Genomic DNA, 121,896 nt, shown 5'->3' on the forward strand with positions numbered 1-121,896 from the left:
CTAGCATGATGTTAGCATGATTAGCATGTAGCTAGCATGAAGCTAGCATGAAGCTAGCATGATGCTAGCATGATTAGCATGAAGCTAGCATGATGCTAGCATGATTAGCATGATGCTAGCATGATTAGCATGAAGCTAGCATGATTAGCATGAAGCTAGCATGATGCTAGCATGATTAGCATGTAGCTAGCATGATGCTAGCATGATTAGCATGAAGCTAGCATGATGCTAGCATGATTAGCATGAAGCTAGCATGAAGCTAGCATGATGCTAGCATGATTAGCATGAAGCTAGCATGATGCTAGCATGATTAGCATGAAGCTAGCATGATGCTAGCATGATTAGCATGAAGCTAGCATGATGCTAACATGATGCTAGCGTGATTAGCATGAAGCTAGCATGATGCTAGCATGATTAGCATGAAGCTAGCATGATTAGCATGAAGCTAGCATGATGCTAGCATGATTAGCATGTAGCTAGCATGATGTTAGCATGATTAGCATGAAGCTAGCATGAAGCTAGCATGATGCTAGCATGATTAGCATGAAGCTAGTATGATGCTAGCATGATTAGCATGAAGCTAGCATGATTAGCATGAAGCTAGCATGATGCTAGCATGATTAGCATGTAGCTAATTAGCATGATGCTAGCATGATTAGCATGTAGCTAGCATGAAGCTAGCACGATTAGCATGAAGCTAGCATGATGCTAGCACGATTAGCATGAAGCTAGCATAAAGCTAGCATGATTAGCATGAAACTAGCATGATTCTAGCATGATTAGCATGAAGCTAGCATGATGCTAGCATGATTAGCATGAAGCTAGCATGATGCTAGCATGATTAGCATGAAGCTAGCATGAAACTAGCAAGATTAGCATGAAGCTAGCATGAAGCTAGCACGAGGCTTGCATGATTAACATGAAGTTAGCATGAGAATAGCATGATTAGCATGAAGCTAGCATGATTTAACGTGAAGCTAGCATGATTAGCATGATGCTAGCATGATTAGCATTAAGCTAGTACTATTTAGCGTGCAGCTAACAAGATTTAACATGAAGTTAGCATGATTTAGCATGAAGTTAGCAAGATTTATTATGAAATTAGCATAAAGCTAGCATGAAACTAGCATGAAGCTAGTATGACTTAGCATGGAGCTAGCATGAAGCTAACATGACCCAAAGACCCAACCCCCATGTCTCTATGATGTTCAGATCCAGAGATATAAGGCTTTGTTTATTATGTTGCTAGGGTGCTCAAATTGGTTGCTAGGGGCGTGGTTTAATACCTCAGTAGGAATCCTAAGAGACTGATTGGATGCCTGAGTAAAATGAGCCCACCCCTATGTCTCTATGACACTCTGGTGTAAAGATATCCATCTGGGCTTTTTATAATGGTAGTCTATGGGAGATGTTGCTAGGGTACCCAAAATTGTTGCTAGGGGCGTGGCTTAATAGCTCTGGGGCAATCCTAAGAGACTGATTGGATGACTGAGTAAAATGAGCCCACCCCCATGTCTATACGACACTCTAAAGTAAAGATATTCCATCTGGGACGCTTTTACTCCCTTATATGGGCATGTTTCCTGCCCCATTATAAGTCAATGGGAAATTTTGGGGGCCTCTTACACCCCAGGGGTACAGCTTACACCTTAATGTGATGTATGTTCTTACAGAGCCTGTCAGCCTCCTTAAATGTGGTAAGCCACAAGTTTCTACAAGTTTCTCACTCGCAGCTATGGCCCGTCAAAGTTTGTCTCCATGTTAAGTAAATGGGAAATTTGGGGTGTTTGAGCGCCCCGTTTAGGAATTCGGAAGGTCCCATCAGTTAGAAAAGATATAGCACACTAAGTCAGACCAGTCTGAAGGTCTGTGGAAAATTTGGTGCATGTAGCTTGAAAGCTCTAGGACGAGTTAGTGTCAGAAATTTTGGGGTGCTAAGAAGAATAATAACTAGCATGATTCTAGCATGATTAGCATGAAGCTAACATGATGTTAGCATGATAAGCATGATAAGCATGAAGCTAGCATGATGCTTACATGATTAGCATGAAGCTAGCATGATTAGCATGAAGCTAGCAGGATGCTAGCATGATTAGCACGAAGCTAGCATGATACTAGCATGATTAACACGAAGCTAGCATGATTCTAGCATGATTAGCATGAAGCTAGCATGATGTTAGCATGATTAGCATGAAGCTAGCATGATGTTAGCATGATTAGCATGAAGCTAGCATGAGGCTAGCACAATTAGCATGAAGTAAGCATAGGTTAGCATGATTAGCATGAAGCTAACATGATTTAACGTGAAATTAGCATGATTAGCATGATGCTAGCATGATTAGCATGATGCTAGCATGATTAGCATGAAGCTAGCACTATTTAGTGTGCAGCTAACAAGATTTAACATGAAGTTAGCATGATTTAGCATGAAGTTAGCATGATTTAGCATGAAGTTATCAAGATTTATCATGAAATTAGCATAAAGCTAGCATGAAGCTAGTATGACATAGCATGGAGCTAGCATGACGCTAACATGACCCAAAGACCCAACCCCCATGTCTCTATGATGTTCAGATCCAGAGATATAAGGCTTTGTTTATTATGTTGCTAGGGTGTTCATATTTGGTTGCTAGGGGCGTGGCTTAATACCTCAATAAGAATCCTAAGAGACTGATTGGATGCCTGAGTAAAATGAGCCCACCCCTATGTCTCTATGACACTCTTGTGCAAAGATATGCATCTGGGCTTTTTATAATGGTAGTCTATGGGAGATGTTGCTAGGGTACCCAAAATTGTTGCTAGGGGCGTGGCTTAATAGCTCTGTGGTGATCCTAAGAGACTGATTGGTTGCCTGAGTAAAATGAGCCCACCCCCATGTCTCTGCGACACTCTAAAGTGAAGATATGCCATCTGGGACGTTTTTATTCCCTTTTATGGGCATGTTTCCTGCCCCATTATAAGTCAATGGGAAATTTTGGGGGCCTCTTACACCCCAGGGGTACAGCTTACACCCCATTGTGAGGTATGTTCTTACACAGCCTGTCAGCCTCCTTAAATGTGATAAGCCACAAGTTTCTACAAGTTTCTCACTCACAGCTATGACCCGTCAAAGTTTGTCTCAATGTTAAATCAATGGAAATTTTGGGGTGTTCGAGCCCCCCGTTTAGGAATTTGGAAGGTCCCATCAGTTAGAAAAGATATAGCACACTAAGTCAGACCAGTCTGAAGGTCTGTGGAAAATTTGGTGCATGTAGCTTGAAAGCCCTAGGACGAGTTAGTGTCAGAAATTTTGGGGTAGAATAATAAGATATAAGTTTAATAGCAATAACAATATATTGGCTTTTTCAAAGCCAACATAACTAGATAGTAAAGTTTGAAGACAAACTTTATGTTGGCTTGAGAAAGCGTAGCCTGAACGTTTAAAACGGTTTGACATAAGTTTAGTTTAGTAGGCTATCTGGCTGTTAGTATGTTTAAGTATGAAGGTAGCATGATTTACCATGAAGCTAGCATGATGTTAGCATGATTAGCATGAAGCTAGCATGATGCTAGCATGATTAGAATGAAGCTAGCTTGATGCTAGCATGATTAGCATGAAGCTAGCATGATAAGCATGAAGCTAGCATGATGCTAGCATGATTAGCATGAAGCTAGCATGATGCTAGCATGATTAGCATGAAGCTAGCATGATTAGCATAAAGCTAGTATGATGCTAGCATGATGTTAGCATGAAGCTAGCATGAAGCTAGCATGATTAGAATGAAGCTAGCTTGATGCTAACATGATTAGCATGAAGGTAGCATGATTTACCATGAAGCTAGCATGATGTTAGCATGATTAGCATGAAGCTAGCATGATGCTAGCATGATTAGAATGAAGCTAGCTTGATGCTAGCATGATTAACATGAAGCTAGCATGATAAGCATGAAGCTAGCATGATGCTAGCATGATTAGCATGAAGCTAGCATGATGCTAGCATGATTAGCATGAAGCTAGCATGATTAGCATGAAGCTAGTATGATGCTAGCATGATGTTAGCATGATTAGCATGAAGCTAGCATGATGCTAGCATGATTAGCATGAAGCTAGCATGATGCTAGCATGATTAGCATGAAGCTAGCATGATGCTAGCATGATTAGCATGAAGCTAGCATGATGCTAGCATGATTTGCATGAAGCTAGCATGATGCTAGCATGATTAGCATGAAGCTAGCATGATGCTAGCATGATTAGCATGAAGCTAGCTTGATGCTAGCATGATTAGCATGAAGTTAGCATGATGCTAGCATGATTAGCATGAAGCTAGCATGATGCTAGCATGATTAGCATGAAGCTAGCATGATGCTAGCATGATTAGCATGAAGCTAGCATGATGCTAGCATGATTAGCATGAAGTTAGCATGAAGCTAGCATGATTAGCATGAAGTTAGCATGAAGCTAGCATGATGCTAGTATGATTAGCATGAAGCTAGCATGATGCTAGCATGATTAGCATGAAGCTAGCATGATGTTAGCATGATTAGCATGAAGCTAGCATGAAGTTAGCATGATTAGCATGAAGCTAGCATGAAGTTAGCATGATTAGCATGAAGCTAGCATGATGTTAGCATGATTAGCATGAAGCTAGCATGAAGCTAGCATGATTAGCAAGAAGCTAGCATGAAGCTAACATTTATTGCGTTGCTAGGGTACTAAGTTTGGTTGCTAGGGAGAAAATTGGCATCCCATAATGATCACCCTTCAAGCCACAAGTTAAACGGTCCAACCCCCGTGTCTCTACAATGTTCTGATGCGGAGATATAAGGCTTTGTTTATTCCGTTGCTAGGGTACTAAGTTTGGTTGCTAGGGAGAAAATTGGCATCCCATAATGATCACCCTTCAAGCCACAAGTAAAACGGTCCAACCCCCGTGTCTCTATGATGTTCTGAAGCGGAGATATAAGGCTTTGTTTATTCCGTTGCTAGGGTACTAAGTTTGGTTGCTAGGGAAAAAATTGGCATCCCATAATGATTACACTTCAAGCCACAAGAAAAACGGTCCAACCCCTGTGTCTCTACGATGTTCAGATCCAGAGATATAAGGCTTTGTTTATTATGTTGCTAGGGTCTTCATATTTTGTTGCTAGGGGCGTGGCTTAATACCTCAATAAGAATCCTAAGAGACTGATTGGATGCCTGAGTAAAATGAGCCCACCCCTATGTCTCTATGACACTCTGGTGCAAAGATATCCATCTGGGCTTTTTATAATGGTAGTCTATGGGAGATGTTGCTAGGGTACCCAAAATTGTTGCTAGGGGCGTGGCTTAATATCTCTGGGGTGATCCTAAGAGACTGATTGGATGCTTGAGTAAAATGAGCCCACCCCCATGTCTCTAAGACACTCTAAAGTGAAGATATTCCATCTGGGACGCTTTTTTTCCCTTTTATGGGCATATTTCCTGCCCCATTATAAGTCAATGGGAAAATTTGGGGGCCTCTTACACCCCAGGGGTACAGCTTACACCCCATTGTGAGGTATGTTCTTACACAGCCTGTCAGCCTCCTTAAATGTGGTAAGCCACAAGTTTCTACAAGTTTCTCACTCGCAGCTTTGACCCGTCAAAGTTTGTCTCAATGTTAAGTCAATGGAAATTTTGGGGTGTTTCAGCGCCCCGTTTAGGAATTCGGAAGGTCCCATCAGTTAGAAAAGATATAGCACACCTCGTCAGATCAGACCGAAAGTCTGTCCAAAGTTTGATGGCTGTAGCTTGAAAGCTCTAGGACGAGTTAGAGTTAGAAATTTTAGTCTCAGAAGAAAAAGAATAATAATAATAATAATAATAATAATAATAATAATAATAATAAGTTTAAGTGCAACAACAGTATGTTGGCTTTCTCAAGCCAACATAATAATAAGATATAAGTTTAATAGCAATAACAATATGTTGGCTTTTTCAAGCCAACATAACTAGATAGGTACATTTCCTGAAGAAAATGTGAAGTGGTGCTTGCCGTGGCAAATTTCGGGGGACAATATATGATTATACTCCAAGCCAAAAGTAAAACAATTCAACCCACATGTCTCTACGATATTCTGATGCGAAGATATAAGGCTTTGTTTATTCGGTTGCTAGGGTACTGTATTTGGTTGCTAGGGAGAAAATTGGCATCCACTAGTGATTACACTCCGAGTCACGAGTCAAACGGTCAAACCCCCGTGTCTCTACGATGTTCTGATGCGGAGATATAAGGCTTTGTTTACTCTGTTGCTAGGGTACTGTATTTGGTTGCTAGGGAAAAATTGGCATCCCATAGTGATTACACACTGAATCACGAGTCAAATGGTCCAACCCCCGTGTCTCTACGATGGTCTGATGCTGAGATATAAGGCTTTGTTTACTCTGTTGCTAGGGTACTGTATTTGGTTGCTAGGGAAAAAAATGGCATCCCATAGTGATTACACACTGAATCACGAGTCAAATGGTCAAACCCCCGTGTCTCTATGATGTTCTGATGCTGAGATATAAGGCTTTGTTTACTCTGTTGCTAGGGTACTGTATTTGGTTGCTAGGGGAAAAAATGGCATCCCATAATGATTACACTCTGAGTCACGAGTCAAACGGTCCAACCCCTGTGTCTCTACGATGTTCTGATGCGGAGATATAAGGCTTTGTTTACTCTGTTGCTAGGGTACTGTATTTGGTTGCTAGGGAGAAAATTGGCATCCACTGCTGATTACACTTCAAGTCACGAGTCAAACGGTCCAACCCCGGTGTCTCTACGATGTTCTGATGCGGAGATATAAGGCTTTGTTTATTCGGTTGCTAGGGTACTGTATTTGGTTGCTATGGAAAAAATTGGTATCCCATAGTGATTACACACTGAATCACGAGTCAAATGGTCCAACCCCCGTGTCTCTACGATGGTCTGATGCTGAGATATAAGGCTTTGTTTACTCTGTTGCTAGGGTACTGTATTTGGTTGCTAGGGAAAAAATTGGCATCCCATAGTGATAACACTCTGAGTCACGAGTCAAACGGTCCAACCCCCGTGTCTCTACGATGTTCTGATGCGGAGATATAAGGCTTTGTTTACTCTGTTGCTAGGGTACTGTATTTGGTTGCTAGGGAAAAAATTGGCATCCCATAGTGATTACACTCTGAGTCATGAGTCAAACGGTCCAACCCCCGTGTCTCTACGATGTTCTGATGCTGAGATATAAGGCTTTGTTTACTCTGTTGCTAGGGTACTGTATTTGGTTGCTAGGGGCGGGGCTTGGGAGTGGCCAATGATGTGACCAGTTGCTACACTCCGAGTCACAAGTAAAACGGTCCAACCCCCGTGTTTCTACGATGTTCTGATGCGAAGATATAAGGCTTTGTTTACTCTGTTGCTAGGGTACTGTATTTGGTTGCTAGGGGCGGGGTTTGGGAGTGGCCAATGATGTGACCAGTTGCTACACTCCGAGTCACAAGTAAAACGGTCCAACCCCCGTTTTTCTACGATGTTCTGATGCGAAGATATAAGGCTTTGTTCACTCTGTTGCTAGGGTGCTCACATTTGGTTGCTAGGGGCGTGGCTTGGGAGTGGCCAATGATGTGGCCAGTGATTACCCTCCGAGTCACGAGTAAAACGATCCAACCCCCGTTATTCTACGATGTTCTGATGCCTAGATAAAACTGTTTGAATTTTATGTTGCTAGGGTGCTTAAAAGTGGTTGCTAGGGGCGTGGCTTAATAGCTCTGGGACTATCCTGATAAATTGATTGGATGTCTGAGTAAAATGAGCCCACCCCCATGTCTCTACGATATTGTAAAGCGAAGATATTCCATCTGGAACTTTTTTATTCCCTTATATGGGCATGTTTCCTGCCCCATTATAAGTCAATGGGAAATTTCGGGTGCCTCTTACACCCCAGGTGTACAACTAACACCCCAATGTGATGTATGTTCTTACAGAGCCTACCACCCTCTTCAAATGTTATAACCCACATGTTTCTACCAAATCCTCGAGCGGAGCTATGACCCGTCAAAGTTCGGCCCAATGTTAAGTCAATGGGATTTTTCGGGTGGTTTTTCGCCCCCCTTTCGGAAATCCTGCACCCGATCTCTTATAAAAGTCATAGCACACCTCTCCTCAATAATCCGGTCAATTTGAGCCCTCTTTCGTGTGTCTACGACAAACCGTGTGGGACGAGTTACGCGCCGAAAAAGTGTGCAGACATAAGAATAATAAGATATAATAACTAGATATTAAAGTTTGAGGACAAACTTTATGTTGGCTTGACAAAGCCTGGTCTGAACGTTTAAGACAGTTTGACAGAAGTTTGACAGAAGTTTGGTTTAGTAGGCTATCTTGTTGTTAGTATGCTTAAGTATGAAGCTTTTTAAAATAAAGCTAACATAATTTAGCATAAAGCTAGCCTGATTTAGCATGAAGCTAACATGATTTAGGATAAAGTCAGCATAAAGCTAATATGTTTAAAGACCCAACCCCCATGTCTCTATGATGTTCTGATGCGGAGATATAAGGCTTTGTTTGTTCCGTTGCTAGGGTACTAAGTTTGGTTGCTAGGCAGAAAATTGGCATCCCATAATGATCAACCTTCAAGCCACAAGTAAAACGGTCCAACCCCCATGTCTCTATGATGTTCTGATGCGGAGATGTAAGGCTTTGTTTGTTCTGTTGCTAGGGTACTAAGTTTGGTTGCTAGGGAGAAAATCGGCATCCCATAATGATTACACTTCAAGCCACAAGTAAAACGGTCCAACCCCCGTGTCTCTATGATGTTCTGATGCGGAGATATAAGGCTTTGTTTATTCCGTTGCTAGGGTACTAAGTTTGGTTGCTAGGGAGAAAATTGGCATCCCATAATGATCAACCTTCAAGCCACAAGTAAAACGGTCCAACCCCCGTGTCTCTATGATGTTCTGAAGCGGAGATATAAGGCTTTGTTTATTCCGTTGCTAGGGTACTAAGTTTGGTTGCTAGGGAGAAAAATGGCATCCCATAATGATCAACCTTCAAGCCACAAGTAAAACGGTCCAACCCCCATGTCTCTATGATGTTCTGAAGCGGAGATATAAGGCATTGTTTATTCCGTTGCTAGGGTACTACGTTTGGTTGCTAGGGAGAAAATTGGCATCCCATAATGATCAACCTTCATGCCACAAGTAAAACAGTCCAACCCCCGTGTCTCTATGATGTTCTGAAGCGGAGATATAAGGCTTTGTTTATTCCGTTGCTAGGGTACTAAGTTTGGTTGCTAGGGAGAAAATTGGCATCCCATAATGATCAACCTTCAAGCCACAAGTAAAACGGTCCAACCCCCGTGTCTCTATGATGTTCTGAAGCGGAGATATAAGGCATTGTTTATTCCGTTGCTAGGGTACTACGTTTGGTTGCTAGGGAGAAAATTGGCATCCCATAATGATCAACCTTCATGCCACAAGTAAAACAGTCCAACCCCCGTGTCTCTATGATGTTCTGAAGCGGAGATATAAGGCTTTGTTTATTCCGTTGCTAGGGTACTAAGTTTGGTTGCTAGGGAGAAAATTGGCATCCCATAATGATCAACCTTCAAGCCACAAGTAAAACGGTCCAACCCCCGTGTCTCTATGATGTTCTGAAGCGGAGATATAAGGCTTTGTTTATTCCGTTGCTAGGGTACTAAGTTTGGTTGCTAGGGAGAAAAATGGCATCCCATAATGATCACACTTAAAGCCACAAGTAAAACGGTCCAACCCCTGTGTCTCTACAATGTTCTGATGCTGAGATATAAGGCTTTGTTTATTCCGTTGCTAGGGTACTAAGTTTGGTTGCTAGGGAGGAAATTGGCATCCCATAATAATCAACCTTCAAGCCACAAGTAAAACGGTCCAACCCCCGTGTCTCTAAGATGTTCTGAAGCGAAGAAATAAGGCTTTGTTTATTCCGTTGCTAGGGTACTAAGTTTGGTTGCTAGGGAGAAAATTGGCATCCCATAATGATCAACCTTCAAGCCACAAGTAAAACGGTCCAACCCCCATGTCTCTACGACACTCTTAAGTGAAGATATTCCATCTGGGACGCTTTTATTCCTTTATATGGGCATGTTTCCTGCCCCATTATAAGTCAATGGGAAATTTTGGGGGCCTCTTACACCCCAGGGGTACAGCTTACACCCCATTGTGATGTATGTTCTTACAGAGCCTGTCAGCCTCCTTAAATGTGGTAACCCACAAGTTTCTACAAGTTTCTCACTCGCAGCTATGACTCGTCAAAGTTTGTCTCAATGTTAAGTCAATGGAAATTTTGGGGTGTTTGAGCCCCCCGTTTAGGAATTCGGAAGGTCCCATCAGTTAGAAAAGTCATAGCATAAATCTACGGACCAGTCTTAAAAGTTTTGTAAAGTTTTGTGGGTGTAGCTTGAAAGCTCTAGGAGGAGTTACAGTCAGAAAAAGTGGGGGAGCATAAGAATAATAATAATAACTAGATAGGTACATTTCCTGAAGAAAATGTGAAGTGGTGCTTGCCGTGGCAAATTTCGGGGGACAATATATGATTATACTCCAAGCCAAAAGTAAAACAATTCAACCCACATGTCTTTACGATATTCTGATGCGAAGATATAAGGCTTTGTTTATTCGGTTGCTAGGGTACTGTATTTGGTTGCTAGGGAAAAAATGGCATCCACTAGTGATTACCCTCCGAGTCATGAATCAAACGGTCCAACCCCCGTGTCTCTACGATGTGCTGATGCGGAGATATAAGGCTTTGTTTACTCTGTTGCTAGGGTACTGTATTTGGTTGCTAAGGAAAAAAATGGCATCCACTAGTGATTACCCTCCGAGTCACGAGTCAAATGATCCAACCCCCGTGTCTCTACGATGTTCTGATGCGGAGATATAAGGCTTTGTTTACTCTGTTGCTAGGGTACTGTATTTGGTTGCTAGGGAAAAAAATGGCATTCACTAGTGATTACCCTCCGAGTCACGAGTCAAACGGTCCAAACCCCGTGTCTCTACGATGTTCTGATGCGGAGATATAAGGCTTTGTTTACTCTGTTGCTAGGGTACTGTATTTGGTTGCTAGGGAAAAAATGGCATCCACTAGTGATTACCCTCCGAGTCACGAGTCAAACGGTCCAAACCCCATGTCTCTACGATGTTCTGATGCGGAGATATAAGGCTTTGTTTACTCTGTTGCTAGGGTACTGTATTTGGTTGCTAGGGAAAAAAATGGCATCCACTAGTGATTACCCTCCGAGTCATGAGTCAAACGGTCCAAACCCCATGTCTCTACGATGTTCTGATGTGGAGATATAAGGCTTTGTTTACTCTGTTGCTAGGGTACTGTATTTGGTTGCTAGGGGCGTGGCTTGGGAGTGGCCAATGATGTGCCCAGTGATTACACTCCGAGTCACAAGTAAAACGGTCCAACCCCCGTGTCTCTACGATGTTCTGATGCGGAGATATAAGGCTTTGTTTACTCTGTTGCTAGGGTACTGTATTTGGTTGCTAGGGAAAAAATGGCATCCACTAGTGATTACCCTCCGAGTCACGAGTCAAACGGTCCAAACCCCATGTCTCTACGATGTTCTGATGCGGAGATATAAGGCTTTGTTTACTCTGTTGCTAGGGTACTGTATTTGGTTGCTAGGGAAAAAAATGGCATCCACTAGTGATTACCCTCCGAGTCATGAGTCAAACGGTCCAAACCCCATGTCTCTACGATGTTCTGATGTGGAGATATAAGGCTTTGTTTACTCTGTTGCTAGGGTACTGTATTTGGTTGCTAGGGGCGTGGCTTGGGAGTGGCCAATGATGTGCCCAGTGATTACACTCCGAGTCACAAGTAAAACGGTCCAACCCCCATGTCTCTACGATGTTCTGATGTGGAGATATAAGGCTTTGTTTACTCTGTTGCTAAGGTACTGTATTTGGTTGCTAGGGGCGTGGCTTGGGAGTGGCCAATTATATGCCCAGTGATTACACTCCGAGTCACAAGTAAAACGGTCCAACCCCCGTGTCTCTACGATGTTCTGATGCGGAGATATAAGGCTTTGTTTACTCTGTTGCTAGGGTACTGTATTTGGTTGCTAGGGGCGTGGCTTGGGAGTGGCCAATGATGTGCCCAGTGATTACACTCCGAGTCACAAGTAAAACGGTCCAAACCCCGTGTCTCTACGATGTTCTGATGCGGAGATATAAGGCTTTGTTTATTCGGTTGCTAGGGTGCTCAAATTTGGTTGCTAGGGGCGTGGCTTGGGAGTGGCCAATGATGTGCCCAGTGATTACACTCCGAGTCACAAGTAAAACGGTCCAACCCCCGTGTCTCTACGATGTTCTGATGCGGAGATATAAGGCTTTGTTTACTCTGTTGCTAGGGTACTGTATTTGGTTGCTAGGGGCGTGGCTTGGGAGTGGCCAATTATGTGCCCAGTGATTACACTCCGAGTCACAAGTAAAACGGTCCAACCCCCGTGTCTCTACGATGTTCTGATGCGGAGATATAAGGCTTTGTTTACTCTGTTGCTAGGGTACTGTATTTGGTTGCTAGGGGCGTGGCTTGGGAGTGGCCAATGATGTGCCCAATTGTTACACCCCTAGTCACAAGTCAAACGGTCCAACCCCCGTGTCTCTACGATGTTCTGATGCCGAGATATAACTGTTTGAATTTTATGTTGCTAGGGTGCTCAAAAGTGGTTGCTAGGGGCGTGGCTTAGTAACTCTGCAAGGGTCCTGAGAGGCTGATTGGATGCCTGAGTAAAATGAGCCCACCCCCATGTCTCTGTGACACTGTGGTGCAAAGATATCCCTCTGGGCATTTTGTAATGGCAGTCTATGGGATAGGTTGCTAGGGTGCCCAAAATGGTTGCTAGGGTAACCTTACACCCTATTGTGGGGGACGTCCTGACAGAGTCTAGCACCCTCTTCAAATTTAGTAACCCACATGCTTCTACGAAATCCTCGCTCGGACCTGTGACCCGTCAAAGTTTTTGCAATGTTAAGTCTATGGGATTTTCCCCCATTGACTTTTCATTGGGCATTTTTGGGCACCTCTTACACCCCAGGGGTACAACTTACACCCCATTGTGATCCATGTTCTTACAGAGTCTACCACCCTCTTCAAATGTTGTAACCCACATGTTTCTACAAAATCCTCGAGCGGAGCTATGACTTGTCAAAGTTTGGCGTAATGTTAAGTCAATGGGATTTTTCGGGTGGTTTTTTGCCCCCCTTTCGGAAATTCTGCACCCGACCGCTTATAAAAGTCATAGCCACCATCTCCTCAAAAAACCGGTCGATTTGAGCCCTCTTTCATGGGACTACGGCAAACCGTGCGGGACGAGTTACGCGCCGAAAAAGTGTGCAGACATAAGAATAATAATAATAATAATAATATCCCTGAGCAATAATAATAGTGATGCTTTGCATAAATGCAAGCACCACTAACTAGATATTAAAGTTTGAGGACAAACTTTATGTTGGCTTGAAAAAGCGTAGCCTGAACATTTAAAATGGTTTGACAGAAGTTTATTTTAGTAGGCTATCTGGCTGTTAGCATGATTAGCATGAAGTTAGCATGATTAGCATGAAGCTAGCATGATTAGCATGAAGCTAGCATGATGTTAGCATGATAAGTATGAAGCTAGCATGAAGCTAACATGATTAGCATGAAGCTAACATGAAGCTAACATGATTAGCATGAAGCTAGCATGATGCTAGCATGATTAGCATGAAGCTAGCATGAAGCTAACATGATTAGCATGAAGCTAGAATGAAGCTAACATTTATTCCATTGCTAGGGTACTAAGTTTGGTTGCTAGGGAGAAAATTGGCATCCCATAATGATCAACCTTCAAGCCACAAGTAAAACGGTCCAACCCCGTGTCTCTATGATGTTCTGAAGCGGAGATATAAGGCTTTGTTTATTCCGTTGCTAGGGTACTAAGTTTGGTTGCTAGGGAGAAAACTGGCATCCCATAATGATCAACCTTCAAGCCACAAGTAAAACGGTCCAACCCCCGTGTCTCTATGATGTTCTGAAGCGGAGATATAAGGATTTGTTTATTCCGTTGCTAGGGTACTAAGTTTGGTTGCTAGGGAGAAAATTGGCATCCCATAATGATCAACCTTCAAGCCACAAGTAAAACGGTCCAACCCCGTGTCTCTATGATGTTCTGAAGCGGAGATATAAGGCTTTGTTTATTCCGTTGCTAGGGTACTAAGTTTGGTTGCTAGGGAGAAAATTGGCATCCCATAATGATCAACCTTCAAGCCACAAGTAAAACGGTCCAACCCCCGTGTCTCTATGATGTTCTGAAGCGGAGATATAAGGCTTTGTTTATTCCGTTGCTAGGGTACTAAGTTTGGTTGCTAGGGAGAAAATTGGCATCCCATAATGATCAACCTTCAAGCCACAAGTAAAACGGTCCAACCCCCATGTCTCTACAATGTTCTGATGCTGAGATATAAGGCTTTGTTCATTCCGTTGCTAGGGTACTAAGTTTGGTTGCTAGGGAGAAAATTGGCATCCCATAATGATCAACCTTCAAGCCACAAGTAAAACGGTCCAACCCCCATGTCTCTATGATGTTCTGATGCTGAGATATAAGGCTTTGTTCATTCCGTTGCTAGGGTACTAAGTTTGGTTGCTAGGGAGAAAATTGGCATCCCATAATGATCAACCTTCAAGCCACAAGTAAAACGGTCCAACCCCGTGTCTCTATGATGTTCTGAAGCGGAGATATAAGGCTTTGTTTATTCCGTTGCTAGGGTACTAAGTTTGGTTGCTAGGGAGAAAATTGGCATCCCATAATGATCAACCTTCAAGCCACAAGTAAAACGGTCCAACCCCCGTGTCTCTATGATGTTCTGAAGCGGAGATATAAGGCTTTGTTTATTCCGTTGCTAGGGTACTAAGTTTGGTTGCTAGGGAGAAAATTGGCATCCCATAATGATCAACCTTCAAGCCACAAGTAAAACGGTCCAACCCCCGTGTCTCTATGATGTTCTGAAGCAGAGATATAAGGCTTTGTTTATTCCGTTGCTAGGGTACTAAGTTTGGTTGCTAGGGAGAAAATTGGCATCCCATAATGATCAACCTTCAAGCCACAAGTAAAACAGTCCAACCCCCGTGTCTCTATGATGTTCTGAAGCGGAGATATAAGGCTTTGTTTATTCCGTTGCTAGGGTACTAAGTTTGGTTGCTAGGGAGAAAATTGGCATCCCATAATGATCAACCTTCAAGCCACAAGTAAAACGGTCCAACCCCCATGTCTCTACAATGTTCTGATGCTGAGAAATAAGGCTTTGTTTATTCCGTTGCTAGGGTACTAAGTTTGGTTGCTAGGGAGAAAAATGGCATCCCATAATGATCAACCTTCAAGCCACAAGTAAAACGGTCCAACCCCCATGTCTCTATGATGTTCTGAAGCGGAGATATAAGGCTTTGTTTATTCCGTTGATACGGTACTAAGTTTGGTTGCTAGGGAGAAAATTGGCATCCCATAATGATCAACCTTCAAGCCACAAGTAAAACGGTCCAACCCCCATGTCTCTACAATGTTCTGATGCTGAGATATAAGGCTTTGTTCATTCCGTTGCTAGGGTACTAAGTTTGGTTGCTAGGGAGAAAATTGGCATCCCATAATGATCAACCTTCAAGCCACAAGTAAAACGGTCCAACCCCGTGTCTCTATGATGTTCTGAAGCGGAGAAATAAGGCTTTGTTTATTCCGTTGCTAGGGTACTAAGTTTGGTTGCTAGGGAGAAAAATGGCATCCCATAATGATCAACCTTCAAGCCACAAGTAAAACGGTCCAACCCCCATGTCTCTAAGATGTTCTGAAGCGGAGAAATAAGGCTTTGTTTATTCCGTTGCTAGGGTACTAAGTTTGGTTGCTAGGGAGAAAAATGGCATCCCATAATGATCAACCTTCAAGCCACAAGTAAAACGGTCCAACCCCGGTGTCTCTAAGATGTTCTGAAGCGGAGATATAAGGCTTTGTTTATTCCGTTGCTAGGGTACTAAGTTTGGTTGCTAGGGAGAAAATTGGCATCCCATAATGATCAACCTTCAAGCCACAAGTAAAACAGTCCAACCCCCGTGTCTCTATGATGTTCTGAAGCGGAGATATAAGGCTTTGTTTATTCCGTTGCTAGGGTATTAAGTTTGGTTGCTAGGGAGAAAATTGGCATCCCATAATGATCAACCTTCAAGCCACAAGTAAAACGGTCCAACCCCGGTGTCTCTAAGATGTTCTGAAGCGGATATATAAGGCTTTGTTTATTCCGTTGCTAGGGTACTAAGTTTGGTTGCTAGGGAGAAAATTGGCATCCCATAATGATCAACCTTCAAGCCACAAGTAAAACGGTCCAACCCCCATGTCTCTATGATGTTCTGATGCTGAGATATAAGGCTTTGTTCATTCCGTTGCTAGGGTACTAAGTTTGGTTGCTAGGGAGAAAATTGGCATCCCATAATGATCAACCTTCAAGCCACAAGTAAAACGGTCCAACCCCGTGTCTCTATGATGTTCTGAAGCGGAGAAATAAGGCTTTGTTTATTCCGTTGCTAGGGTACTAAGTTTGGTTGCTAGGGAGAAAAATGGCATCCCATAATGATCAACCTTCAAGCCACAAGTAAAACGGTCCAACCCCCGTGTCTCTAAGATGTTCTGAAGCGGAGAAATAAGGCTTTGTTTATTCCGTTGCTAGGGTACTAAGTTTGGTTGCTAGGGAGAAAAATGGCATCCCATAATGATCAACCTTCAAGCCACAAGTAAAACGGTCCAACCCCCGTGTCTCTATGATGTTCTGAAGCGGAGATATAAGGCTTTGTTTATTCCGTTGCTAGGGTACTAAGTTTGGTTGCTAGGGAGAAAAATGGCATCCCATAATGATCAACCTTCAAGCCACAAGTAAAACGGTCCAACCCCCATGTCTCTAAGATGTTCTGAAGCGGAGAAATAAGGCTTTGTTTATTCCGTTGCTAGGGTACTAAGTTTGGTTGCTAGGGAGAAAAATGGCATCCCATAATGATCAACCTTCAAGCCACAAGTAAAACGGTCCAACCCCCGTGTCTCTATGATGTTCTGAAGCGGAGAAATAAGGCTTTGTTTATTCCGTTGCTAGGGTACTAAGTTTGGTTGCTAGGGAGAAAAATGGCATCCCATAATGATCAACCTTCAAGCCACAAGTAAAACGGTCCAACCCCCATGTCTCTAAGATGTTCTGAAGCGGAGAAATAAGGCTTTGTTTATTCCGTTGCTAGGGTACTAAGTTTGGTTGCTAGGGAGAAAAATGGCATCCCATAATGATCAACCTTCAAGCCACAAGTAAAACGGTCCAACCCCCATGTCTCTACGGCACTCTAAAGTGAAGATATTCCATCTGGGACGCTTTTATTCCTTTATATGGGCATGTTTCCTGCCCCATTATAAGTCAATGGGAAATTTTGGGGGCCTCTTACACCCCAGGGGTACAGCTTACACCCCATTGTGATGTATGTTCTTACAGAGCCTGTCAGCCTCCTTAAATGTGGTAACCCACAAGTTTCTACAAGTTTCTCACTCGCAGCTATGACTCGTCAAAGTTTGTCTCAATGTTAAGTCAATGGAAATTTTGGGGTGTTTGAGCCCCCCGTTTAGGAATTCGGAAGGTCCCATCAGTTAGAAAAGTCATAGCATAAATCTACGGACCAGTCTTAAAAGTTTTGTAAAGTTTTGTGGGTGTAGCTTGAAAGCTCTAGGAGGAGTTACAGTCAGAAAAAGTAGGGATCAGAAGAAGAATAATAATAATAAGACTAGATAGGTACATTTCCTGAAGAAAATGTGAGTGGTGCTTGCCGTGGCAAAATTCTGGGGAACATATATGATTATACTCCAAGCCAAAAGTAAAACGATCCAACTCCTGTGTCTCTACGATGTTCTGATGCGAAGATATTAGGCTTTGTTTACTCTGTTGCTAGGGTACTGTATTTGGTTGCTAGGGAAAAAATTGGCATCCCATTGTGATTACACTCTGAGTCACGAGTCAAACGGTCCAACCCCCGTGTCTCTACGATGTTCTGATGCTGAGATATAAGGCTTTGTTTACTCTGTTGCTAGGGTACTGTATTTGGTTGCTAGGGAAAAAATTGGCATCCCATAATGATTACACTCTGAGTCACGAATCAAACGGTCCAACCCCCGTGTCTCTACGATGTTCTGATGCTGAGATATAAGGCTTTGTTTACTCTGTTGCTAGGGTACTGTATTTGGTTGCTAGGGAAAAAACTGGCATCCCATAGTGATTACACTCTGAGTCACGAGTCAAACGGTCCAACCCCCGTGTCTCTACGATGTTCTGATGCTGAGATATAAGGCTTTGTTTACTCTGTTGCTAGGGTACTGTATTTGGTTGCTAGGGAAAAAATGGCATCCCATAGTGATTACACTCTGAGTCACGAGTCAAACGGTCCAACCCCCGTGTCTCTACGATGTTCGGATGCGGAGATATAAGGCTTTGTTTACTCTGTTGCTAGGGTCCTGCATTTGGTTGCTAGGGAAAAAAATGGCATCCACTAGTGATTACGCTCCGAGTCACGAGTCAAACGGTCCAAACCCCGTGTCTCTACGATGTTCTGATGCGGAGATATAAGGCTTTGTGTATTCGGTTGCTAGGGTAGTGTATTTGGTTGCTAGGGAGAAAATTGGCATCCCATAATGATCATACTCCAAGCCACAAGTAAAACGGGCCAACCCCCGTGTCTCTACGTTGTTCTGATGCGGAGATATAAGGCTTTGTTTACTCTGTTGCTAGGGTACTGTATTTGGTTGCTAGGGAAAATATTGGCATCCCATAATGATTACACTCCGAGTCACGAGTCAAACGGTCCAACCCCCGTGTCTCTACGATGTTCTGATGCGGAGATATAAGGCTTTGTTTACTCTGTTGCTAGGGTACTGTATTTGGTTGCTAGGGAAAAAAATTGGCATCCCACAATGATTACACTCCGAGTCACAAGTCAAACGGTCCAACCCCCGTGTCTCTACGATGTTCTGATGCGGAGATATAAGGCTTTGTTTACTCTGTTGCTAGGGTACTGTATTTGGTTGCTAGGGAAAAAATTGGCATCCCATAATGATTACACTCTGAGTCACGAGTCAAACGGTCCAACCCCCGTGTCTCTACGATGTTCTGATGCGGAGATATAAGGCTTTGTTTACTCTGTTGCTAGGGTACTGTATTTGGTTGCTAGGGAAAAAATTGGCATCCCATAATGATTACACTCTGAGTCACGAGTCAAACGGTCCAACCCCCATGTCTCTACGATGTTCTGATGCCGAGATATAACTGTTTGAATTTTAAGTTGCTAGGGTGCTCAAAAGTGGTTGCTAGGGGCGTGGCTTAATACCTATGTAAGGATCCTGAGAGACTGATTGGATGCCTGAGTAAAATGAGCCCACCCCCATGTCTCTATGACAGTGTGATGCAAAGATATCCATCTGGGCATTTTATAATGGCAGTCTAAGGGAGATGTTGCTAGGGTGCCCAAAATTGTTGCTAGGGGCGTGGCTTAATAGCTCTGGGATGATCCTGAGAGACTGATTGGATGCCCGAGTGAAATGAGCCCACCCACTTATCTCTACGACACTGTAAAGCAAAGATATCCCATCTGGAACTGTTTTATTCCCTTATATGGGCATGTTTCCTGCCCCATTATAAGTCAATGGGAAATTGTGGGTGCCTCTTACACCCCAGGGGTACAACTTACACCCCATTGTGATCCATGTTCTTACAGAGCCTACCACCCTCTTCAAATGTTGTAACCCACATGTTTCTATAAAATCCTCGAGCGGAGCTATGACCTGTCAAAGTTGGGCGCAATGTTAAGTCAATGGGATTTTTCGGGTGGTTTTTCGCCCCCCTTTCAGAAATCCTGCACCCGATCCCTTATAAAAGTCATAGCACACCTCTCCTCAATAATCCGGTCGATTTGAGCCCTCTTTCGTGGGACTACGTTAAACCGTGCGGGACGAGTTACGCGCCGAAAAAGTGTCCAGAAAAAGAAGAATAATAATTATAAACTAGATAGGTACATTTCCTGAAGAAAATGTGAGTGGTGCTTGCCGTGGCAAATTTCAGGGGACAATTTATGATTATACTCCAAGCCAAAAGTAAAACGGTCCAACCCCCGTGTCTCTACGATGTTCTGAAGCAGAGATATAAGGCTTTGTTTACTCTGTTGCTAGGGTACTGTATTTGGTTGCTAGGGGAAAAAATGGCATCCACTAGTGATTACCCTCCGAGTCACGAGTCAAACGGTCCAACCCCCATGTCTTTACGATGTTCTGATGCGGAGTTATAAGGCTTTGTTTACTCTGTTGCTAGGGTACTGTATTTGGTTGCTAGGGGCGTGGCTTGGGAGTGGCCAATGATGTGCCTAGTGATTACACTCCGAGTCACAAGTAAAACGGTCCAACCCCCGTGTCTCTACGATGTTCTGATGTGGAGATATAAGGCTTTGTTTACTCTGTTGCTAGGGTACTGTATTTGGTTGCTAGGGGCGTGGCTTGGGAGTGGCCAATGATGTGCCTAGTGATTACACTCCGAGTCACAAGTAAAACGGTTCAACCCCCGTGTCTCTACGATGTTCTGATGCGGAGATATAAGGCTTTGTTTACTCTGTTGCTAAGGTACTGTATTTGGTTGCTAGGGGCGTGGCTTGGGAGTGGCCAATGATGTGCCCAGTGATTACACTCCGAGTCACAAGTAAAACGGTCCAACCCCCGTGTCTCTACGATGTTCTGATGCGGAGATATAAGGCTTTGTTTACTCTGTTGCTAGGGTACTGTATTTGGTTGCTAGGGGCGTGGCTTGGGAGTGGCCAATTATGTGCCCAGTGATTACACTCCGAGTCACAAGTAAAACGGTCCAAACCCCGTGTCTCTACGATGTTCTGATGCGGAGATATAAGGCTTTGTTTATTCGGTTGCTAGGGTGCTCAAATTTGGTTGCTAGGGGCGTGGCTTGGGAGTGGCCAATGATGTGCCCAATTGTTACACCCCTAGTCACAAGTAAAACGGTCCAACCCCCGTGTCTCTACGATGTTCTGATGCCGAGATATAACTGTTTGTATTTTATGTTGCTAGGGTGCTCAAAAGTGGTTGCTAGGGGCGTGGCTTAGTAAGTCTGTAAGGATCCTGAGAGACTGATTGGATGCCTGAGTAAAATGAGCCCACCCCCATGTCTCTATGACACTGTGGTGCAAAGATATCCATCCGGGCATTTTATAATGGCAGTCTATGGTATAGGTTGCTAGGGTGCCCAAAATGGTTGCTATGGTAACCTTACACCCCATTGTGGGGGACGTCCTGACAGAGTCTAGCACCCTCTTCAAATTTAGTAACCCACATGTTTCTATGAAATCCTGGCTCGGACCTATGACCCGTCAAAATTTTTGCAATGTAAGTCTATGGGATTTTGCCCCATTGACTTTTCATTGGGGCACTTTTGGGCACCTCTTACACCCCAGGGGTACAACTTACACCCCATTGTGATCCATGTTCTTACAGAGCCTACCACCCTCTTCAAATGTTGTAACCCACATGTTTCTACAAAATCCTCGAGCGGAGCTATGACTCGTCAAAGTTGGGCGCAATGTTAAGTCAATGGGATTTTTTGGGTGGTTTTTCGCCCCCCTTTCGGAAATCCTGCACCCGATCGCTTATAAAAGTCATAGCACACCTCTCCTCAATAAGCCGGTCGATTTGAGCCCTAATTTATGGGTCTACGACAAAGCGTGCGGGACGAGTTACGCGCCGAAAAAGTGTCCAGAAAAAGAAGAATAATAACTAGATAGGTACATTTCCTGAAGAAAATGTGAAGTGGTGCTTGCCTTGGCAAATTTCGGGGGACAATATATGATTATACTCCAAGCCAAAAGTAAAACAATTCAACCCACATGTCTCTACGATATTCTGATGCGAAGATATAAGGCTTTGTTTATTCGGTTGCTAGGGTACTGTATTTGGTTGCTAGGGAGAAAATTGGCATCCACTAGTGATTACCCTCCGAGTCATGAGTCAAACGGTCAAACCCCCGTGTCTCTACGATGTTCTGATGCGGAGATATAAGGCTTTGTTTACTCTGTTGCTAGGGTACTGTATTTGGTTGCTAAGGAAAAAAATGGCATCCACTAGTGATTACCCTCCGAGTCACGAGTCAAACGATCCAACCCCCGTGTCTCTACGATGTTCTGATGCGGAGATATAAGGCTTTGTTTACTCTGTTGCTAGGGTACTGTATTTGGTTGCTAGGGAAAAAAATGGCATCCACTAGTGATTACCCTCCGAGTCACGAGTCAAACGGTCCAAACCCCATGTCTCTACGATGTTCTGATGCGGAGATATAAGGCTTTGTTTACTCTGTTGCTAGGGTACTGTATTTGGTTGCTAGGGAAAAAATGGCATCCACTAGTGATTACCCTCCGAGTCATGAGTCAAACGGTCCAACCCCCATGTCTCTACGATGTTCTGATGTGGAGATATAAGGCTTTGTTTACTCTGTTGCTAGGGTACTGTATTTGGTTGCTAGGGGCGTGGCTTGGGAGTGGCCAATGATGTGTCCAGTGATTACACTCCGAGTCACAAGTAAAACGGTCCAACCCCCGTGTCTCTACGATGTTCTGATGCGGAGATATAAGGCTTTGTTTACTCTGTTGCTAGGGTACTGTATTTGGTTGCTAGGGGCGTGGCTTGGGAGTGGCCAATTATGTACCCAGTGATTACACTCCGAGTCACAAGTAAAACGGTCCAACCCCCGTGTCTCTACGATGTTCTGATGCGGAGATATAAGGCTTTGTTTACTCTGTTGCTAGGGTACTGTATTTGGTTGCTAGGGGCGTGGCTTGGGAGTGGCCAATGATGTGCCCAGTGATTACACTCCGAGTCACAAGTAAAACGGTCCAAACCCTGTGTCTCTACGATGTTCTGATGCGGAGATATAAGGCTTTGTTTATTCGGTTGCTAGGGTGCTCAAATTTGGTTGCTAGGGGCGTGGCTTGGGAGTGGCCAATGATGTGCCCAATTGTTACACCCCTAGTCACAAGTAAAACGGTCCAACCCCCGTGTCTCTACGATGTTCTGATGCCGAGATATAACTGTTTGTATTTTATGTTGCTAGGGTGCTCAAAAGTGGTTGCTAGGGGCGTGGCTTAGTAAGTCTGTAAGGATCCTGAGAGACTGATTGGATGCCTGAGTAAAATGAGCCCACCCCCATGTCTCTATGACACTGTGGTGCAAAGATATCCATCCAGGCATTTTATAATGGCAGTCTATGGTATAGGTTGCTAGGGTGCCCAAAATGGTTGCTATGGTAACCTTACACCCCATTGTGGGGGACGTCCTGACAGAGTCTAGCACCCTCTTCAAATTTAGTAACCCACATGTTTCTATGAAATCCTGGCTCGGACCTATGACCCGTAAAAATTTTTGCAATGGTAAGTCTATGGGATTTTGCCCCATTGACTTTTCATTGGGGCACTTTTGGGCACCTCTTACACCCCAGGGGTACAACTTACACCCCATTGTGATCCATGTTCTTACAGAGCCTACCACCCTCTTCAAATGTTGTAACCCACATGTTTCTACAAAATCCTCGAGCGGAGCTATGACTCGTCAAAGTTGGGCGCAATGTTAAGTCAATGGGATTTTTCGGGTGGTTTTTCGCCCCCCTTTCGGAAATCCTGCACCCGATCGCTTATAAAAGTCATAGCACACCTCTCCTCAATAAGCCGGTCGATTTGAGCCCTAATTTATGGGTCTACGACAAAGCGTGCGGGACGAGTTACGCGCCGAAAAAGTGTCCAGAAAAAGAATAATAATAACTAGATAGGTACATTTCCTGAAGAAAATGTGAAGTGGTGCTTGCCGTGGCAAATTTCGGGGGACAATATATGATTATACTCCAAGCCAAAAGTAAAACAATTCAACCCACATGTCTCTACGATATTCTGATGCGAAGATATAAGGCTTTGTTTATTCGGTTGCTAGGGTACTGTATTTGGTTGCTAGGGAGAAAATTGGAATCCACTAGTGATTACACTCCGAGTCACGAGTCAAACGGTCAAACCCCCGTGTCTCTACGATGTTCTGATGCGGAGATATAAGGCTTTGTTTACTCTGTTGCTAGGGTACTGTATTTGGTTGCTAGGGAAAAAATTGGCATCCACTAGTGATTACACTCCGAGATACGAGTCAAACGGTCCAACCCCCATGTCTCTGCGATGTTCTGATGTGGAGATAAAAGGCTTTGTTTACTCTGTTGCTAGGGTAATGTATTTGGTTGCTAGGGAGAAAATTGGCATCCACTAGTGATTACACTCCGAGTCACGAATCAAACGGTCCAAACCCCGTGTCTCTACGATGTTCTGATGCGGAGATATAAGGGTTTGTTTACTCTGTTGCTAGGGTACTGTATTTGGTTGCTAGGGAATAAATGGCATCCACTAGTGATTACCCTCCGAGTCATGAGTCAAACGGTCCAACCCCCGTGTCTCTACGATGTTCTGATGCGGAGATATAAGGCTTTGTTTACTCTGTTGCTAGGGTACTGTATTTGGTTGCTAAGGAAAAAAATGGCATCCACTAGTGATTACCCTCCGAGTCACGAGTCAAACGATCCAACCCCCGTGTCTCTACGATGTTCTGATGCGGAGATATAAGGTTTTGTTTACTCTGTTGCTAGGGTACTGTATTTGGTTGCTAGGGGAAAAAATGGCATCCACTAGTGATTACCCTCCGAGTCACGAGTCAAACGGTCCAAACCCTGTGTCTCTACGATGTTCTGATGCGGAGATATAAGGCTTTGTTTACTCTGTTGCTAGGGTACTGTATTTGGTTGCTAGGGAAAAAAATGGCATCCACTAGTGATTACCCTCCGAGTCACGAGTCAAACGATCCAACCCCCGTGTCTCTACGATGTTCTGATGCGGAGATATAAGGTTTTGTTTACTCTGTTGCTAGGGTACTGTATTTGGTTGCTAGGGGAAAAAATGGCATCCACTGGTGATTACACTCTGAGTCACAAGTCAAACGGTCCAACCCCCGTGTCTCTACGATGTTCTGATGCGGAGATATAAGGGTTTGTTTACACTGTTGCTAGGGTACTGTATTTGGTTGCTAGGGAAAAAATTGGCATCCACTAGTGATTACATGCCGAGTCACGAGTAAAACGGTCCAACCCCCGTGTCTCTACGATGTTCTGATGCGGAGATATAAGGCTTTGTTTACACTGTTGCTAGGGTACTGTATTTGGTTGCTAGGGAAAAAATTGGCATCCACTGGTGATTACACTCTAAGTCACAAGTCAAACGGTCCAACCCCCGTGTCTCTACGATGTTCTGATGCGGAGATATAAGGGTTTGTTTACACTGTTGCTAGGGTACTGTATTTGGTTGCTAGGGAAAAAATTGGCATCCACTAGTGATTACATGCCGAGTCACGAGTAAAATGGTCCAACCCCCGTGTCTCTACGATGTTCTGATGCAGAGATATAAGGCTTTGTTTACACTGTTGCTAGGGTACTGTATTTGGTTGCTAGGGAAAAAAATTGGCATCCACTAGTGATTACATGCCGAGTCACGAGTAAAACGGTCCAACCCCCGTGTCTCTACGATGTTCTGATGCTGAGTTATAAGGCTTTGTTTACACTGTTGCTAGGGTACTGTATTTGGTTGCTAGGGAAAAAATTGGCATCCACTAGTGATTACATGCCGAGTCACGGGTAAAACGGTCCAACCCCCGTGTCTCTACGATGTTCTGATGCGGAGATATAAGGCTTTGTTTACACTGTTGCTAGGGTACTGTATTTGGTTGCTAGGGAAAAAATTGGCATCCACTAGTGATTACACTCTGATTCACGAGTCAAACGGTCCAACCCCCGTGTCTCTACGATGTTCTGATGCGGAGATATAAGGCTTTGTTTACTCTGTTGCTAGGGTACTGTATTTGGTTGCTAGGGAAAAAAATGGCATCCCATAATGATTACACTCTGAGTCACGAGTCAAACGGTCCAACCCCCGTGTCTCTACAATGTTCTGATGCGGAGATATAAGGCTTTGTTTACTCTGTTGCTAGGGTACTGTATTTGGTTGCTAGGGAAAAAATTGGCATCCCATAATGATTACACTCTGAGTCACTATAGTCAAACGGTCCAACCCCCGTGTCTCTACGATGTTCTGGTGCGGAGATATAAGGCTTTGTTTACTCTGTTGCTAGGGTACTGTATTTGGTTGCTAGGGAAAAAATTGGCATCCCATAATGATTACACTCTGAGTCACTATAGTCAAACGGTCCAACCCCGTGTCTCTACGATGTTCTGGTGCGGAGATATAAGGCTTTGTTTACTCTGTTGCTAGGGTACTGTATTTGGTTGCTAGGGAAAAAAATGGCATCCCATAATGATTACACTCCGAGTCACAAGTCAAAAGGTCCAACCCCCGTGTCTCTACGATGTTCTGGTGCGGAGATATAAGGCTTTGTTTACTCTGTTGCTAGGGTACTGTATTTGGTTGCTAGGGGAAAAAATGGCATCCCATAATGATTACACTCTGAGTCATGAGTAAAACGGTCCAACCCCCGTGTCTCTACGACTTTGTAAAGCGAAGTTATCCCATCTGGAACTTTTTTATTCCCTTATATGGGCATGTTTCCTGCCCCATTATAAGTCAATGGGCATTTTCGGGTGCCTCTTACACCCCAGGGGTACAACTTACACCCCAATGTGATGTATGTTCTTACAGAGTCTATCACCCTCTTCAAATGTTGTAACCTACATGTTTCTACAAAATCCTCAAGCGGAGCTATGACCCGTCAAAGTTCGGCCCAATGTTAAGTCAATGGGATTTTTCGGGTGGTTTTTCGCCCCCCTTTCGAAAATCCTGCACCCGATCGCTTATAAAAGTCATAGCACACCTCTCCTTAATAATCCGGTCGATTTGAGCCCTCTTTCATGGGACTGTGGCAAACCGTGCGGGACGAGTTACGCGCCGAAAAATGTGCAGACATAAGAATAAGATATAATAATAATAATAAGTATGAGCAATAATAATAGTGATGCCTTGCATAAATGCAAGCACCACTAATAATAAGTATGAGCAATAGTAATAGTGATGCCTTGCATAAATGCAAGCACCACTAATTAAGATGAAGAACAGTATGTTGGCTTTTTCAAGCCAACATAATAATAAGTTTAGATACAACAACAGTATGTTGGCTTTGTCAAGCCAACATAATAATAATAAGATTAAGATGAAGAACAGTATGTTGGCTTTTTCAAGCCAACATAATAATAAGATTAAGATGAAGAACAGTATGTTGGCTTTTTCAAGCCAACATAAATAGCCTACCTACAGTATAGTGTCTTTCGAGGGTCGTCAATAAAGCTTTGCAAAGCTTGTGTTTGAAACTGAATCACCAGCCACATGTGCTTAAACTTTAAAAGCTAAATAATGTATTGCTTTTGTCTGTTCCCCTATATTGTCAGTCATCTGTCACTTTGTATTAAATGTTTATGGTTAAATGTTTTTCTTGCGGCTTTTGTGTCCATGTCCCTAACCCAGAACTGGCAAACTTTACTGCTCCAGTCCTCAAACTAAACCAGAGAAGGAAATGATTATAGGGTTAAATGCTTCCATGCTGTAGCTCCCCACAAACTTTTGTTCATTATCAGCAGATAAAAACAGCTTGGGGTTTAAACACTGTTCAACTCAAAGTACTTGAAGTGTACTGAGATGATGTTTCATAAACCATCTAGTCTTAGTTTATTAACTTGGGATCATAAACCTAAATGCAGTGGATTACAATACCATCATACTGTGTCTTTTGAAAGCCATTATTTTGTTAGTTATTCAGTTTAACTGCTAGTTATATGTTAAAGTAACTATAGTTACTAAAGTTCACCCAGAATTTAAATTCTGAGAAGTGTTTGTAATAGTATTCTTTTTTCATACTATGAAAGTGAATGTGGTCCAACGGTTTGGTTACAAACATTTCTCAAAATATCTTCCTTTGTGTTCATCAGAACAAATACATTTATACAGGTTTGTAACAACATGAGTAAATAATGACATAATTTTAATTATTGTGCGAACTATCCCTTTAAGATTTGCAAAAAGTTCAATCCCAATGATGAATCACCTGATTCACATCTTCCCCCTTAAGTTTTTTTTTACCAGTGTCTGCCTCGACTTGGTGCTAAAATTCTGGTGTAATGTTGGTGTAAGCTGAGTAGAGGATGTGTTTAGCTTGATTTAGTGCCAGACCATTGACCTTGTGATTCAAGACCTCGAGGTAAGTTTGGATCTCAGAAGTCAATCACAGCTGAAGACAGGCTTTCTTTAAAAACACTATACTGCACATTGATAAAATAAATGGACAAGACTGCCATACCCTTTATTTAGTGAATTGTGTGTAGTGTTAATGGTCTTTTGACTTATCAAGAATACTTACTTTTTTAAATAATTCAAATAATTGGAAAATAACAAAATAATTTTTGGGTCATTGAAATGCAGGCTCTCATAATTTAATTATGGGATTAGGAGCATCAAAGTTTGATTTCACTTATTAATTCTCCACAATCATTAAAGGGATAGTTCACTTTAAAATGAAAATGTTGTCATCATTTACTCATCCTTATGTTGTTCTAAACCTGTATGGGTTTCTTTTTTCTGATGAACACAAAAGAAGATATTTTGAGAATGATGGTAAACACACAGCAGATAGTGACCATTGACTTCCATAGTAGAAAAAAATATTTTGGAAATATTGTGATTAATGATGAAGAAAATATTTTGATAAATGATGGAAAGCACACAGTTGACAGTACCCATTAAATTCCATCATATTATTTTATTCCTACTATGGAAGTCAATGGTCGCTTACTGCTGTGTGTTTACCATCATTTTTCAAAATATCTTCTTTTGTTCTTTTATATTTTTCTGTGCTTAAGTTTAGAACGAATAAGGATGAGTAAATGATGAATGACTTTTCATTTTTAAAGTGACCTATACCTTTAATATGCATAAAGCAAACCCTGTATTGTATCCGAAATTTTAGTAAAGTGGGAAGCAAAGTTAATTAACTTCATATCTGTCATCAAAAAGAAGCCAGGCTCTTTTCATTTTTAAACAAACCAAAAATGACAAAAGCTTCCTGAGAAAATGTTTTTTGCATGCTTTTACAGGCTTTGCTTTCTGCTCCTGTTTCTTTCATCTACATTGTGAGATGACAGGCCTGTGACTAAAATCCTAGCTTTTTTTTAAATAACCATTTCCTTTGGAGCCACTGTGTAATCCCAATACACCATGTGGTGGCTGGCTGTAATTTTACCTTTAATGAATGTGTGTTGAAAAAAGTACCATAGAACACTCTTAGAAAGGATGTGTTAATTTTTTACACATCTTTCTGCATTAAGCTTGTAACACATTATGTGTAAATTGAACACATTATGTGTCATTTTGTGTTGATTTTTTGTTAAAATATAAAACAAGTTGTGTTAAAAGTAACACAAATGTGTTGTTTCAATAATAACACAGATGGGTGGATTTTAACACATTTGTTCTAAGAGTGCATGCTCTCAATAAGAAATCCTTACACATCACACCAGAATTAAGTGTTAAAACTGAATGTATATCTAAAATCTCATGTATCAAATGATTGGTGTATAGTAGTAGTTCCCCAAACGTCTTTTATAATGTACTCACCCTCACCCTGAATCTGTATATTTTCTTCAGTTAAACACAAACCATTTTATTTGTTAATTATAAAAATAATAATTGTGACATCACTTATTTATAATTTTTGTTGAAACAAAGAATTAGGTAATATACATCTGTTAAGGCCTGGTTGAATAAATACTGATAGTTTTTTAAATAGTTTTACAACCTTACGTTGTGAATTGTTTCATATTTCCTGGCAAACTCGGCAAACTGCAACAAAATATTAAACCTTTTTCTCAAATATGATTTGTTTGGACAAATTAGTAATAAGTTAAATCACACACACACACGCACGCACGCACGCACACACACACACACACACACACACACATACACACACACACACACACACACCCACACACCCACACATGTTGGTGTATGTGGTTTACGGGTACATCTCCATAGACGCAATGCATTTTATACTGTCCAAACTGTTATATTCTATTCCCCTTACCTATACCCCAGTCCCTAACCCCAATGTCACAAAAACCTGTTGCCAGTCTTTAATCTATGAAAAACTACTATTTAGTTTGTTTTTTTAGCTTTTCCGTTTATGGGGACACTGTCTGTGTCCCCGTAAACCACCTTTATAGCATAATAAACATGTCATTATACACTATTCATGTCCTCGTAAACCACATAGACCAACCCCCACACACACACACACACACACACACACATACAGTGCAGGCTTCTTGTCTGTGCCTGTTGCTCACTTACATGCCGTAACCACATCAAAGACTCCTGTACTCCAGCGGAGACCCTGCACAGGAAGCACAACTGGCAGCTCTTCAGGACTGGAAGTATGCCTCTCTCGTTCCCTAATGACCTTTTCGTTTATAGGGGCCAAAAGGGAGTCCTAGCTTACAGTAGTCCTTCTCCTGATGACATGTCCATGCTCCCTGAGAAAACCTGAGCCTAAGTCTTGCTTGTTTCCGATATATCTACATAACTTTATATAACGGTGTATTTGTTACTAACAAGAATCACTCAAATGTTTTATTACTTATTTTCAACAGAAAGTAAAAGTAGAAGGATCTCTTGTAAAGATAAAATAAATGATTGACTTCTTATTCTCAAAGAGTCGGCTGCTGTTGTTTTCATCGAAAATCAGTGCAGACAGTAAATCTGCAAACTGTCTCTAACTATACACTGACGTATAGTTCAGGAGAGCCGTTTCCGATCTCTGGTGACCTACAGCATTTATTACTGAGGTCATCCATCAGCGTCCATACTAAACCCACAGGATAAACTGTATTATACTTTAGATAACAAATCACCAAACTACATATTCTGCTATAGTGCTGTGAGAGCAGTTTGTCTAAATATGGTACTCTATCTTGTAATAATTTCTCTTTATTCAGTGCTTGCAAATCCATGCTTTTACATGGTACAATAACAAATGTTTTTTTGGTCCACTTCTGTTGCAAATGTTTTCATTCAGCTTTGTCATTTGAAAAACTTGGTTTTGTTATTTTCTTTCAGCTCCTGACTTGCCATTGACTATACGTGCAGGAAATCCAAATCCCTCTCCCTTTTGTGTGGTGAGATTACAATGCATGGGTAAAAGCAAAGGGGCATTCATAAAATGTTGTGAATGGAACGATCAAGAACAGGAAACTCCACAGTAAATGTTTTAGAAAGAGTCATTTTATGATTTCATTTGATTTTGAGTTAATCCTGTAAATTTATATTTTGATGAAAACTATAATCAATCTGGTTGCCAGGTTGTAAACTATATATTTTATGCAATTCAACCAGAAAACATTAGTTTTTAAGTCAACTAATATTTTTAAGTTAAACTCCAAATTTCTATTTCATTGTTAAAAAAAATAACAATATTTATATATAATACAATTTGTTTGCATGGTTTAAAAAGCTGTGTGTCCCTGATTGGACAGCTCATCTGTACGTTGTGATCGGTCTAAATACCTCTGACGTCAGCCGCTCCTAACCATGTTTGAAAGATTTGTGCACAATGCAATGCTAACAGGAGTTAACTTAAACCCCATTCACACAGACCTCTGGTTCCAGAAAATACCCGTAAAATTGCCAGACAAGCGTCTGTGTGAACAAAAACTCGTTCCGTTAATCTTCTGGGATCGTTGCCGGAAAGAGGACCTAGTAAGATACGCGGGTAACCCTCTGTGTGAACAAGAAGCCGCAAGAATGCCCTAAAGGGCGTGTCGAAGTGAGGACGCGCGTGTCATCATCACAACACAAGTTATGGTTCAGCTCCTTACAACAAAAGATAACATGCATATAAACATTCACCACGAGAAATGTTGCAAACTAGATTGAAGCAGTTATCAGGAAATGATATATGAGACGTATAAACAATGACGCACGTGCCGTAGTGAGGACGCACGTGTCATGGAGGGATTTACAACATTCACTACGAGAAATGTCAGCAAACTAGACTGAAGCAGATTTCAGGAAAGTTAGCTCGTTACTTAGGCTACTGCATTGAAATGGAGATCATTCAGCAGCATAAAAGAATATCGCGTCACGTGCTCATTTGAGCTATAATAAACAAAAATACCCGCATGTCAAATATCCACTCTGAAGCTGAGATCATTCACCAGCATAGAACTGTGCGTTCACGCGCTCCTTTGTAGTCTTATTATAAACAAAAATGCACGCGAGTTGTTTCTGGAGAGAGAAATAATATATAATATGCAAACTTCAGACGCTGCGTAGAAGAGAGGGCGGGACTTTCAACAGGTCACATGTCTTTCCGGGACCATCAGATGCCGTGTAATCTTGGCAGTGTGAACAAACAAAAACTCTAACCATTCCGGAAAAATCCAGGATGCATTTTACGTGTATTTTACGGAATTTCTGTGTGAAAAGGGCTTCAGATATATACGGAAAACCCTCTGTGTGAACAAGAAGCCGAAAGAATGCCGTAATGGGCGTGTCGTAGTGAGGACGCGCGCGTCATCACAACAAAAGTTATGGTTCAGCTCCTTAAATGAGAGATAACATGCATATAAACATTCACCACGAGAAATGTTGCAAAATAGAAAGAAGCAGTTATCAGGAAATGATAAATGAGATGCATAAACAATGACGCACGTGCCGTAGTGAGGACGCGCGTGACATGGCAACATGAAGTTGGTTTAACTCTTTAAAATTAGGGATTTACAGCATTCACGACGAGAAATGTCAGCAAACTGGACAGAAGCAGATATCAGGTAAGTTAGCTGCATTGAAACGGAGATCATTCAGCAGCATAAAAGAATATAGCGTCACATGCTCATTTGAGCTATAATAAACGAAAATACCCGCGCGTCATCCAAACAAGATATATCATTCATCTCCTCAAAATGCGGGTTTTAAATGCATATAAACAATCACGATGAGAAATGTCTGAAAACTGGATTAAAGCAGAGATCAGGGAGCTCGTCAAATATCCATTCTGAAGCTGAGATCATTCACCAGCATAGAACTGTGCGTTTACGCGCTCCTTTATAGTCTTATCATAAACAAAAATGCACGCGAGTGGTTTCTGGAGAGATAAATAATAAATAATTTGCAAACTTCATACGCTGCGTAGAAGAGAGGGCGGGACTTTCAACAGGTCACATGTCTTTCCGGGACCATCAGATGCTGGGTAATCATGGCAGTGTGAATGAACAAAAAATCTAACGATTCCGGAAAAATCCAGGATGCCTTTCCCGTGTATTTTACGGAATGTCTGTGTGAAAAGGGCTTAAGTAAACTGTTGTCCGTGTGTTTGTTGTAGTCCAAGAAAACGATTTAGGTTGGAGACGATATGGATCAGATCGTATACTTTAGGGTATATACCTTTAGCATATTGTTAACGTACTAATACACACTTACACACCAAAAGAAATGTAAAATTGTGAATCAGACCATTGGTGCTCTTTAAGGCAACCAGTTAACTTACTTATTTAAGTTGACCCAACAAATCGAATTTTTTTTACAGTGAACATACAATAGAACATTTATTACATTTTTTGCAATGTTCTTATATCAAAAAAATAAATAAATTATGAACTAAACCTACCATTTCAAATATTTTTTAAAAAAAGTGGACAACTTGGTCCAGTAAAAAAAATAAAAAATATCAAAATAAGCACTGTTAGCGTAAGCACAAACCTTACTGTGAAACATCGAATCCATGGTAGAACGAACTAATTTCAAATTCTCAGATTTTCTGCGCACTGATTGGCTGATCGTTGAAGTTTAAGCTTCTACGGCAAATGCTACTGATTGAGATGCTTTTCGGACCACATATTTCCTTTGTCACCGGCAGGTTCCACACATGGTTTTGATTATAAATAACAGCGAAGGAGGAGTATCTGCCACAAAATGATAAATGTTTCAGGCCCTCATGGGGGCATCCACAGGATGAGAGGACATGACATGGTTTAAGAGGTAAGCAAACAGATGGGCATGATAAAAGATCTAAACATGATTTATTGGCTTTGCTGGGCAAGATGCAAAGTACTTTTTCAATCACTGCCAGACTATATTTTATTTCATGTGCAGAAGTATCAAGCTGAAAGATTGCATGTCTTGTCTGATATTTCACAGTGTTCAGCCTGTTTTCCCATTATTGCATTCCTCATTAAAGCTCGTGGGCTTCTAAACCCTCTAATCTAATGTGTCACAATGTAACATGTCTGAGTGTTTGACAGGCTGAGGCTAGACAGAGTGGGTGGTGTGTGTGAACTAGAGAGCTCAAGGAAATTACACATGAATAGAATTGGGGCAAAAAAGTATGTAATCCTGTCTGTGAAATCCAAGGTAAAGTCTCATATTCTAATTATAAGAAAGTATTGAAAAGTTTGATTTCAATCATTGATTTAAACCTTTGAAATGGCCTTAGTCAGTTTTAAAGATATCAAGGTTATATTTTTACAGAATGTTATTTATATTATGAAGTTAATATATAATCTTTATTGGGGAAATTACCATTTTAATGTCATGGTTTGTTTTAATTGTCCTGTAAATACAGATGCAGCATGCAGTTATTGTGTCATTAACAAAGTGAATTATTCAAATAAGCCCAAATGGATTTTTGTTGTCTGTGGTGTTTTATTGTACTGTTTTTCTACTTTCATGGTTCAACACAGCCAAAAAAAATTATCTTCCAAACATTAAAGAAAAGACTAAAACATGCATTTGATATGCATTAATATTGCTTGCATGCATATGATATGCATGTGTTTGGAAAGCACAGCTTTTGGCAAATGTGTGCATACTTAAAGGCCATTCAAAAAAAAAATCCATGAGGCACCACTGTCAGACTGTTGGTTTTCTGCAGCAGGTGAGCAGTAAGCATTTGTTGTGCTATTGCCATCTAGTGGAGAACTTTTAAAGCTTAGCAGCATACTATGATAAACCATAAGTTTTAGATTTGAGTTATGTATGGAATATTAAAACAGTTATGCATCATATATAAAATAAACGATAACAAGCATACAAAAGTTTCTTTTAAACTTTTATTTCATATTATTTATTTAAAAATATCTTCTGAGGACAATATTATACATTAAATGAAAATATAAAGAGCAAAATAAAAAATATACAGAGCTGTTGAACTTGAATTGTTTATTTGCCTGTCACCTTTTTAGACATCCCTATGGCAAACCGTTTCTTTATGGTACTTTAGAGGAAGTAGGCCTACTACAGGTGCCTTTTTTTCAGTCTAAAGGTAAACTTTTGAATCTAATGGAAACTTTTCCATTTTAAATAGAAAAATATGGATTTTGACTTTAAAGTACATATAACTTGGGCATTATTAAATATGCAAAAAATCAATATTACATTAAAATTGATACACTCCAGGTTTTTTTAACATCATCAACATCTTGGCTGGTAATTGTCCCACAATATTTAATAAAACAAAGCATACAGGCGTAAGTTTACATTGATGCATTTGAAAGATGCTTTAATCAAAAACAATTAACAGTTTTTTAGGCTATAGTATGTGCATTGCGATGATCCATCGTAAGAGCCCTCAGTTAAGATCCAGATCAGTTGATCTATAGGAAATCACAAGCACTACCAAACAAAATAAGTGTTTCTGAAGCTCAGTTGGTAAAGCATTGTGTTGCAATGCAAATGTCAAGGTTGATATAAGTATAGCTTCTGTACACTGAATGCACTGTAGGTCACTTTGGATAAATGCCAAATGGGTAAAATGTAAAAGTTGATTGTGAACAAAATAAAAATTACTTTAAATTGATATGGCATATCCAGCAGAACTATATGATCTCTGTCAGCAAGAGGGCGGGGCAGGAGTGAGATATGAATTCCTTCAGCTTCCACCCACCGAAAGCCCACAGCTTGAGCCACTGATAGGAACAGACATCATTATCAGACCAATGGCATAACCCCTCCCTTGCTGTTCAAACAGCAAAAATAAGAGTCATTTTAATTTGACATCATATGCATTATATAAAATAAGGAGTATTTAAGTTTTAACAGATGGGTCACAACTGAAACACACTGAGCACATTAGGAGTATCTCCCAGATCTGTCTAACTAAAAATGTAGTGTTTGTATCAATGTGTTAAAAAACTTGATAGTGTGTAATGAATGGAAAATGTGTGATATGTTTCTAATCTATTTATGATTGAATAAAACATCCTTAATGATGATAATGACTATTATTATTATTATCATTATAGGTAATATTATTTACATTTGCGTATTTTGAAGTAAATTATTGCCAGTGCTGTTTGACGCAGACTTACCATTGCGCAGTATCACGTGATTAACTTTCCATTACCTTTGAGTTCACGAGAGCGACTTAAGGCAACGACCGATATCTGCGAACTATTCTCCTATATTTTTTTACATTTCTAATGACTTTGGACGCGTAAAGGGTTCATTTATGCTTATTATTTGGTATTATATTACGGTAAAACGAATATTATATTACGGTAAAACGGTCAAGTAACTGAACACGACAGTTTATGTTGCGTTTTGTTCACGTAACTATTTTATAAGTAGCATATACCCTACTGCATTAGGGCCACGACGAATTCAAATGCTTTCAAACACCGAAAAAGAGCTTATTGTACAGATATGGGAAAAAATGCTTCCTGTGGCAGAAGATATTGGATCTGAAGCTCTTTTAAGGTATGCTGTCATTGACCGGACCAATTTAACTCTTAAAGCAGTGTAGCCTAATAATTATTAAACGGAATTAAAACATTTATACATTTCCAAAGAATTCTAATAAATATATTTACTTTTTGGTACTAAACTGTATTACAATGTCGACTGTTAAAACTTGTAGACTAATATAAATGTACAATTTATTACAATGACTTAATAATTTAAAGTAACTAAGACTTGCCGTATGCTCTTTGGTTGATCCTTGGTAGTTTGTCCTCCAATTTTCTGATATTGTAATATTTAAAGTTCTGTCATGTCATGTTTTCCCATAATACGCAAGCACAGGAGAGGGAGGATGGTTCTGTTGCTTCTGCATGTTATTGATCTCAACAACTATTTTACTCCATTCCTTATCGTTTTACAGGATGTTCACAACGTTCCCTAAAACAAAGACATACTTCGCTCATCTAGACATCAGCCCCAGTTCAGAGCATTTAAGGTGCCACGGGAGGAAAATTGTTCAGGCTTTAGCCGAAGGTGCCAAAAACATAAGCACACTTACCACTACGTTGGCACCCCTCAGCAGATTTCACGCTTATCAGTTAAGAATACATCCTACAAACTTCAGGGTGCGTTTAACAAACTTAGTAGCCTACATGTCCACTGTAACACTTTTTACAGTACTTTATATTTAGTTATTTACTACTGTTTTTATCTACCCAATCATAATGCAATATTTTATTATACACCTAACCTGTCACTTTTGTTTCCAGCTTCTCAATCACTGCTTACTTGTGACACTAGCTTGCAATATGGGTGAAAACTTCACCGCAGTTGCGCACGCAGCGGTGGACAAGTTTCTTTCGGCATTCTCTGCAGTTTTATCTGAGAAATTCAGATGAAGACACCCTCGAAGAACATGAAAGGCTTCCACAAACTTACTTTATCTTTTATTTTACAAAAAGTGTTTTGTAAAGGAAAGTCGTTTGCTGAATGTAATGCTATATGGTGTGTGTGTAGCAATAAAGAGCATACATCTAATACACCCTCCTTATCTCTTCTCTTATAGCGCCCTCTGTTGGATTGTTTATTTGATGTCCCTAACCCCATAGCACACAATGCAATGTATAGTTTCCAGTACATTTTATTTATATAAAGAGTACTTTTTTACAATTGTTAATTTAGCAGACGTGTAATTTAAAAGAGACATCAAAAGTAGGCTAATGCGTTTACACAAGAGTTATCTGTAGCATCGTAATGCTACTTTCAAAGAGTAAGCCAGAATAGTAAAGAAACTACAGTAGAAGTAGAAATGCTTAATATATATATTTTTTTAAATAAATGAATTTAAATGCATCGTTGTGGTCTATTCTATATGTTGTTTATTTTATGTATTTATTTGTTTGATTGTGGGATGTTTTTTTTTAAAATTGGTGCTCAGATAGGCTACCTGATATCGATTTCTTTGTTAAACTCGAACTGCTAATGAATATTTAATCCAGCAACGTGATTAATATTGATCTTTAATCTAAGCAATAATGATAGGCTATGGGCGGTGCTGTCCAGGGTTGAGTGCTGAAATGGACGCTCTCCGTTGTGCTGAAATCGTCATCGCATTATAAATTGTGCTGTTAATGAGATAATGTCTGCTTTAATATTTGCGAGCTGCTTACATATATTGTGAAAGTAGCCTTCTCAATTATGTTCAAACTTTAAAAGCATAATTTATAAAGGATTACAGTATTTGTGAGACTTGTAAGAAAAGGGAAGGAAGTGGAGATCGTATCACAAAGTACACAAAGGCCTCGGGCTTCCGCTGCTGCATATCCTGGTTCACGATCACAAGCTGCTCAAATCCTTCATATATGATCATATTTATTAATTTATGTATATCATTATGTTTATTATTTTGATCTGTTATCAATTCACAATGTTCCAGTTTTAATCAACTGTGCTCTCAGTTGTGGAACACCACTCAAACTTGTTGCAATGTTTACAGTATGAAATTATAAAATAGGAAATAGGAAAACTTTGATACAATTTAGCACAATTTAGTGATTTTTTCAATTAGAGGAAATCTAGGGAGTGCACTCGTCTGGAAATATACAGTCTTGTTCAAAATAATAGCAGTACAATGTGACTAACCAGAATAATCAAGGTTTTTAGTATATTTTTTATTGCTACGTGGCAAACAAGTTACCAGTAGGTTCAGTAGATTCTCAGAAAACAAACAAGACCCAGCATTCATGATATGCACGCTCTTAAGGCTGTGCAATTGGGCAATTAGTTGAAAGGGGTGTGTTCAAAAAATAGCAGTGTCTACCTTTGACTGTCCAAACTCAAAACTATTTTGTACAAACATTTTTTTCTGTGATTTAGCAATCCTTTGAATCACTAAACTAATATTTAGGTGTATGACCACAGTTTTTTAAAACTGCTTGACATCTGTGTGGCATGGAGTCAACCAACTTGTGGCACCTCTCAGCTGTTATTCCACTCCATGATTCTTTAACAATTCATTCACATTTCTTGGTTTTGCTTCAGAAACAGCATTTTTGATATCACCCCACAAGTTCTCAATTGGATTAAGGTCTGGAGATTGGGCTGGCCACTCCATAACATTAATTTTGTTGGGGTGGGATCCAAGACTTTGCCCGTTTACTAGTGTGTTTTGGGTCATTGTCTTGTTGAAACAACCATTTCAAGGGCATGTCCTCTTCAGCATAGGGCAACATGACCTCTTCAAGTATTTTAACATATGCAAACTGATCCATGATCCCTGGTATGCGATAAATAGGCCCAACACCATAGTAGGAGAAACATGCCCAGGATGCTTGCACCTCCATGCTTCACTGTCTTCACTGTGTACTGTGGCTTGAATTCAGAGTTTGGGGGTCGTCTCACAAACTGCCTGTGGCCCTTGGACCCAAAAAGAACAATTTTACTGTCATCAGTCCACAAAATGTTCCTCCATTTCTCTTTAGGCCAGTTGATGTGTTCTTTGGCAAATTGTAAGCTCTTCTGCACATGCCTTTTTTTTAACAGAGGGACTTTGCGGGGGATTCTTGAAAATAGATTAGCTTCACACAGACGTCTTCTAACTGTCACAGTACTTACAGGTAACTCCAGACTGTCTTTGATCATCCTGGAGGTGATCATTGGCTGAGCCTTTGCCATTCTGGTCATTCTTCTATCCATTTTGATGGTTGTCTTCCGTTTTCTTCCACGTCTCTCTGGTTTTGCTCTCCATTTTAAGGCATTGGAGATCATTTTAGCTGAACAGCCTATCATTTTTTGCACCTCTTTATAGGTTTTCCCCTCTCCAATCAACTTTTTAATCAAAGTACGCTGTTCTTCTGAACAATGTCTTGAACGACCCATTTTCCTCAGCTTTCAAATGCATGTTCAACAAGTGTTGGCTTCATCCTTAAATAGGGGCCACCTGATTCACACCTGTTTCTTCACAAAATTGATGACCTCAGTGATTGAATGCCACACTGCTATTTTTTTGAACACACCCCTTTCAACTAATTCAACTAATTGCCCAATTGCACAGCCTTAAGAGCGTGCATATCATGAATGCTGGGTCTCATTTGTTTTCTGAGAATCTACTGAACCTACTGGTAACTTGTTTGCCACGTAGCAATAAAAAACTTTACTAAAAACCTTGATTATTCTGGTTAGTCACATTGTACTGCTATTATTTTGAACAAGACTGTAAGTCCAAACACCATTATAATGTGAGTTTTGCTGATTGTCTGATGGGTCACTTACTTGCATGACGTCATGATGCCTGATCTAAGACTTTCCAGAGACTATACTTGGTATACATCTTGAGATAAGGTACACTCTAAAAATGGTTGGGTTAAAAACAACCCAATTGGCAACCCAGCGCTGGGTAAATATTGGACAGAACACATGCTGGGTTAAAGTAACCCAACACGCTGGGTAACACATTTTAACCCAGCAGGTTGGGTTGTTGAAAAAACCCAACGTGTAGTCATTTTAACCATTTATGAGATTAATATTCTGGGTTTGGGTTATTCTTGCTGGGTTATTTTAATCATGTGCTTTATTGTAAATCAAGACCATTGCGAACACCAAATAAATGTTTATTTGACTTCAAAATAACTACAAACTCTTAAATTTTTACAGTTGGCAGTTGCAAAATCATTTAAAGGACTGCTGCTTACTGACATCAAGTATAAATATATTTATTAAATATCAGAAATTATGCACATTGAAGTAACAATGTAACAGGTTAAATCAATTTGTTTGAATTTAAGACAGAATTTGTATATAAGTATATACAATATATAAATGAAATACTGAAATGTACATAAACAAATCTGCAGCAGTGTAAGAAAATAAACAATGTAATTGTTAAATTAAGTTTTTTATAGACCAGATGTTCCAAGTTTCAGAGTATGGAATGTATTTGACTAAAAATACTTCATTTATTAAAGTTACTCCTCACGAACAAAGATGTACAAAGGAACCGAACAGCAGAGGATTTATCCATTTGGAAAATGACAGACTACAGTAGATGCACATTGCCTGGGTATTTATTTTCAAGCACGTAAAATGCCTTTAAACCATAGACTGTAAAAAAATATGAAAGTAGTGTCCGTGACGTCACCCACTGGTTTGTGAAGAGCATTTTTGAAGCCTAAAGTAGGCGGTGCGTGCCGTCGCCATCTTGGCCGAATTGCAGTTTAAGTCACTTCCGTATTGGCTCCATCAGAGAAACTGATTGAGAAAAAAGATTGAGAGATCTGTTGCATGTTTCCCATGGCCAGGAAATAAAGGAAAGGATTTTGAGGATTCTGTCCAGAGAAGAACTTCCACCACATTTGTTGCAATCTACAAAAGAGGAAAAAACTTTTAGTGGTCTGAACTAAATGATCAGATTTAAGTGTTCAGAAAACCATGTGGGCCAAGGGAATTATACATTTTATAAAAATTATAAGACTTTCTTTTGCATCCCTGGCCGCATTACCACCACTTGTGAGATTTTTTTCCCAAAAATGCAATGGCCTGTCATCGGTTTGCATAAGACTTTGGTGTTACACTGCTTTAATTGTTGTGTCAACAACAAAGGCTGCAAACCACACAGACTGACAAATAGGATGATCTTACTATAAAGAATAAAGTGCTGCAGAACTAAAATGCAGCAGATAATTAAGACATTCCCAATACATTTTAAATAGGAATGATTAAATGTTATACTTACTGGCTGTATGAAGGCCTTGCTAGCCTCATCAATGGATGGACGTAAAAACTCTGCACACTCTAAAAAAAAGAATGGGAAAACATCACATCTGATCTCTGCAAAAAACATAACATCTCTGATACAGTAGTCAGCCACAGATCAGAGGGTTGGTCAATATAAACTTGAAATCACAGGAGACAACCCAAGAATATTATTAAATTAATATAAAATAGTAACTAAATACGACTCAATAACACATCTTCATTCATATAACACATATAAATGTTTGTTAAACGGTACACGCAGCCTCCGTCTTGGTGACAAATACGTTTATGTTTTCAAGTTCATGTCCAAACACTTAAATTATTGTTTCATTTTAAAAGAGAGGACCAAGCAATATACATATTAGACACCGGTTCTTGGAAACGCTGTTTCGTTTTCATTTATCGACGAGTTACCTGCCGTACCGACGGTGAATTGAAAGTGCTGCTTGTCCCTGCCTCTCAGTGACAGAGTAGACGCCAGCTCCGCAATTCTCCGCCGCCGGTTAAGTTAACTTGCTCGCGCCTCGCGGTCTGTCTTTCCATATCGAATGACAAGAAAGCAACTCGTTTGTCATCAAATTTAATTTAATAGTGTCGCTATTGCTAAGCTGGGAAAACTATGCGCGTGTGTGACCCAACAAGCCGAAGTGGGGTTGCGGAGGTCGACTCGGTACCGGTTTTGACTCGCTTTGTTAAAGGCTTACAGAAATTGTCATGAGTTAATAAATCAACCGTGTGATGGGGATTTTGTAACATCGATTTTATTAATTTTATTAATATGCCATATTAAACATCTTAGAACGATTATTCAAGTCAATTTGTGTAAATGGCGATCTGAGGTAACAGTCGTCATTCCTCTAAATTACACCCGTCGTCTTAGTCTGTATAAATTAACACGTTGGTGTCTCGCAAAATGTTATAATTTTGTTTATATTCATGAAATGTTTACAAAAACATATAAACTTACCTTGAAACAACTTCTTCCAGTGACTCTGTCCTTTCACAACGACCGTTGCTGAGCACATTCAAACATCAAAGGCGCGAAGCACGTGAGCCTCTTCAAACTACCCAGCATAATAACCCAGCCAGTAGCAGTTTTAACATAAAGTGGCATGGCATCTTACGCACAGAAGCCACTGGCACGTGCCACTATGTTTAGTGGCACTTCCGGGTTCCATTGGCTCGTACCAGTGGCTCGTCGAGTGGCACTTCCGGTGTCCAGTGACTCATGCCACTTTTTAGTGGCTTGTCGAGTGGCACTTCCGATGTCCAGTGGCTCATACCACTCCGTTTGGTTGCTCGTACACTGACACATGTCAGTAAAACTTAGGTCTGTTGGATTGAGGCATGTGGCACTGATAGTCACTGATCGATCATTACAGATTCGAGCGTAACTTACGCGTGCTGCTGCTATATATGTTCATTATCGAATGCGTAAATTGAGTCGAGAGCTAAATATATCATCTTGACGCTCGTTCATAAAGGAATTGTATGATCACAATATTTAAAATGGAAATGCATAATATTTTGAGTGTTTTCATTAAATAAAGCACAGTATTTGTCTGAGCCATGGTCGTGTGAACATTGTGCCTTTTCTTAATATTTAATCAGTTTTTGTAAATCTTTTTTTTTTTTTAAAGTAGTATGCCTAATTTAGGTGAGTCTACTAGATACCATTTAAATGAAAGACGAGATCAAAGAAAAAAACTGACCCCTTCTTAAAGCATACTGTAGGCAACATTTAGATCCATTGAAATGCATAAAATAAAGGAAAAACTGTGTTTGATTTAATCATTTGTAAAGTGTTTTGCTAAGTGTTTTGTAAATCTGTTTTGCTTTTAAATAATCCAACAATTTATTTAAAATAATTACTCTCTCATAAATGTTGTGAAATAATAATTTGTTCAAACCCTTATTTCTTATAGACAACAATCTATATATAGACTATATAAAATGTAATTTTGAAGGGCACGTGACGTATCTGCACTGTCAACACCGTGTAAATATCAAGTTGTAAAAGAAAAAAAAAATCAAGTTGTAAAATATGTAATAGGACATTGTTTTTAAACATAAACATGGTTAGACTGACACCTACTGTTTTGGCGTGCATGTGTGTAAATGCGGTACTTGCAGAAAAAAATATTATAATATTCTGCGAGATTCTTATAAATGACACTTTTTATTAAATACAACACATTGGCACTGGTTACAAATAAAAACATGCCACTCACATACTACATTTTCACAAATAATACAATTAGAAAATTTATATTAAAAACTAACAGTATTATAGCTCAGGCATGTTTGTGCTTTATTAAATATATAAAATAAATTTTAGTATTTAAATATTTACATTTTTAATACTTAAATTGTGAATTATGATCATACAATTGTTGAACGATCATCAAGATGTCCTATTTAGCTCTCGATGCATTTCACGCATTCGGTTACCTGAAACACCAGACAGTCAAAAAGGACACACAAAATCATTGTGTCACAATTAAATGAACATAGCAGCAGCACGCGTAAGTTACTCTCGGATCTGTAATGATCGATCGGTGAATATCAGTGCCACATGCCTCAATCCAACAGACCTAAGTTTTACTGACATGTGTCAGTAGACAACCCACAAACGGAATGGTATGAGCCACTGGACATCGGAAGTGACACTCGACGAGCCACCACTAAACAGTGACATGAGCCACTGGACACCGGAAGTGCCACTCGACGAGCCACTAAACGGAGTGGCATGAGCCGCTGGACACCGGAAGTGCCACTCGACGAGCCACTGGTACGAGCCAATTGAAACCGGAAGTGCCACAAAACGTAGTGGCACGTGCCACTGGCTTCTGTGCGTAAGATGCCATGCCACTTAATGTTAAAACCCCTTCTCCCAGCAGTTTTAACCCAACAACCAGAAAACTGAAACTACCCCAAAAGTGTTTAAAATGTTAAAAAATAACCCAGCAAAACAACCCAACAGACTCAACCCAGCATTTTGGGTTAAAAAATAACCCAGCCATTTTTAGAGTGTATAGGACAAAACAGTTACCTACCTCCTTTTCTTTTTAAAGAATATTCTGAAATTGCCTATATTATAAAGACAAAATAAAATACAATTTAGCTATAAAAATTTAGTAATTTTGTCATAATAATTATCACTGGTAATTTGCAAGCATTGAAATCATGTGTTACTAAAATGCCTGATTCCGTGTGCACTGTCAGAAAAAAGGTAGAAACTGTATCTTTTTTGTAGCTGGGGTGGTACCCGTACCGTTTTGTACCTTTACAGGTATATAAACATAAAACAATGTTGTACCTTTTGAGGTAGCCTACATTACTGTTCCTTAAGGATTGTGTATCTTTAAAGGTACAGTTAACTACCCCTAAAATTGAACTGGTACAAAATTGTTCCTTAAAGTACACAATTGGTCCTTAGGGTATAATATTGTACCCCATAAGGTACAACATTTCAATGTGTTGTATACCCATAAAGGTACAAAAAGGTACCTTTTAGGGTACCACCCCAGTGACAGAAAAAGGAACAACACTGAAAAAAATTTAGCTTAAAGGTAGGGTAACAGATTTGATCCTGAAACATTTTTAGTTATGCTGGTTAAAAGTCTCCTCACATTCTGATAGCAATTACTGTGTTAAGTTGTTTAAATGTATTTGTAAAAATTTATGTCATCTGTGAAAGGCGTAGGACCAAAAAATGTTCAACAAATCATAGATTTCGGTCCGAACGGACGTTTCCTTTTATGTCCCTCATACGTAAGCGTAATTTGAATTCCCACTGCGCAGCAAGTCCACGCAGATACCATACGTCATCGCCGCGTTCACGTGCGCTCTGTCTGTAAACAGCGAGAACAGCAAACTTTTCTGCTGAATTGACAACCTACACAGGAGCAGCAAAACTAAATGCATCTTTTATAACAACAACAGCAAAAACTGCCTGGATCAGCAAGAGCAAAAACCCAAATTAACATCTGTAACTTTAGTGCTTTACCGCGAGATGCAAACAGCTACAGGAGGCAAAGGGTCTATTTTGGTAAGGTAGGTACGCGATATGTTTGTATTGAGATGGATTCAGATATTCTACTTTGATGAAACGTTGTGTTGCTTATGAAATTTGTGTTCGTTTTCCGGATTAGCATAACGATATAGTTACTACGTCTACACAACCGAACGTGTGCTTAAACTAATTCTGATGTAAACCAGTTGTTTATGTTGGTTATTTTGGAAATGTTATTCACTTTGTACTGCAAAGTTTTCTCACTGGTGAATGAGACATGAGACGTGACCGTCTGATCTGTGCGTGTTCATGTGTTTGGAAAGAGGCGTGACTTTGGATGGCGATTTGACTTGAGGGTGGGATCGGGATTTCATTGCTAGGCGGCTACGTTAGCATTTTTCAAAATGTGTTACCCTACCTTTAAATAAATTTATTGCAACCACTTACCTTAAAAAAATTTAGTAAACTGAATGAATCTTTTTCATTGAACTTTGTACCTTTTTTTCTGACACTGTGTGTGTGTGTGTGTGTGTGTGTGTGTGTGTGTGCGCGTGCGTGCGTGCGTGCGTGTGCGTAACTATATACAGTGGTGTGAAAAGTGTTTGGTTTTTTTTTGCATGTTTGTCACACTTTAATGTTTCAGATCATGATATTATAAATATTAATCAAAGATAACACAAGTAAATATAACATGCAGTTTTTAAATTAAGGTTTCTGTTATGAATGGAAAACAAAATCCGCACAGCCCCGTGTGGCTCTTTGTGAAAAAGTGCTTGCCCCCACCCCACACCTGGGGCATGTTCAATCTCACACCGGTGCGCAACGTTTTGCTACGGTTTCCGGGTTGAACGACATGTTTCCTGGAAACGGTGTGCAACGGAATGCAACAGGTTTTAGAAGCGTTTTCTCTTGTTTGGTGGGTGTGTCAGAAATGTCAGCCCAATCAGCGGCAAGATGTATAAAACCACGCGATAGTAAAGAGACAGCTCTCTCAATGGGTTCAAGTTGGAATGTTGTCTTTCATTTTGGACAGCAAGGTCAGTGATTGTAACATCGAGGGTATTTTACAGTATTAAACACACATTTATAACGATTTCATCAGGCTTTAGAAACATTTAAAAAAGAACACAAAGAATGGCCTCTCAGCTACCGTAGTTGCAACTCTTGCGTCATCACAACAGGGTGTTCAATGCATCACCGTTTCAGTTTAATAAACGTTGTGCAACGTTTTGTCGGGGCTGAACGCAGCCCTGATTACCCCACACACCTGTTCACAATCAATAAATCACTTAAATAGGACCTGCCTGACGAAGTGAAGTAGACCAAAAGATCTTCAAAAGCCACACATCTTGATGAGATCCAAAGAAATAATTCATAAACAAATGAAAAGAAATTACATGAGCGCTATCAGTTTGGAAAAGGTTATAAAGTAATTTCTAAAGCTTTGGGAATAAAAGCAGCGAACCACGGTGAGAGCCATTATTCACAAATGGCGAAAATATGAAACAGTTGTGAATCTTCCCAAGAGCAAAATTCCTCCACAGCGTTGTAACAGACTCATTGCAAATTATTGCAAACGCTTGATTGCAGTTGTTGCTGTTAAGTATGGCCCAACAAGGTATTAGGTTTAGGGGGCAAACACTTTTTCACACATGTGGGTTTGGATTATGTTTTCCCTTCATAAAACCTTAATTTATAAATTGCATGTTGTGTTTACTATTTGAATATTTACATTTGTTTCATGATCCGAAACTTTGAAGTGTGACAAACATGCAAAAAAAAAATACAAATATCAGAAAGGGTGCCAACACTTTTTCACCCCATTGTATATAATAAATTTTTTAATGGTGTGTGTGTGTTTATAGTCTTATAATCACAAAAATATAGCCTACTTCATGTCTAAATTAACTGATTTTTCAGAAAACGTTATTTTTAGTGGATTAATAATATCATAGATCAACACATTTATCTTTACAGAGTGTATGGTCCAGTTTCTGCGTCGTTGTTATATCGTTAATTTACGATTAAAAAGGTTGCGTCCCATGCATTACGTTAGGTATATAGAACATAAGTGTGTTGTGGGAGCTGTCTGGTCCTAATGGTGCTGAAATCAATATTTCATCAACAAAAACGAAATTTGCGCAAAAATGAAAGTTTACTTTTAAATAATTGTGTCATTTTTTTTTTTACTGTTATTGTTATTGGCACCCTTTATTTTTAAAATAATAATGCCTCAAAAATCTTAATTTAAACACGTGACAAAGTTGCACATGAAGTCCTCTTTATTTATTTTAAAGACAAAAACATTACACGTTGGAATGTTTGTCCATATGTTTTGAGGTCTTAATGGTACTGTCTGCATAGAGCAGAGACGACAACAGCCAGGAATTTCTGCCAGGCAGCCTGCTTTTCAGGTGTGAAGGCGCTTCCCATATTCGCGGCAATCACGATGGTCAGACAATCGCCCAACAGCTGAAAAACAAAACAGAATAGGATCAGCACAACACATCAGTGATTGGTATTGTATGTAGCTTTAAATAAACTGTATAGCCAGTAAATTGTAGCCTATGTAAACTGCATACACATGCAGGTTTACGCGAAGTGGTGTTAATCTTATGAATTATAATTACCCTAAAGTTGTCAGGATCCACGTGCAGTTTATCGGAGTGTAGCACGCTCAGATCTTTGTAGGCATTTTTGATATCGTCCAAGTTCTTCACGGCTTTGTCAAGTCCGTGAAGTACAACAGCGCCGTGGGCTGCGACCTTTGGATTGGATAGGATGGCCTCTGCATTGTACAGGTTTCCAAAATCTCCAAAGTACCGCTGAGTCCAGGGATACACAATCAAGACCCTGCAATAAACGATACAATATATAAATAAATATAAGAGATAAATAAAACAATAGTTTAACATTTGAAATCTAAGTAACATTCACACTGTACCTGCTCAAAGCTTTTTGACCAGCATCCTCATAGTTAAGCTTGCTGAAAATCTCCTTGATGCTGGCACGCTCTTGATCGGTCCACACAACCATGTTGTCACCTTTTGTGCTTCTTCTCCTTTGGGAATAAGAATCATACCTTTACACCTCACTCCGCACTATTTATGCCATCGGGCTACAACGCCAATTCTGGAGGGCTCACCTGATTGGCTGAAAGTTTTCATGGGTGCGTCACAAAAGATGTAGTGATTATTTTTGACGTGTGTATTTTTCTAGAAGTCTGACATAGTTTTGAAAATGAAAAAAAAAACGGTATGTTTATAAACAGCATGTGCTTTGAAGGAAGATAATAACGAAATTTGAAATTTGTGGAAAATATCCCATCATTAAATAATTACTTCAAATTATTACATTTATTTATTTAATAATTAATTATTAATAATAATAATTTAATAATTACTTTTGATTGATTTTCTCTTTACACCGATAAACTGTAAAATGCCTCTTAAAAGGCAAATAAAGTGCATTAGCTTCATATATCAACAATAAAATTTATATATAAAAGTTTTTATAAATTCATAAGATATAGATTTTATTTAGATTGTTTTAATCCAGCATGATTGGAAATATGACTGCGCATAAAACGTGAAATGAGTTATCAATGTGATGTCTGCTGTTGCTTTATCTCATGCATGCATATTCCAAACGTCTGTGTCTTATCTGCATTCACAGACTTTCAACTTACTCAGCATTTATAATAAATATGATTGGCCTGTTTATTAAACACTACAAGTCCGATTTTTGGGCGTGGGGCTTTATCTATTTTATTCAAGGGCCAATTAATGAGATACGCGATTTATAAATCAATTCTAAAAAAATTAAATCAAAATATCTTTAAACTCAAATCAGTGGTCGCTTTTTGTTGGTCTTTATAAACAAAGTGTAATCTTGTAAGAAGAACATGTTTCACATTAAGAGGTATCATTTTAAGCCCCTGTTCAGCTTTGCACTGCACTTGCATCACATAGTTGGTGGTACACTGTAAAAAGTATGCGATAAATAATTTTTTTATGTTACTTAACCTTATCAAGTTAGCCAATTTCAAATAGTTTTTGTAAGTTATAAAAATTCATCAAAGGTCAACATTTAAAGTAGTATAGCTTAGTTGACATGTATATAACTAGTTTGGTTAAACTTGCATTGTTAAAAAAATTGAGTTGTTTTGATCTCATGGTGGGTTAAACAGGGACAAACCAAACTATTGGGTAACCCTGTAAGATAACCCAATGCTTGATTGTTTTAGTGCAAAATACAGCGTTGTTGCAAGGTTGGGTAAAATATGGACATTTTAGGTTAATTTAAACAACCGGTTGAGTAAATTGTCCCTTAGGTTGCAAATTTTATGCTATAAATTGTAAAAATTTAGGACAACAAAATTTTTTACAGGGTAACCATAATGAACTTTGGTAATAAAACTGTTGGGTGCATACATATGCATAATGGGCGATCCACACACACAAAAAAATGCTGGGCTGTTTCAACTCATGGTAAAATATGTACAAAAATAACCGCTGTATTAAATTATCCAAAAAATGTCCCTATTTGACTCAACTAAGTTGATAAAAAAATAGCATTTTTGGTTTTAAGAAATCAGCACAGGTAAATTTAAATCAAATATTTGTGTTTGTCCATTTTTTACTGAACCATGGGTTAAAATGCTTGAAATTTGTTCAGCCCTTCAGTCTAACAAAAAATAGTGCTAAATAGTATTAAAAGCTCATAATCATATAGGGGAATCATTTTTAGCACTACAGAGTACCTGTCTAGCACCTATGTAGAACCATTAGTGGTGCTAAAGCATGACTATAGCACCACTTATGGTTCAACTTATACACAGGTCAGTAGTTGATGTTTAGCACTAAAAATGGTTCCCCTATGATTACAAGCCAGTTAGCACCATTTTTGGTGTTTTGAGTGTTGGTTGAGTCAAATATGGACAAAACAAACTGCAAGGGTTTAAATTTACCTTGATTTAATTCTTGAGTTTTCTAGGTAAATTTAACAAAATGTTTGGATTTGCTAATATCTGACCCAAATTTTGATTGAAACAGAGTACAGGTTGTGAGGTTTATTTGGTACTGAAGATGCAAACGTTGGGTGATAAGTATCTGAAACTGCTCGACTCTGATAAAATTTTGGCATGTGTTTTGACACGTTCTCCTGAAATGAAATCATGCCAATTTTCAATGTTTTCTGGCAGCCGTTCAATCTGACACGCAATTCTGCCCTATCTTGGGTGTGCCCACTCAACTGCAAGCACTTAAAAAGAGGACAAACTTTTAGGAGGCAAGTCAGTTGGCACTGGCACATCTGCTTATACCACAGATTCAAAATGAGTCTCTCAGCTAAGGACAAGGAAACCGTGAAGGCCCTCTGGGCTAAGATCTCTCCAAAGTCTGCAGACATTGGTAATGAGGCCTTGTCCAGGTAAGTCAAATTAGTTAGTATTTCTTTATTTTTATATCAAACATTAAGTTTTTCAAAGGCTTTGGTTAGATTTGTTTATACCCACTATTTTGCAGAATGCTCCTGGTCTATCCTCAGACCAAGACCTACTTCGCTCACTGGAGTGACCTGACACCTGGTTCTGCTCCTGTAAAGAGCCATGGAAAGAAAATCTTTGCAGGAATTGGTCTGGCTGTTGAGAAAATTGACGATCTTTTCGCCGGCCTGCTCAATCTCAGCGAGCTGCATGCCTTTCAACTGAGAGTTGATCCTGCTAACTTCAAGGTAAACATGCTGTAGAGTCTGACTTATCATAATTTTTCAAAAAAGGCTGTCAAAAATCTTGAAATATTTGTTTTACTCAAAACGACGTAAAAGTTTAATTCAATTTATTTCTCTGGAAACAGGTCTTCTCCCACTGCATTCTTGTGGTGATTGCCATGCTATTCCCCAAGGACTTCACACCTGAAGCACATTTGGCCTTGGACAAGTTCCTTGCAAGAGTGGCACTGGCTCTGTCTGACAGATATCGTTAACCAGTGTGACTGTTGTTAAGCGACTCGAAAACCAGCTTGAATGTTGTCTTGCTGATTTGGTCAACAACATGACCATATAAAATAAAAAAGTCTTGAGACCCTCAAATACTGTATGTGCAAATCTTTTCTAAAATTTGTTTGCATCTACTCAAAATTATTATAATTATATAAGCATTAAAATCTAAAACACAACATCTAACATCATGAAGAACATATAAAAACAAATTATAAAATGATGTAACCAATCAGCCGACAACAGAGATTTAAGCCTGTTGCTTGGATAGAGAGATGTCAAATATATATTATATTTATGCTACATCAGACTCTGTATTTATTTCTTTGATGTTACAAAATAATCCAAAATAGATAAAAAATTTTTGAAGGGTCATTTTGTGACTTAATTTTAATGAAAATGTATTGTTTTTTTATAACAAATTATTTTTTATTTGTCTTAAAACAAATGATTTTTTTTCTTAATTACAATTATACAAATTCATTTTTTTAATAACAATTATTTTTATAAAAACAAATTTAAAACAAATTCTTAAAATTACAATTATACAAAAAAAATTTTCTTTAAACAAATGAATATATTTTTCTTAATTATAATTATATAAATAATTATTTTTCTTAATTACAACTATACAAATTTATTTATATTTTTTTAATTACATTTTTTCCTTTTTCTAAATACAAATTGATTATTATTTTTCTTAATTACAACTATACAAATTAATTATTATTTTTCTTTATTATAATTACAATATAAAATTTATACAACATTAACATTAACATAATACAAATATTAATAATTAATTAATATATTTATTTATAAACCCTGTAAAATATCATTTAGAGTCAGGGGCGTCAGTTTGTGTTGAAAAGTGGTGGGGACAAAAAATCAGATAAAAAAACATTACAGCAGGATGGGAAAAATATTGAATAACGGCGCATCAAAAATGGGCATAGCGTAGGCTAGTCAACAACACAAAAATACTTAGCATAAATCCCTCAACAATGTCGACTAAAAGTCCCTACAACGCCAGTTCAACCGAACAGTGCCAAACCACCATACTGTAGAAAACAGCAGCACGTTCAGTCAATGATTACAATGAAATTCATTATTATGTAAAAGAAAACACACCATAAGCATACAACGCAACATTTGTGACCCTGGATCACAAAAACAAGCCATACACTGCAAAAAATATTAGTATTTTTGTCTTGTTTTCAGTAAAAATATATAAAAGTTCTTAAATTAAGATGCTTTTTCTTGATCAGCAAAATAAGTCTAGTTTTTAGAGCAAAAATACCAAATGTAAGTGATTATGTGCATAAAACAAGCAAAATCTGCCAATGGGGTAAGCAAAAAAATCTTAAACATTTTTCTTAAACACAAAATTCAAGAAAAATTCAAGAGAAAAATTGCTTACCCCATTGGCAGATTTTTTTTGCTTGTTTTATGCACAAAATCACTTAAATTTGATATTTTTGGTCTAAAAACTAGATTTTTGCTCATCAAGAAAAAGCATCTCTTTTACTGAAAACAAGACAAAAATACAAGAAAAAAAATCTTGAAAATCGGACTTTCTTACTTAGTATTTTTGTCTTGTTTTCAGTAGAAATATCAAAAAATTCTTAAATTAAGATGTATTTTCTTGATGAGCAAAATGAAGTAAGAAAATAAGTCTAGTTTTTGAACAAAAACTATACAATTTAAGTGAATATGTGCTTAAAACAAGCAAAAATATCTGCCAAAGGGGTGAGAAAATTTTGCTTATTTTAGATTTTTTTTCTCACCCCATTGAAAGATATTTTTGCTTGTTTTAATCACAAATTGACTTAAATTGTATATTTTTCGTCTAAAAACTAGACTTATTTTCTTTGGTCATTTTGCTCATCAAGAAAAAGCATCTTGATTTAAGAATTTTTTGATATTTCTACTGAAAACAAGACAAAAATACTAAGTAAGAAAGTCATTTTTGCAATGTAAGTCGTACAGGTATTGTGTGATTTTTCAGAACATTTTAACCAAATACTTTCAAAAAGTGGTGGGGACAAAATCAGCCATTTCAAAAAGTGGTGGGGACATGTCCCCAGCGTCCCCAGTGTAAATGACACCAATGTTTAGAGTCAAGAGTCACTTGAAAAACACGTGTTGATGTGACGTTTGTGGGTGCAATGTCCTTCCATCTACACATTCTAATGTTTTCGCATTTTTTGTGGACAAAAAACAAACATTATTCCAATGTATAATATTAAACTTGTTGCGTCTATGGTACCCGGCATGGCGTTTGCAAAACTATAACTTTTGAATAGTCTAGGAAAAGTTCTATAAAAACCTACAACACATCTTTATTGAAGATAATTTATTACAAAATATTAAAAGTGTTTCAAGCTAACTTCTGGGTTGTTACCACCCATAGTTGGGTTACAACTGCAGCATTTGGTAGTTGTAACCCAGCAGTGTTCTGTCCAGGGGCGGTTATAGACTCTTTTTAGAGGAGTTCAAGCCACCCTGTCTGTCATGTTAGTCAACTTAAAATTAGTACGTCTATCAAAAGTTAATTTTTCAGAAGTTTAATTTCGCAACAAAAAAATAATTATTCGAAAATAGTAATTAAAATAACGCAAAATGCAGGACATTTCAATATTTACCTACAGCATGGTTAAAACCAACGCAGCATTATTAAGAGTGCAGTAATTATTCTATATAATACTTACAAAAACAACAAATATATATTTTTATACGAAAACATGGCTGAATATTCCCAAATGTGACATAATTGGGTTATTTCGATTATTAAGAGTTGTGGTAAACATTATCAAAATGCGTTAAATGTAACACTATAGTGAAAGTACATTACTGACCTCTACTGGGAAAATGAAAAATGGTAAGCAAGCCTTGAACGACACCAGTATTTATTTACACCAAGAACAGTGACTCAATTTGTTATTGTTAAAAATATAAACTATTTCTTCTTTATTTTTGTATGAAATTATAAACATGTTAAATCACTACTATATTATTTCAGTATCACTCGCATCTTTTCATCTCCAAGCAGAAGCCTGTTAAAACAGAAATGAAACAGTCTTACAGTAACAGTTAAAGCATGACATGAAAAACAATCCATTATGAGAACAATACGACGAACTGACCTAACCAGACCAGCAGCAACCAGACCTCCCCCGACTGGGCCGACCCAGTATACCCAGTGATAAGTCCAGTGGTTAGCCATCAAAGCAGGCCCAAAAGCTCTTGCAGGGTTCAAACACGTACCTGAAACATCACCTCTATAAAACAGCAAAGCAGCACTATGAAGCATTTCTAAAACTGATAAATGACATAAAAAGTCCAATTTATTGTGTTCATGACTCACCCTGCCAGAACATTAATAATAACTGTGCAGCCCACCATAAATGGCACCATGGGACTTTTGCTCTTCCCATTCACTGCCCCCAGTAGCACCACCATAGTAACCAGACACGTCATGGTAATTTCAGCAAAGACAGCCTTCCCCAGTTGGTCATCAGATTGAAGAATATCAAACGCTGCCCCAGTGGCATTCATGTAGTTCTCATGTGATGTCATAACCTTAAAAATAGATTTGTTAATGTCTGACAATCAATTGGCTTATAAGAAATGCAAAAGGAATCACTTTCTGCATTCTAAGAAAAAAAAGTACAAAACTGTACCTTTTCTGTCACTGGGGTGGTACCCAAAAGGTTCGGTGTATACTTTTACAGGTATACAAAACCTAATACAATGCTGTACCTTTTGGGGTACATTACTGTTTATGTTTTGTACCGCTAACCTTTAACTAGTACACAATAGGTCCATAAAGTATAAAATTGTACGCAAAAATGTACAACATTTCAATGTGTTATGGGTTCAATGTGTACCCATAAAGGTACAAAAAAGGAACCTTTAAGGGTACCACCCACTGACAGAGGTACAGATTTGTACTTTTTTCTGACAGTGTTTCTCATAGAAAGGAAACACTACTATTGTTTTTTACTGACATGCGTGACTTTTGCTCACACCTTTGACATAGCTGCTCCCAGTACACCACCGATAAGCTGACTGATAATGTAGGGAACAACCATTGCCATTTGCATTCCACCACATAAATAGATAGCAATGGTAAAGGGGGGGTTGAAATGTGAACCGCTGGAGAGACAAAAAATATCAAATAAAAAGTTGCTTTTAAATCAAATCAAATCCAAATAAAAAACTTTATTAGAGGTATTAAACTCAAAAAGTCATATTATTTACCTTTACCTAATAAAATTTAGGGATTGTCCATGATATATTTAATTTGTAAATAAATAACTAAAACATCATCAAACTAATTACACTGTAAATCATAAAGCAGGTGAAATAAGAATAGAATTATTAACCATTTTAATAGATACAAATGTTTGTATAAAATTTTTCCTACCTGATTTCTGCCATACATGCTACCAACACAGCCACTGCCAAACCATGTACGAGCGCTGGCTGTAGTCTGCCCGCAGTCTCTACATTCTCAATTACAGACACGCAGCCAATGAAGACAAAAAACATTGTGCCCACCAGCTCGGCAACACAGGGCTGGATCACTCTCACATATTTGCCCTGAGGCTTAGCTTCCGTCTTCTGTAGTAATGTTTTGTCCAATTCTTGAAGCTCTAACTTCTCTGCATCCATTGTCATTTTGCCTTGTGCACAACCAAATGCAACTAACTCTCCCAGTCACGGTAAACACCTCCGTTTTTGATAACAAAGTCAATTGAACTTGAACCACCATAAATCACTCTTAACACCCAAAGACATGATTTAGCGCTGTCTAGATTGTTACAAACAACTAAAATCAAGCAATACCTATAGTATGAGCAAATTATAAAAGAGCTGGACACCTGTGGTCAGTTTAAAGTCCACTGCATTTTAACAGGAATAAACGCAAGGTTATTCACATATTGACATCCATGTCAAACGAGAACAAGTGATAAACTATCAAAAGAAAACAAACACTCTAAATTCTGCTGGGTCATATTAGACAGAACACATGTTAGGTTAATAAAAAACCTATGCTGGGTTGTTTCAATGTTTTAAATCATGGTTAGGTTAACATCAACCCAGCATAGGTTTATTTATAACCCAACATGTGTTCTGTCCAATATTTACCCAGCATTGGGTTATAAATACCCCAGCAGAATTTAAAGTGCAGATGACAGTGTTTTTCGAAGTATAGCAAATAAAACCTGCGAGTTATCTGAGGATTTCATATTCATATTTTTCTATAATCTTTATCTAAAAAATGTTTTTATCAGATGGTGGTGTATGTTACTCCACTGGTGAACTCTGTTATTGATTTGTTGGATCATAACAACCTGGCCTTGGGTGTAAATGCTATCAACCAAAAGATATAATACAATAATCATAAAGACATGAAACTGACAAAAATGTAAGATGAACTTGGATCTGAAACCAGATGTGTGTTGATGGAGGATTCACAAATATTCATGTTAAAGAATCAGGTTACTTTAGTATGAATGAAGGAAAAATTAATAATTTGATCATAAAAAATATTCATGATTTGCCCACTAAACCTTCTTTAATAGTTAATTATATTGTTATATAACTGTGATGATGATAATAAATGCAATAAAACTTTTAGCAACTTTCATGTTTTAGTGTGGTGCATAATTACACACCAATAAATAAATAAATGAATAAATAAATAAATACACTTAGGCAAGATCTAACAAAAGACCATGTTTATTAAAATAAAATTTTTGAATACATACATAGAGAGCTATAAAAAGTAAAACAACAAATACATTTTTAAAGAGACTGTGGAGCATTAGTATACAAAATCAAAGTTTAGTAGACAGCAGTACTATAAAGGTTTAAAAATATCACACAGTGCTTTACATAGCTTTACAAGTTATTTTGAATCAAAAAGCTTGCAGCATAGGATCTTCTGAGGTCTCGATCATTTGAAAATAACACGGATCTTCTTATCGCCCATTATCAACCTACAATAAATCAAACAACTGATAAGATAACATAATAGCAGATTTGCTTGTAAAATGCACCAAATATTAATTCTTATATAACCTAATATCCAAATACATATACATAGATTCAACTGACAAATGAAAATGACTCTAAATGAGTAATAGAAATAGTTTATGTTAGGAAAAGAAAATATACCTAACAATGCTGACGGTGACCAGGGCACCAGTCAAAGGTCCCACCCAATATATCCAGTGGTAGGTCCAGTAACCGGACACTATCGCAGGTCCAAACGCTCGTGCTGGATTCATACACGCTCCTGAGATTCCACCTCTGTTTAAAAGTCAAATAAATGAGGTAAATATTTTAAAGATATTTTAAAAATATTTTTTAACATATATATATATATATATATTGTTTTTGTTTTTATGAGTTATATAACCACCTAAAAAAAGTAAAATAGTAATAAAGTACTATATATTTAGATTTTTGTAAATGTGCAAATTATTTTTGTGCCATCATGTGCAATACTCAATACTCACCCAGCCAAGATATTTGCAGTCACAGTGAGTCCGATGCAGAAAGGAGCGAGATCACTCCGGGTTCTTCCATTTACGGCACTCATGCTGACAACTATAGTTAAAAAGAAAGTCATTATCATCTCGGCCATAGTCGCAGAGCCCATGGTATCAACGGATTGAACTGCATTGAACGCTGCTCCAGATGCATTTCCAAATGCAATATCCGTAGTGACAGCCTAAAGAAATAAAATGGAAGAAAAAATTCAATGTATTGAGAGTGCTTTGGTGTATTAAGATTGTTTTATCTATGTGTAACTATACAATAAATATTATTTAACTGAAAATAGTAATATGTGCAGTTATATAAATAAAACAGGAATTAAATAAATGTTGAGCCAGTTGAGCAATTTAAGTGAAAAACGCAGATTTAAATGGTTAATAGCTGGAACACATACTTTGGCAAGACTGGCAGCGATCACCCCACCAAGCATTTGGGAGAGGATGTATGGCACCAGGAGAATGAGTTCCATTCCTCCAATAAGATAAACACACACAGAGACAGCTGGATTGAAGTGACCACCACTGGAAGACAAAAACACAATAAATGTATGCATTCAACAAGATGAAATACAGTTAAATTCTACAGCCAAATAAGCTTAAACTTGAGCTTTAAGCTTTAACTCCAAATAAGCTTAAATTTTAATAAAACTTTTTTTTGTGCACAGAACTTTTAATACAAATTAAATGAACAATTAAGCAAATTGAGCAACCCCATAATTAAAGTAAAATTATTAAGTCTACTCCATTGATAAATCAAGCACACAATATATGCCATTTACCTTATTTCTCCAAAAATTGCGATTGCAATCCCCAATGCAAGTCCATGTGCCAGAGCAGGCTGGATGCTCCCGCTGATGCCCACGTTACCCATGACAGACACACACCCGACAAACATGAAAAGAGTGGAGCCCACAATCTCTGCCAGGCATGGTTGAATGTAGCGTTCAAAAGAGGACAACTTTTTGGGCTGATTCTGTTGACCGTCTCCTCCATCGCCTGTTGTTACAGTGAAGAGTTCTGACTTTGACTCAGTTCCAGACATCTTGCCAGTTTAAAGCGTGCCGTCTGCTCTGTCCACAGTTCAAACGCGGCAGCTTTGTACTGATAAAGGTGTACGGAGGATGGGGTGGAGTGGTCATGAGGCGGGCCTCCAGCCCACCCCTTCGTCACTCTCGGTGGCTTGGGAAAATTCACTTAACAATTAAAGTGGTAGAGGGCATTGTTTGAGGGGTGACGGGTTCAGGATATAGCTTATCATCCACTAGGCTGTTATTGCACAACAGAGGGTTATAAAATTTTTGCAATGAAATGTCATGTCACTCAAGGTCTTCTTGCTTGTTTTGTGTAATGGAATTGACCTGCCCCCATGCAGTTTCCCAATTTTTTATTTGTAATGGCATATTATAGATTTGTCTCTATTTCAGTGATCTGCTCTCATGCAATTCAGGGTTCCTGTGGCAGTAAATAACAGCACAAGGTCGCTTTGGGTTAATGTTTCTTTGGTGACAAAATGGTATACACAGAAAGACTGCAGGATGCCTGCATGGGCTGAAGGTTTAATGGCTGAAAAGGAAATGTTTCCTTTTTTTGTGTCTTTTAATTGCCTTTTGTTTTACAAAACTACTTCCTAGTGATTATTTATGACTTCTTAAAAAAATATATAGCCTTTTGAAGAAAATACATAAAAGCCATAACTTAATTATTCTTTCATCTTTCATATAACTCATCTTTAAAGATTTAAGCAGAAATGTATGAAAGGCTATTTTATATTGTGAAAATACACACTTAAAGCTGTTAAAGGGACACTCCACTTTTTGAAAATAGGCTCATTTTCAGCTCCCCTAGAATTAAACATTTGATTTTTACTGTTTTGGAATCCATTCAACCGATCTCTGGGTCTGGCGGTACCACTTTTAGCATAGATTAGCATAATCCATTGAATCTGATTAGACCACTAGCATTGCGCTCAAAAATAAACAAAGAGTTGTGATATTTTTCCTATTTAAAACTTGACTGTTCTGTAGTTACATCGTGTACTAAGACCGACAGAAAATTAAAAGTTGCAATTTTCTAAGCCGATATGACGAGAAACTATATTCTCATTCTGGCGTAATAATCAAGGACTTTACTGCCGTAACATGGCTGCAGCAGGCGCAATGATAGTTTCTAGCCAACTTTTAATTTTATGTTGGTCTAAGTACACAATGTAACTACAGGCGAGTCAAGTTTTATATAGGAAAAATATTTAAACTCTTTGGTCATTTTTGAGAGCGATGCTAATGGTCTAATCAGATTCAATGGATTATGCTAAGCTATGCTTAAAGTAAAACCGCCAGAGCTGGAGATCGGCTGAATGGATTCCAAAACTGTAAAAATTAAATGTTTAACCTTAGGGTAGCTGGAAAATTAGCCTATTTTCAAAAGAGTAGAGCGTCCCTTTAAACAGTACCATAGAGCGGCCATTCCCAAACTGTGGTCCGTGAGAGTACTGCAGGTGGTCCGTGTAAAGGCAAAATAAAATATAAAATAATATATTTTTTAAGAATATGTATATAAAGAATATTGATATAAGAATATTGATATACATTTTTTATTAAATTGTCGAGTTAAGCCTTTATAGGCAATTTATATGAAACAAAATGTTTATAAGTGGAATGAATAAGGCCTGTTATTATTTTAATTTCCAGTTCGTTTCTTGATCTTGCGTTTCTGAAATGTTTTGCGGATGTGCTGTTAAATGGACTTGTAAATCTCTGAAGATTAATAATCCCCTAAAATCGGCAAAGGTTTTGATATGTTGACTATATCCAAGTATGATTGTTACTGTATGAATAATAATACTCCATTGCTATGGAAATAACCCAGTTGTTCAAATGAACCATGCACCGCTTTTTGCAGTAAACTTTCTTTTAACAAACCTGTTTTACTGATGTGATGACCAGTTATAGTTTTAGTGCTAGTAAGCCTATTTAAAGGTGCAGGTTAATTCAGGACTTTGTGTAGACATATTTTATTATGAGTTTTATGAGGTGGTCCGCGAAAATTCTTGATTACAAAAAGTGGTCCACACACACAAAAAGTTTGAAAACCCCTGCCATAGATGAATCATTTTTGGCTGTATGGTTCTTTAAAGAACCTTCCACATCCACAGAACATTTCTGTTTTACAAAAGGTTCTTTGGCAAGCCAAAATTTGTTCTTCTATGGCAAAGAACCCTTTTACAACCTTTATTTTTAATAGTGTATTCCCCTTTAGAATGGACAATATACACAATATGTCAGCGGTGTCTTGTTGCTAAGATAATAATCACAAATTCAAAATTTAATGGATAAAAATAATTGTTTAGGTTTTATATTAAGTACAATCGTATAATGCCATCCGTCTATTAAAATGTATATTGCTATGGAACAAAAATGTCAGCTATAAGGCCTGCACACTGAAAAAAAATTGATATCATATATTTTTATGCTACTTTAACTTAAAGGTGCGTTGTGTAACTTTTAGAAGGATCTATTGACAAAACCGCAATATAATATACATTGCTATACAGAGAGTGTTTCGTCCATACGTTGTCTTAGAAAACGACGGGTTAGTCCTGTGGCAGCTGCTGTAGCTTTTCATTGCGTTTCGAAATTGAGGTTGGTTGCAATTTGAAATCTCACCGCTAGATACTTCGAAAAAAACACACTGTACTTGTACAAATTAGGTTAATTTAAACTTGTTTTTATAATAAAAACTTTAAATAGTAAGTTGAATTGAGTTGTATAATGAAGTTGCTTAAACTTCGGGCTGCTTTTTTACAGCATGCATGGTAATAGAAATCAAAAGCTATAGACGGTTTCAGCAGTAACAACATAAACAAGCGGCTGTCGCGGTCCGCACATAACTTCCGGTAAACTCCGCTAAGAATAAATAACAACAAAGTACTTTAAACGTAGTTTATTTATATAACAAGCAAAAAACCAACACATAGATTACATTGGAAACCAAAACATTTGTTATTTTCGACGAGGCATTTGTTCAAGAGATCAGTTTAGCAACTAGTCAGACCATTAAAAAAAACGAAACCGGAAGTAAGGTTCGGATCCAGACGTGTATCGCGTGCGTCCGATGAAACGGTCTATACTACCGGTTTAAAAGTTTGGGTTCGCTTGACTAAAATGTTTCTTATGATAAAATGTTTGATCTGAGGGTGTACATTGTAAAGAGCACCTATTGTCCGATTCACAATTTTAAATTTTCTTTGGTGTGTAAGTGTGTATTAGTACATTACCGATATGCAAACAAAAAGTAAACGATGACGTTATCACCTTCAACGTAAATCTTTTTTCTTGGACTACAACAAACACACGGATTGAAGGTTTATTTCCTGGGATTGGTAATGTAGACATGACCGACATTATTATCATTACTCCCTCTTCGGACTCACAGCCTATAAGTTAACTGCTGTTGGCATTGCATTGTGAGCGAATCTTTCAAACATGGTAAGGAGCGTCACATTTCCGGCTAATATCAGAGATATTCAGGCCAATCACAATGTACAGATTAGCTGGACAATCAGGGACGAAGAGCTTTTCAAATCTGTGCGTTTGAGGAAGAGAGAGCTAAAAAATTTACGGTATGTGGAAAATAAGGAGTTTTTTTCACCATAGACCATGTGAACATATTGCATTATACCAAATACACAAAATAACATTGTTTTTTAGCAATAAATTAGGTGCTCTTTAATGTGTAATGTTTATATGTTATTCATTCATATATTGAACATTAATCTAATGATTTTCTATACACAGACCTCAAATTCATTGCATTTTCCTGTTCTCTTTTGATTGACAGGATATATCAGCCATGACTATTGGCTGTTTTTAAACTATTGGCCGATAGTGTGAAAAATTAATTTTATCGACCGCTACCTATTATTTGCCGATTAAATAGGTGCATCTCTAGTTTGAATTTATTTTTTATTAACAATATGTTACTCTATCATTTTGATGTGTTTACTATTATTTTAAAATGAGGAAAAATATAAAGAAATGAGCAAAGAATGGCCCTTAACTTTATCAGTAAATCTGTACTGTAAAAGGATATAGCTTTATCATAAATAAACTACAACAACTGACAAATAAAGGACTGTATCTACCCATTTGATAAGTAGTAATAAACTTTGTTACTAAACAACACCATTGTTGTGGGTCACTTTCTCTGAGAAACACCGTTGAATGAGTTGAATGACCTGCACACTTTTATTTTCTTTATCAAAAGTAACATCTTCATTTACTTTGCATCTTATGTGTCAAGAATTACATTAAAGGAATATGATTTAAATCCTATCAAAGAAAATAAAAATAGATTATGCACATCAAAGGCATTATAAACTTCAAGCTTATTTTATAGACTTGTCTTTATTATATATGACGATTTTAGCTTTAACAAAGCCCACATACCGTTAACAAAACTGTAAAAGTTTTATTACATTTCACAACTGTTGTTGTTGTCTGTTAAATATTTGATGCTTATTGTTTCCACACATACAAAACATTATGAAAACACAACATAGTGAGACATGCTGATCACGGAGATATGAGCAAAAAACGAAGACGCTGATGCCAGTAGTCTCCATTTTTATTGGGCTCAACAATGGAAAAAGACAGAAATGACTTCCCTTTCCTCTCCTGACCTCTGCTCATATCGTCTCAAGGCAAACTTTAAAACCAAGTCCCTATTGGCGTTTAAAACACGATCTGCGAGAGGCCTGAGAAAAGAAGTCAGCTATTAGTTACAGCAAATTTCAATGTGTTCAAAACAAACACTCAATTATGAAAATGTTTAAAATTATTTAAAACTCAAATGCAGTTAATTTGGTACAATGGGACCCTGTAAGACTCACCCAAATTGAGTTTATCTTTAGTAGCCCAGCAGATACAGTAGTGTTGTAGAAGCTGATAGAGGAGTTCCTTCTCATCTAAAAACTCTAGCTGCTCAATTCTGGTAAAAGTATAAGATCACACAAGGTTACTGTCCAGATTCTGATGCTTAACGTTCATTGGACAGATCACTCAGTTATACAAGTTAGTTTGACTTGTGTACCTGGCTACATCTTCCTGAGGAAGCATGCTGTAGACCATCATCATGTCTAGGGCGTTCACACTTTCCCAGCCTGACGACAAAAAGCGTTCTTTCTGTGAAAAAAACACACATTTAATTTGTGTTTTCATTTCAGACACTAATTTCACGTACTGTACACTTTTGCACAGTTAACTGGAGTCAAATTAAACAGTGCTGTGATGAAATGAAGAGTTTGGTTCCAAAACGCAAAAAATCCATTTTGACTAATTTTGGTACAAATATGTTTTCTATACCAAGAAAGTGACAAGATGAAAACAACTATTTTCTGTAACAAACTTTCACATAGCATCTTTAGGTTATAAAAACATAGAAAATTCAAATCCAAAATTTGATTTTCAAAGATTTGTTATAAAAATTGATTATTTTTCCATAAAATGCAAAAAAAGTTTTTTTTATCCAAGATGCTATATAAATGTGCATTCATCTTTGCCATATTATATTCATTTAGTTGACTAGTGGTATACACTGATTAAAAAAATAAACATTAATGCCATTAATCGAAACACTTTGTCATATTAAAGGAATAGTCTACTCATTTTCAATATTAAACTATGTTATTACCTTAACTAAGAAGAGTTGATACATCCCTCCATCATCTAACTGTGCATTCAGACCGCCACCGGCGAGAGCGTCAAAGTGGCCGGAAGTCATTCATTTTCAATGAGAGCCGGCGGCAAGCTCTGGCGAACAGCGGCGCGGCGCTGCGCATCATGTACAGCGTGAGCGTCGAGGAGAGTTGAAATCAGCTCAACTTTATGGTAATGAGATATGAGGCGGTTCGGCGGCAACCAATCGGGAGGCGGAAATGTTCACCGGCAACCATTCGGAAGGCGGAACCCTCCGCCTGAGAGGAGTTCAGAGAATGCATTCGAGCGTCAGAGCGTCCACTACAACTTTTCTTTAGCATCGTTGTCAGGGCAGCCAGAGCTTTTATTGACGCTCTCGCCGGTGGCGGTCTGAATGCACAGTTAGTGCGTGCACGTAAGCGCTGGAGGGCCCTGCGACACTTTGATAGCATTTAGCTTAGCCCCATTCATTCAATGATACCAAACAGAGATAAAGTTAGAAGTGACCAAACACATCAACGTTTTTCCTATTTAAGACGAGTAGTTATACGAGCAAGTTTGGTGGTACAAAATAAAATGTAGCACTTTTCTAAGCAGATTTAAAAGAGGAACTATATTGTATGGCGGAATAGCACTTTTGGGAGTACTTCAACTCGCCTGAAAAATCCGGTCCCCTTCTCCCTCTCATAATGGGAGAGGGAGGGTGTTACTGCGCAGAGTCGAAGTACTCGGAAAAGTGCTATTCCGCCATACAATATAGTTCCTCTTTTAAATCCTCTTAGAAAAGTGCTACATTTTATTTTGTACCACCAAACTTGCTTGTATAACTACTCGTCTTAAATAGGAAAACGTTGATGTGTTTGGTTCTAACTTTATCTCTGTTTGGTACCATTGAATGAATGGGGCTAAGCTAAATGCTAACGAAGTGTCGCAGCGCGCCCCAGCCCTTACGTGCACGCACTAAGATGATAGAGGGATGTATCAACTCTTCTTAGTTAAGGTAATAACATAGTTTAATATTGAAAATGAATAGACTATTCCTTTAAGAACACTGTCTTTGCTGCTGTTATACTTGGGACGTCATCGCTGAACTTTTTTGACAGCGATCAGCTGTATAATGTTTTGGTCCTGCTCGATTTTCGTTGGCTTTGAGTAAAATAAGGGAAAGTTTTTCATAAGACCCCCTGGTCAATGTGTTAGCATGACAGAAGCTTGATGCTGTTGGGAGACAAGCAACAGCCGTCCATTTTCCGTCTCTCGAGTGCCTCTCGCGTAAATTATTCAATTTTGATGGCTTACGTTTCTTCCCCGTCACAGACCAACAAAAGTATTATTTTTTTTGTTTGTTTGTTGATAACGAAGTACAAAGTATATGAGGAAAACTAAGATTGCGTGTGTATTTAAAGCACCGCCATTGTTGTTTACAGTGCGTGGAATGGTGGGCTGTGATTTGTTATTGCATTCTGCAGAGAAGGAGTTGCATTTGTCGCGTTCTGGGAAAAAAGGGAGAAAACATGACAGAATAACATGGCGGATATTGGATTTTGTGTTAAATTAAGAATTTACTTTTTAATACTGACCTGATACAATACTGATTTTGGCGGTAACATATTTTTTTTTAAATGGCGTTTTGGAACCAAACTCTTCAAATATTTGCATTTTTATGATATTCTTTATTACTGCCTATGTGAAGAAACTAAATTGTTGAAGAATCCTCTTCGTCCATCCTATGGCAAAAATTTATATCTCACCGACACCACAATGTCTTACTATATGAAGTTCCTAAAAGTTGATGCTACAGATGGAAAGTTTTTTTCTGTGATGAGCCACTGAGCCATTTGGAGAAATATTTGCCATTTAGCCACTTCTGGCAATGTCCACCACTACTCAAGAGTCTTCTTCCTTTGTTTATGGACGGAGGCTTGAATTGTGGTTTATTGAAATCCAAAACAAAAGAAATGGCCTTGTAACCCTTTCCAGACTAATATTACCAACCCACAATTTCTATGTTTTGAATTTCCTTTTGTTGTAGCATTATGGTGAGCACTGCTTTATTTTATTCAGTCCCTTAAATCTAACTAATCTAAAAAGTAAAATTGTGTTAATTTTAAGTCTATGCTTTGATTAAACAAACATAATAATGATTTAAAAACTAAGCTTTGTGTTTTCTCAGGTTTCTCCTGATGCATTTGATATGAAACCATTTAGTAAAAATACAAACAAAGAAGATATCAGAAAGGGTTCTAATACTGTACTTAAATTCGGGTATCCATTAAAAGTCAACATAGTTTACATCTGAATTAACCTTGGGAGACCTGATACTTCATGTGAGCCTCCAACAGTTCTGGCAACGGCCGCAGTAAACAAAGAGTCAAGCAACAGTGCTGTTTTCCTGAATGTTGATCACCTATTGTATGTCGAGCAGGAAAACAACTTCTGAGCAATACCCTGTGTAATGTTGAGATTGTGCCTATGACACGTTTTACTGTATAGGGTCGAGTGCCAATACTATACATGTGAACAATGAGTTACTGGCATGCCTGAATGTAAGAATGACGTACTTGAGAGTCCAGAGATTGACACACATCCACGCCAGCCAGATTGCACTGACGTCTTTGCAGGTTCTCGATCATGATGTGCCCAAAGCGATCGTCCATGTTTACCTGAAAAGATCTGGTTAGTTAGACTGGGAATTTGTTCTGAACACTCACAATACATTCAGGATCTATTTATAGCAATATTATAAATATTGCAGTTATATTTTTTCCATTTAGCTTGTAGCTAATTCTGGTATGGCTGAGTGCCATGCACTGTCCCTGTCAAATAAACAAATAAATGAAATAAACAAATAAATTAAATTTTATTTCTTATAAAGTTACACTGGCAGAGGAAATAGTGTTATGATGTAGTACCTTATACTGTAAAAAAATTGATGTCAAATCAACATATATTTTTAAGTTACTTTAACTTAACAAATAAAGTGAAACAATTTCAACTTGTTTTTGTAAGTTATGTCAACTTATCACAAGTCAAAACTTAAAATAGTAGGTTGATCTGACTTGCAAAACCAAGTTGTTTCTGCATTTTATTTACAGTGTTGACTTTTTTAAGCTATTGAAGCAAAAACAGTGTTCAAGTTAGTAAATTCGATTCCTTTTTTTATTATTATTAAAAATCAATCACAAACTGTCCATTCAATCAATTTTCCTAATTCTTTATTACTTGAAAATACAAAATGTATATTTTCTACTGACACAACAAAGCAGAAGACATAAAAGAACCAACTTGAGGCTAATGTTTTTGTTAAGTCTTTTGCATAATACTATTTTTAGCTATATTGCCTTGCCCTTAGTTAGCAGATCTAATTAGTTAGACCTAAACCAAACCTGTGTAAAATTTAAAAGAATTGTAATAAGGATTGTACGATATGTTAATAACTCTGTTCCTCACCTGTTCATAGTTAATAAACATTGCAGTGGGGAAGGTGTCCGAAATCCAGCGCACGAGATTGGAGGACTGCTCGGAGGTCATGTACACCAAAACACATTCTGACAAAAACAGAGTAGGCAACCTGGGTGGAAAGAAGCAAAAATACTGAAATAAAGGAATGATAAGCATAATTCAGTTTATATAAATATGGTGGGAAAGTCTCATATGACAAATTCCTGATATGGCGTCCTTTAGAGAGAAGCCAATTTTTTACTCAAAATTGTATTTCCTGCCAAAAAGAAGATAAGGCAAGAACGCAGTTTCTTTCATCTTTGGGAACATTATGATTCCCTTACCTTGTAAGTATTAAAACCAAACAAAATGTTCTTGGAAGCCAAAACAAACCAGTACCACAATATTTTTAAGTACACCGTAGGAAATCAGGTTTGCGTGCTAAGACAAACAGCTCCAGGCTGTTTTTTATTTAGAATCTGGGACACTGATGGGATTCACAGGCAAGCTGGCAAACGTAAAGGCGCCAAGTTAGGGTGGACTTTACATTTACTTATCAGGAAGCTGAGACAGAAAAAAATCAAGGTGAGAGACCTTGAAGATTACACCATTGATGTCATACACCTACTGGAACGGTAGCTTCCTTTCGGTCCCATCAGTTCACATCAAAGAAAAAGAGGACTTATTGACGCACCTTAGGAAACTCTAAATGCTCCCAAGTGTACTATTGTTGTCAGGGGCATCAACAAGAGATGCACGACAACAAAACAATAGATGCTAGTAGCTCAAACAGGATGGGTAAACCCTATCTAGGATGCACAGATTTAAAATGGACACTTTCTAATAAATCAAAAGTCAACTGCTTGATACACAACATTCCTCTATTTGAGACAAAAAGTTAAAGGGATAGTTCACCCAAAAATAAAAATTCTCTCATCATTTACTCATTCTCATGTTGTTACAAACCTGTATACATTTCTTTGTTCTGATGAACATGAATGAAGATATTTTGAGGAATGTTTGTAACCAAACCGTTTGATTACAAACATTTTATAAAATATCTTAATTCATGTTCATCAGAACATAGAAATGTATACAGGTTTGTAACAACATGAGAGTGAGTAAATGATGTCAGAATTTTCATTTTTGGGTGAACTATCCCTTTAAATACATGACCCTACAGACTAGGACAAAACCAATATAGATTCAAATAAAGATCAGAGTGATGCATTGTAACATTTGAAGTGCAATCACTTTCACTGTAAAATGTAAAAAAATGGACATACTCTGGATTTATATGAAACTTTCTTAGTTTGTCTTCAAGAGTTGGGAGGTCCCTCAGATCAGCACTGATAATACAATATCTGTCCGAGTCAAGACTGTGAGCATCTATCAAAGCAACACACAGAGGAGAGGTTGTAGTAAATGATACACAACAGCAACAAAGTAAAATGCTTTGTAACATAACAGTTTGACTTCAGTACCCAAATGGAGTGAATCAGTGGAGTGCGTCTCAATTAAAGGCTTGGACAGTGGAGGTTTTGTCCTGTCAAAAGTATAAACAACATAGCCAGTAATAAATAGATAGATAGTACATTCATATTGACATTTTTACATCAGTGCATTTGGCTGACACAGTGACATTTGACATGTTTTTTTGCATGTGGGAAAGCAACTCACATTTGAAGTCTATTTTTAGCAGTATGTGTGTTTCCTGGGAATCAAACCCATGACCTTTGCACTGCTAACACAATGCTCTACCAATTGAGCTACAGGAACTCATTTATGCATTTGGCAGACACTTTTATACAAAGAAACTCGTGCATTCAAGGTATACATTTTTCCCATATGTGTTTCCTGTGAGTCAAACCCATGACCTTTGCGCTGCTAACGCATAGCTCTACCAGTTTAGTTACAGGAAGAAGAGGTGTATGGACACCAAAGACACGCTTGCTTGTGAGTATCACTGCATTAAAATCAAACCAAGTAGAATTTGTATTCATGACTAATAACCCAAACCAAACACTTAAACATGTATAACATAACAATGCAATAAACTGGTTCAAATAAACTGTTCAAAACTAGCAGGTATGTATTTGTATCCTTTCTGGTTGTCAGACTAAGTGGAACAGGTCCAAATTTAATTGTAATGTGAACGTGAGAGAGAACGGACTATACTATACACCGATTAGCCATGATATTATGACAGGGTTCCCACACCTTAGTACTGTAACTTAAATTTAAGGACCTTTCAAGGACTTTCCAGGTCCAATACCCTCAAATTCACGGACTAAATATGGGGACACATTTCAAGTGAGAGCAAGGTTATATCATGTTACCTTTTAAGATACATTGTTACAGTTATCTTTCGAGGGAACTTGTGCTGCGTCACTGCGGTGACACTTTGGGGACGCCTCCAGGGGTAAGTGCGTCTGAATGTGTATATCAAATTCAACCAATGGTGAGGCTTAACGACAAAGACAGGGTGACGCGGGAGCCAGGAAGTATATTGCTATCTGAAATATTGCCAAAGACGGTTTCACAGGGACGCAGAAGTATGGCAAGGGAGACGCAGCGTCTCATTCCCTTCTCAGGGAACAACAGTTACATACGTAACCTGAGACGTTTTTTTTGTGTCAAACATAATTATGCAAAAAAGCATTTTGGTATGAATCAACATTCAAATTCAGAAGAAATCAGCATTTAAAGCGAACAGTTTAGAATGTGTGCTTAAAAAGTCTAGAAGTTTTATGATATTATCCTACACTACACAGGGAATAATATGGATTTTTTTTCCAGAAATCTTATTAAAATAAAATAGATTCAAGCACTTTCAATGACCTGTATCTATGTATGTATATTTTCAAAAGCTTCCCAGGGCCTTGAATTTCCCTCCCAGATTCACAAACTTTCAAGGATTTCAAGGACCAGTGGGAACCCTGTTATGACCAACTGCCGAATATTGTGCATGTCCACCTTTTACCACCAAAACAGCCTGACCCATCGAGACATGGACTCCACTAGACCTTTCTATCAGAACCAGCATTCACTTTTTCAGCAATTTCAGCTACAGTGGGATCGGACCACACAGGCCAGACTTTGCGTCCCATGTGCATCATAGACTGTAAAAAAAGATGGATGATGCCCGTTCGCTCTCTACCATTAGTGAAAAGTGAAGCAGCCAATGTCCCAATACAGCGCTGACATCTTGGGTCTTGAGTCTGCACAGTAGCGATCAAGAAGTAAAGCCGCGAAATCAAGGCCCCGCCCTTGCAGAATGCGCATATCACAGCTGTCAATCATGAGGTGACACCACTGTTTTAATAGCATTAAATAACTAACTAAAAACAAACTTATTTTAAAAACAAACACTTGAATTTACATCAGTATGATAAAACTACAGTAAATGACAGAAACCAGCTTCGGAAAAAAGATAATTGAAGTGTAACTAAATTGTTTAGTTGGTCTCAGTATAGGTCATAAACCCCACCTTCCCCATTGCATAACATGGGGAAGGTGGGGTTTATGACCTATACTGGGACCAGTCACTGGGTGGCGATCGAGATGTTTTGGCTTCACTTTTCATGGCTTGTGCGGCACGCTTGTTGTGCATCAATGAGCCTTGGCCACCCATGACCCTGACGCCGTTTCACCTCTTTTCCTTCCTTGGACAACTTTTGATAGGTATTGACCACTGCAGATTGGGAAGAGCCTACAACAGCTGCAATTTTGGAGCTCTGACCCTGTCGTCTAGCCATTACAATTTGGCCCTTGGTCCTTACGCTTGCCCATTTTTTCTGCTTCTAGCGAAGGCTGGCCCATGTGGTCCTAGCCAACAGATGAGCTACTCTTGTTTCTAATAGAAAGGTCTAGAAGAATCCATACCTCAACAGCTCAGGGCTGTTTTAGTGGCAAAAGGTGGACCCACACAATATTAGGCAGGTGGTTATAATGTTATGGCTGATTAGTGTATTATACACTAGTATACTGAATCTCTTCTAGAATTGTGAATAAACCAAAGGCGGATTTGTATTAATGACAAATAACCCAAACAAAACCCTCAAACATGTATTGAATTATAATGCAATAAACTGGTTGTTCAAAATTAACATGAATGTATTTGGATACTTTCTGGATGTCAAACTAAGAGAAAACAGTTCCAAAATTAAATGTAATGTGAACGTGAGAGAGAACGGACTATACTATACACCGATCAGCCATAATATTACGACAGGGTTCCCACACCTTAGTAACTTAAATTTAAGGACCTTTCAAGGACTTTCCAGGTCCAATACCCTCAAATTCAAGGACTAAATGTGGGGACACATTTTAAGTGAGAGCAAGGTTACATCATGTTACCTTTTAAAGGAGCGGTGAATCAAAAACTCAATTTTAACTTGATAATTTGTTATATAAGAGGTCATCATACTTAAATGAACATCCTGCAAGTTTCAGAACTGAAAACGTCCGTGCTACTGAAATATAACCGTTTTTGGCACCAAGCCAGTAAAACAAGCCAGTGTGGAATTCGGAAATCTATGACGTCAAAGTAGAATTGAAGCACCGCCCCATAGCCAAATACAAGGACCACTTCTGAAGTCCCGCCCACAGCTTCGCGTGACACACGTGTGTCTCAACAAGTAAATATGTCTTTAAAGATTGACAAATGTAACCAAAATGACTTTTAAATACATTTTTTCTGAGATACTTTTATTTTGACGCGGTGATCTGTTATGATAGACTGGAAACGCATTTTCGGTTGTGGAAGAACCGCGTGGGAACAACACAGAAGCTAAATACTTTAATTCGGAGGTTTGGAACATAACATTAAATGCATGGAAAAAGTTTGCTTTTTAAGAAGTTCCAGCTCGTGTGGGGAGTGTTTGTTAACTTTGTGTACACGGATTTATTTGGAAAGAAGTCGATGCTGGATTTGCAGAGAGACTGTGATTAAAAGCACCACTTACATTGGATCTGACAACAATGACACAGCATTATACACAGTAAGACATTTTACTTTATTTAAGTTACTGCGTTTCACTATTGCTTTGTTAGAAGAGATCGCTTGATATGTCTGTTGTAACATCCGTGTCTAAACACGTATGTTTGACTGTTTTAATGTACTAAAAACATTAAACGATTAATAAAGATACACCACTTAACAACACGACTGTAATTTAACGGTAGAAATATACAGTGTTATTTATAAAGAAGGATTTATCAGCCGCAGTTTAGATTCTGATGCCCGTTTACTGTGTTGTATACGGTAATTTAGGCGAGTTACGTTTGAAAGGTCAAACACTCAACAAAGCTTATTTTTTATCATATAACTGTGGTATTTAACATTACGTGAATGTAAAAGCAACCTCACAAGCACAATCAAATTATACAAAGTTATTGATAAGGATTTATTAGCCGCAGTTTAGATTCTGATGCGCGCTTACTGTGTTGTATACGGTAATTTAGTCACGTCGAGTTTTGTTTCTACTTTAATATACGTATTGTCATTTATGTGTATCATATTTAGCACCCAGAATCTTTTGTGGCTCAAACATATTTGTGTTCGGCTGCTATTTTTATCACATTAATGTTTTTAAAACATTTCCCCACATGTAATGACGGGGAATGAAGCCGTCCAATCATAGCAGTGGGTGTTTACGTCCAGGTCTTCAATGCGGCCCGCCCCTTCAAACGAACCATTTCTCCAGACAGCCACTAATCTATGTTACAAAATAGCCTATTACTTATTGTTTTTGATGTTTTTGAATGTAAAAACCACGCGGACATCAGAAGTAGACATCAGGCAACAGTATAAAACAATAAAATCGACAAATTCACCGCCCCTTTAAGACACACTTTTACAGTTTCCATTACAGACCCTGCCTGGACCACAAAATCAGTCAGTCATAAGGGTTAACATTTTTTTTTTTAATTAATACATCATCTGACAGTTAAATAATTAAGCTTTCCATTGATGCATGGTTTGTTAGGATAGGACAATATTTGAAAATCTGGAATCTAAGGGTGAAAAAATATTATATTGAGAAAATTGATATTTAGAGTTGTCCAAATGAAGTCCTTAGCAAAACATATTACTAATGATAAATACATTTTTGAGATATTTACGGAGAAAACTGACAGAATATCTTTATGAAATATGATCTTTACTTAGTGTCCTAATGATTTTTGGCATAAAAATCTAATTTTGACCCATACAATGTATTTTTGGATATTGCTACCAATACACCTGTGCAAATTTGACTGGTTTTATGGTCCAGGGTCACAAATGTCATCTGTAGAGTTGACAAAGTATTTTAAAAAGCAAAATGATCCTGTATAGATCAGTGGTAGTACATTGCATTAGCAGCGTAGAAGTCATGGTTTCAAACACATGCTGATAAAAACAAGGTATTCCTTTTAAAGCACTGTAAGTCAAGTTGCTTTGAATAAAAGCATCTGAAAAATGCATAAATGTATGTATATGTTAAATTGAAGCATTGTTTTGGAGCATGAATATCTACGCCAAATGATCAGTAAGGCTTTGTCTCCCTCTAGAGGGTTATGGCTTAAACAACACAGTGAACACAAAAACAAATCATTTTATAACCTAAAGAGCAATTGAATAAAAATGCAATAGTAACAGAAGGTAGGCTTTACACCTTACTTGATGTTGTGTATTTTTCTGGCAACAATCATTGGGAAGTCAACTTCAAAATACTTTTTCGGCATAATGTTTTCATCCTAAGAAAACAAAACCGAAAAGCATATACTTTTTAATAAATCTTATTCTACATAAAAACAATAATAACCAAATCTAACATTGTGGATCTTACTAGAACAGCTAAATAATCTATTCATAATAAAAAGAGAAACCTTTAATCTCCAAAAAGTAGTATCCAGTCCTGCCCCAAAATTCACCACCTGACAGTGACATTGTGTCTTCTTCAGAAAATCGTCAAGAAGATTGTTCACTCCTTTGACACGAGCGTAATAACCTACAACATTTAAACATTCAGCAATAACTGTAGCCTACTGTACATGAAACCGAACTGCAAACGTTACCCAGTAGGGGGCGATATTTCAACAATAAAGCTTACCTCTGTTGATTTCAGGTGCTTTACGTTCACCTATTTGCCTCACGAAATACTGCAGGTAGAGGTCAGTCCAATAACCTTTACTGGTAGCAAACCTATGGACCCAGACCGTAAGGTTAAATTAAATCAATTGATTATCAACTGTTAATAGCATATCTACAAACATTTACACACATAAGCAGCATACATTTATATGACAGAATCAAATAAAGTAATTAAACTAAACATCGTACATAACCATAACATCATTTTATCTATTCAAGTTAGTTACCAATATTGCCCCTTTTGATCATATTTTAAATGCGCATTAATTCCTGGTTATTAGTAACATGCAGATATTGTTGAAATACATAATGCAGTTTTATTTTGACTTATTGTGTGTGCTACCTTTTGCATATAGATGCATCGTCGCATGTTGCTCTGACTGCTTCATCAGCAGTGTCACTGTCTGAAAATGTCTGTTTGGATGCCATAAACTCTTTCACGTTTTAAGCATATAGGATTGCTTGCTGTACGTTGTGCCGTTAACACAGTAACGTTACGTTAATCACACTGTGTTATTTTCAATCAATGCTAAATGTTAGCTGAAATGACCCGACTTCGAAAAACGCAAACATTAGCATTTCATTGCATATAAGCAGATTATTGTAATGTTTTCCAAGCCCGTTTACTAGCATACAGAATATGAATTTTCTTTAAAGTAGCATAACAGGCAAAAACACAGCAACAAGCTCTCGTTGACAATCACATATATACGTTACTTCCGCTCAGTGACGGATCTTTCCCATAATGCAACTGGAGGGGGAGTCACCTTACTGCGCATGACAGTACATTTAATCACATTTATGTGTAACATTCACATTGGTTACTACTTAGATGTTTACACTATTTTCCAAAAGTCGTTTGAATGGTCCTTTTTTTATCTTTTATATGCTGTTAATTTGATTTATTTTGTTATTTTTTTTTGCCCCCGATTTCAAGTTATACTTTTATAACGTCACTAATAACGGACATTTGCCGTTAGCAGAGATTTATTATGGAGAGAGGGCAACACAATATTAAACGGGTATAAAAAGGGTCAAAAATGTTTACAGTGTAGTTTTATCTATATCTTAAATCTGACATTTAGAGTTAATTGGAATTAACTTAACGTTACTTGAAACGTTGTTTTAAAATAAAATGATAGGTTTGGCTGGGTTAGTTCATGTAAAGCAATATGCTGCAGAAGACATTTTTCTATTAAGATAAAAGTTTTGGTAAACCAACAAAGTGAACCAATAAAATTAAATCTTAAAGCTAGACTTTAAAAATAGTAGAAATATGAGAGTGTATGTACATCACAGTAACGTTAAGTAATATGAGTTGAGACTCGACGCAGACTTCCTGGCTGTGTCTTAAAACCTACTTTGCTCCCTACGAATAAGAATTTGGGGCGCTGTCTGCACAGACATCAGTCGCTTTCCAAAACAGTTGATTTTGAAAAGCCTAGTTCTGCGCAATGCAGTCTATGGAGTGAGCTCACTATGGTTTCGGGACAGCCCCTATATCCACATAATGCCATCACGATCAGTCTGGAGCTGTGAAACGCAGTGCCCGACACGGCTGGATTGATCAGCCCGCTGCCATGCACTTCCACTCTCACCCGTAGATGTCACGGGCTGGCATATGGGAAAACATCACTCAAGCATACTTATGAGAAGAGTTGCAACATGGAATGACATGAAACGAGCACAGCTTTTTACCGGAGCTAACTTTTTTTCCCCACTGCTGTTTTTTTTTCATACACCGATCGGGCTAATTTTCTAGCAGCTTGAGCTAACCGTTCACCGGGTTATTTTAATGTAATTATCCACGAGACTTCGCTACCGCGCAGCAAGATCTTTTGGCTCATGACGAACACGCTCTCCACGTCGTAAAAACTGGGTTTTGAGACCGAGAAAATGAAGAAACAGTTTAATCGGATGAAACAGCTCGCCAATCAAACAGTTGGCAGGCAAGTATAGATTTAAATGTTTCTTGATGCTTTTTGTCAGGCACGAGCCGCTTTGCCTTGATCGGTTGTTATGTTGTGTTGTCAAGGCGGTAGCCGAATAACTAACCAGCTGCATTAAACAAATCATTCCGCCTTATAAAAACAACAACAGCAACTAGCTAAACAGTAAACTTTTTATCCATTGTTTAAAGTTGTATATTTGGTTTGCGCGGTTGTGTATGCAAATGTTCAACTTTAATAAATAACGGAGCTCAGTTATCCGTGGGAATACGTTTGTGGCCTTGTTACTGTTTATTTAATACTAAATCTTAATGGGACGTCCTTTAAGATAAGCTTTATCTAATAAATGAAGATAACAGATTTATAGGTGCAATGAGAACATCTTCTGTTGAAATAGACAATACCAGTTCCTCAGTTTCCATTACAAAGTCATTATGGACAGTCAGCTGTTTGATCATCAAAACTATTACAAAATTCCTTTATGTAGTGTGTTTTGTGCCTTATCCCAGTAGGATTTATTTGTGTTATATCGGTTCACACCAGCCAGATAACGTCCCACTAATATATCTCAAATACATTATCAGTATAGACACCATTATGGTTTCATTACAACCAATGCAATTCTTACTATAACCATTAAATCCATTAGAATGTCTTTGATGACTTCTATTGTTTATTTTAGCACTGTCCTGCTGACACTATATACATCTATTTCATAATACGTCTTGTTTGTCGGCTATCTAACATTCTCCTTTGAGCTCATACTTCGTATCCTACATTGAACTGGTATGTGCATAGTCATCAGTTCTGACTCCTCTGTTGATAAACTGCATTCTTCATAGTTCTCAAGCTGTGTACACACATGGGCCTTTAGATGCTCACCACACATGCAGATGAGAATCACAGATATTTCAGGGTGTTAGGGTTCTCAAGTCTTCTTCATTTTAAATAAAAATTCAAATGTATTTAGCAGTTCGACTTAAAAGATCAGTTCACCCAAAAACGAAACTTCTGTCATTACTCACCCTCATGTTGTTCTAAATCTGCATGAGTTTCTTTATTCTGTTCAACACCGAGGAAGATATTTTGATTACCAAAGAATTTGTTTTTCCTACCATGGATCCGTCAACTGTGCGGCTTACATAATTTATTAAAATATCTTCTTTTGTGTTCAGCAGCGGAAAGAAACTCATTCAGGTTTCGAACAACATGAGAGGGTGAACTATCCCTTTAAAAAGCTGAATAGGGATCATCCACCATTATGTTACTCTGTTATCTAGGAATTTCCTTTTAGTAGTCATTCTCCAATATAGATTATCATGCACCTTTCTTATTTTAATTCACCGTGGCGCATTTGGGTGGGTGTATATACCTCCCTAGAAGTTTTCCTCATTTACCTGGTGGTTAACCTGACCTTTAGCATCCATGTCCACAGCCTCATTCCCTTTAAAAGTCTGTAATTCGATCAGCCACCAGAGGCTTTTGACTAACTTGGTGACAATAGGACAGTATGCATTGTGAAATGCTACTCTGTTCACACCGATGTTAACTGTGGCGGTTCCTTTCCTATTTAATTTCAAAAGATAAAAACCGAGGTGATTTATAATTTTGTTGCAAAGTTTGGAATGCAAGGAAGTTTGCAACCCCCTCAGTGTTGAAGTGAGTCACAAAATTACTGTCTGCTCTAAAGGGGGGTGTATGCTTTATCACCACAAGACAGTCTAGTGTGTTGTTACAAAATGTGAGGTGACAGATTACATCTATGATAATATAATCACAGATTTCGAAATTATTTTAGTTTAATATCCGTCTTAAAGTATCCTTAATGAGGACATTGCAGTGTCCTATTCATTTAAGGGAAAGTCAATGACACCATATCCCCCCAAAAATATTCTTCATAACTTTGTGATGTCAGTGGCTCACATATTCATTCACAGATGCCAGATGCTAAAAGAGCTGTAAGCAAAGGATTTTGACTTTACATTGTGAAGCTTGCTCCAGCATAAACAGTAAGGTAGTGTGATCTGCAAAAATATAATGCATTCACATTTCACAAAAAAACATAAATGGCCATTGTTTTTGTTATCTTCTGTTTAACACAGAACATCAAGCACAAATCCTTTACATGGAGCTATATTCATCTGGAATTCTCATCTCTTCCTAAATTTATTTCACAAACAATAAATTACTTAAGTGTGATGCAGAAAGCAGACTTGAATTCGTTGAGGGTGGGACGTAGGGGGACTGGGGCGGTGAGGTGGTTAGATGAGGGATTCCATGGTTCCTGTGATTGTGAAGAGGCAGTACACTGTGTTCGGCATTCAGTCCCTCAGAGGAAATCTTTTCTTATTCCTTTTTAAACAGGAAGTTGTACTGAGGAAGTTTCATTTCTATGAATGAAATCAAAGAATCAACTCCAAGGCAGATGCAGAGATGATCTGGGGTGGTTTTGCTTTTAAAACATGCATGTCTTTCTGCAGAAGGTGACCTAAACGTTTGCGTGTAGTGTGTGTTACCTCACATTTTATAGAGGTTTCAAACACCTGTCAATTTGCTGATGATGCAGAACTATTGTCAGATCACTGCAGAGGATTTTCAATGGCCAGTGACCAATGTTGTATTGACAAACTTACCCAAATTGCAAGCTAATTAAGTAAAATGACAGTATGCATTTGGTTGAATTGAAATAATCTTAAAGCAAACTTTAAAATAAATGTCTGGTTTAATAAATTGATACCGAAGGCAAGAAGTCAATAGGTCAAAAAGATCATTATCATAATACTATATCAACTCTTACCTCTGGATAATTTCAAAGATTATTTCAAACCAGTGTATTGTCGCTGTGATATTTGAGGTTGTTGGTTATTTTTATTATCCCTCAGGGTGTGAAACTTAATTCCAAAACATTATAAAGCATTCACGCTAATGCTTGTTATTTTCAACCCAGCATAGCTCAACAATGGTCAAACCCAATTGTTAGGTTGAATTTACACAGAAAAGTTTTATATTTGATGACTTAAGATGACTTAGTTATATCTCACTGGAGTCATTTGGATTGCAGATGGATGTATGTGCTGTTTGAAGATTTGCCCTCTCGAGTCCCTTATAAACATGACATATATATATATATATAAAGTATAACGTAAGCGTATTTGTTATAAAAAATGTTAGTTTATGTTCAACTACACTCCTAGAAAGGATGTGTAAATTTTTTACACATCTTTTTGTGTTAAGCTTTTAACATATTATGTGTAATTTATGTTGATTTTGTGTTAAAATATAACAAAAGTTGTGTTAAAAGTAACATAAAATCTGTTGATTCAATAATAACACAGAGATGGGTGGATTCTGGGACAACGCATTTAGTGTTTTGTCCCAGAATCAACACCAATGTGGTGTTTTTAACACATCCATTTTAAGAGTGTAAAGAAATGAAGAATATACATCTGGAATTACATGAGGGTGAACAAATAATGACAGAATTTTCATATTTGGATGAACAAAACTATTTTAGGTCAGTTTTTAATGTGTTAGAAAAAAGGAACAGTATGTAAGAAATGTATATCAATTAATCATAAAATGGCCCTGATATGTCACTAGACATTAAGAAATCATTTTCATTTCAAATACTTATATCACTGGCAACAGTGGTCTGGCCAGGATATTGTCATTTAAAAAGTGAAGTTGCAGCTCTCAACTGATGTTTATGTTGTCATTTTGTGTATTGGCCACCAGTTGTGTGATTGCAGTACCAGTCTAAGCCACAAGTTTTGTGATTGCAATACCAGTTTTTGCCACAATCCTACATACTGTTCTTGTAAGACACTTAGGGCCAGATTTACTAAACGGTACAAATTAGCGTGAGATCGCAATTCCAAAAAAGCACAGATGGGAGGGATGATATCTGTGGGTTATTTACTAAAAAGGCGGAAAATATATAACACAGAGGCAACAGCTGATTTACATAATTACTAGGGGTGTCACAATTCTCGATTCGATGCGATTTTCGATTCTAAGGACACAGTTCTATTTGATTCCCTGTTTTTACTTTAATTTTTTGAAAGAACAGGTTGCTATGCCATTTTTAGACTAGACTTTTATGAAATATAATATCTGACCTTGAACCCGGAGATGCCCTGCCATGTTAGTCATGTTGCCAGTGGAAAAATATGGTTTATGCTAGGGATGCATCGATACCACTTTTTTGGAGTACGAGTACTTGCATTTTAGTACTTGAAGATACCGATACCGAGTACTTTATAAAAAAACATGATTTTAATTTACAGGTAACAGCTTTAGTCATATAATTTATCAAAAAACAAGGGACTAGTTTTCCCGTTTGTTGTAAACTCTGCCTCTTTGGACAACACAAGATGCATTAACCCCTTACATGCCGCTCAAACATAGACATTTCTCAGACCGTGGTATCGATCCCTGGTATCGGGGGACTTTTAACGAGTACGAGTACTTTAGAAAATGTGGTATCGGGGCCAATACCCGATACCAGTATCAGTATCGGTGCATCCCTAGTATACGCGCATACCTGATAAAACAAAAGTTCCTGTCAGACAAAACATCTGTCAGTTGCACCTTAAAAATGCGCTTTTATTACCGTCAGAAGAGATTGTGAGCCTATACCCCAATAAGTCATGTTTAAATGCTATTTTCATATCTCTGAAATAAGTTGTTGTGAAACTTAAATGGATCTCAGTTCAGAGAAACGACCGGTTCTGTCACAGACGCCGCTCTGCTTTGCACGCTCTGCTGCTGTGATAAGCTGAAGGCGGGAGGCGCGTGCTGTTTTTTTTTGTTTCCCATGTAAAGAGCAGCTTGCATGGTGTCTCCTGCATCTGCCAAGCTATCTTTTAACTGGCTGTATCTAGCAAAGTTAGAGGAAGTTGACGCGCAGACTCAACACAGGTGCTTTTTTCCGCTTGGGAAGCTGACCGGATGTGACATGCGGGCATGGCAGCATCGACGATTTCAAGTTGAGGTTGTGACTTAATTTCGATCATTTTCGATTTAAAATTAAAATTGGGACCCGTTAATAAAGACCAACGCAATCTAATAAGAGCAGCGCAAATTAGTTCAGAGTCGCAAATAAGCAGAGCTGATGATGTTCAGCTGCAGGTGATCTACTATCGCCTGATGCGCTTGAGTTCAGCACCACGGACATATCAGCTAAAAATTTGGGGTTTGAAAAAGCCATTTTAAACTGAAAAAAACTGGACGACAAGACGTTTTGAAACACCTGCTATTGTGTGTGACATCTCCTAGCGACCCATATTTTATTTCCTCCAGCAAATAAAAAAATAACATGGCTTGGCAAACAATATTTTTTAATAATAGGCTATGTTCCTCTGGAATTCCAAATTTGCTGTTACGTGTTAAACAATCCTCTGCCTTGTACCATGCGATCTCTGTGATGCTCTTCTATCAGGAACAATTTCGGCCATTTCAAAATGTTTTAAGACATGCTTTTTTCGGCGTTAAGTAATGATGCAAATACCAGTAATATAATCTCTGATTAAATCTCTTTGCATCTGAAAGGGAAACTCCTAAAAATGCATATGCAATAAGGTCAGTCGCAAAAATAACTAGACCACAGACCTTTTCAGCACTAATTATCCACTGCACGTCTTTAGTAAATCCCGACAGTCGTTATTTAAAGCCAAAATGATGGTTTGTGCTGGCGCAAGCTGTTGGTAAATCTGGCCCATATAGTTCTGTTTGAAATGATTTCAGCCTTGTAGACCTTTTTTCATGTCTTCCTTTGTTAATTAAAAGCAGCTGTCCTCCACTGTCACGAGGTTACAATCGTGTAGTTTTGGCAGAGGGAGGAACTGCGGCTGAGATTTGTGGGTAACAAGGCAGACAAAAGAATAATGGTACAGAAGATTCCTGAGTTTTGACAGATCATTTCTTTCTTATTAAAACCCAATATTATGCCCTATAACCAAATTGGCCACACTTCAAATGTTGATAATCTCTGCATGATAAACCTACAATAATTGCAATGGGAATCACCATTGATGACTATGAGCTGATGCAATACATAAAAAAACACATTGTTAGTCAGCAATAGAGATATGGCAGTGTTTAAAACAACTAAAAACACACCTGTTCACATTCACTTGATCAACTCCTAACTTTCAGCTGTCCATAGTCTTAACTTTGTTTTTTAAGTCTATAAATAAAGTATATACTATAATATAAACTTTGTATATGAGGAGTTTAGATGCAAAACCCTGTAAGTGCGTCTGATATGTTCATTTAAGAAAAAAACATTAAGTATAAGGCTCTTATGTGTAGGTAAATTCACTTTAATGGTAATCTTGTGTGGTTCAGTTTCTTCATTTGTACACAAAGAAATTATATTTTCTTTAGTGTTCAGAGAATAAAGCAACTCCCAGGTTTAGAACAACATGAGGGCGAGTAAATGATAACAGAATGTTCATTTTTGGGTGAACTATCACTTTAAGATGCAAGTATTTAATACTCTAGTAGGTATGACAGACAAGCTGAGACTAGTGTGTTAACACATGACATCTTTCACGCATTTGGGTTTTACGGTTGCCACAACAGAAGCGATAGTAGACAGAGACCCACCTTGCTACACTGAGGAAACATTTTTTTTCCTTTTGCCAAAGCATTTTATTTTATTAGCTTTTATGTTGACATATACTTAATGGTTCATAATTATGACAAAATATCTACCTGTTCTCACAGTTCTTAAACCAGCCTACGGTGGTAAGCTGGTCTTTTAAACCTGGTTAGGTTAGGTTTGGTTGGTCTGTTATGCTGGTTTTAAAAAGGCACCTGTCAGCTGGTTTGGCTGAGAGAACCACCTCAAGCTGTTTTTCAACTAGGAAAACATTGTGAAATCCTTTATTCTTACAGTAGATAAGACATTAGATAAACAACACTTGCGTAGGAGTAAAAAACTTATTTAGGACAGCAAATTTTAGGTAAGGTCACAAAACCTGTCTTTGAGTTATTGTTCTAAAACAGCAGTGTGTCAGATTTGTAATGTGCGGGAAACTTGGGCTGCCGTTGTCCTTTTACATTCTCCAAGTTTCAGATAGACAGCACATAATCCAGTGCCATGGTCAAAGCCCTCTATAGTTTACTATTAATAGTGCCTTAACTATTTGTTCATAGTACTGACAGTAAGCTGCTAAAATTCCCTGGGAAAGTAAATACCCATCACTCCCATTTCAGACAGCTGGTTGGACAAACTGTCAGCTGTTGAATACTCCCAGACTTAACCATTACTAGGGTGTACATTCTTTTACCCTTATTTATGACCATTTTTAATAACATCAAGTTATTCCTAACCAGGCTTTCATGTAGCCTAATCAAGCCAGAAACGTTCGTCATGGTTTTAATTTTTCAGGGAATGCACGTACTGAAAAAGCCTAAATGCACTTTACATCGTTTTAGTATAAACATCTGCCAAATGCATTGTGTATTAAATCTATCTATTGCTGTATTGTTTTTTTTACAGAGCAGAGAAAACCGAAGTCCTCAGTGATGACCTGTTACAGGTGAGTGTTTTCTATTTTTTTTATCTCTGTCTTCAGTGATAGCTGCTCTGTTTTTTGGCTCTAGTCCATCTTCCTTTAAATGGTGGGAAACTAATGAGTCACTGAGTGAGTAGAGAAAGGTGAAGTCATCGATGTTGAGCAAATACATTCGAAGTAATTTATTTTTCTTCACATTAGACTGAATGTTCTGTTACATGAATAGGCACACTGAAACAAAATTACTTGCGTCACACTCACATACTCCAACTGAGCTTTTGCTTTTGACCTGTTTGTGTGAAATTATCCCGCCTTGAAATTTTGTAGACGAGTGAAATTGAAAAAAATGTGTTGCCAGGGAAATTGTACAAGAAATAAGGGAGCTAATCATAGGAAATACTGTATCAAATGCACATTCAAGTTTTTTAAAGAGCCACTATTATTCCTTTGGTGTGCAAGTGTGTGTTAGTACATGTTAAGTTAACCATATGCATAGCTACAAATCCCAAAGTATACAATGATGTGAGTTATCATCTCCAACTTAAATCTCTTTTCATGGACTACAATGAACGCAAGGATTGTAGGAAACAGTTTATTTCCACAGCCAGTTGACTTGGACTACTACATTTACTACTGACTATTAAACCATGATTCAAACACGAATTTTGAGCAGTGTAGAGTAGCGCTTGGTGTTTGTCGTTTCTACAATCACAAATGCAGACATGGTTTTAAGTTTTAAGGGCTCATTATAGTTTTGCATAGCCGTGACTGCATTTGATACTCGTCAGTTTTCATATATACTTCTGCGTCGTCATCCGTGTCGACGTGCAAACACACATAAAGAACGCTGGTAGGCAGTATCCACGCGTGAAACCACCAGTGTTGGGAAAGTTAACTTTCTACATGAACTAGTTCAGTTCACAGTTCACACATTTTTAAATGAACTAGTTCAGTTCGTAGTTCATATTTTAAAATTTTGAACTAGTTCACAGTTTCAAAAAGAACCAATTTATAGTTCTTTTTCCCCATATTATAAAAAAAATGATTGCCATTATAGCCCATATAGAACCACAGACAGCAATTATTTTATCAGTTTTAACACTGAAGCTAAATGCGTCAGATTTCATCTTCATATCCAACTTTAAATCCTTATCCAACCAGGGTTTACATTAGCATTGACTGTCTTTTAATTTTTGTATTTGCTTGCACATACCTTGAAAGGCTAGCCGGGTGCTTCAAGGGGGTTTTCCGGGTGAAAAGCGCTGCGAGGCATCGCGTGTAGGACAACTCGCAGGTATTGCACACCGCACGTGCACGTTAAAGTGCCCATCTTATGACTGCTTTTCCACAAGTTATATAGGTGTATGAGTTCCATAAAGCATGTTTCAAAAGTTGTTTGCTCGAAATAGCTTGTAGGAAAAGATTGTTCCCCATCTCTAGTAGCCTCTGTTTCAGGGCAGTTCAGATTGTGCCGTTTTGAGCTAGTCTTACATATTTATGAGCTGCTGCTCCTTTGTTCACGCCCCACTACTAACGTCATGTGCCCGTGCGCGTGCTCAGTGGTATCGTGAGCAGTACAGACCATACTGTGTTATTATTTTATATATTATTATTATTAACGGTTTATGTTGCCAACAGACAAATCATGCAGAAAAGTATCACTAATAAGTACACTAAATTGTGATGTTACGTTAGCAGTCACAAGAATAAACTCGTTTTCCCTGGACAATGCTAACATATTCCCATTATAAAACATTTTCAAACGCATTATTTTCGCAAATTACAGAAATTAAGACCCGGCGGGGGATGTATACTGCTTGTGGACCGCGTGCTAATTGCTAGAAGCTAGCGGGAGGTCCGGACCGTAAAGTTATAAGAGGCTCGGGGGTTAGCCTCGTCAGAAAAGCCGGGGCGGTAAGGCCCGGTCTCGGTGTGTCAAACTCATCATGACACACAAAGATTCCAGTGTAAATTGTGATGTAGCAGTCTGAACAATACACTCGTTTTCCCTGGACAATACTAACATATTCCCGTTATAAACATTTTCAAACGCATTATTTTCGCAAATTACAGAAATTAAGACCCGGCGGGGGATGTTTACTGCTTGTGGACCACGTGCTAATTGCTAGAAGCTAGCGGGAGGTCCGGACCGTGTATATATCTATGCGGACCGTAAAGTTATTAGAGGCTCGCCTCGTCAGAAAAGCCGGGGCGTACGGTCTCGGTTAGTTTGGCAAAAAGCTTTTAGCTCTAGCATCATAAATGTAGTATTTTGTGACAGAAGATGACAACATGCAAAATATAACGTGACTTCTTACCTTTTGTGATGAAACAACGCGATCGCGAATCGAATCCAGTCTGTTTCAGATGTGTGAATGATCCATGAAAGTCCAATAAAATACATCCAATTACCATTTTTGTCCACAAATGCTTATAATCCTTGAAATATAGATACATAGTCTGTTGTTTACATCAGATTTCCCATGAAGGTCTTATCGCCTACAATCTGAGGACTGTTTGCGTCGTAACACACTGTATATAAGATTACTTCGGGTTCCAATAACCACGCGTTAAAACTTTGTTTATAAAAGTAGGTGGGAGTATAATCCATAATATCCAAATAGCGCTGTTATTTCCGTGAGACATGATAACAGCACAGAGGGTCTCATTCAAGTGACTGCTCTATGCTCTCTAGCTACCTGGTGGGTGGAGACCTGTGAGTGGGGTGGTGGGCGGGAAAATTCAAACTGAATGTGACGAAACGGTTTGTTACGTCACAACGGAGCTGAGTTTTAACTGGCGCAATCTGAGACTCAAGGCAGAGGACATTCAGAAACCTGTATCTCACTCAAAACAGCATGGATGGATTTTCTTCCAAGTTTGTATGCGTGTGGGAGCATCAGAGACACAAAATAACACCCCAAAACCCAGAAAAAGTGAGTTTTTCATAATATGGGCACTTTAAATAGCGTGAGGTTATTCAGAGTCTATTTCAAGATCCAGAATATGCGTTAGCAGCCTATGTTAATCGTTAACCGTTTAGCACAAATATGATGTTATTTAATGTTAAATTATGCGAGTGGCACGGCAGGGATTTCAACAGCGTCCAGTGCGTCACCTCCATGCTGCTCTTTGTTTGATGACGCATGCAGCCGTGAAACAAGGGTGTTGCCAGATTGGGTGTTTTACAGTGTGTTTTAGCCGGGTTTTCGCCTGGAAGACTATAGAAATCTGGCACCCTATTGAACGACGTTAAACTGAGAGAGCGTGCCGTTCACAAGCCCCAGAATAAACGAGTTCACAGCAGGGTTATTATAGTTTTAAAAAAAGATATTAGTTTTTATTTTATTTTGTTTTGTAATGTGATATTTTATTTCAGTTTAGTTTTAGTTCTTTTTAGTGGTGCATAAATAGTTTTGATTTAGTTTCTATTTTTCAAAAATCATTCCTTTTAGTCTTTATTTAGTTTTAGTATAGTTTTAGTCTTTAACATAATATCATGGTTGTGTACATACACCTTGCCAAATCTGGAAATGCTGAAAATACGATGAGAATAAGAGGATTTAAAAAAAATAAGTTTTGTTTATTTAGTCCTATCAATCAAGGCCGGGACAAATACCACACCAACCAACACTCTAAATTCTGTTGTGTTAAATTCTGTTGTGTTATTTGGGTAAATATAATATACATATATAAATATACATGTTTGGTTATAAATAATCATATGCTGGGTTGTTGTTAACCCAAACATGGGTTAAAACAACCCAGCATTGCATTGAAACAACCCAGCATATGTTTATTTATAAACCAACATATGTGTTCTGTCCAGTATTTTCTCAGCATTGGGTTAAAAATAACCCAGATAATTTAGAGTAAATCAGCACATCTTACTTGTACAAACTGTGCACAACAACTGAAAACCAATGCAAAGTTTAATGTTCTGTCTATGAGTGTCCATTTCTGTACCAGAAGAGACCGCTGTACTAACATAATATACCTATTTGTTGACTAAATATTAATATATAATATTATTTGTTGATTATCCGCAAAGGCATATAATAGTTTCAGATTAGTTAAACGGACATTCTGTATCATAGCACCCAAAAAGCGTCAGCTAACACTGCCAAGCAAGCAGTTGGCGTCAGCGTTTTCAGCCATATTTAACGTTTTAATGCTTCCGTGTACAGTACACTGAGATAATTAAGCCTTCTTCAGTTATTGTAATGGTTTGCCAGCAGAAACAAATTGTCTTACTAAACTAGGCGTTAGCAACAAGATGATGTTTTCTAAACCGAACTGTTGGCTCGGGGGCAGGGATCCAGTGCCCTGACAGCGTCATACACATCACGTGACGCTGCTGTGCAGGTCAGGAGTTCTAATAGACTGCCACCTATTGGTCATTAATGATCCAGCAACATCTGCTCATTTGCTTATGATCCGGTAATATGAGTGACTCCGTGTTTAACTGCTGATCCAATAACATTTAAAAAACGAAAACGCAAGTTTTGTTTTCCTAAATTTTAGTTAGTTTTAGTTAGTTTTACAGGTCCACATTATAGTTATTGTTTAGTTTTAGTTTTTTTTTAGAAACCTTCGTTTTTATTTTATTTCAGTTAACGAAAATGTTTTTTCACTAATAGTTTCAGTTTTCGTGATAGTTTTCGTTTACGATAATAACCCTGGTTCACAGTAACGTTCATCAGACAGTAATGCAGTACTTCAGTATACGTTCGCCCAAAATATGAACGAGTTCATGAACTTTCGTTCAATGAACTTGTTCAGGGACAACACTGGAAACCACAGTAGCAGTGCGACCATTAATGAAGAAGCAGCTTTGCAAGTTTAACCCACAAACGAAGTAGAAACAGCAGTGTGTTGTGTATTTATTGAGAAGTGATGGAAATGAATAAACTGCGACTTTTGTTGCAGTTTGAATTAAAGCAACACCAAAGAGTTTTTGCTCTTTGCTCCCCCCACAGGTTAGAAGCGTAATTGTCCATTACCCACTGTCATAAATACTGAGGCATAGCTGGCTCTGATTGGATTGTAGGTCTGCCGTAAAGCAAGTTTTTGTAGTATTCACTCGGACTACAGGACCGCTACCCGACGGTTGGAAACTTCTTTAGTGCGGTTTTGGCTGATAGAGGACTGCAAAGCGAATGTGAAAGTGCTGTTCACTCTGTTTAGAGTGGATGAACGACTGAAACTGTTTTGGAAGCGTTATTTTAAGGTAAAAAAAAATCTTTGGTGTTGCTTTAAATGACCCCTCAACTTGGCCCATCTTTGTTTTCACCGTCACAAATGGAAATACCCATGACACAGTTGTTTACCTGATGGGAGGGGTTCTAGTGGACCAATCACAGCGCCTGTGGTCCGCGTAGATCTGACGTGCTGTAAAAAATTTGGAAAGGTGCCCTTCAAGCTACACAGAGCTACGGCGTAGCCCTTACGCACGACAATAAATTGGACTTTAGTATCCTTACCTTACCAATGTGTTACGTTCTGCCCAAGCCGCACTGGTAAAGTTGATCGAATAACTTGGTCATCTGCATTTTCTGGATCAGATTTGGGCTGATATTGATAAGGTAGTAAAGACGATACTGTATTATCTCCTGTTGGGAGCTGGTATTCCAAATATTGAAGGAGCATCACATATCTGGCACACGCTTGAGGTATTCGGCCAATCACAACACACTGGATAGCTGGCCGATCGGAGCACAGCGCACTTTTCAGAATAATGAGCTTTGGTAAATGCTGCAGGAGTATACATTTACATAAAACAGATATTTACTTTGATGTCAGAGCTAGATTACAGCATGAAACCTGTTGTGCATATCAATAAATTAAATTGCGTAATTGTTGGCACTGGCACTTATAAGCACTAAATGGGTAAAAAAAGGCAATAAATAGGCTTAGTTTTGGAGCCAGATCTTGGAGTTGGAAATCAATACCTGTTTTTTTTTTTAGAAATAAAAGCCAAATGCTTGTTCATTTTACAGCCAAATCATTTTTGTTATGCATTATTTGTTTTGGTTGTTTAAAAATACAATGATTCAAAAATTATCCGATAAATCGATCGATTAAGTGCTAGATTAATCGATTACAAAAATAATTGATAGATGCAGCCCAACATAAACCAAGTGAACACATTGCATAACACCAAAAAACATAATTTTTAGCAACGTAAAAGGGGATCTTTAATCTTATAATGCAGGAGCAGTGCTTTGTCCATTAGCATTTTTGACAGCTTTTTTTGCCTGACTGTATCTAAAATTATCCAAGAGTAATTTGGTCATATCAAGGAAGAATCATGTTGACATGCCCTTTGGCACCTACCCATCACCCCATTCTCAGCTGTCTGGACACACGTGTTTTAGTGGTTCCTCAAAGCTACTACAAACTCTCGTGGTCAGATGTGAGCTGTCACACTCACAGATGCATTCTGGGACGTTTGGACCAACCTGTGGGACTTGACACAAGCATTTTGGTCTCAGTAGTGACATACCCCCAATTGCATCCAAGTTTCCCTAATCGCTTATATGGACATGACTGCAGTTTTTATGGCAATGACTAATCGGCATTGTACTGGTGTTTCCCCACTCTCTGAATAAATTCTACTAAAAAAAACTAAAGAATAACTACAGCTTATTGTTAGTATATGTTTAGTCTGTCGTTGACCTGCCAAATTCTGGTCTGTGATGGCAACAGGGCAAACAATTAAAGACCTCTCACACCAGACGATCCAAACAACTCCCTGCGAACAGGATCTCCCTCAGCAGAAAAAGAGCAGACAATAACAGTCAGTGATTCCCCTTGTTCCCGTGCCAGGTGGCAGGGCTCTCCACTTTCCCATGTAGGAGACGCCTGAGCGGAATGTACGTTTGACCCAGCTGTGCTGGGACCGCTGCGGGGTGACGCTATGACGTAAAGGAGGCAGAGAAGTGTGAGGAGGTGGTTATCTGTGGCATTCCTGAACTGGGCTGTTTTTGGAATATGACTCATTTTTTATTCGCCTGTCATCCTGATCTCTCTTCTGTTCCTCACTGTTTGTTTAGACATAGCGCTATTCACACAGTTTTAGAACGACATTCCTTTCATGTTTGTTGTTAGTGCTGACTTGTATTAAAGAGGAAACGCCCTATACTTCCATTAACAAAATGACACTTTGTTTTAAAAGGCTTAGACGGTGATCCTCACCTCTGATAAATCTTTTAAGACCTCTTATTAAAGCTAAAGTAAATCATAAAATAAAGTAAAAGACACTTTGTTTCTTTGAAATAAAACAGAATGGTGCACTCTGATCATTTCCTGTTTTCAGATGTTGTCCTTTAAAGCCAGGGCCTTTTCATGCCAAGAATGATATTTGTTAAGTAAACTATAGAAGGTTTCATTGGATGCATGAACGTTGTTGTGGTTACGTGCCTGTCCCGAAGTTAACTTCCGGTCTGTGCCTGTTTATCGGTCTGGCTAGTGACTAAACTGACCTCTGGAACAAATAACTTGTGGAAAATAAAAATGTTTTGGTTTCCAAGAGACGAGGGGAGACAGTGAGCATGGATCACCATTGTGCAGATTTGGCAGCCAGGCAAGAATTTAAGGATCTGTAGCTAACATTGTTATTGATTGTATGCGTAAGTCTACCCGAAGTTAAATTTAGGACACAAAAGCTGTTTGTTTATGTTTTGTTGACACTGAAACCATCTATAACGATAACCATTTCACTATTTAAGCGTAAAATATAACTATTTTAACATTGACACTAATTGAAGATAAGGTATTTTTATTCTTCACCCTCATTGCAGTTTGACATTTTGAATGCGTGGTCCATATGGTATGGCCAATATAACGGGTTCGGGGCTTTCCATTTTTGACAACAGGTGCAGTTTGAGCTTTATCATTCTGTTTTGTTGTGAACTCTGCTAATCTCGTAAAGTTCCTGTAAAATCAGATAGTAAATGTGTTTTGAAGTTGTCACACCTAAGAAAAGTGTTATTAAAGCGGACGGTTTTTGTCAAAATTTAGTTGGTGTGTAAGGTGGCTGTTAGAGCATAAATAATGCCTGCAAAATTATAAAGCTCAAAGTTCAATGCCAAGCGATTTATTTTCTTTAACAGAATTTGCTTTTTAGACTACAGAGAACGGCCTGTTTGGACTACAGTCCTCTACTTCCCGGGTATATAGAGATGGTCCTCAATGCAGAACACGACATCCAGGGGGCGAGGTTGGATCTAGATCCAACTCCTGCCACTTTATATACTTTGCTCGGCCAAATGAACCAGTATATTTGCGTTGTTGAAGCATGCAATTAGTTGCAACCTGTGGTCGCCAATGTTTGCTCTTATCAATTTAAGTGTTTGTTTGATTATTAATATAGTCGAGAAAGATTCATAATTTAGTAAGTAATGATCACAGTTAGGTGTAAGGGGAGGTAAGGGACACGTTCCCGACAGGATGATATCACTGAAGGGATTTATTTGTGACCCGGTTGGCTGTACATTATCCCACTTATTACACGGGCTATTCCTATATGAATAAATATAAAAACACAATTTTATTTGATATCTTTTATTACGTTGGCAACAATTTTAAAGTTTTATTTTTATAGTTCTCATTATTATCCTGGATGCTTTGTTTTCAAAAACCCTTACAACAATAACATTTTCCAAAGCACTCCCTTTAGGGGCATAAAAAGGACTAATAAATTGAGCTAAAACATAAATCATAAAAATGGTTGATCAATAGACGGTTTCAGCAATAACGACATAAACAAAGGCTTTTGAAAGACAAACATAACTTCCAGTAGACTTATTCAAAGAATCAATAACAATCATTTAAAAGTAGTTTATAAAAAAACAGGAAAAATAAATAAACAACTATATTACCTTAGTTCAAATCATAGCTAAAGCATATCAAAAACTACATTGAGCTAACGTTACTGTGTAAAATAAATGTATACAATGTTAACTACATATTGGCTGCCAAACCTTTTTGTTTTTCCCCCAGAGTTCAGTTTAGCCACTAGCCAAACCATTCAACAAACAGAGACTAGAAGTTAAGTTCTGTCCAGACACGTAAACCGCAACCGTGCATGTGTCCAACGAAAGCGTCTATACTGTACGTTTCAGCTTGATACCGCCTTCTTCAGGATACACATTTATTGCTCACACAAGTATCCTTTTAACTATTTGCAATGAATAAAACATCAAAAACAGCTGTTAGCTAGTGGGAGTGCCAACACATTTTAGATGTTGGCACCCATTGCTGCTGATGATAAACTTTTAGTTTGACAGACATGGCGTGGGAAAATTATTCCATCTGAATTTATTTGTTTGCGTGTAATAAAATCTGTCATTAAATGTATAATTGAATTGCTTGTGTGTATTTACTGCAGTCGTTTATTATAATCTTTTTATTCTTTTGTATTTGTTATATTCATGTTTATATTAGGAGTTTCCTTCTAGAAATCTATCCAACTTTCCTTTTTCCACATATTGAAATAAAGATGTTACTAGGTAACTGGGGTTTACTTTTTACAGAATAAACCACACCCATCTAGGCAGCTATAACATATTAAGCAGAGTAGTATTTGCATGTTTATTTTAATAAATATTTTTAATTTCATTTTATTGAATTCTATTCAAATGCATTTGAATTTATCGTGCTCCCCTATTATTTTATTATGTTTTATCACCACCCTTTATCACGCAACACAAATATCCTATGAATGTCTGGTCTGCTTCTGTACATCCTATTCATGACATTTCCCAGTGCAGTGCTCGCTCAACTAGTAAACATTGTTGGGGCAGTGTAACATCGTTTACTTGCCTTTACTAGGAGTGGGGTAATAAATCATGCTTAACCACACCCCCATGACCATTAAAACTGTCTTTTTATGTTTTGCTATTATCAACACCTGTTGATTGAAACAGGGACACAGGTTGTATAACTGCTACAAGTTAAACCGCTAGTCTACTGCTATCTAAAGGCAATGCTTGCTGAATGTATATAATCTGTTTCATGTCACAGAAGTTTCTCATGCTGTGTTACATAATATCTTAACAGGCTTTAGACTGCCAGCATGCAAGGTCGAGGCTCAATATGGATTGTGGGCCTTTATTGACGTTATGCTTTGTTTTGCACAGATTGAGCGCCGTATGGAGTTGGTGCGGGTCGTTTCGCACAACACGCACAAAAAGGTGACCGCTTGTTTGCAGGGGCAGATCGGCACAGATGCTGAGAAGAGACATGTAAGGGGCGCACAGAATCAGAGAACCACGTTATGTGTTTTGCCTTATGTTTACATGTAACGTTGCACAAACCTCCCTTGTGTTTCTGCCGCAGAAAAAGCTTCCACTGACGGCTCTGTCGCAGGCAATGCAGGACGGTGGGACCCAGTTGGGGGAGGAGTCTCTGATTGGGTAATTAGAAGACATCAGTTTTAAATAGATTTGTGTCGATTTCTACATGCATCTGCATCTTGTTGTATTGAATTTGCATTTGAATTTGCATTTTCCATCAGGAAAATGATGGAGATGTGCGGAGACGCAGAGAACAGACTGGCGTCTGAGCTAATGCAACACGAAATGCAGATCGAGAAAGATGTCTTAGACCCACTCAATCAGCTAGCAGAGGTACTGTATGTACAATATATTTTAGGACACTGGCATAGCCAAAGACAGAATCAACAAGGTGATTTAGCATCTATATGTCACAGTATTTCTAAATACAAATGTCTCTTTTTGTTGTCATAGCTGGACATTCCTAACATCCTGAAACAGAGACGGCAGTTAGCTAAGCTGGTGTTGGACTATGACTCTGCCCGAGCAAGGTAAGGAATCTGTCATATGGTGTTAGATAAGGGTCTGTGTTTGTTTATAGCAAAGTAAATAGAGATGCTTCAGGAACTCCTTGTATTATATTGTATCAAACTGAGTGTTGCATTTCAAGCTTGGTCTATAACATATGCATGTAGGCCCGTACACATGCATTTATACAGTATACTAAACTGTAACACTTGCATAGCAAAGACATTAGAATAGTCAATAATAATCTACAGTAGTGGTTCTCAAACTTTTTAGTGTGCAGCCCCTCTTGTAGAACAACTTAGAATTTGAATTATACTAAACATTAAGGGGTGGTTTTCTGGACAGGTATTAACTTAAGCCAGGACTAGGCCTTAGTTAAATAAGGAAATATAACTAGTTTTAACAAACATGTCTTACTAAAAACATTATTTGTGTATCTTGAAGCAAATCAAAGGGCACTGATTTATTTTAAGATATGCCAGTGCAAGTTGTTTTCAGTTTGGACAGCTCTTACATTTATTTTAGTCTAGGACTAGTCTAATCCCTGTCCGGTAAAAAACGCCCCTAAATTATGCAACGTAAAGCTGTTGGTTAGTAGCCCTAATTTTCTGTGGTTTAATAACACCGAATTTATGATAAATTAATCTAAAATACATATCAAATGGCACCATTGCATACACCCCCCCAGTTTTTTGAGAACCACTGATATACCAGCCTGATCTCACAAATTTCATAATTTGAATTAGGGATGCTTAACGATTAATCGTTAGCAGAATAAAAGTTTTTGTTTACATCATATATGTGTGTGAACTGTGTATAATAAATTTGTATAAATAAATGTACACAAATGCATGTATATGTTTTAGAAGTGTTTACATGTGTATATACATTTGTATATTTATGTATAATTTATATTATATATAAATGTAAATACTTAATATATTACTTATATGTTAATACTATATACATTTTTTTTCTTAAAATTATACATGAATGTGTTCATATTTATATATATATATACATATTTATAATACACAGTTTACACAGATATGTGATGTTAACAAAAACTTTTATTCTGCTAACGATTAATCGCGATTAATTGTTTAACATCCCTAACTTGAATGAATGCTCTTAAAGTTCACCCAAAAATAAAAATAATGTCATTAATGACTCACCTTCATGTCGTTCCGAACTCATAAGACCTTTGTTCATCTTTGGAAACACAGTTTAAGATGTTTTAGATTTAGTCCTAGATAGGGGTGTAACGATTAACCGTGCAAATGCGCGTTTTCTCAATGAATGAATTTGAATGAATTACGGTGAAATCCAGGCACATCCGAACGCCAGGGGGCGCTCCCGTGCAGAAACTCCATTTGTGCCACAGAAGAAGTAGCATTAGGAATGCTATTCCAGAAAATGTCTACAGGAATATTTATATCACTGTTCTTCCAATTGTTTCAGGTATTTTCATGATAATAAAGAATAATTTAAATGATTTTGCTTAACGAGTGTTGCTTTTTTAAATGCACGTTATAAACGACGCCGACTCGATATGATTTCAATAAGTACTTCCTACTGACCAAATGCCGTAGTACACGCACAAGCTGTGTATGAAACAAAGAATCGCAGCCTTGCGATTCAGAATCGATTTCAGACAGGCATTTTTAATGGGACACACGGTTGAATCGTTACATCCCTAGTCCTAGAGCTTTCTGACCCTCCATTAAAAATCTATGTACGGTATATGACGCTGCTTACGTACAACGCTGCTGATGTGTTATCTGGTGTGCATCAGGTTTTTATTTTGCACCCGAGCTTCATTTGCAGTCTGAGGGAGACGCACGCTGTAAGTTTGAAAAAAAAAAATCTTTGCAAACATGTCTGAGGATAACACGCAGCAGCGTCACTGTGCACACGCATTCGCAACAGACATGGGAGAGAAGGCAATGTTGAATAAAGACAATGCTGTCTTTTTTTTTTGGACCAAAGTGTATTTTCGATGCCTCAACAAATTCTAACTGACCCACTGATGTCACATGGACTACTTTGTTTATGTTTTTATTACCTTTCTGGAAATGGACAGTATACCATATACATACATTTTCAATGGAGGGTCAGAAAGCTCTCTGACTAAATCTAAAACATCTTAAACTGTGTTTCCGAAGATGAACGGAGGTCTTGCAGGTTTGGAACGGTTTTGGGTGAACTATCCCTTCAATTCTGCTGGGTTCTTTTTAACCCATAAATATTGGACAAAATTCATATTGGGTTATAAATACACCTATGCTGGGTTTAACCATGCTGGTTTTAACCATGAGTTAAAACAACCCAGCATTGCGTTAAAACAACCCAGCATTGCATTGAAACAACCCAGCATAGGTTTATTTAATAACCCAACATGTGTTCTGTCCAATATTTACCCAGCATTGGGTTAAAAATAACTCAGTTGAATTTAGAGTGCAGAAATGTACAATTATCATAAAAACAATAACGAGACCCCCGCCCCTAACTCTAACGTCACAGGGGCCAAAGGAAATCATACAAAAATGTACGAATGTGGTTGTAAGAATTAATATGAATTAGTCATGAGATAGCATTGGACTTACAGTCATATATTTTTTTAAGTTAAAGAATTATTAAACATATACAGGGTTCCCACGGGTCCTTGAAATCCTTGAAAGTTTGTGAATCTGGGGGTAAACATTCAAGGCCCTGGGAAGTTTTTGAAAATATACATGCATAGATACAGGTCATTGAAGTGCTTGAATCTATTTTATGCAAGAAGTTTTCTGGAAAAAATAAATTTTCCGTCTCCCTTGCCATACTTCCTGCGTCCCTGTAACGCCGACTTTGGCAATATTTCAGATAGCAATATACTTCCTGACTCCCGCGTCACCCTGTCTTTGTCGTTAAGCCTCACTATTGGTTGAATTTGATATACACATTCAGACGCACTTACCCCTGTAGGCGTCCCCAAAGTGTTACTGCAGTGACGCAGCGGAAGTTCCCTCGAAAGGGAACCGTAATCTTAAATGTATCTTAAACGGTAACTCGATGTAACCTTTCTCTCACTTGAAATGTGTCCCCACATTTAGTCCTTGAATTTGAGAGTATTGGACCTAGAAAGTCCTTGAAAGGTTCTTGAATTTGAAGTTAACTAAGGTGTGGGAACCCTGCATATAGCCAAACTCCCGCTTCTTATACTTCACATTGTGTTTTTGAATAATTTATATTATTTCTTTAGAAAGATTGTTTTTTAGATAAAACCAATGTGAACCCACTGTGACACACTGAAGGCCCCTGCATTACACCATAAGACTAGTTTATAAGTTTAACAATTGAAACTTTTCTCTCCAGGTGGTTGCAGGCGACCAAGTCGATAATCTCAGGAACAAACACACACGCACTGACAGCCAAAGCAGACTTGCTTAAAGAAGAGGTTGATGAGGCAATGAACAAAATGGAGCTGTGTAAGGTAATGTCTACTGTGTGTGAGGTAATGTTCTTTAACTGCTGTCCTTAAGTTCCTTAGTTATAGATTTTGCAACCAGCATATAGGTGTATAATGTCCAATCATGTTTAGACTATTCTGAAAAACATCAAGTAAATTAAAGTGATAGATTACCTAAAAATTTCTATTCAGTCATTGTGTACTCTGGTTTTTTAAAGCTGCATAACGGGGTTTTTTTTGTTGACGTGATTTGATGTTTTCACTTTTATCCACACCAGCGTTTCACAAACTGGGGTTTACAAACCCCTGGTGGTTCGCGGGGAAATTGCAGGGGGCTTGTGAGTTGAAAAAATTAATTACAGTTAAATCACAAAATGAAAATAAATAATAATAAATAAATAAAACACTTAATAAAAACAAAAACATACGTTTTATTTGTTTAATCTGAAATTAATGTGACTCAGCACTACAATATATCAGAAAACAGATACGTTTTATGTATCAATAAAAGAAAATGACCAGATGAAGGTCTAATAACAGGGAATAATAAGATAAACTCTGTAAAACACTACTAATAAAAATAAACATATGAAAAATATATGTTTTTGAAGTTAAACATGCAAATGTGCCATTAAATTATTGTAATATTTACTTAAAATCTCAGGGGATACTTCAAGAAAAATAATTGTTAAATGCTTTATTCTGATTGACTGAGAAATGTTCCATGGGTGTTCATTATTTTTCTATAAACTTGTCAAATGTCTTGAAAGAAGGCACCAAAGCAATGTTTGTGGTAATGGTGGTATAAGAGTATAATTGAGTCCGGTCCTTTGAATTATTTGAAAATAATGCACATCGACAGTGTTTCCCGCAGAAAATGTGTTAGTTAAGGTGGTAGGGTTGGGCAGGTGGGTGGGGGCCGAGGGCGTGGCTATCAAAGGGGCGGGGCGTATGCGTTATGATGAAAATGTAAATATTTTAATAAAATAAATAAATAAAATATTTATTTTTAAAACACTCAAATAAAACTTAATTTTGAAGAAACTATGACAAAAAATGAACACATACTAGATTATTAATGAATTAAATGTTTTTACCTTTAAAGAGTAACTAAACCCTAAACCAACTTTTTTTAGTTAATGATCTGTAAGAATGATGCTTTATTAGTGCTGTTCATTGATTTTAGTAAGTTTTTTGACATTTGGATATAAAGTGTTTCAATACTACAATATATGGTGTAAAAACGTCTGAGTGCTGCCCTCTTCAGGTTGAACGGTGGCTACTGCAGTTGAATTTTCCTATTGGATGTTGAGTCCAAGAAATAACTCGTGACGTAAGCAGGTTCGAGCTCACCACGCCCTTGTTACGATCTCACCACACACTTAGTTCGTCCCCTCTATCTCCGTTGGGATCTGCCCACTTTTCTTGCATTTTTCAAATATTGCAGTGGGTGGAGTCAGGCTCTGATCAGGGGTTTAGTTACACTTTAACGGGAATGAAGTGAAACTAAAGGGTTAATAAACACAAACTAAAGCAGATGTTGTAGAACGTCTGGCGAATGATGATAGATGGCACAAAAACTGTAAAAACTGATTATTTCCCACTATTAATTACATTATCTTAAAGGAGTGTAACTACTGTAGCATTTAAATAATGCACATAAATAAAGTGACCAAGAGCGCTCAACAATTATATCAGTAACACTTTATTTTACGGTGTCTTTGTTACACATGTTACATGTAATTATTATAGTAATAACAGTTAATTATGCATAATGCAACTAATCCTAAACCAAACCCTAATCCTAACCCCAACCCAACAGTAAGTACATGTTGTTGATGATTATTACTTAGTACTTAAATATATAATTACAATGTAACAGTGACGCCTTAAAATAAAGTGTAACCATTATATCTAATCAATAGGCACGTGAAACCCTAGCAGGTTGCTCAAACAACAAAATCACCAGCTAGCTAACTTTAAAATTGCAAGAACTATGGACTAATACAATAACAGGCTGGTTTAAATAACCCCAAACATAAGTCACTTACAGTTCTCACGGACACTCGTTTTATCAACTTGCTATCCTCCAGAGATGACGGACCACGTCTTATCTCATTTCGGGCGTGTGGTGCGCGTGCACGCTCGCGGTGTGAAGCATGTCCGCGCTATTCTCCGAGATGTTTTATCAACTGGCTAATTATCCTCCAAACAGTGATGGTCCGTACCACGTCTTTCTCATTTCGGCTGTGTGACGCGCGTCCCCGCTCGCGGTGTGATGCGCGTACACGCTATTCTCCGAGATGCACTTGACAGCTTTTTGTGCAGCGAATTATTATAATTTTTTTTGGACGACCTAGTTAAGGCGGTAGGGTTTCCATGCTTAAGCGGGCCGCCTTAACTGAAATATGCTGCGGGAAACCCTGCACCCATGGTGTAACTGCACACCGCGAAGGGTGTGTATTATTTTCTTATAATTCAACAGCAATTATTTTTTACAAAATGCACACCCAGGGTGGTAATGCGGCACAACGCGAAGCAGAGTTAGGGGCCGATCACACCAAACACGTTTATGGGACTTGCAGGCGCTTTTTTTAAACAATTTTCTATGGGCAGTGAGTGTTATGCATGCCGAACGCCTTGAGTTTTTTGCCGCCTGCCTCGCGTTTTTGAAGGAGCAATGAGAACGGAGCAATGAGAGCATTTAAAATGCGCTTGGTGTGTCAATAATGACTGATTTTTAATCTTTGTGTGTGAACTGTCCCTTTTAAAGCTTAAAAAAATCGTCAAAATCTGTACAATTTAAAGGCTAAGACCAGACATCAATCTGCTTATTGCGAAGTTCATTAGACATTCTCCAGTGAAAGTTGTTCTGTTGGCAGAACTAAAGCTTACAAGGCTTTCAGTAAATCCTGTAAAGACTTAAATTTGATTCAAAACAGAGCAGTCAAGAAGAAACCCAGCTTGCACAGCAGAACCATTCAGCTGCTAGTCAGGCAGATGATAAGTGATTCATGATACACTGGTTGTCAAAGCAGACAAAATTTGACCTATTATAACGTTTAAATGATTGTTGAGAAGAAATTAGAGAGATTTTAGAAAGTGTTTGAACCCTCGTTACCCACTACAGTATCAATACTATGTGTGTGTGTTCCTGTAGCTTAACTGGTAGTGCATGGTTCCAACCCCAAGAGAATGTATACATTAATTAAATGCATCGCTTGAATACATTGTACATTGAAAACAGCTTAGATCTACAGCCACAATTCAATGATCAAACCCACAGTTTTGCATCAATATGAACCAAATATGTGGTTTCCTTTCAGGATCAGCTATCAGCAGACATGTACAATTTCTTCTCAAAGGAGGCAGACTATGCCCGCTATTATGTAATGGTGAGAAAATTTTGTCTTGTATGTGTTCAATAACTCAGACAGTTGCTATGTTTATTCTTGTTCATTTCCTTGTTTGTTCTACCTATTGTTATGTGTCCCCTAACTAAATGTGTGTTCTGTTCTCAGTTATTAGAGGCACAAGCGGATTACCATCGAAAATCTCTCACCTTGCTAGAGAGCGTCCTGCCAGCCATTCAAGCTCAACAAGGTGACGGCTCAGTTTTATTGCTGTGTAATTGAAATGACTATGAATGAAACCTGCGGTAGGGGACTTTATGAACACTGTCACTGTTGGTGACTGACATGCTTTCAAAGGACAAACCAAAACGGCAGAGATTTGCTTTTACTCTATGTATTAACCTTTTTCACACCAGTACAAAAAAAGGGATAGTTCAACCAAAAATGAAAATTCTGTCATTTATTCACCCTATTCAAGTTGTTTCATACCCGTGTTAATTTCTTTGTTCTGCTGAACACAAATTAAGATATTTTAAAAGAATGGGTCTCATTCACTAATACGGACATTTTAACTTACAAATCATGATTCAACAAAATCTATCATACTAACATTTATTTTAAATGCATGCAAAAACATAAGAACAACTTAGGCCACACTTACGCAATAATAATGAACAAGGAAAAACATATATAGACCAATTTAGAGTAGACGTCACAGTTACGTCACTGCAAGCTGCGCTTGCAATGCGGTTGCAGAAAAACAGTGGAAATGAATTAGACACGAGTGAAAAGAGCAAGATAACTCACTGGAAAATGTCCGGTTGTGCTGTTAAGTGTCAGAATAAGAATGCCAAAAAAGATGGATTTCATTTTTATAGAATACCATCATCAAAGACATCATTTGAAGATAAACGTAGGTGTTTATGATTACATTAAGCCCTTAAACGGACAGAATGGAGCGAGGAAATCATCTGGAAATCTTTTAACAATTAGAATAGAAAATAAGTAGAGAAGATGTCCGGTGTTCTGTCGAAGTCTGTTCCCTCCATGTGTTTCTTATAGCGTTTTTATCATGTTACAATTATAATTTATTAAGGAAGAAATAATAAAAAACAGGAAAATTATTAAATATTTAATAAACGCTATTATATATAATACATGATAGTATTGCTTTTACATGTACTTTAGCGAAAATATTTGATTTAGCAAAAAAGAACAATACATATACATTACAAACATGCATATCAGTAGCCAAGCCATTTTAACTTTTGATCTATCTAAAAAAATAAACGTAATGTGATTAAAACGCTATAAGAAACATTGCACTAAAGGGAAACATAAAGGAATCAGACTTCGACAGAACACCGGATCCATAAAAATCACGGTTTAATGCTAAAACACTTCACAACCCTACTGCGGAAGAGTCACTTTCTGCAACCAGTTTGGCTCCGCCCACAAAAAACGTCATCTCTGTTTGCAAACACGAAATTGGTCTATACACTGCAAAAAATGACTTTCTTACTTAGTATTTTTGGCTTGTTTTCAGTAAAAATATCAAAAAATTCTTAAATTAAGATGTATTTTCTTGATGAGCAAAATTACCTACACTCTAAAAAACAAACGGTGCTATATAGCACCAAAACAGTTGCTTTGGATCGTAACGATAGAAGAACCATTTTTAGTGCCATATAGCACCGGTGAAGAACCAGTGAAGCACCAGTGACGCACCTGTGTAGAACCATATAGTGCTATGTAGAACCATATGTGGTGCTATATGGCCCCTATATGGTTCTACACTGGTGCTTCACTGGTGCTTCACTGGTGCTTCACTGGTGCTTCACTGGTTCTTCACCGGTGCTATATGGCACTAAAATGGTTCTTCTATCGTTACGATCCAAAGCAATTGTTTTGGTGCTATATAGCACCGTTTGTTTTTTTAGAGTGTAGAAAAAATAAGTCTAGTTTTTAGACAAAAAATATACAATTTAAGTGAATTTGTGCTTAATACAAGCAAAAAAAACTGCCAATGGAATAAGAAACATTTTCTTGAATTAAGTGTTTATGAAAAAAGTAAACGTATTTCAAGAATTTTTTTCTTATTCCATTGGCAGAATTTTTTGCTTGTTTAAGCACTAAATGTTCATGATTATTGTGCATGTGTGGTCAAAGTTTAAGAAGAAATTTTACTATGAAAGTTTTTTAAAATGATGATTTGTAATTTAAAACGTCCGTACGCACATTTTACGATCAAATTAGTGTGTACGCATTCTTAGTGAATGACCCAATGTTTGTAAGCAGATCTGGGCCATCATTGACTTCTATAATAGGACAAATTATACTAGTGAATGGTGCCCCATATCTGTTTGGTTATTATATATTTTTTCAAAATATCTTTATTTGTGTTTAGCAGAACAAAAAAATGTATAAAGGCTGAGTTGGTTACTAACTGCCAGAATTTTCATTTTTGTGTGAACTATCCCTTTAAGTCCACTTAATTGGTTTCACTTTAGTTTGTGCTCATAAATTCAGCTCTTAAGCACACTAAATTGTTGTTTTGATGTTTTCCTGGGAGCACACGTGAGTCCAAGTCACTTGTTTTCCCAGCATATGGCCCTTGAGTAATATTTCTCACATCTCACCCACTTGGTTCTTTAGCTACTCTGAAAGGTAGAGAACATTCAGACCACATGAAATAGAGAACACGACACTTAGGCTATTTGGAAAGCTGATGAGTCATAGACAAATGCTGCATTCTACTTTTTTAAATATTTCTTTCCATTTCTATTTGCCGGTGAGACTCACAGAATAGGGCTGCAGGATATATTGAAATATCACAAATGTGCATATTAGGGTTGCACAATTATATTGGAGTCATCAAAACATTGCAATAAGCATATTTTGCAGGAACTGAATCATTTTAATACTTTCAAAAGTATTAAAGTTATGTATAGTCAAAGTTTTAGGTCAGTACAACAGCAGAATATCAGTGATCAGGAAAAATGTGAAATGTATGTATAAATTTTCAGTTTTAAAATTTATTTTAATATAGTTCAAATTGATTTTTTACCAACTTAAAGCATTATCGCATACCACATAATTTAGCAAGCTACCACATAACGCAACAGTTTTCTTCAATACCGTGAAGTTCTAGCGCATATTGCAACGGTTTACAATGACTGAATGATTGTAATACTTCAAAAAGTTGTATGCACATAGCATAGAAGCTGGCGAGACTAAAAGAGTGATGCTTCCTTGGTACAGAAACAATATGAAACTTACATTTATCTATTTTTATTTCAAGTATGCAAATTAAATTTACTAAACTCTTATCAACAAGCCACCATCTACCATTATGCTTTTTGTTTATGCTATCATATTTATATATTAAAACCAAGTCACATTAAATAAGTAAGCTATTACTGAGATACGTGGCCATTAAAAATATTCAGTTTAGGTGCTGATTTCCAAGTGGTTGTTGTTTACGCTTCTATTCTTTAATCTAAAGTATTCTGTCTAATTTGTACACCCAGGGTTTAAATTGGTCCGGGGCCGTCTGGGGCTAAGCCCCGACACATAGGCTGAAGGTCTCGCTCTGCTCTTGCCAGTGTACCTGCTGCGCTTATGCGTTTGCGCTCGCTGCGCTGGTGCGTGTGCCCTGACGCGAAGGGAATAATGCGTTTCCATTCATTATGGGACATACTCACCAACGCAAGTTCAACGATTTGCACGAGCAGATTACATACAAAGTCAATGCAAAGACCAACCAGGCTGGTCCTCGCACGGGGCGATGCAAATGACGCGAATTGGGCCGCGCAATTTGCATCCATTTAAAATTCAGACGTTCTTTTTAAAATATTTGGGGTCAAACTCTGGCACAGCTTTAAACCTGAAATTTATCAAATCCTATCAGAGGTCCAGAATGTCATTGAAACACACCAGTGGCTTTGCTGTCATCAGTATTAAACATGTATCTGGCTGCGTTTACATTTTGCATTAACATGCGATCTCGGTGATCCGTTCACGCAGATCCGATCATCCGTATATCAGGACACGGCGCGTTTACATTTGTCACATAAATGTGGCTTCTGTATCTGGATGTGTGATCGGATCCCGTTCAGCGAGACGCGCGCTGGGTGGATAGCTGTCAATCACAGATGACTACAGCTGTCTTTCGCCAAATGATTTAGGGTTGTCGCGGTAACCGCAATCCCGTATTGTACAGTGTTACTGATAAGCAAACAGCAGAGAATAACTAGCAAACCCAAAAACCGTGATGTTCACATTTTAAGCTTTATTTTTTTTTTAGCTTTAAAGGCTTTATCTTTGTTTATCTGCAACGTCCGCGCCAGGATGCACGTTTCAGTTACCTGAACTTGACTTTCACCCGCATGCTTTTCATCAACAACAAAATCCGTGTGAAACATGACCTTCCCGACTTTTTAGTCTGCCTGAATTCATACGTTTTTGATTTATGATTTACGAATATGATTGAACTAAAACAGCTAACAATTTCCTGTTCATGTCTACCTCTATAGTGTGTATAGTAATGTAATTTACAAACACATTTATAAGTAACTTACTTTGTATAAAACCAACATTGAATAAATGTATTTGGTTAATGTTATTATGGTTTGTAAGTGTTTTCAAGTAACTTAAATGTGTTAAATGAGATAGAAACTGCTGACTGACCAGAAAGAAGCGCAACATTCACGTTAATATGTCGCCATGGAAACTCAAACATTATAACGATTTATTCAATTCTGCCATTAAATTTTAAATCCCTCCATAAATAGTGGAAACATGTTAAACATATGCCTGAATAAGTTAAATACAGTCAACAGTGTTAACATGCTTTTGTATATCGATTTATTTCAAGATACGTTTAAGCTAGCTAGCATTTCTCAACAAATATAAATTTGTGCGTCTCTCACCTGCGCTCCATGACATAACGTCCTTTATTTTTGACAGCTGTCAGTGAGATGAGATGATAGTGGGCGGGGTTTTGTGTGACGTTGGCCTGCAAATGCAGATACGATGGCTGGATTGCGTTTACATTACAATGAGATCCGATCACAAAGCGTCCTCGACTACCTCTGCATCAGGACACACAGATCGGATAACATTCCGATCACAGACGCGTTTACACTTGTCTTTTCAATGTGTATGTGGACAACATCCGGATACAGGTCGCATGTTAATGCCAAGTGTAAACGCAGCCCATGTAACCCCTCGAAATACCCCTCCCCGCAGAGCCCCCCCACATAACAAATCCCAATTTAACCCCTGTGTACACCTGTTGCAAACCTGTTAGTTGGACATTGTTACATGACACATGTCTATGGATTAACAGGGTAAACAGTCAATCTGAGTGTTGTGGGTCTATTTTATCCCTTTGAATGTACATTATCTTGCATATTGAGAGTAACATTTGTCTTCTTAACAGATTCATGGGCTGAGAAGCCAGCATTTGGAACAGCTTTGGATGAGCACCTAAAACGCAGTGGCAGAGAGATAGCGCTCCCATTGGAGGCCTGTGTCATGATGTTACTGGAGACTGGAATGAAAGAGGAGGTATGGCAGGACCGCTACAGTGTTCACCATGCACATCAAACATTGCATTATGGATCTATAACAGAAACCCTTTCCTATTCATTCAAAACATAGGTTTGTTAAATCACAAAGCAACTACCGTTCAAGTTCTCTCAGCGTCCAATTGTGTTGGCAAATCTCTGCACTGTAAAAACAAGTTGGTTATCCAGTACTATGCAAAAGTCTTAAGCCACCATCACCAGCTTTGTTGTTTTAGCAAAGTTTTAATGTCCATCCATATTTATTTTTCACTCTTTTTATTAAGATACAAACAATAAATGAAGGAAACCAGAATCAGTATGCATAATGAATGGTTTGTCTAAAACCTGCATGAAAAATAGTCAATATTTTTTAGTTTGCATCGGATAGACATTTTTCAAAACAATTTTTAGAACTAAATGTCTTCTTCAGGCATCAGTCAGTATTAAGTGTGACCTCTCTTGGCACTAAACACATCTTGAGCTTTTTTGAGGAGACTGAAGTCCTGAAGTCATTCGATTAGAATTAGAAAATAGGATTTAATAAATAAAATATCTAATAAAAATACTAAAAAAGAATTATATATGATCACTATACAATTACAAAAACAACAAATCTAATGCATGGTGCCCTAAGACTTTTTCACAGTACTGTACTAAATAAAGTAAAATACCCGGTTGCCCTAAAATTTTGAATGAATTCAACTTAAAAATATGAGTTGACAAAATTTTTGTTGTGTTAACTAATATTTTTAATTTGAATTAAATTTTTAAGGCAACCAGGTAACTTACTTTTTTGAGTTAAAACGACAAATCTTTTTTCCAGTGTAAAATTCTATGAAATGTGAAATCGTCTACTACCATATTATAAAGCAAGCGAAAACCAGTACACATAATGAATGGTATGTCTAAAACCTTCATGGAAAACAGTCAATATTTTTTATTATGCATCAGATGGACATTTTTCGAACCCATAAGGCCTAAATACTAAATAACCATATTCATGTGTCATAGGTTGGCAAACATGACAATGAAAACTACATGACAGATGTAGCATGTCTGTAATGCATTCATAATGCACCAACAACACATACTACATTTAAACGATTGTAAGTAGGTATTTCAGTATGTATTGTCACAGTCTGCCATTTCTGATGCATTCTGTGCATCCTAAAAGTATCTTAAAGGGGACAAAGAATAAAAAACCATTTTTACCTTGTCTTTGTTGAATAATGGTAGTCTACCCGCATTCATGAACATACAAAAAGTGCTAGACATGCTAAACATCCCAGTCTCATAGAAATTCCTCTTTTAGAAATGTCAGCCAGAAAATGCCCCAATCTGAAAAACTGATGCTTATGACATCACAGGCATCTCACTGCCCCTCCACTTTAAAATAATTGGCTACTTTTTTGAGTGTCAGCAGAGTCAGCCAATCAGTAATGAGATTGCAAGTTAAGCCAGTAGGGGGAGCCAAATAGGTGCAAAATCCTCCACCCTAATAGAGCTATCTGAGAGAGGTTTTTAGGAAGCTTCTAAGGCCTTACAGACCCAAACAAAAAAAATTTGTCTACATGTCACATCACAGAACAAGGATAAATACCCTGTTCAATCATTATATGTCACCTTTAATACTTTTAACATATCAAAAACATTATTAGTTGCAGAAACGTAGGTTGTGGTGGGAAAGTTGCTTTGTAATTTCTGTATGAATGTACATGTTATTTTTACACAATAAATTTAGTTCAAGAAACTAACACACTTTATCCATCTGTAGCTAAGGTAAATAAATAAAATCTATACATTAAAGGGCTTTTAAAGTAGGAAATTTAATAATGAAAAGACTTTAATGATCTTCACATGCCTGTTCTCATTGTTTTACCTCATTTCTCTGTGTTTTGCAGGGTCTTTTTCGAATAGCAGCAGGAGCCTCGAAACTGAAGAAGCTGAAGGCAGCACTGGACTGCTCCACCTCACAGCTAGAGGAGTTTTACTCTGATCCACACGCTGTTGCTGGTATAGTCCGTTTTATGTGTAGGAGTAATATTTCATGTCATTTACACCCTCCTAATTTGAAAATAATCTTTCTGGCTTTCAGGGGCATTAAAGTCGTATCTTCGAGAATTACCTGAACCTTTAATGACCTACCAACTGTATGATGAGTGGACACAGGCATCCAAGTAAGCAATTTTGCAGTTTTCGTAATAAAAGTTTTATAACAATTTTATTTTTGAGTTGTTAATTCTGTGCTTTTGCTTTGTCAAGCATTCCTGACCCAGACAAACGGTTGCAAGCTTTGTGGGTCACCTGTGACCAGTTACCAAAAAACAACAAGGCAAACTTCAGGTGAGTTTCAGATCTAAACACCTGAATTGTACAAAAAGCTTAACTTTCACTACTACAACAACAAGGGCTGAAGAATATATTTTTTTGAATAATTTGTTGTATTTTACAGATACCTGGTTAAGTTTCTTGCCAAGCTTGCACAGGAGAGCGACGTAAACAAAATGACCCCCAGTAATATTGCCATTGTCCTTGGACCCAATCTACTGTGGGCCAAAACTGAGGGGTAAGAGTGTTCATCTGAGCTCTTCAAACCAATAATTTAAATTTTTTTGGCTGTGTAAAATCTCTTCTCTGTACCCATAGGAGCCTAGCCGAAATGGCTGCTGCAACCTCTGTTCATGTGGTGACTATAATTGAACCCATCATTCAACATGCAGACTGGTTTTTCCCTGAGGGTAGGGGTGTAATGCATCCAGTTTTTCTCAGTGCAAATTTGTGCAATGAGGTTCAAGGTTATCCAGCCGGTTTTGATTTTCTTAACTTTGTTTTTCCTTCAGATGTGGATTTTAACGTATCTGGTATGTTTTCAATGCCTACACCCCTACCTAACAATGTCAACCACCTGACCCCACCTGATTATGACTCGGGCACTATTGAGAGGAAGAGACCTGGTAGTATGGTGGGCCCTGATGGTGAATTACCTCGAAAAGACAGGTATTTACTCTGATATGTTATTTTAAATAAAATCTTAAAAGAGGTTTAAAACTTAAATCTAGTCACTCAGGGGCTGTATACACAACTTTTCAACCAAAAACAGGAAAACATATTATTCATATTGGTCTTAAAAGAGACATTTTTGAAAATAGGTTTTCAAAGTGCAAGTTTTTGAAAACTACGCAGTTATCGTTTTTGTGTAAATTACAAAAATGCAAATCTATGAAAAGGATGACGCCACGCACATGCATACTATTACATGTACATCCTAGAGGCATAGGCGAGAACTTGGCAACCATAACACAGTGGCGGCCTACATGTGTTTGTGCTACTCAGTAGAGTTTATTAACTTCTCCAACAAAAACATATAAAATTTAGTTTTATAGTCCTGTCCTATAACCTTATCGCACTTCCAAACAAAATGTATTAAAGCTTTCGTCATCATGATTGTTTTTATGTATCGTTCTGTAGAAGAATATGTATGTGCACAGATACATTGTGTTGTTTTAAAAAACAACATCGCCAACTACTGGCCTGGCACGCCTACTACAGCTTTGTTTTTGTTGTTTTCGCAGATCTTTCAAAAATGCAAAGGATTTTTTTTTTTTTGTAAAAAATATATTTATTGTGTACATCAGATTTTTCCTTTGCTTCACAAAGATCTACAGTTGATTTAGAATCCATTTAATTAACCATTCACTTATAACAAATGAACATCTCAGCTGTCAAATAGATCAGATTATCCTCACAATTAACCATCTTGGTTATAATTCTGAAAATTTTTCATGCTTTTCTTTTAACCCTGCAATGTATGTGGGTATGGAGAGCCAGATTACTCAAAATGAATTAAGATATTGACATTCTGTAATAATTTTAAGTTTTTTACTTAAACGCTTTTCACAATTTGACATTGTTGCAAAGCAGCTGGTGGAACTATTATTTATGGGGTGGCCAAGGCTACTTTGGAGGGTCCATCAAGTCTCATGACTGCTAATTACTTCACATTACACATTAAATATATTCCTACTGCACTGACTGTATTACTAGCACAGATGTAAACATATTGTAAGGCTGATTTTTAAGTATTTCTCACATCTAATTTACTGTCTGTTAATGAAGCAAAATATCTAATGTTAACTGCAGTCACTTTCATAGAAGTTGGTCGCGAAGTTTCAAATTGCAGAACTCATCACTTGAGTATTTTTGTAAAAAATAATAATTTATTTAAATATAAATATGAAGTCATCTTTTTTTACAAAGTTACAAATGTTAGTCGAACAGGAGCAGTGAGTGATTTTCTCTTCTAATTTTGTTATTTAAAAACAGGTAATGTTTAGGATTATTTAAAGGTAGGGTAACACATTTTGAAAAATGCTAACGGTAGCCGCCTAGCAATGAAATCCCGATCCCACCTTCAAGTCAAATCGCCATCCAAAGTCACGCCTCTTTCCAAACACATGAACACGCACAGATCAGACGGTCACGTCTCATGTCTCATTCACCAGTGAGAAAACTTTGCAGTACAAAGTGAATAACACTTCCAAAATAACCAACATAAACAACTGGTTTACATCAGAATTAGTTTAAGCACACGTTCGATTGTGTAGACGTAGTAACTATATCGTTATGCTAATCCGTAAACGAACACAAATTTCATAAGCAACACAATGTTTCATCAAAGTATAATTTCTGAATCCATCTCAATACAAACATTGCGTACCTACCTCACCAAAATAAACAGTGCAACGACCCTTTCAAACCCTTTGCCTCCTGTATTTGTTTGCATCTCGTGGTAAAGCAGTAAAGTTACCGATGTTAATTTGGGTTTTTGCTCTTGCTGATCCAGGCAGTTTTTGCGGTTGTTGTTATAAAAGATGTCTTTAGTTTTGTTGCTCCTGTGTAGGTTGTCAATTCAGCAGAAAAGTTTGCTGTTCTCAATGTTTACAGACAGGAGATGAGCGCAAGTGAACGCACCGATGACGTATGGTATCTGCGTGGACTCGCTGCGCGGTGGGAATTCAAATTACGCTTACGTATGAGGGACATAAAAGGAAACGTCCGTTCGGACCGAAATCTATGATTTGCTGAACATTTTTTGGTCCTACGCCTTTCACAGATGACATAAATTTTTACAAATACATTTAAACAACTTAACACAGGGATTGCTATCAGGATGTGAGGAGACTTTTAACCAGCATAACTAAAAATGTTTCAAGATCAAATCTGTTACCCTACCTTTAAGACCAATGCAATAAAATGTTAATACATGAGGACAATTATTTACATTGATACTTTGACATATGTTTTGTGTATTTGTCAATTTCAGCCTAAAAGACGCAAACATGAACTCATTTAAGCTCTGTGCATGCGCGCAATCTAAGCTCTGTAGCTTTATGTTTTCAAGTTCAAAGCGGCAGTCAAAATAAACACGTCGATTAACAGGAAGTGAATTATTTTTTGGGGGAGTGAAACTAGCTAATTAAATTGGCCAGTCAGATGTCAGGGGGGTCCAGTGCCACCACGGACACCCCTCTGGCTCCACCACTGTTAGTTATACATACAGTATATATTAGGGTTGTGACAATTAATCGTGCAAATGCGCGTTTTCTCAATGAATGAATTTGAAAGAATTACGGTGAAATGCTGCCACATTCAAAAGCCAGGGGGCACTTTCATGCAGAAACTCCATTTGTGCCACAGAAGAAGTGGCATTACAAACACTATTCCAGGAAATATCTAGAAGCATATTTATATCGCTGTTCTTCAGATTGTTTCAGGTATTTTCATGATAATAGAGAATATTTTGAATGATTGTGTTTGAAGAGTGTTGCTTTTTTAAATACTCGTTTTAAACAAGTCAAACTCATAGTGATTTTGGATTGATAAGGACTTCCTACTGATCACGGAGCCGTAGTACACGCACAAGCTGTGCATGAAACACTGAATCCGAGCCTTACGATTCAGAATCGATTTTTAGACAGGTCTTTTCGATGGGAACGCAATGCATCGATGCACATCCCTAGTATATATACGTATAAAACCGAACCTTATGAATAATAGATGGTATTTTTGGAAAATACATTAAGATTGGCAATATCAGCTGCGAAGCAAAATTGTCTGTAGAGTTGTAATTGGAACGTAATATATTTATAGAGCTTTTAAGCAAATGTGCATATTTAATTTTTCAAAAGATGTACAGTACCATTCAAATCATTATCTTAAAAACTTTAATCTGAAGTTACATGCTTATTTTTTAAATAATTGTGCAACATCATAATCTCTTTCATTAGAAAACTAAAATGTAAAAAGTATATATATTTTTTGAAATGGAAGAGTTCGACTAAATAATGAAGGAAAAGCAGCAAATAGGAGCCCAGAATATATGGGACCTGCTCCAATATTGTTTAAAAACGGCACGTTGATATAACACCAAGAGAACTTTTAACAAATTCTATGCAAAGGGTGGCTACACTGAAGATGATAAAATATTACAGTTTTGGTTTTAATCACAACATAAATCCCATAGTTTCAGCTGAGATGAGTTTTCTATAGTTCTAAAATGTGGAAAAAATGAAAGAATGAGTGTTTAAAACTTTTGAACAGTAGGGTATATTAACAATACTAGTTAATACAATGTCATTAAATATATAATAAAATCATTCAAATTATTTTCAGTCTTTTTCCAGAAACTCTTATCCAAAGCAACTTAGTTCAACTTAGGCAATGCAGTTCTTCAAAGTAGTACCAGAACAGACAAATGAAATGTCTACTTTGCACTTTAAATTAAAGCGTATGCAAAGTGCATGAATGTGACGTAAAACTAATAAATCTTTTTAATGATTTAATTTTAAGTAATTTTGCTTTCCATACTTGTGTACGGGGTTTAACAATAATGACCCTTATCTTTTCTGTGGTGTTCCTCTCCTGGGAATTTTTTTTGGCACTCGTGGTATCTGTGCTGTCTCCTCTTTCTGTAGCTCTGCTAATAAATTAATGGACCACAATCCTCGTAGAGGCTATACAGTACCTAGAAAGCAGCACGCTTCTCCTGCCTACCAACCCCCACTGCCCCCGGTGGAGGCTGCAGGTACTGCAGGGAGTCAGCCTACGGCTGACTTTCTGCTCCAGCAGCCTGCGCAGGCAGGTCTGGGTTTAGAGGGTTGTCAGACTGGGCTGGCTCTGGGGATGGCTGCCCTGGCAGCAGCGCAGCAGCTTCTAGCCCAGCAAACTGAGGAAATCAGGTAAGATGCCTGCGGTGTGTGCTGAACCGGTGCTGTGCATGAATAAACCATCCCTGCATGCACTGTGTAGTAGCCATGGAGAAAAAAATGTCTACCTTTTTCCCAGATGTTTATTACAGTGATTCCTGTAGCAATCCAAATAAAACAATTTTCTCCTATAACAGCTAAAGGAATAATTTACCATATTCCTTTAATATGCAAATAAGACATTTGCTGTCAATTCAAATAAAATTATTGCTTTAATTGCTTAAACTTCTTGACCAGCTGGACACCGTAACGTTGGCTCAACCTAGTTCGGAGCTGGACTACCTGTTTGTTTTTCCAATAGGGAAATGTTCAAGCATTGTTTTCCATTTGGTAACTTCCTCTTTAAATCCATATCCACGGAGTTTGTATTAAAAATGTTGTTTTTCTTTTCTCAGTTCAAAGAGTCGAGACTCTGCGTCCACTCCTCCAGCTCAGCGAAATGGCAGCGGAGGATCCGGACAGCTGAATGTGGGGACTCCTGTTGCTGGATCTACAGGACCCAGTCCTCATATGGCACGCAGAGGTTAATGCACATCTTTAATTTCAGTACAAAAGCGACAAACATCAAAAAGATCGAAGTGTCTAAAATTCTCTTACCATTTATAGGTACAAAGAAGCCCGCCCCAGCTCCACCTAAACCAGCTAACCCACCACCAGGGCAACCAACCAATCAGCCAGCACCCCAAACCTCTACTGGCACCCCTCAGTCCCTTAGCCCCTCCCCTAGACCGCTCTCTAGTCACTCACCAACCAATCTGAGCCCCACACAACCACAGGCCCAGACCAACACAACACCACGTCGTCACTCGAGCAACCAGCCTCCAATTCAGGCACCCAGCCATCCCCCCCCTCAACCTCCCACCCAAGCCACGCCCCCTCTCCAACCCAGGGCTTTTGGCCAGATGACTGGCGAACCAGGAGAGGACGTCTCCCCTCCAAGCACTCCCACTCCTCCAAGCACCCCTCCGCCCATAGCACTCTTTCAGGACAGTCCGGGTCCCTCCGCTCCGCCGGCTTATCAGTCAGGGTCTCTCCCTCGCCCAAGGCCCGTGCCTAAACCACGCAACAGACCCACCGTCCCCCCTCCGCCTCAGCCTCCGGCAACAGGAAATGACAGCAATGGAATTTGCAGCGCTGCCTTCAAATCAATGGGTGAAGCATTTTATTTCCATCGCTTCTGTTTTTTGTGTGTGTGCTTGTGTAACAGCTGGATAAAATCCCACTTTGCAAATATGTGACCCTGTCTGTGAAATCCAGGCTGAAGTCTTGTAATCAAATTATGAGATTAGGATCATCAAAGTTTAAAGTAACATTTAAAAGAAGTTTAGCTGTAGATCTAGTGGAATAACTACTTGTGTAATAATTTACCCAACAATGCCTTAAAGGGATAGTTCACCCAAAAATGAAAAAAAAAAATTCTCATCCACATTTTGCGCGTACAGTACGCATGCACTACTCTGATGATGAAAAATTGCTCCACGTGTATACGTAAAAATGGACCATACTTTGGGCTTTAGCAGTAAACTATGTATATTTTTCTCCATTAAAACTAAGAGGACACTAAAGCACTTTTCACACAGACATTATGAAAAATACAAGGAAAATGCGTCCGGAATTTGTCCGGGATTGTTTGATTTTTGGTTCATTTACACTATTAATGATTTTGATAATGATTTTCTGGAATTTGTGCGTGCATTCACACGCATAACCGTAAAGACTTTTCTGTTATTCTGGTAAATGATCTTGGCTTCAGCGCGGATGGTAACGAGCTCCCTGATCCCTGCTTCAGTCCAGTTTGCCGACATTTCTCGTCATTTAATATTGATCTGCGTTTAAATCCCTGTGTCAAAGAGCAGAATCATAACGTCTGGTTGCGGTGACATGTGTGTCCTTACTACGGCACGTCCCGTATGGCATTGTTTCTGCTTCTTCTTCACACTGAATGCTTTCTGTGTATGTTACGGCAATGTAACTAGGTCCACTTTAACGGTTGCAATCCCAGAACATTTACGGGACGCGTTTGCGTTCACTCAGAAGCCTCTCTGCCAATTTTACAGAAATTTTCTGGGACCAAAGTGCTGTTTGAATTAGGGCTGTCACACTGCAAAAATGACTTTCTTTGTATTTTTGCCTTGATTTCAGTAGAAATATCTAAAAATACTTAAATGAAGATGCTTTTTTGATGACCAAAATGACCTTAGAAAATAAGTCTAGTTTATAGACAAATAATATACAATTTAAGTAAATTTAAACTGAAAACAAGCTAAATTATCTGCCAATGGGGTGAGAAAAAAATCTGAAAATATTTTTTTTTTCTTAAACACTTAATTTAAGCAAAATTTTCTCACCCCATTGGCAGATAATTTTGCTTGTTTAAAGCACAAAATTACTTAAATTGTATAGTTTTTGTCTAAAAACTAAACTTATTTTCTTAGGTCATTTTGCTCATCAAGAAAATACATCTTGATTTAATAATTTTTAGATATTTCTACTGAAAACAAGACAAAAATACTTAGTAAGAAAGTCGTTTTTTGCAGTGCAAAAATCATCGTCTCATCGCGATGATTTCAGCTCACCACAATGATTGCACATCTCTCTAAAAAACACAAGGGGGAGCTGTAGTTTTTGAAAGATATATTCATTAAATAATTACTTTCAAATATGTTTTATGTGTAATAATATTTACTGCCAGGTAAAACTTGCAAAAGATTTAATTTAAATAATCACAACAATGGGGTGGTTTCCCGGACAGGAATAAGACTAGTCCTAGACTAAAATAAAAGTAAGAGTTGTCCAAACTGATAACAACTTGCACTGACATATCTTAAAATACATCAGTGCCCTTTGTTTTGCCTCAAAATGTACAGAAGTAATGTTTTTAGTAAGGCATGTTTGTTAAAAATGGCTGTATTTCCTAATTAAACTAAGGCCTAGTCCTGGCTTAAGCTAATCCCTGTCCGGGAAACCACCCCAATGTGTGAAAGTTATTTCATGAACAAACAAAAACATTTATGAGAATTAAAAGCAATAAAACACACAATTAATCGTAGGGCTGTAATGCGCGTTTTCTCAGTGAATGAATTTGAATGAATTACGGTGAAATCCCGGCACATCCCAAAGCCAGGGGGCGCTCTCGTGCAGTAACTTCCTTTGTGCCACAGAAGAAGTAACATTACAAACGCTATTCCAGGAAATATCTATAGGAATATTTATATCGCTGTTCTTCAAATTGTTTCAGGTATTTTCATGATAATAGAGAATATTTTGAATGATTTTGTTTAACAAGTGTTGCTTTTTTTAAATGCACGTTATAAACGAGTCAGACTCATAATGATTTTAGATTGATAAGGACTTCCTACCGACCAAATGCCGTAGTATACGCACAAGCTGAGCATGAAACACAGAATCCCAGCTTTGCAATTCAGAATCGATTTCAAACAGGCATTTTTAATGGGACACACGGTTGAATTAATCGTCATAAAAGTCACAATTTATTAAGCAATTAACCGTCAGCCAAATTTCATTACCGTGACAGCCCTAGTGTGAATGAGGTTTAAGTCATACAAGGAACAATGATTAGTATGTGGACCCTTTCAAAATCACTGTCTAAAACTTCATAAACCCATGCCTTGCAGATCCTGGGATGACTTTTAAAGCACTGGGTCGTGCCTTCGTTCCTGAAATCGCTGTTGAGAAACCTGTTACCCAACTCAAGGATGCAGATCTGGACACTGAGAGCACCGTTCTTTAAACGGATCGCCTTGAATCTGGCACCTGTTCCCGTAACCAATGGATTGCTTGAAGGGCTGCTCTTCTCACCATTACCAAAGTGTTTATCATCTTGGCTGTACATTTCTAATGCTCTTTGCTTCAGACAATCATCAATCCCATTGGCACCACGGAAACGTGCACCCCCAGGATGTAGCACATCTGTTTTTGATACGGCAGAAATAAAGACTTTGAGGAATGTTAAAGTAAGGGACTGGTATGTACTTTACGGTGAATTTGGTGAAAATGATCAGATTGTTACGAGGTACTTGTAGGTGAGTATTAAGTGGCCTTAGTTAAACAGAGCAAATACTTTAAGCTGTGGAATACACTACGTAAAAAAGCAAAAAAGTGGCTTTTTGTATAACTTGCGACTGCAGGTCTCCGGTCAGCTAGTTTGCATCACATTCCTTAAAGTTGATATCTTTTTTTTATTTGCTAACATTACTGTTTCAGTTTGGATATAAGTTACATGCAATATATCAGTTTAAGGTATAAAAATTCCAAAGGATCATTTTCTGCCCTTTTACAGCTGATGATGTCATGTTTGTCATACCGGGGCATTAATATGACTGGACTGAGATAAAAAGATGTGGTAGTGTACTGCTCCACTATGTTTGATCTGCATATGTGAAAGAAGCATTTTCCTATTGGACATCACATTGCTAAAATGACTCTCAGTTTATGTGATGGAAAAGGTCAGCGCATGTGCTTTAGTGATATTCTGGTATATTAATATTCATATGTTATGGCTTTGTTTGTATGTTTACCAGGCTTTGGCAAGATGGCTTTGTATTCCCCTCCTTTTACCACAGATCTGGTACCAAAGGTGGGGGGGATGTACCACTTGTTCATTTTTCAACTGTACTTTAGCGAAGAGAAGACATAATTGCTTACATTTTTCCTTAAATATTCCCACAATCACGGTTATTGTTTTGTTAAGATTGTAATTTAACCATTTCAAAACAATAACAAGATAAATCCGATCACAACAGCCTACTGATAAATACAACTAGCACTGCTGATATACAATATACTTAATGTTTTTTATCACTCTTTACTGTATATGACAACACTGCTTTAAGTGAACAAAACATATGTTTGCCATGTTCACATTGTTATTGAGAGTCAGTTTCATTTGAGAGGAAAATGTAGGCAATAATGTCTGCTGTAAGCTCTTTTTTTTTTACTTGCCTTACCGTGCTGCCTTACCCAAGTACACTTACCAGGGCTATTTTACAAAGGAGAAAAAAAAGACTTTACACCTATGAAACTAAAATTGTTGATGGTGTATTTGAAGTTCAGAGGTTTCATGCCAGAAGACATTATCTTTAAAAAATTGGAAAATACAAAAATAAAATGCTTGGTATTACTGCTTCAAACTGAATTAAAAAAGTGAAACAGAAACTTGTGGTAGTGTTTAATTTGTTGCTGCTGATTGGGCTTATCTTTGTGATCCATTCCAACAGTATTTGTATAATGTAGAAGTGGCAAAATGTAAATAAAAAAAAATTTATAAATGTGTTATTTGACTGTTGAAGCATCACATTAACTATGAAAGTCTAACCAGTCTGGAAGAGGGCACCTATGGGTCAACATTATCGATTTTTGTTTTATGCTAAGGATATTAAGTAAAGATCATGTTCTGTGAAGATATTTTGGAAAAACCATCATTATCATTAGTAATATGTGTTCCTAAGTATTTCATTTGGACAACTTTAAAGGTGATTTTCTTAATATTTAGATTTTTTGCACCCTCAGATAGATTCCAGATTTTCAAATAGTATATTGTCCTATTCTAACAAGTCATACATCAATGGAATACTTAATCATTCCAAAAATTGACCCTTATGACTGGTTTCGTGGTCCAGCGTCACATATAGTTAGAGATGTGAATTTTCAGAAGTTATATTTTTAAATGGAAATGCATATTTAAAATGGAAGTTTAATAATCGATCACTTTACAAATTGATAAAAATACACCTAAATACATTTTAAAGGGATAGTTCACCCCAATTACCAAACTGTCATTATTTACTCCCCCTCATGTTGTTTGGTCCTCAATGTCTTTTGTTTGTTCTTCAGAACCCAAGCACAGATTTAAAAAGTGTTGTTTTAGGTTTTCTGTTTACTATTGGTGACTACCTCTGTTATGAGCTTCTGAAGAACGCAGAAGTGTTCAACAAATACTTTGCCTCATGCTGTATATAACTCGCACATTAAACAGCTGCTGTATCTTATTAAATACTGTATGTGACCCTGGACCACAAAATCAGTC

The 121,896-nt window shown here is 37.9% G+C and overlaps 7 protein-coding genes and 1 long non-coding RNA gene across 9 annotated transcripts; 3 read left to right on the forward strand and 5 right to left on the reverse strand.

Annotated features, from left to right (window-relative positions):
* The first annotated feature begins 36,488 nt into the window (after window positions 1-36,488).
* hbae4 (hemoglobin alpha embryonic-4) lies at window positions 36,489-38,137 on the forward strand. The gene is made up of 3 exons (XM_065242823.2): window positions 36,489-36,847; window positions 37,251-37,455; window positions 37,600-38,137. The coding sequence occupies exons 1-3, from the start codon at window positions 36,756-36,758 to the stop codon at window positions 37,726-37,728; spliced, it is 426 nt and encodes a 141-aa protein (XP_065098895.1). The 5' UTR covers window positions 36,489-36,755; the 3' UTR covers window positions 37,729-38,137.
* A 2,785-nt stretch (window positions 38,138-40,922) lies between these two features.
* LOC135720401 (uncharacterized) lies at window positions 40,923-43,247 on the reverse strand. Its single transcript, XR_010521279.2, has 2 exons — window positions 42,060-43,247; window positions 40,923-41,689 (listed from the first exon to the last, which is right to left on the reverse strand). It is a non-coding gene; the product is annotated as an uncharacterized lncRNA (long non-coding RNA).
* A 2,451-nt stretch (window positions 43,248-45,698) lies between these two features.
* hbae5 (hemoglobin, alpha embryonic 5) lies at window positions 45,699-52,293 on the forward strand. Its single transcript, XM_065242501.2, has 4 exons — window positions 45,699-46,138; window positions 51,301-51,527; window positions 51,623-51,830; window positions 51,953-52,293. The coding sequence occupies exons 2-4, from the start codon at window positions 51,433-51,435 to the stop codon at window positions 52,079-52,081; spliced, it is 432 nt and encodes a 143-aa protein (XP_065098573.1). The 5' UTR covers window positions 45,699-46,138; window positions 51,301-51,432; the 3' UTR covers window positions 52,082-52,293.
* On the reverse strand, window positions 48,391-49,286 carry LOC135720619 (hemoglobin subunit beta-2-like). Its single transcript, XM_065242824.2, has 3 exons — window positions 49,042-49,286; window positions 48,728-48,950; window positions 48,391-48,569 (listed from the first exon to the last, which is right to left on the reverse strand). The coding sequence occupies exons 1-3, from the start codon at window positions 49,131-49,133 to the stop codon at window positions 48,441-48,443; spliced, it is 444 nt and encodes a 147-aa protein (XP_065098896.1). The 5' UTR covers window positions 49,134-49,286; the 3' UTR covers window positions 48,391-48,440.
* Window positions 52,294-54,197: 1,904 nt separating the features above from the next.
* On the reverse strand, window positions 54,198-57,067 carry aqp8a.2 (aquaporin 8a, tandem duplicate 2). Its single transcript, XM_065242504.2, has 5 exons — window positions 56,524-57,067; window positions 56,126-56,252; window positions 55,462-55,676; window positions 55,241-55,375; window positions 54,198-55,150 (listed from the first exon to the last, which is right to left on the reverse strand). Exons 1-5 carry the CDS (start codon window positions 56,775-56,777, stop codon window positions 55,108-55,110), a joined length of 774 nt encoding a protein of 257 aa, XP_065098576.1. The 5' UTR covers window positions 56,778-57,067; the 3' UTR covers window positions 54,198-55,107.
* A 759-nt stretch (window positions 57,068-57,826) lies between these two features.
* aqp8a.1 (aquaporin 8a, tandem duplicate 1) lies at window positions 57,827-59,766 on the reverse strand. Its single transcript, XM_065242503.2, has 5 exons — window positions 59,443-59,766; window positions 59,059-59,185; window positions 58,625-58,839; window positions 58,281-58,415; window positions 57,827-58,102 (listed from the first exon to the last, which is right to left on the reverse strand). The coding sequence occupies exons 1-5, from the start codon at window positions 59,703-59,705 to the stop codon at window positions 58,060-58,062; spliced, it is 783 nt and encodes a 260-aa protein (XP_065098575.1). The 5' UTR covers window positions 59,706-59,766; the 3' UTR covers window positions 57,827-58,059.
* A 4,501-nt stretch (window positions 59,767-64,267) lies between these two features.
* Window positions 64,268-76,668, reverse strand: lcmt1 (leucine carboxyl methyltransferase 1). Its single transcript, XM_065242505.1, has 11 exons — window positions 76,278-76,668; window positions 75,894-75,985; window positions 75,670-75,791; window positions 75,461-75,537; window positions 70,281-70,342; window positions 70,083-70,185; window positions 68,806-68,926; window positions 67,917-68,018; window positions 64,751-64,842; window positions 64,551-64,648; window positions 64,268-64,415 (listed from the first exon to the last, which is right to left on the reverse strand). The coding sequence occupies exons 1-11, from the start codon at window positions 76,361-76,363 to the stop codon at window positions 64,393-64,395; spliced, it is 978 nt and encodes a 325-aa protein (XP_065098577.1). The 5' UTR covers window positions 76,364-76,668; the 3' UTR covers window positions 64,268-64,392.
* Window positions 76,669-77,410: 742 nt separating this feature from the next.
* Window positions 77,411-121,025, forward strand: arhgap17a (Rho GTPase activating protein 17a). Of its 2 annotated transcripts, XM_065242506.2 has the most exons (20): window positions 77,411-77,883; window positions 85,391-85,430; window positions 95,549-95,653; window positions 95,748-95,824; window positions 95,926-96,037; window positions 96,158-96,234; window positions 99,569-99,686; window positions 102,989-103,057; window positions 103,184-103,265; window positions 108,459-108,586; window positions 110,487-110,598; window positions 110,681-110,762; window positions 110,848-110,928; window positions 111,038-111,151; window positions 111,232-111,323; window positions 111,426-111,582; window positions 115,560-115,823; window positions 116,246-116,373; window positions 116,457-117,002; window positions 119,486-121,025. In XM_065242506.2, exons 1-20 carry the CDS (start codon window positions 77,831-77,833, stop codon window positions 119,599-119,601), a joined length of 2,553 nt encoding a protein of 850 aa, XP_065098578.1. In that variant the 5' UTR covers window positions 77,411-77,830; the 3' UTR covers window positions 119,602-121,025. The 2 variants fall into 2 exon arrangements, with proteins under 2 accessions (XP_065098578.1, XP_065098579.1); XM_065242507.2 differs by lacking the exon at window positions 115,560-115,823 and having other exon boundaries at window positions 77,414-77,883.
* The last annotated feature ends 871 nt before the right edge of the window (window positions 121,026-121,896 follow it).

This window comes from Paramisgurnus dabryanus, chromosome 1, assembly GCF_030506205.2.
Source record: "Paramisgurnus dabryanus chromosome 1, PD_genome_1.1, whole genome shotgun sequence".
NCBI lineage: Eukaryota > Metazoa > Chordata > Actinopteri > Cypriniformes > Cobitidae > Paramisgurnus > Paramisgurnus dabryanus.

Bases quoted from the DNA above. Each gene is read 5' to 3' on its own strand.
- hbae4 (XM_065242823.2), top strand. From the start codon at position 36,756: ATGCTTTCAAACACCGAAAAAGAGCTTATTGTACAGATATGGGAAAAA. The intron at 36,848-37,250 runs GTATGCTGTCAT...ATCGTTTTACAG, and splicing joins GGATCTGAAGCTCTTTTAAG to GATGTTCACAACGTTCCCTA. The intron at 37,456-37,599 runs GTGCGTTTAACA...TTTTGTTTCCAG, and splicing joins TACATCCTACAAACTTCAGG to CTTCTCAATCACTGCTTACT.
- LOC135720619 (XM_065242824.2), bottom strand. From the start codon at position 49,133: ATGGTTGTGTGGACCGATCAAGAGCGTGCCAGCATCAAGGAGATTTTC. The intron at 48,951-49,041 runs GTACAGTGTGAA...CGTTTATTGCAG, and splicing joins GGTCAAAAAGCTTTGAGCAG to GGTCTTGATTGTGTATCCCT. The intron at 48,570-48,727 runs GTAATTATAATT...TTTGTTTTTCAG, and splicing joins TGGATCCTGACAACTTTAGG to CTGTTGGGCGATTGTCTGAC.
- hbae5 (XM_065242501.2), top strand. From the start codon at position 51,433: ATGAGTCTCTCAGCTAAGGACAAGGAAACCGTGAAGGCCCTCTGGGCT. The intron at 51,528-51,622 runs GTAAGTCAAATT...ACTATTTTGCAG, and splicing joins GGTAATGAGGCCTTGTCCAG to AATGCTCCTGGTCTATCCTC. The intron at 51,831-51,952 runs GTAAACATGCTG...CTCTGGAAACAG, and splicing joins TTGATCCTGCTAACTTCAAG to GTCTTCTCCCACTGCATTCT.
- aqp8a.2 (XM_065242504.2), bottom strand. From the start codon at position 56,777: ATGACAATGGATGCAGAGAAGTTAGAGCTTCAAGAATTGGACAAAACA. The intron at 55,376-55,461 runs GTGAGTCATGAA...GCTGTTTTATAG, and splicing joins ATTATTAATGTTCTGGCAGG to AGGTGATGTTTCAGGTACGT. The intron at 55,151-55,240 runs GTCAGTTCGTCG...CTGTTTTAACAG, and splicing joins GTTGCTGCTGGTCTGGTTAG to GCTTCTGCTTGGAGATGAAA.
- aqp8a.1 (XM_065242503.2), bottom strand. From the start codon at position 59,705: ATGTCTGGAACTGAGTCAAAGTCAGAACTCTTCACTGTAACAACAGGC. The intron at 58,416-58,624 runs GTGAGTATTGAG...ACTTTTAAACAG, and splicing joins ACTGCAAATATCTTGGCTGG to AGGTGGAATCTCAGGAGCGT. The intron at 58,103-58,280 runs GTATATTTTCTT...GATTTATTGTAG, and splicing joins GTCACCGTCAGCATTGTTAG to GTTGATAATGGGCGATAAGA.
- lcmt1 (XM_065242505.1), bottom strand. From the start codon at position 76,363: ATGGCATCCAAACAGACATTTTCAGACAGTGACACTGCTGATGAAGCA. The intron at 70,186-70,280 runs GTACTGAAGTCA...TTGCTTTGATAG, and splicing joins CACTGATTCACTCCATTTGG to ATGCTCACAGTCTTGACTCG. The intron at 64,416-64,550 runs GTGAGTCTTACA...TTCTTTTCTCAG, and splicing joins TAAAGATAAACTCAATTTGG to GCCTCTCGCAGATCGTGTTT.
- arhgap17a (XM_065242506.2), top strand. From the start codon at position 77,831: ATGAAGAAACAGTTTAATCGGATGAAACAGCTCGCCAATCAAACAGTT. The intron at 108,587-110,486 runs GTATGGCAGGAC...TGTGTTTTGCAG, and splicing joins AGACTGGAATGAAAGAGGAG to GGTCTTTTTCGAATAGCAGC. The intron at 110,929-111,037 runs GTGAGTTTCAGA...TGTATTTTACAG, and splicing joins AACAACAAGGCAAACTTCAG to ATACCTGGTTAAGTTTCTTG.